A 139,878-nucleotide genomic window follows, 5' to 3' on the forward strand; every position below is an offset into this window, starting at 1 on the left:
GAACTCGAGGTGTGAAGGTGAAGTATCTCCAGGGGGAGGTTAGGCCTACATATTTCAGATGGCAATTGGATAGAGGCCACATTGATTTTATTCTGCACATTTGCCATTTCTTTTTTTGAAAAATTAACCAGTGGATTTTTTTAATTACTGTAAAGATATGGGCATTACTTCACACAAATACTGTTCCATGGTGATAATATCAAGTGGGGAATGGTAACAGTACAAAAAGGGTAACCTGAATGAAATGCTACCTACTGCTGTTAAGAGATACCATATTGACTTTATAAGAAACATAATGTTAAAGTAGGGAAAAACAGAATAGATCTATTGGCTTAATGGTCCAGACACATGTTAAATAATTATAATTATCTGGCTAAAGTTCACTGTAAGATCTACCCACTGAGACTGTGTTGCACACTGGAATAGGTTTTTGTGTGTAGCCTTTGTCAGCAGCTTGTGCATGCAGCTGTAAAATAGATCCAAATCTCTCCTGGCACACTAGCAGGATTCAAGCTCCTCTTGCACTCCTCAAGGTCCCCCTCCTGATCCAGTGCTGAAGGGGGTGGAGTGCATTTCAGGCACTTGTCACAAGGTGGTACCAGATAGATAAAGGGAAGGTTTATTAGAGGTGAGCCAAATGAATATGTTTCTTATTGCTTTACATCGGATAGGTGCATTTCTGAAGCACTCAAAGAGGAGATGTTTGCAGAGGACAATTAGACTGATTCCTGAATTACATTTGCAAATTTGAGTCACACTGTGTGTGAAAAGTGTGCACATACACAAATAAAAGTGGTGAGGAAGTGATGTCCATATTCTCACCTGTACATCCCACTACCCTCTGCTTGATGTGTACCAGATCCAAGAGGCTCACAACATTCCAGGCCTCCAAAGCAACTTGCACGAGTCAACTTAGTTTTCATGGCAGAATCATCATGCACCCAGTTCTCTTGAACTTGAGGTTGGCGTATTCACCCCTAACCCAGGTTCTTGCCTCCTAGCAGACCCATAGAGATTCTTCCCTACTTGCAGTGCTCTCTGAATGGGAAAACAAGACCCCATGATGTTTTTCTCCCATTTGAATTCTTCCCTAAACCACCATGGGGGCAAAAATGTGTTTTGAACAAAGGTACCAAAGATTTAGCATTATCCTAGGTTTACAAATGTATGTTAAGACTCATTAAACCATGTTTATATCAGTGAAATACTATTTTATTCTGTAAACTTGCCATATGTATTTTTAAAGAATGTTTTTTAAAGAATTAAAAGAGCTTCTTTTTGAAACCTAGTGCCTCTTCTGTTTCTGGAAATGTGGGTTAAGGCTTCCCTTCAGTTTCTCTGTACTGAACAGGGTTCCCAGCATCAAGCAGAAGAATGTTAATATGCTTAGTGTAACTCCACAGCTTAGGACAATCTTAGCTGTGGTACCAAGGAGAGAGGGGGCACACGTAGAGCTATGCCAAAGAGTGCAATGGGAGTCGGAAGGGACAAATAGAAGAGTATTTTTTAAATATTGAGCAGAGTCATTGGGTTGTACAAAAGAAGGTAAGTGAAAAGAATGGGTTGTAGGTGCCATTTGGCTGTATGAGAAGAAATGAAGCCGCACAAGTTTCCCAAAAGCAGGTGTGGAGTTTCTAAAAAGCAGGTGCTGGGTGTGCTTTCCTACATCCCTGGAAATGTGATCCCTGGCCAAATAACACCTCCTTCAAGCTCTGGGACTCTTCTGATGTCTGGACCTCCACCAGAGTCAAATCAGCACTGAAGATGAGAATGGAAATTATATCCTGTAGCCATAAATTATGAATGCTGGTTTGAACATGATTTTTAAAAAATTCTATGTGGAAAGAGAGTGATGCAAACTGTGCCTCTTCTTCATTAACATCAAAGTTGGGTTGAAGCTCTTCCGAATCCATGAACACAGACTGCAACATCCACACATCTGATAGTGTCAGGGAGCACTCTACGCATCTCCATTGGCCTAGTTGCACCTAATCTTCCAGCAGCGAAAAGGTGAGAGATGCAACATTTTGTGCATATTTCACATCCAAAATTAAGGCTCAAGATGCTGTCCTCGTCTGACCTGCTCTTGGGTTGGGATAACTTGGAAATCATTATAATCCCATGATTTCTGGGAATGGGTGGGGAAACAAATATATGTATTGATTTATGTGTTTTTTCTGGTTTTCCATATATATTGATTTAATCTCCAAATGATCAACTAGACTCAATATTCATCTAAAACTTTATCCCTAGCAAGAGGCAAAAGCCTTAAATGTTCTCTAAAAATATCTTGGAGGCCATTATTCCCATTTCCAAAACATTTATTTACTTTTAAGCAAGAAACATGCATGTCTTCTCCAAAAATAACTTGGCATCTTGTTGTCTGGAATATCTTCCAAATCCAGATTCAAACTGAATTGTTGCAAATTTTTGAATGCATTCTGCATACAGTAGAGTCTCACTTATCCAACCTTCACTCATCCAACATTCTGTATTATCCAACACAGTCTGCTTCCCACCCGGAATAATGTCCAGGGTGGGAGAAAGAAAGAACTCTTGTCTGTTTTCGTGCTAAAATCATAAATACAGTTATTACTACATAATATTTCTGTGTATTGAACTCTTTTTCTGTTGATTTGTTGTAAAACATGTTGTTTTGGTGCTTAATTTGTAAAATCATAATGTAATTTGATGTTCAATAGGCTTGTTCCTATTCAACATTTTCACTTATCCAACACCAGTCCGTTTATGTTAGATAAGCAAGACTCTACTGTATATGAAAAGGTAAAGGTTTCCCCTGACATTAAGTCTAGTCGTGTCCAACTCTGGGGTGTGGTGCTCATCTCCATTTCTAAGCTAAAGTGCCGGTGTTGTCCGTAGACACCTCCAAGTTCATGTGGCTGGCATGACTGCATGAAGCACCATAACCTTTCTGAAGAAGCGGTACCTATCGATCTATTCATATTTGCATGTTTTCAAACTGCTAGGTTGGCAGAAGCTGGGCCTAACAGTGAGAGCTTATCCTGCCCCCTGGATTCAAATTGCCAACCTTTCAGTCAGCAAGTTCAGCAGCTCAGCGGTTTAACTGCTGTGTCACCAGGGGCCTCCTTTTCTAATACACACACACGCCTTTTAAAAAGTATAACCCAGCCCCCACATTGGAATGCCTACTCCTGAGAAACTGTCCCAAAACTTGCATTGTGGTCATTTGGGTGTAAGATGAAAACGTAAAAGACAATCTCTAGGCTGTTTATTGTTCAACTTTTAAAAGTGATTGCTTTTCTGGTCTTGAATTGCTGCTAATATTTATATGCAGTTTAGCTTGGTTTAATTTTAAACCTTTTTGGTGCTTCCATAATATTTTTAAAACATATAATTTTTATAGTTTTAAGTTGTCTGTGGTGAACTGCTGAAACAACCAAATTATTCAGGAAAATTATTTGGCCTTGTAAAATGGTAGTTTTAATGCAGAAGTTTTAATGCTTCCACGTGAAAATGTATAGTTGTCTGCTTCATGTGAATAATCTGGTCCCAAGCATTCCGTTCTTAAAAAGGGAAGAAAAAATAAGTTGAAAGTTTCAAAACCCCTTGCCTTTTTCAATCAGTCTTTTGGCAACATATTGTGGGTTTCCCCCCTCCCTTTTACTTCTGTTCTCAGCATTGAAATGTTATTCAAAAATGAAAGGACCCACCACTTATTTGCTATTAAACTTGCAAGTACATTGTAACTCTAAAATTGTCACTTGCAAATAGTTATAACACTTATTGACATGTTAATGTTTACAAAAAAAGTGACTAAAATGGCAATATTTTGAGGAGCAACATTTTGCAATGACAATGAAACATGGCTCACTCTGTAAATATTGCTTCACCAATAGCACTCACATTTAAAAATGTTAAGAAATAATACCTCCGTCTTCTTTAATTTTGAAAAAACAACAGTAAATTTTAATGAATAGCAATGTTACTTTTGATGTATGGATTCCATTCCTACATCTGGATTGTAGGCTCCTTAACTGATTCTAAATTGATCAAGGATTCATATGCATGTGTAGAATGAGAAAAGAGGCCTCCGCAGAAGTATCTGAAATTTATTATAAAGCTGTTCTACCTTGTAAACCTTGGCCCCATGTACACTGACTATTCAATGCATATACTCCTGTTCAAAGCAGATAATCTGGAATCAGATACTGGGATACATGACATCCAGTAGATCCAGCCTTAGGTCATTTCTACACTGACTTATATCCCAGGATTATCTGCTTTAAACTGAATTATATGAGGACTCTTCTACACATGCTCTAAAACCCAGAAGTAACTGCATTAAAGGGGGCAGTAGCTAAATGAAGTTTAATCAAAGTGTGGGAGGGATCAGGTTAAGATCTAAAAAATACGTGTTTAAAAAGTGCACTTAAAGCTCGATTCAGCCCAAAAAAGTGCACCTTTGCATGATTGTATATCTTGGTAGTCATGCAAAATATGTGCTTTCCTTCCCACTCCAGCACACATGTACTTTTTAAACACCCAAAACAGCTGATCAGAGTGTCAAACGGACACACTGGTGGTTCCAAGGAAGCATAAATAGAGAACAATTAGAACTCTTTGAAACTCTTTATTTTACACTTTATAATCTTAAACAGAGGTTGAACTAAGAATTGGGGGAAGAGAGAAATCCAACTGAAGATTTTTAAAAAATCTTGATCTGCTATAGAGAAAGGTTGTGAGGATGGTGGGGGGCCACTTCCAGGGACTGACTGATCTGTGTATGAACCTGCTGTCAGGTCCCAGGATTTTTTGACTCAGTTATAAAACGCGGATTTTGACACTGTCTGGAAGTGCCCTGAGTTTCCATTTACAGATAATCTGGGATAAGGAGATAATCTGGGATCAGAGCATTGGATATTGGGGCAGTGTGGAAGGGGCCAGATTCTTTGTAATTTTGCAAAAAAAAACTCCAGGGTTTTTTTTTTATATGCAGCCCTCTAGATGGAATCACTTTATTTTGCAGTTGGACAGGGGAAGGAGTTAGTAGTTGACAGAACAAGGAAGTCATCATTCCTACAGGCACGTGGTTCTTTACTGAGTTGTATTTTTATTTTTCAGAATGTGTATGTGCATGTGTGTGCAGATACTTGTGTATCAGTATATCAAAATTAGCACACCCCACTTAACAATAGTAAGTATATCAAAATTAGTACACCCACTTAACAATTGGCACACCCCACTTAACAATTCTGCCTACTATAGGCACCCAGATAAAGGGCATGACTGCAATGACTTCACTTCACTTAGGTGATCCCTCATTGGACGAGTAGGATAGTCTTCCAGAATCAGTATTCTGCAATGACACTCTCCGTCATATTCAACGGAATATTGCAAATAACCATACTGATGCAGACTGTGGCCAGGAAATCAGAAGACGCTTACTTCTTGGGAGGAGAGCAATGTCCAGTCTCGATAAAATAGTAAAGAGTAGAGACATCAGACTGGAAACAAAGATCCGCATAGTCAAAGCCATGGTATTCCCTGTAGTAACCTATGGATGTGAGAGCTGGACCTTAGGGAAGGCTGAGCGAAGGAAGATAGATGCTTTTGAGCTGTGGTGTTGGAGGAAAGTGCTGAGAGTGCCTTGGACTGCGAGAAGATCCAACCAGTCCATCCTCCAGGAAATAAAGCCAGACTGCTCATTGGAGGGAAGGATACTAGAGACAAAGTTGAAGTACTTTGGCCACATCATGAGGAGACAGGAAAGCCTAGAGAAGATAATTATGCTGGGGAAAGTGGAAGGCAAAAGGAAGAGGGGCCGACCAAGGGCAAGATGGATGGATGGCATCCTTGAAGCGACTGGACTGACCTTGAAGGAGCTGGGGGTGGTGACGGCCGACAGGGAGCTCTGGCATGGACTGGTCCATGAGGTCATGAAGAGTCGGAGACGACTGAACGACTGAACAACAACAAGCATACTGAAGTTTCCCTTTAACTGATAGCTTGATATGGCCCATATTGGATGCAAATCAGTTGCAGCCAAGATGAAGAAAGGGGCTGGGCAACCTTTTCGTTACAGTCCTAGACTTGATTCATATGGGAAAGCTGAGCTGTGGCAGTCATGGCTGGTAATTTTTGTCTATCAACACTCAGTAGGAGTTGAGTCAACAAGCAGGAAAAATAATCATCTCTTTCCCATCAAAGAAAAAAGTCTGTTTTATGAGCAGCTAGCCTCCTCCTTGTTTATGCTCAGGCCTTTTGTGCGAAGGAAAGAACTGAACAAACTCTATGTGGTGGCAGCAAAATCTTAGGTGTTTGGGAATAAAAACTAAAACCTCTAGTTGGAGTTGCATCTATGGCCTGAAAGGGAAGGCTGACAGGAGAAAGCTGATGAACTTCATGCTTCAACAGTGTTCATACAAGTCTCAGGCCCTGCACTTTGTTGATCCCAGAGAGCAATGTGGGATAGGAGCAATGCAATGTGGGATAGGAGCAATGCAATGTGGGATAGGAGCAAGGAAGAATATTGTGTGGCTATGACCCCTTCTACACTGCCATGTAAAATCCAGATTATCTGCTTTGCACTGGGTTATATGGCATTGTAGACTCATAAAATCCAGTTCAAATCAGGTAATGGGGGTTATCTGCATTCATAATCTGGATTATATGACAGTGTAGAAGGGGCCTAAATATGGAGCCCCCAGTGGCTCCATATTAAATCCCTGTGCCGGCAGGACTGAAAACCGACAGGTTGCAGGTTCGAATCCGGGGAGAGGTGGATGAGCTCCCTCTATCAGCTCCAGCTCCTCATGCGGGGACATGAGAGAAGCCTCCCACAAGGATGATAAAAACATCAAATCATCCGGGTGTCCCCTGGGCAACGTCCTTGCAGACAGCCAATTCTCTCACATCAGAAGTGACTTGTAGTTTCTCAAGTTGCTCCTGACACGACAAAAATTAAAAAGGAGCCTAAATCGGAGCATCTGCAAAATATCACAAAACGAGTAATACCAAGGCCCTTTCCACACTACTGCATAAACTCCACATTGAACTGGATTATATGGTAGTGTGTACTCAGATAATCCAGTTCAAAACAGATATTGTGGGTTATCTGCCTTGATATTCTGGGTTATATGACTGTGTGGAAAGGCCCTAAGTAAAAAGCCCTCTTTTCCCCCCTAAGAGCAGAATATATGTGAATGATAGAAGATGAAGGGTACATCCACACTGTATAATTAAGGCTATTTGACAGCACTTTAGGTGTCATGGCTCAATGCTATGAAATCCTGGGATTTGTAGCTTGGTAAGGCTTCCAGCCCTATTTGGCAGAGAAGACCTTGTCAAATTACAATTTGCTAGCATTCATTTTTCACTGTAAATGGATCCTATGTCTTCTTCAAAGACCAGGATACTTTGGTACCTATGAAAACCTCTTAAATACTTACAATACTTTAAATATAATTCGCTATCTGATTTGAGAGATTTTCATAGGTAAGAGTTACTTTTGAGATACACTACTGAATGTAGTGCTGCTTCCCATATGCAAAAGATTATTTTTGTTAAGCATACTTTAAAAACATTGGTTCGGTTTTTGAAAATCAGAAGTACATTTTTGCAAGTCTTACAGTTAAAGTTTTGGGCTTGTTGTCTGTCTGGTGCCTTTCTGCAGTGAGCATCTTTGTGGAGAGAAACAACCGAGAGGCCACTGAGAGACAGTTTCCTCTCCCAGCAGATGATTTAGTACTTGTTCCTTCCTTCGAGTGAGTCAAGTTCCCTTTGAGTTGGCATTTGTTCTTGGAAAAATAAAGAAATAGAGAAATAAATGGTTTTTTTAATTCCCCTTTGGTTAAAAACACAAGTGATCAAGACTTTTGAGCAGTAATATGACCAGCCTAGATTATTGTTTTCTTAATTGCATATCAAATAAATTACTGAAAGTTTTAAACCTCATAAATCACTCACTAAACCACATTTCATAGTTCACAAACAATTAAATAAATCAATACAGGCAGTCCCCAAGTTACGAACAAGATAGGTTCTGTAGGTTTGTTCTTAAGTTGAAAGCTTCAGTGTAGACACCTTTTCCCCATAATAACTCTTTCAGAGTGAATTTCCCTTCAAAGGAGTAGATTTCTCTCACTTCCTGTTGCCTTAAGCTCATTCTTAACTATGAGTCAGTTGTAAGTCGGATATTTCTAACTCAAGGACTGCCTGCACTTTATAGTTTTCACACAACCTTACCATCACACACATTATTCATTTTGTGAATTTTTCTTAGCTTAACTGCTTTATTCACACCTGTATCTCTATGATACATTTTCCACAGTCTACACAAGCAACTCCTTCAATAAGCTTCCATTTGCTCTCTCCCCTTGTCTTTTCCCAGCTTCTTCTTTCCTCAGGGAGGAGAGCATGGGAGCAGGGTATCAGTATCATCATCATAATCACTTTGTTTATCTTGTGCCATTGCATTGTCCTTCACTTGCTTTTTCTACCCCATCACTCACTCACTAAGGCAGCATGCCTGGAATCAGCGTAAAGTCTGGATTGCACTGTGTATACCATTGTTATCCGTCATCACTATTCATTAGTCAAGCTACAGCTGACTACTGGCTAGACATGCTCTGATTTGGAGCATATCAACAATGGATATTGAAACAACTCCCACTAGGGTGGCTATTTTTTTTCACCATGGTGGCACAACGGGTTAAACCATTGAGCTGCTGAACTTGCTGATCAGTAGATTGATGGTTCTAATCTGTGGAACAGAATGAGCTCCCTCTGTTAGCCCCAGCTTCTGCCAACCTAGCAGTTTGAAAACATGCAAATGTGAGTAGATCAATAGGTACCACCTCGGCAAGAAGATAAACGGCACTCCATGTAATCATGCCAGCCACGTGGACTAGGAGGTGCCTCGGCTTAGAAATGGAGATGAGCACCACCCCTCTGAGCCAGAGATGAGAACCACCCTTCAGAGCAGGAAGTGGAAGCCTTTACCTTTATCTGTGTTTTGTTGTTTCCAGGCATTGAATGTTTGCCTTTGTGTTTATGCATGCTCTAATTTGCCCTGAGTCCCCTTGGAGAGATAGGGCAGAATACAAATAAAGTGTTATTGATAATAATAATAATAATAATAATAATAATAATAATAATAATATAAGCATTTGAGTCCCAAGCTTTTAAGTTATTTGAATGGGCTATGCAGCTGTTTTATGACTGTTGGGATGTTTTCTGCCGACCTACTTCCAGTTACCTTTCCAACCTCTGCATTTTGAAATCGACTGCAATTTCCAAATAGGCTTCAAAGTCAGCCTCACATATAATGCAATTGAGTAATTCAAATGAGATTCTACTGGAGTGTGGATCAACATGGTGATGTTATCTTTGGCTGTCATGGATGGTGAAACAGGAAGGCCCTGCATACCGCTGTGGACATGTGGCATTCCAATGACAATGTCAGATGTACTAGCACCATCAAACTTTAAAATAGGGCACCATATTCCAAATCATCCGATCTATCCAATTATAATACTCCCATAATCTATGCTTCCATCATAGCTGGATTGTTTGAGTTTACTGGCCACCGTTCACTATTTCCACATTCTAAATTTGATAAAAAGGAGAAATAGAGCTGGGTGAAGTGGTGACATCTCACCTTGGATGTCTACTTGACATTTGAAAAGGGTGGATATAAATTAAATCAAACCATTTATTAACGGGTTTATTGATTTTTGCAGATCTTAAACAGAACAACAATTGTGACCCAGCAACATTTTTGCAAATGGCTTTCTAAGGGAGAATGATCTTACTTAAACAGTTAGCCATATTTTCAATTCCAGAAAGGGAAGATCAGTCATCTAGGTAATTAATCTATTTTTATGTCAGAATTTCTGTCCTATACAACCATGTTTGGAATAAACAGAAGCCTTGCAGCTAAATCTTTTGCAGATTTTGGTTGTGGGGTGGGTGGAGCTGGGGCTGCCACATGGCTCTGTGATCAGTTCTCCTCTTCCCAGCCAACTCTACCCATGAGGAGGCTGGGGGGCAAGTGCATGGATCACCAGCCAGTGACATTTGAACCCATGTGCCAACCAAAGTGAAAACTAGGTTTACACTCCTGTCAGATTGGGGGTACAAAGGTGCCTCCCAGGAGTGCCCTGTTTATGCAACTCCCCATGAATCCAGGAGTCTTCCTCATATACCATATTCTGAGGTGAACAAGCAGCAGGTGGTCAAAGGTGCCTCAGTGGTAGAATCTATTATGATTCATTTGGAAAATAACCCCCATAATCTGGATGTAATGTATGCCCTCAAATTATTGCATTAAAAAATATAGGATCCACAAAACAGCACCAGTTATTGTGCTCATGCATAGCTAGATTATGGCCCATGTGAAAAACAAAACACACAGGGTTATTCTGAAGTACAGATACTTCTGTCCTTTTACTTCTCATTTTCATCTGCTGATGAATCAAAATTCATTGAGGAAGGTGAAGGAGAGTTCGTTGCCTATGTTTTCATGCTCTGCTTGCTGTGTGTTGTCCCTGGTTTTTACCTAAGATATGTCAACAAACTATATCATAACTTATTTATTTTTGATGCCATACAATACTACATTATTAAAAATCATAAGAACACAAGAAGAACCCTGAATCAGACCAAAGGCAGAGCTAACACATCTTGAATTTTATTACTGACCATAGATCCATCTCTGCTTTTCATACAGAATGTATCCCACTCTTTAACTCCTTTGCATCACATTTCCATTATGATTCTTATATCAAGGAGTCTAATTTCCCGATTTTGTCTTGAAGAACTAGTATGTAAAGATCCCTCTCCAAATGTTTCTGGTGTATACACTGCATGTGTTCTCCTTTTGAACAGCCATTATTCCTTTCTCTGCAAGCAATGCATAGTTCTATCCTATCCCCATTTGGATTATGAGAAACATTTTCATCTTCCTTCTACCAGCGTTTCTTATATTATGCCAATGGTCAGCTTCTATTAGCTCTTTTGCACTGCCCATTTCAACATGTTTCTGAGTACTGTAGACTTTCAAATCCACATCATCTCATCAATGTATTGAGCCTCTTCAGTTCTGCCTGACTAGCTTGCTCTTAATATAAAACAGGCAGAATTTCAAAGAAATTGAAAAACTTAGAGCCCTTGAATTTTAGGTTTCGGTATACTGATTTAAATTTGGCTCCTAGGACAGCATGCCATTGGTGCCAATGTGTACCATAACTGTGTTCAACACACCCTTTGCCAATCTATCTAGATGAACCATGACATATTCTGTAACATGTAATCACAAAAGACACAAAGCCATCTCCCAGTAGTTTTGCAGTGATTTCTCTGTTCTAGAAAGCTGCTCGCCCGGCCATATTGCAAGGTAGGAAAACATATTCTAACCCCATTGGAGCTGGTTGTGTATATTCACCCATTTGAAGGTCACATTGTCTGTGGATGCTAGCACCCTCTAAGTATGTCTTGAACTTTCCCAGATTAAAACATTTCCATGTCTGTTATGTGGTCTCAGTTCCTTAATGTCCAAGTAAATGGAAACCAGGGTTTAATTCCCCGCTTAGCCATGAAAATCTACTGGGTGACCCTGGGCAAGCCACACACTCTCAGTCCCAGGAAAAAAACACATGATAGGGTCATGTTAAGGTTGCCATAAGCCAGGCACACAACAATAACAACAAAGAAATGTTTAGTGAGCATGTATAGTATTGCAGACTAAATATTTGATATACTCTCCCCATTTCCTCAAAAATCAGGACTATTAGATTTTATGGATCAAATTGATGACACCTTAATAAGTGTGAAGGCTGGAAGCAGAACTCCTAACTTATGTACAATGATTTAAAACCACAGACACTTTAACAAATCAATACATATGTTGTTATACACCTTCAAATCAACTCTGACCTATAGTGACCCTGTCACAGGGTTTTCTTGGCAAGATTTATTTAGAGGATTACTCTCATTGACTATCAGGTGGAAAAAATTGGACTTGTCCAACATTGTGGGGTTCCATATCTGAGTGGGAATTTGAACCCTAATTCCCTGGAATCCTAGTCCAACATTCAAACCATCATACCACACACAATAGACGTTTTCTCTCTGATAATGGGAGGAAGAAGACAATAAGAAAAGTTTCTATCTCTGTTGCAAGATACCCATATATTTGGTGCCAGGCTTCCTAAGAATGAATAGAAAGGAAGAAAATAGAGATAGAGGATAATGATGAAGTTATTTGATCCTATGCTGAAAATAAACTAAAATGTAAATAATATCCTCTCGCAAAGCCATTAAGTTTGAAAACCCATCCATGGAGTCTTTGTACATACTTATTTCATTGCATAATATTAGCCATAGCATATTAGTTGCACCTCCCTTTTTGGGTTGCCAAAATGGTATATTCTTGTTTTCATCGCATATTAGGTGCACATGCAGTTGATGGGTGCGACTATTATACAAGGGGACAAGACTCCTTAGCTCTGAGAGGAGAGGTGGGCAAATGGATGAACCTCTCTGGATGGTGACCACCATCCAGAGAGTAACAAGGCCCCTCTTGGCTGCTGCAATGGAGTGGGGCCTTGTAACTCTCTCTCTCTCTCTCTCTCTCTCTCTCTCTCTCTCTGATGGGTAGGTGATCCTTCATCACCTGCACATCTGCCAGCAAGAGCACTGGGATCTCCCTTGGCTGGCAGCAGCCTAAGAATACCTCATAGTTCTCCTGCAGATGACTTTGCAGCTAAAGGGTTTCCTTCATCTGTCAATCGAGGGAAGCCTTGTAGCTGCGAAATTATTTCCCTGCATAATAGTAGCAAAAGGGGGGGAAATGTGACTATTATGCGATGAAATACACTAAGTCTAGATTGTGTGTTCTCCTATAAAAGTGATTTGATCCAGTGAAAGATTCCAGAGAGGTTTTACAGAAACTATTGTCCTCCAGTGAATACATACCTTACTAGTTTTCAGAATCCATGAATAGATGGAGGTTGAAAAGCAAGCTGTAGACATGATTCTACATATCTGCACCCTCACCTCATGACTCCCTTACATATGTCACTTAGCAAAATCCTGATTGGTATTGTTCTGCATGAATGATTTTTTAAAATTTTGAATAAAGAACCAAGCTCTTGTGGACATGGATAGGTCTGAGAGGGGTCCTTTCAATGAAGGAACTGCTTTCTTCTCCCCAGCATTGCAGGAGAAGCTTGGCTTTTTTTGTTTTGTTTTTTAATTACACACACTCACTTACACACTCTTCTTTTTCTAGCTAAACTAGGAATTTCCTAACATGTGGTCATCCTTAAAAAGGAGAAGTTTTCTTCCCCAAAGCAGCAAACAGATCCAGCAGATGCATGGCTGAAGAAAGCGTAGCAGACCTTTCTACTTCACCCACCTTTTTCTTCTTAAAGCAGACCATTTGGACCAAGGAGGCACTGGCATTTTTCTAAGACCGTGGCAGCACACCTGGCTGGTGTGGGCTGGACACCTTCACTCCACGGACAATGAGCCCAGCTGTCTGGATGCTTCTTTTGGGAACCATTTCCCAGGGTATGTCTGCTTTTTTGCCAATCACACCCAAACAATAGCAGCTCATGTGGGAGCTGGAGAATAGTTAGACAAACCAATTTTCTGATTTTACATATATTTATTTAGTTACTGTTAGACTTTTGAAGAGTCAGGTGTTGTTTATTTTTCTATTTCATTACAATTCCCAGAAACACCTAGTCAACTGTGCTGGTTTAAGATTGTTATGAGTTATAGTCCAAAAAGGTAACTTTTCCCAACTCAGAAGGCATGGGGTGGAGGGGAGAGGCAATGTTTCTGAATTGTCTCTCCATGACTTTTTATAGTGTGTTGGATTCAGGTTCTGTCTACCATTAGTGTAAAGGTTTTCGCACACAGAATTTTCCCCCACTCAGTTTTTGGGACTCACTCTCTCCACTGCATAGCAACTTAACTTACCCTTGATATTAGAGCCTTCTGACCATTTCTGTGGGACGAAGGTCCTGCCATGGGAAAGATTAATTGAATATGGAATGATTACATGCTCAAATCAAGAATTCTATTTGTTAAAAGAAATCATATGATTCTTACTCAACCTTTTGCCTTTTCTCCAGTTACAAGGGAAACTATTATTTGCCCTCTTACCATTTGTCATAAGAGACTGCTACTCTTGCGTGGCCATACCAGGCCCTTGTATGGACAAATGAACAATGTATTGACCATTGAAGTTTGGGGTAGTTTAGAAAAGCAAATTTTAGAAATTTTCACATTTTTAACAGAAGGCCAGACTAACTCAACCTAGATTGTCTTGTAAAGTGAAATGACACTTCATTGTTGGATGAGAGATGAAGTCTACATTCTAGTGAATGAACTGTTATGATACTAACCCAGAGCTGTCTAGACAAGTCAAAAGATTCTGGCTTCACCATGAAGGGAAACCTGGTTGTTTTCAAGATGCACAGCTATTTCCAGTGAAGGTTTGTGGGTTTTGCCCAGTTTGCCCTACTTTAGGCAAAGATTAGGGTATACTTCAGAGTTGCCTACAGCTGCAAGGCAGTCTAGACAGTTAAATCAGGTCTGATTTGGTCAGATCCACTGTCCAAATGGGACTCCAATGCCATTACTATTTCCCTGCACTTGTTAGCACAGGGAAAGGGGATTAACTGTGTCATCACCTGTAGACAACAGCGACAGATTGGGCATGAATGTCCCGGCTCATATCTACACCAACTTAAACTGCCCAGGACATAACCAGTTATTGTTTTTTGATGTTGTTTTGTTTTAATTTTAAAATAGTAAATATTGGAGACATACTCAAGGACAGACTCAGAAAAACTATATTGAAAATATAGGGCGTTTGCCACCGCTGCTAACTTCTCTGGCACTTACGCCCCTTCCCTACCCTCTATGCCGCACCTTAGTGAATACTGAGACTCAGTTTCAGGCACCTACTGCACTTTAAATCTTGCACTTTATGTACGTGCCCTACAGAATATAGTGTTGTCAACCGAGTGGTTACTGCTGTCTGTATCGCATTTAAGACTCTTGCACTCTCGCACTTTACAAACTGTCTAACGGGTGCGGCTGAAATGTCCTCACCATCTGTAGCTATTATCATCCATGTGGCCCCCCACCCCCCTGTTAATACTATCTCTGTTACTAGTAGTTAGCGGAGAGGCCAGGGGGGGAGGTGGGCTGGAGCCCAATGGAGCCGAGAGGAGGGAGGAAGGAGAGAAAGGATGTTGGCAGGACCCAACAAAGCACACAGCTGAGGAAGCAGGAATCAGGTCCTTGATATTAGATCGCGGCATGGAGGGAGGGAGGAGTTCCACTAGCCGTGGGGCCCCCATAGAGGTCGTGGTGGGAAGGAGGAGATGCGGAAGAAGGAGACCTCGAATTCGGCCTAATTCGGACCACCTATCTAAATTAATAACTCCCAACCGGTCTCCTAAGGTAAATTGGTGTAGCCAGGTGAGCGGGCCCTCGGGATTGAAGGTGGTGCTGCTGAACGCCAGATCTGTCAGCGGAAAAACGACCTGGATCCAGGACTTAATCCTGGAGGAGCGGGCAGATCTGGCGTGCATTACGGAGACCTGGTTGGATGAAGCTGGAGGGGTAAACCTGACCCAGCTTTGTCCTCCAGGCTTCTCCGTACAGCACCAACCTAGATCCGGAGGACGGGGAGGCGGTGTCGCAGTGGTCTATAGAGATTCCATCCATCTAACCAGGAGCCCCATCCCGCAGACCACAAATTTTGAATGCGTCCACCTGAGGGTGGGTGACCGGGACAGAATAGGGATTCTGCTAGTGTACCGTCCACCTCGCTGCACTACAGTCTCCCTACCTGAGCTAGCGGGGGTGGTCTCGAGCCTGGCGGTGGAGTCCCAACGGCTTCTTGTGCTGGGGGACTTCAACATCCACGCCGAGGCAACCCTCACAGATGCGGCTCAGGACTTCATGTCCGCCATGGCAACCATGGGGCTGTCCCAACGAATAACTGGCCCCACCCACTGTGCTGGACACACATTGGACTTGGTTTTCTGCCAGGGATGGGAGCAGGGTGGCGGTGTGGAGGAGTTGTCCATCTCTCCGTTGCCATGGTCCGACCACTTCCTGATTAGATTTAGGCTCACTGCGCCCCCTAACCTCCGCAAGGGTGGAGGACCCATTAGGATGGTCCGCCCCAGGAGGCTAATGGATCCGAATGGATTCCTGACGGCTCTTGGGGAGTTTCCCGCCACCGCGGCAGGTGATCATGTCGAGGCCTTAGTCGCTCTCTGGAATGGGGAGATGACCAGGGCTATTGACAAGATCGCTCCGGAACGTCCCCTCTCGAGTAACCGAGCTAAACCAGCTCCTTGGTTTACTGAGGAGCTGGCAGCGATGAAGCGAAGGAAGAGGGTTCTAGAGAGCGTGTGGCGCTCAGACCCAAGCGAGTCAAACCGAACACGGTTTGTGTCCTTTTTAAGGGCATACGCCGCGGCAATAAAAGCCGCAAAGAAAACTTTCTTTGCGGCCACTATTGCGTCTGCAAAAAACCGTCCGGCGGAGCTGTTTCGGGTTGTCAGAGGTCTTTTAACTCCCTCCACTTCAGGTGGGAGCCCTGACAATTCGACAGCGCGCTGTGAAGCATTTGCTCGGTTCTTCGCAGACAAAGTCGCTTTGATCCGCTCTGGGCTGGACGCCACATTAGATGCAGTCTCTGTGGATGTGACACAAGCACCTGCTTGTCCGATTTTGTTGGATTCTTTTCAGTTTGTGAAACCCGAGGATGTGGACAAGATACTTGGAGGAATGAGACCCACCACGTCCATCCTAGACCCCTGCCCATCCTGGCTTCTGAAGGAGGCCAGAGGGGGATTGGCCGAGTGGGTAACGGTGGTGGTTAACGCCTCCCTTCGGGAGGGCAAGATTCCAGCGAGCCTAAAACAGGCTGTTATAAAGCCGCTGTTGAAGAAACCATCACTTGACCCCACTAAATTGGACAACTTTCGGCCTGTTTCCAATCTTCCCTTCTTGGGCAAAGTCATGGAAAGCGTGGTGGCCTCACAACTCCAGGTATTCTTGGGAGACACGGATTATCTAGATCCGGCACAGTCTGGTTTCAGACCGGGACATGGTACCGAGACGGTCTTGGTCGCCTTAGTGGATGATCTGCGCCGGGAGCTAGACAGGGGGAGTGTGTCCCTGTTGGTGCTCTTGGACCTCTCAGCGGCCTTCGATACCGTCGACCACGGTATTCTTCTGGGGCGCCTTGCAGAGATGGGTCTTGGGGGCACTGCTCTGCAGTGGCTCCGGTCATTTCTGGAGGGTCGTACTCAGAAGGTGTTGCTGGGGGACACCTGTTCAGCGCCACGGCCGTTGACCTGTGGCGTTCCTCAGGGTTCCATCTTGTCCCCCTTGCTGTTTAACATCTACATGAAGCCGCTGGGTGAGATCATCCGGAGTTTCGGGGTACGGTGTCACCTGTACGCAGATGATGTCCAACTCTGTCACTCCTTCCCACCTGCTACTAAGGAGGCCGTCGAAGTCCTGAACCGGTGCCTGGCCGCTGTAATGGTCTGGATGAGGGCGAACAAACTGAAACTAAATCCAGACAAGACAGAGGTACTCCTGGTCAGTCGCAAGGCCGAACAGGGTATAGGGTTACAGCCTGTGCTGGACGGGGTCGCACTCCCCTTGAAGGCGCAGGTTCGCAGCTTGGGTGTGACCCTGGACTCATCGTTGAGCCTGGACCCCCAGGTTTCAGCGGTGACCAGGGGAGCATTTGCACAGCTTAGGCTCGTGCGCCAGCTGCGACCGTACCTTCGGAAGTCTGACTTGGCCACGGTGGTACACGCTTTGGTCACATCCCGCCTCGACTACTGCAACGCTCTCTACGTGGGGCTGCCCTTGAAGACGGCCCGGAAGCTGCAGCTAGTCCAACGCGCGGCAGCCATGTTGTTAACGGGAGCAGGACGCAGAGAGCATACAACGCCCCTGCTGTCCCAGCTCCACTGGCTGCCGATTCGCTACCGGGCCCAATTTAAGGTGCTGGTGTTATCCTACAAAGCCCTAAACGGTTCCGGCCCAAAATACCTTGCAGACCGCATCTCGGCCTACGAGCCCACGAGGGCCTTGAGATCATCCGGGGAGGCCCTTCTCTCGGTCCCGCCTGCCTCACAGGCACGTCTGGCGGGGACGAGAGAGCGGGCCTTCTCGGTGGTGGCCCCCCGGCTGTGGAACTCCCTCCCTGCTGATGTCAGACAGGCCCCCTCCCTCATGGCCTTTCGTAAGGGCCTGAAGACCTGGCTCTTCGAGCAGGCCTTTAACTAAGTGCTATGCTACGGGTAATGACAACCGGATTGAACTACGACGACGAGATTGGCTATGATTCCATAAATATGACGCAGCGGATTTTTAGTATAAGTTGATGTATGTATTGTGATGTTAATTGTTGTTTGATCCTTTTGTAAAGTGTCCTTTGTACTGTACGCCGCCGCGAGTCGCCCTAGGGCTGAGAGCGGCGGCTAACAAATGCAAGAAATAAATAAATAAATAAATAAATACCTACCTACCTCTCTACCCCCTCTCTATACTTTTTGAGGTGAGAAATTGTTAATCTATTTCAACTAAAAAGGAACATGAAATTCTGTAGAATTCTAAAGGCTAGTCCATTTAATTTGGCATAAGCTTTAATGGACCATGAACAACTTTCCCTAATGCCTCTCATGAAATGCCTGAAGTCCAAAAAATATGCCAAATCAAAATATCAGTATTTAAGAGGTCACAAAACATTTTGTTGTTGCTTAAAAAAACAAAATAGAGAAAACCCTGATAGATTTCCAGTAAATGGAATGGTTTTGCTGTTCCCAAAGATTTTAATTTTTCTTGAACAGAGCAATAAATGCCCTTCCCCTTCTCCAAGTTAAGAAACGTCTTCTTGCATTTCTCCTTAATAGCAGTCACTTTTCCTGGGCCTATTCCACTATTTTTAAAGGATAGTTTTTAAATTTCAACTTCTGCAAATGGAAGACTACATCCAGTGATAGATTGCACAATGCCATGTATTTATTTAGTATTCATCCACCCACAGTGCATAATATGGGTGGGGACATCAAAGGGGGGGTTGCTCTAGTCTAGATCAACTAAGATGGAAAACCACACCTTTGTAGAGACATACATTAATTTTGACTTAGCCTCTGGAAGCAAGCGCAGGACAAAAAAGTTACAAGCCTGACTGTCATGGCTCTGATGGGAGAAAAAAGGCCTCAGATTATAACTGATGGCCACTGTTAGGCAATGTGGCAGTGATGAAAAGCCAGTAGCCAGTGTTTACTGGGAGAACTAAGGAAGTGGGAAAGGAACAGTATTGGGGATTATGAGACATTTTGTGTGAAAATTGGTTCTGGTCATTGGAAATGGTAGCAGAGATATCAGAAAAAATTATACCTATGTTTAAGGAACTTATTTGCTTATTCTGTTTATACCATGCTTTTCTCCTATGATGGGATCTAAAGGAACTTTTAAAAAGTTACATTCTTAATGGTGCCTCATATCTAAAAGATCGATTTTGTATAATCAAACAATGTAAATATAGTTGAATACTACCATGTGTTTATTTGTTTGTATATCTTTATACAATCACATGTGGCAATTAAATATTTAAAAATACAATGGTCAGCCCACACCCGATTCTAGGTGGCAAATGGAAGATCTTCCACTTTTGTTGATGTGTCCAGTTTCTAAACAGACAAGATGAATATGATTGTAAAGATCTGTCATTCCTTCCCAGCCTGACCCTGGCTGTCTCAACTCTTCCTCAAATGTATTTGGAACTATCTATGCTTGGACCAAGGTCAAATTAGTAAATTGGCTCATTTCAGCTTCTTCAGTTCCTATCCTATGACAACCAGAGGTCTCTCATGTGCCATCATGTTCCAAGGGAAACTGTGCAAAATCTTCCCATCCAAGAGGTCACTTCATGAAACAGCTGCAGAAACACAGTGGCAGGGATTGTGGAATTGGAGAAGGGATCTCATTGACCATCTACTCTGATCCTTCTGTCCTATGTAGATAAAAACACAATACCCCCTACAGATTGCTCTAAGTCAGTGGTTCTCAAACTGTGGGTCCCCAGATGTTTTGGCCTACAGCTCCCAGAAATCCCGGGCAGTTTACCAGTTGTTAGGATTTCTGGGAGTTGAAGGCCAAAACATCTGGGGATACACAGGTTGAGTAGCGCTACTCAAAGTGAAGCTTTTCAGTGAGCCCAGTGAGGGTATGATATGTTTGCACTCTGATATGTCCTTCTCCCTGTTTTTCCAGATTGTGAGAACATGTCTACAAATAAGTTCTAGTTGGTGCTGTGTATGACTTTTATTACTATCATGTGACCAACAGACTAGATAGAGGTTGCATATGCAGAAGCTAGATTAAGCAACAGTAGTGTGGTCCTGACCCAATTTAAACTTTAATACTCACTGCACTGTTGGGGTTTTTTTATTCCCATCTTGGCACTGAAAATGTCCTAAAGATTGTAAATGTATGTGTGAGTTGCAGGAGGGAGATTGACTACATCTCTCCCACTTGTGACCATGGAAGCAGCTTTCTAGGATGCAGTGACAGCATTCCCCAACTAAGCTGATCCCTCCTCAACTCTTGTTCAAAACAATCCAACTAGAATAAGAAAGAAAATTCTGACAGTTTCTGGTTAGGATGTGTGTGACAGAGAAGGGGCAAAGCATTATCTAATAATCACATCCCACCAGAATGGCATTCACCCACTCACCACAGTGGACAACAATATATCTACTACAATATGACATAGGCACCTGCAAGGCACACTCAACTTTTTAAAATCCCCATAATGTGCTTACCTAATTTCATCCCACAACACTGGGGAACATCAGAATGAAAGATGTCCACATTCCTGTCTGTGCCTTTGGTGTTCAATAAGTGTTGGTCAAAGAAAAACAAATGATTGGAAGGCTCCAATGCTGCAATGCTAGAAATTTGGGATCAAAAGAGAAATTTCAAAGAGGGAAGGGAAACTTCATTGTACAACCTCCCCATAGCTACAGCCTGGGCCAAGCTTAAGTGCCAGTGAATCACCCTACGGTGCTGCATCAGACCCTGTTCTCCACTCTACCTGACTGATCAACCCGAGTTTTTTTCACTGTGGAGATGTGCGGTCTAGACTTACAACCTTATCACAAAGGCCAATTAAAGTGTCTCGCTTTGCCTAGCTCTGGAGAGGAAAGAGAGGGGCAGCGGGGCAAATCCCTCACTCCACACGCTTCTTCCATCACATGCGGAAAGCGTTGCCATTCTGGAGGGAACTGTGGAAAACCTCCCATGTTGTGAAGGAAGCGTCCAAGGTTTCTTCCACTCTGGTTGGGTGCGGGGCCTCTGCTATCACACACTGTCATATGATGGCTGATGTGGGGCTCCATCCCCAAAACATGCTGGAAGCATCCTAAGATGCTGAATTTAGGATTGTGATGAGGTTGTTAGTTCTAAATAGTAAAGTCACAGAGGTAGTGATGAAATAAAGAGTAAAGAAACATAATGATATTTGCTTCCAAGATATGGAATTTTGTGACAGAAAGACATGGGGAGACAAATGAGATGTCATAAGCTGAGCAATTCTCAAGTCATGTATAGTCATGAAAATACAAGCACCTAGTTAGTAGCTAGGATGGTTTCAGTTCCGGCTATGTTTCAGATGAAACCACCTCTGAGTATTCCTTGATTAAGAAACCCTTATGAAATTCATGGGGTCACTAGAGGTTGACAGGTAATTTGAAGACATGCATGTACTCCAAAGGAAATAGCAAAGTTTTGTACAACTCTACAGGACCGGCCCAGCTTTGTGTGCATGTCTGTGCCCAATTATATGAGTGTTTGTGTGCTATTGTGCATGTGAAGTACACAGTTGCCAGTAAATAGTTGCATGCAACCTAGGTGTGGTTTTTCCAGCAAGCATTTCCACTTCAAAGGAGTGTTAATTTCCCAACAATCACACTTGTAAAATCAAATGGGTAGGAAAGTATATCTTCCTCATATATTTGCTGTGTGGCATTTGGATTGTGATTGCGCAAGTGTGGTGGGTTGTGCTCATGAACAGCAACCACAAATGTTCCCTTACAAGTCTTGTGAAATGTTATGTACTTTATGTAGATATATATATATTTAAAATCAATTTCTGTTTTATTACTTTTTTGATAGTCGCTTATTTCTTTTTTTTCTGAAGTGAATCCTGGCCAGCAGTTCCTGTTCTTTATACAGCAGTTAAGTCTCAATTTGATTTATTTTAGTTTAGTAGCTTTGGCATAGTTTTCTAGAACAACAGAAGATTTGTAAAATTTCTTCAATTAGTTGATCCATAAAAGTGGACAAACTTTCCTAAAAATATTTAGTTCACTGTTGCTGATTTTCATATGATATGCACAACCATTGTGTACCATTGTTGTGTTCTAGGACCTTGTCACACACACCGCCAGTATCGCTGCAGATCACTGCAGATTGAGGTGATCCTGGCAGTGTCCACCCAGCGGGCGTGGGGACCTGTTGCCCTGTGCCCTGTACCATCCCGTCTTCCCCCCACCTCATCACATGGGAGGAAGTGGGAGGAAGCAAGCTCATTCCCTTGATTTCAAGGGAAAGATGGGAAGTCTTCCGTCTTTTTCTGCTGGCTTATTTTCGGTAGCAGCAGGGGTGTTTTTTTTTTCAGTTTTGCCATGGAGCCCCCCCCCCCCCGAAGTACTTTTCAAGGATGTGATGGAAGCTGTCAGTCTCCATGACCACATTTGCAAAAACCTGTCATCGTCCCCAAAACTTTGCTTTACATTGAATTATTTTACCATGATCTGCCACTACAAATTGTTAATGAAAGATTGTTAAGATAATATATTATTGGTTTTGTTCAATGCTCTTTTGCTAATTCCAGTTTTATTATCCAGTGCTCATAATAGGGAGGCTTGCTTACTTACTTAGGTGATCCCTCATGGCCTGAGGATGATGGTCACCCAAGTATGGTGTTTTGGCAGTGGGTTCGTAGGTGGCCGTGGAGCCCTATTCTTGATCTGCATGTTCTCCCGCAGTGAAGACATCGGTTTCCAGATAGAAGACGGTTCCGGTCAGGGTTGGCTTGACGCGCCTTTCTCATCATTGTGAAATGATCACAACACCAAGCAGCCAAGATCAGACCAGGGAAATTATAGGAACAGTTGTTCTCTTTCAAGTATTTTGCCCCAACCTCATTGCATGTGTGGCTTCAAGTCATTTCGGACTTATGGCATTCCAGAGGCAAACCTTTCATTGGATTTTCTGGGGCTGAGGGTGTGTGAGACTTCCTCAAGTTCACTCAGCTGGTTTCCATAATAATGGAACCCAGGTCTCCAGGGTCATAGTCCAAAGCTCAAACCACTACACCACACTGGCTCACCCCATCTTTATGTCCATTTACAAAATTCTTAATCCCTTCTTAATCCCAAATGGCCATGAACTTAAAAGACAGACAGAAAGCTACCTTAAACCAACCAATCACTTAACTCTCTATTCCTGTATTTTCTACTCTATGCTGACTGGCGGTGGTTCTCTGGGCTTTTCCGAGCAGAATCTGGGGATGCTAGGAACTGAATTTGAGGCTGTCTCCATGCAAAGCAGAGCTACAACCCCTCATTCCAAAAGAGATTTTGCTCAGAGAGTGATGTGTTAAGGACCACTGAAACAGGTTCAGCTAGTGTTTTCCTCTGTATTATACAGATAGCAGTGTATAAAGTGATTGCCAAATACCATTGGTCACTAGGGTCATCAGCATTGACTCATCTCTCCAGCAGTACATTTCTTTTAGCTTTTTTTAATGGCTGAGCAAATATTGGTAACAAACTGTTCTGCTGCTATCGTTCTTATGGTATTTAAGAAAATATTTAAGATATTTAAGAAAATATAATAACAATATTATAGTGAATATTTCAATCAACGCAGCCTCTGAGAAAGAAACTTCTTTTTATAAAAAGTCTATTTATGCCTCCTCAGCCTCTATTTTGTTCCTTGTCATCTGTCTAGCTTAACGTTGTTTAGCAGCATCAGCAGTGGGAACATAGGAAAGGAGAGCTGGAGAGACAGATTTTTTGATGTCTGCCAGCAGCAGGCCTGCATTATGAAATGCAATAAAACTTAACCTAGGGAAAATTATATTTTTACGATGCCTGTCTGCAATAGGCAAAGTAAACAGCAGCTGACCCCCAGATTCCCTTACTTACCATAGGCAAACTAAGACAAAGGGAAGGAGTAGGGGGAGATTTATTTATTTATTTATTTATTTATTTATTTATAACATTTCTACCCCACCTTCTCCAACCCAGAGATGACTCAAGGCAGCTTTACAACCAGGCTTTTGTCAACAGTAATCGCTCTCTAAACATTGGCTAATTGAATTTAGAAGACAGGTGGGAGATGGTAAAGAAAAAGTCATTCCTGGATGCATTTAGCAAGATAACTTCAAGTGGTTTCTAGATGTTTTTAAATGTTTTCGATCACTTATGCAAGGCTCACCTGACTTGTTTGTTTCATCCACATGTGCATATTGGCAAAATTGTTCAAAATAATTTGATCTCTAACGACGGTTCCTACCGTCCCAAAAAGTGGTGATCAGGCCCCTTCAGCCGAGGTTTTTCAGAGCTACTTTGCAGACAAGATCTCGCTACTTCGCCAGGACCTCCCCGCCACAATTGATACAGCGAGAGAACTTGAGACTCCGTGGCCACTTGCTGGGCCCATCCTCGACCGGTTCATCCCGCTGGACGCAGGGGCTGTCTATAGGCTCATAGCTGCAGCTAGACCGACCATTTGCTCCCTCGATCCGTGTCCCTCTTTGTTGGTGAAATCCTGCTTGGAGGGATTACGCGACCCTCTGTTGAAGATTATAAACAGCTCCCTTGAGCAAGGAGTTTTTCCAGAGGGTTTAAAAGAGGCGGTGGTCTCTCCCCTGCTGAAGAAACCAGACTTAGATTGTTCGGTTCCCTCCAGTTACCGCCCAGTTTCGAATCTCTTGTTCCTGGGCAAGGTCATTGAGAGGGCAGCAGCGGAGCAGTTGCAGCAATTCCTAGACGACACAGCCAGACTAGATCCTTTCCAGTCCGGCTTCCGTGTGGGGCATGGGACAGAGACTGTGCTGGTCTCCATCACAGATCACCTTCGATGCCAGCTTGACCAGGGTGGGTCAGCGCTGCTTGTGTTATTGGATCTCACAGCAGCATTTGACACAGTCAACCACAATCTTTTGACCCACCACCTTGCTGTTGCTGGAGTCAGGGGGACAGCTTTAAACTGGCTGTCCTCCTTTCTTCACAACCGTGGACAGCGAGTGGAGAGGGGAGGCCTGGTCTCTGAGAGGTCCCCTCTATCTTGTGGGGTTCCTCAGGGGGCCATTATCTCCCCTCTGTTATTTAACATCTATATGCGACCACTTGCTCAGCTGGTTCGAGGTTTTGGGCTTGAGTGTTATCAGTACGCCGATGACACTCAGCTGGTGCTGAAGATGGAAGGCCGACCGGACTCTGTACCCAATTGTTTCCATCAGTGCCTCGAAGCTGTTACTGGATGGTTGCGTGCCAGCAGGTTGAGGGTGAATCCAGCGAAGACGGAGGTCCTATGGCTGGGTCGACCGGTCAGTGGGGACAACCAGCTGCCTACCCTGGATGGAGAAGCGCTACACCCGTCATCACTGGTAAAGAGTCTGGGAGTCCTTTTGGACCCTCTGCTGACGATGGAGGCCCAGGTGTCCGCCGTTAGCAGAACCGCCTTCTTTCATCTGCGGCAGGCTAGACGGCTGGCCCCCTACCTATCCAGGGATGACCTAGCTACGGTGATCCAGGCCACCGTCATCTCAAGACTGGACTACTGTAATGCCCTCTACATTGGCCTTCCTCTGTTGGTGATCCGGAAGCTCAAGTTGGTACAAAATGCAGCTGCTCGGCTTCAAGCCCAAAACCTTGAACCTATGTTGTTTAACATTTACCTGAAGCCGTTGGGAGAGATCATCCGGAGTTTTGGGGTACGATGTCATCTGTACGCAGATGATGTCCAACTCTATCACTCTTTTCCACCTACCACTAAGGAGGCTGTTCAGGTCATGAACCGGTGCTTGGCCTCTGTCTCGGACTGGATGAGGGACAACAGATTGAAACTAAATCCAGACAAGACAGAGGTACTCCTGGTCAGTCGTAAGACCGAACAGGGTATGGGGTTACAGCCTGTGCTAGACGGGGTCACACTCCCCCTAAAAGCTCAGGTACGCAGTCTGGGAGTTCTCCTGGATTCATCGCTGAGCCTGGAACCCCAGGTCTCAGCGGTGGTCAGGGGAGCTTTCGCACAATTAAAACTTGTGCGCCAGCTGCATCCGTACCTTGGGAGGGCTGACTTGGCCACGGTAGTACACGCTTTGGTTACATCCCGCTTAGATTACTGCAATGCTCTCTACGTGGGGTTGCCTTTGAAGACTGCCCGGAAGCTGCAGCAAGTCCAACGCGCGGCAGCCAGATTACTAACGGGGGCTGGGTACAGGGAGCACACCACTCCGCTGTTACGACAGCTCCACTGGCTGCCAATTAGCTTCTGAGCACAATTCAAAGTGCTGGCGTTGACCTATAAAGCCCTAAACAACTCCTGCCCTGTTTACCTCTCCGAACGTATTCTCCCCTACGAACCATCAAGATTACTAAGATCATCTGGAGAGGCCCTGCTCTCGGTCCCACCAGCCTCGCAAGCGCGCCTGGTGGGGACGAGGGACAGGGCCTTCTCGGTGGTGGCCCCGCGACTCTGGAACTCTCTCCCTCTGGAGACCAGAACCGCCCCATCCATCCTAACATTTAGGAAATGGGTGAAGACGTGGCTCTGGAGTCAGGCCTTCGAGGAATGAGACAACACCATAGGACTCTGGGTGGAAGTGGATATAGATCCATCTTAATAGGACGACTGACCACTGTAGTTTTATATTTAGTGTATTTTAAAGTTGATGTGTAATTTTGTGATATATGATATTTTAATGAATGTATATGTTTTTATGGCTGTAAACCGGGCTGAGTCCCTCAATGAGGTTGAGAAGCTCGGTATACAAAACTGTGAAATAAATAAATAAATAAATAAATTCTTGCGGGAATTCCGATGAGATGCCACATAACCCCAATCTTACTACAGCTGCTCAATTGGTTACCAATTGAGCACTGGATCACTTTCAAAGTGATGGTACTCACCTTTAAGGCCTTGCATGGTCTGGGGCCGATGTATCTGAGGGACCGCCTCACCCCCTACCAACCCCAGAGATCCCTCCGTTCTGTGGACCAAGATCTATTGGAAGTCCCCAGTGTCAAGACCTTGCGTCTAACAGCAACCAGACGCAGAGCCTTCACAGCAGTGGCACCATCACTCTGGAATACTCTGCCACCTGAAGTCCGTGCCTTGCGGGACTTACCAGCTTTCCGCAGGGCATGTAAGACATAAGGTTCTTGTGGGTTTTTTCGGGCTATAGGGCCATGTTAGCCCGAAAAAGCCCACAAGAACCTAGTGATTTCAGCCATCAAAGCCTTCGACAATACATGTAAGACATACCTGTTTCGACGGGCTTTTAATGTTTGATATTGTTGTTTTTAAATTGTTTTAAATTGCTTTTAAATTTTGTTAGATTTTAGCTATTCTTGTAAGCCGTTCCGAGCCCCAGGGGTGTGGCGGCATATAAGTTTAAATAATAAATAAATAAATAAATTTGGTTAAGTGTGAATGAAAAGTTTGCTGCACACTATTGAACTGTTCTACTGTTGGACTAGCATAGGAACCTGCTCTAATTCTTCACACCATTTTCCTGCGTTTGGGACTGTTTAAAAAGTCATGCTCAGGAACATAACTATTGTGTTTACTGGGTTATATAGCAAGATCTGCAATGTTTAAGGAGTTAAAATCTGAAAGTAACTAATACTGGCAGTAGATTTTTTTTTAAAAAATATGTTTCATGACAAATGGCAAAAAATATGAGTCTACAGCTCCTACAATGACACATAAATCATATGGATTAATGAGGATTCATACCTTAATCTATATAATGTGCATGTGTGTGCCCATTTCCAGAGCCTTAAAAGGGTTTTTCAGCACTCTATTATGTTACTTAATGCAAGCCTCCCTGAAAGAAAATTGCTACCATTATAAAAACCTCTCCCCTTAATTTGCTCTTTATTTGGGGAGGGAAAGGAGAGAGGTTGTCTCCACTCAGAAATAAAACTGTACACTACTACATACAGAAATGGTTTGAAACATGAACAGTTATGTTCAAAACAATATCATGAAATCTTATTTCAAATTAGCTGAAAACAAATTTAAAATGTTACGCAATATACCAAAAAGCAAGCATTGTTCCCACTTCCCCTTACTTGAGAAATGTAACTCTGTTGTGCTCACATTATCTCAGTCTCAGTTAACTCATTCCAGGTAACTGCATTGTTTGTAATTCATTACTTCCCAGCTATGGCTGATTTTTGTTCTAGTTAAGATCATTATGTTCCTATCCATGGTAGCTCAACAAGTGAGTATGTGATTGTAGCCCAAAATTATGATTAACTAGCCAAAATTTACATTTTAATGGAGTTGCCAGTATGGGACTTCCAAATGAAATCATGTTTTGGGGAACACCAAATATCATCATGACATCATTTGAGACAGAAGAAATATGCACAGGCCTCAAAATGTTCTTTTCTCGCCTTTGGGTAGAGTGATAGTGGGAGTTAATGCTAACCCCCCCCCCCCCCCAAATTTGCTTCAGTGCTTTGTACGGAACGTATAGAAAAGATCACTACACACGCAATCCTTGTTAGGTTTTGTCATAAAATGCAAAAAGCAGAAATGATCTTGAGGGGCCAAAGAGAGAAAGAAGAAGAGTACAGAAACAGGGAGCCACGCAGGCAGCCCAGAGACAACCATCTGCAACGTGTTTCCTCTGTTTGACAGAGGTTTTTCTCCTCACTGCTTTCCTCAGCATATCTCAGGCACTGATTCATTTCTCACTTCCCCATCTTCCCATTAAAAATATATTGTCCATGGTTGCAGATGCTGACTCAACAAAAAAAGATTTGGCTTCTTTTTTTGGGTTTTTTTTTTTTTTGGATGCAGTCAAAGCCTAAAGATGGGCAAGACAGTAGATGTCTCTCCTCCCCTCAACCCTTAGATTCAGGCTGGGAAGAGATGATTTTAAATCCATAATATATAATAAAGGCATGGAGATGTCCCAAGCTTGTTCTACTGTTAATTTATTTGCCAGTCTCCACTCCAAAACAGAGTAAACAAAGTTTGTAAAAGTTCCTTTATTGTGCTAAACCCTTCTTGCACTGGTCATGCTGGCTGGGAATTCAAGGTGTTAAGATCAAAAACAAAGAAAGAAATAGGGACTTTTAGAAGTTCTATCACAGAGTGCATCTACATTGTAGAATCAATTCAGTTTGATACCACTTTGGTCTGACCATCATCTGATCAGTTTTAGACTTTCTGCGACCTCTAACCTCCACAGGGGTGGAGGACAAGTTAAGATGGTCCGCCCCAGGAGACTGATGGATCCGGATGGATTCCTGAGGAATCTTGGGGTTCTTCCTGTCATGAAGCCTGGCGTTTCTGTCGACGCCTTGGTTGATCACTATAACAGTGAGATGACCAGGGCAATAGATACGATCGCTCCCGAATGCCCCATCACATTGCGTTGAGACACACCATCTCCTTGGGTCACCAAGGAGCTGGCGGTGATGAAACGCATGAGAAGGGGGCTAGAGTGCACATGGAGGAAATCTCGAGACGTATCTGACCAAGCACGGGCTAAAGCCTCTCTTAGGGCTATACAGGTAGCCAAGGAATCTTTCATGACTGCCCGTATAGCGTCTGCAGCAAATAGATCATCGGAGCTGTTTCGGGTTGTCGGGGCGCTCCTTCACCCACCTACGGTGGAGGAGACCTTCGATGACCCAACAACTCGGTGTTGCGAGTTTGCACACCATTTTGCAGGCAAAGTTGCTCAGATACGCCTTGAGCTGGACTCCAATTTCACCACAGTGCCAGGGGAGTTGACTGAGGCATCTGCTTGTCCGATTTTGTGGGATTCATTTAGGCTTGTTCTTCCTGAGACCGTGGAGGAGGTCCTTGGTGCTGTGAGGGCAACCACATCATCTTTAGACCCTTGCCCATCTTGGCTAATCAAATTGGCCAGGGATGGGTTGATTGATTGGTTTGTGTTGATCATTAATGCATCATTGGAGCAGGGGGTTTTATCTATCTTGACTTAAACAAGCTGTGATTCAACCACTCCTTACAAAGGCTTCCCTTGACTCCACAGTGCTGAACAATTACAGACCAATCTCCAACCTCCCTTTTCTGGGCAAGGTGCTGGAGCGAGTGGTCGCCTCCCAGCTCCAGGGATTTCTAGATGACATCAATTATCTGGACCAGTCACAGTCTGGCTTCAGGCCTGGCCAAGGCACTGAGATGGCTTTGGTCGCCTTGGTGGATGACCTCCGCAGGGAACTGGACAGGGGGAGTGTGACCCTGTTGGTTCTCTTGGACATCTCAGCGGCTTTCGATACCATCGATCATGGTATCCTTCTGGGATGACTCTCTGGAATGGGCCTTGGGGGCATGGTTCTTTAAAGATAGCTCAATTGGTTTCCATGACTATTCCTGTGGTAACAAATTGAAGAGATGTTTTGCTGTATGAGGAAGTACTTATGAATCTCTCATCACACAATTTCATTGAATGGCCCGAACAGGACTAGAAGGGCAGACCTTTCACAGGAGAGACAGCAGGGCATAAACAGAAGTCACATCTAAGGCTGGATCTATACTGACATATAATCCAGCTCATCAAAGCAGAGTATCCAATAGTCTGCAATCAATGACACAGCACTGCATTTTATCCCATGCCCTGTTCCTTAGCTACAATTTGCACTATCCCATTCTCTTGCCTTGTTTACAGTTTGGGAATGTCTTATGGTAGTTGTCACCATAGGTCATTGGGGGTTGTTATGAGTTTTAAACTGTTGTTTTTATATGCTACAGTTTTTACTTTATTGTATTGTGCTGTGTGTTTATTTTATGCTTTGTCTTGGCACATTATGCCATATGTAAGCCGTCCCGAGTTCCTTCGGGGAGATGGAGGTGAGATACAAAAATAAAGTAGTAGTAGTAGTTGTTGTTGTTATTGTTATTATTCAGATTATCTGATTTGAACTGGATTAAATGAGTCAACACAGCTATGTAAACCAAATTATCAAAACAGATCATCCGGATTATCTGATTTGAATTAGATTATATGTGTCTATACTGCCATATAATCCAGTTCAAAGCAGATAATATGGGGGAGCAGATACTGGATTATATGGCAGTGTAGATCCAGCCAGAGGTACTCCAGACACATACTACAGTGCAGAAGAAAGGCAATGCCACACTCTGCAGTCCTACATGCAATACAGTGGGAAGCATTGCCACTAAATTTCAATTGGCGCATAAAATAATGTAACATTAGCCTTGTTCCAGGACATCTCTTTTACATATGACACAATTTCACAGTGATATAAAAGTGTTGGAAACAATACTTTTTCTACTTGTGGTGTGGTGAGAAGTGAAATCTTCCTAAAAGAATTTAAAAACTGCCAGTGGTCTCCCAGCTCTTCAAAATCAAAGTGACAAAAGCTCTGGTACATCTCTCTCTCTCTCTCTCTCTCTCTCTCTCTCTCTTTCTGCACATGTGCATGAGATCAAGCCTGGCCATAAATCATAACTTTTGCTCCATTTGGTATCTGGCTAATGAGTGTTATGGTAGAATATAATCTGAAAGGACTGTCGGACTTTTTACTATTTGCTGGGGAAACTGATATAATCCACCTCCACTTGGATCAATTATTTCCATTCCGTTCATAACAGTGAGCATACTTAGCAGGAGTATGTATACAAGGTGTCCTAAAATGGGAGCTGGAAGTTGCAGATTTGGTATCATTTTTTCATATCAGTTTTCCAAGCCATGAATATTTTGAAAAGGATTCTTGTGAGAATTTATTTCCTTATGTGTAGCTGGGGGGGGGGGGGGGGGGGAGTGTGTTACTAGTTTGAGTAAATCCTGTTGCTACTCACAGTGGATAAGGAATTAAACTTAATGGAATATTTTCTAACTAAAATCTATTTATTTGTTTGATCATATGAAATCATCTTTGCCCTCAGTGTGTCCTGGAAGTCAGACACTTAACTAATTGCCTTCAGTTAGATCCATGACATCTGATGTGATTACTCTCACATCAAAATCAAGACCTTCTTTCCTTTCTCTAGCAAATACTGTAGGAACAATCATAAATATATAAAGCTCTGCTCTGGATCCTTACATTGTGTTCTGGAACAACTGTTCCAGGAGCTCCAGATTTATTTGCTGTGTTTATATGTTTGTGTGCAAACCCATGCTTGGGATTTTGCAGCAGGGGGTTTCCTGTTATAATTTGCATTTATAGGGTAAGCCACCTGCCAATTATAGTTAGGTTCCCTGGTCCCGCCCCTTCTTGAGTTTTTGGAGGGAAGGAGCCATTTTTCAGTCAGTCACACAAGGAAGCCAGTCTATAGGACGCAGATGAGCTAGTCCCGTAGGAAAGGCTTCATTCCTCAAAACCTTCCGGGGAAATAGAAACAGCCATCCAGTTCCAGGGAAACAGAAGGAAAAGGTCCCAAAGGCTCTGGCTGAGAGCTCACAGCCTCTCAGCCTCACAGCACCAGAGGGGAAAACAGACCTGAAGTTTCCACAGGACATCACTGCAGAACCACAGAATTCCAGCTAAACATCTTCTAGCTTCGTCTGGTAGGTTACTCGGTTTCCAGACGCATTTGGGGATCGGCAGTATTACCCAGACCAGCGAGGCCTAGGTGATGGACGGCCTGGGAGGGATTATAAAGAGTTCTTCCTTATGAGATAGTACAGTCAAACCAAGTTAGTGCCAGTCTCTTAAAGACTTGAATAGTAAAGCCGTGAAGTTTTGTTTGAAGATTTGTTCCTTAATAAAGACTTTGTTGTACTTTTAAAGACTCAAAAGCCCATTACTTCTGGAAGTCTCTAACAATCTCTTTTCGGGCACCCCGGCTTCCCACTGGGTTTAAAGTGTGCGTCCTATAGAATAAAGACATTTTGTTCGGACCCAGTGGCAACAGAACACATTGGGATAGGTCAGGGGGAGAAGGCAGTATAAAGGTTTAAGATTTTAGAAAAAACACTTCCCCCTATCCAACTTCAAATTGTTTGGGCTTGAATAACATTTACCACTGAACATTTACCACTGAATCATCAGGCATGTACATTGTTTTCTGCTTTACTCTTTCTGATGCTTCTCCTGAAGAAAGTCTAGAGTGTTTGTCTCTATATACTTTTATCTATATGTCTATCTGCAGTATATGTCTATCTCAGAAAAGCCAGTGCACATCTGAAACTGTCATGCTGCTCTCATTATTCATGCTGGTTAGGAATGCTGGGAGTTCACCCCCCCCCACCCCCACCCCCTTGAAATTCTCATGGTGGTTCGTGAGAAGGCCTTACTGGTACATTATTTAAACTGTTATGTTTATTCATATCATGATCTGATCACCATGCTCAATATATCCCATATGCGTGGGGGTATTGGGGTAACGATACAAAAGGTTTGCTAGGGTAGACCCTCTTTCACTCAGACTCAGTCCCCTCCCCCTCCCCCCCCCCCCCAATCAAACTCAGCCCCTCCTGAATCAAAATCCTGGCTACGGGCCTGCCTCCAAGGCAACAGATAAGGAAGGCTGTTGAAGATTGCTGCCAGAAATTGATCTTTCCCATCAGTCACTTACCTCTCCCTCCTCATCCACCTTTACATACCCATTCTTCACTTCTCCCCCCATTGCAGGCATGTAGCCGGGGGGGGGGGGGCTCGGGGGCTTTAGCCCCCCCCCCCCGAAATTTTCATGGTGGTTTGCGAAAAGGCCTTATTGGTGCATTATTTAAACTGTTATGTTTATTCATATCATGATCTGATCACCATACTCAATATATCCCATATGCATGGGGGTATTGGGGTAATGATACAAAAAGTTTGCTAGGCTAGACCCTCTTTCACTCAGACTCAGCCCCCCCCCCCGAAACTCAGCCCCCCCGAAACCCCCCCTGAAAAAAAATTCAGCCCCCCCCCCCTGAAACGAAATCCTGGCTACGGGCCTGCCCCATTGCCCTCCCACCTACCCTTCTTTAAAGGAATAGCGTTTGCATTTGACAACATGAATTCTCAAAGGAATATATACTAAAAGTGATCCCCATATCTTATAACACAAAACAGTGCTTAACTGCAGTACATTCCTGGGGTGACAAATGCCTTCACCTAAGTGAAAAGAGGAAAGTAAAGGATGTATATAACAATGCTGTAGTCCAGGGTGGATGTCTCCTGAAGGCTGGGGAAGCACAGGGGCGTTGGGGGTGTTCTATCCACTTGTATGGTATTCTATGGGATGATGGGGATTTTTGGTGTACCAGAGAACCCTTGAGGCCAAAACTAGCATTGCACGCCTGTACATGGAGCCAAACAGCTGTAATTTTCCTGAATTACCAATTTACTAGCATTTTTCTTAACTACTCTGTGCAATTTATTGTTAAAATCTGATCCTTTGATGAGTTGCATTAGAACAGTGGTTCCCCATCTTTTTTTGACCAGGGACCACTTTGATCAGGGACCACTCTCAACATTAGTACCAAAAGGGTTCCAAATCAGTTTTTGGTCAACTTTAGATTTGGTTTTGTTATTTGGGGTGCTGATTCAGAAAATTGCATTGGATAGACCACATCAGCTCTAGTTTCTGATAATAACACATGCCATCTGGTAGTCGTCATCTGCTCACCCACAGTAATCTTTCGTGGCTAGTCAGCCTCTCCCCACCCAACATCTCAGTTGCCTCAGCACTATAAGAGGGTTTCACGAGACCAGTCACTTTCATTGCCGTGTGGTTTCGAGGCAGCGGTGTAGTAATGGTGAGGCAGCAGATCATATTTTCGTTCTTGGGGACCACTGATGGTCTATGGACCACAGGTTGGGAACCACTTCATTAGAGGTTGATTTCGGGGGTAGGGACACCAGAGCTTTATCCAGGCTGGGTTCTGGCTGTGCTAAAAAATCAGGGCACACATATTTGATTTACCAAAGCCATTTTATTTTACTACTATACATTACTATCTGGGAAAGAGAGTCACAAAGAGTTCCTCAAGATCCACAGGCTCTTTTCTTTTTCTTCTTTCTAGGTTCAGCCTCTCCCACCATCATCCCTAATCATAATCCTCTGATTGTGGCCCATGGAGACCCAGTGAGCCTCCTTTGCTCTGGGAATGCCACCATAAAGTGGGTTGGCATGGAGAAGAAGGATAAAGTAGAGGTGTTCAACAATGGCACACTCCATATACCCAAAGCATCTTGTAAGAATATGGGAAACTACCAGTGTGTCTTTGACAACAGCACGGATGAGGAGCCTGCCTCTGTATATCTCATTGTGAGAGGTAATTAAATCTATCTGTATCTATAAATTGCTATAATATTTCAGCCCTTGTTCCTATTATACACAACTAAAGCAAGACTGGACCTGTGCAGCCATCCAAATATTATTACATTTCCATTTCCAGGAATCTTTTCTGTATAGGGCAGCTTTATGATTCCCTAAATCACTAGCCATAGCATGTCGTAAAGCACTATCCATTGCATGGAAGTTGATTTTGCACTATAGCTCCCAGAATTTCAGAGCAAGTAACCTTCAATATAAACACAGTGTGTGCTTAGGATAAATGCTATTTGGTTATTTATTTCACATGTGTAAAACTGAGCAGAAAAGGGAAATGGTCCACTCCCTGGCCTGGATTGTGAATAGAAAGACTGGGAAAACATATGGTTTAGAAAACCTGTCTTAGGATCAGCATGGACAGGTAAACAGCAAGCAATAAATGGTAGTAGTTAAATTAATGGTGCAATGAATTTTGCCACACACAGAGCAATTTAATTGCAACAAATGCATCTGGCATGTTCATTGGAATTCTGACTAGAACGGAAATTAGCTTGACTGGATATGCACTTGATCTTTGCTAGAGAAGCAACCTTACCAACAAACAGCTTGACCAAATTTGTTGACAAAATGTAAAGTTGGGTCCTCTCCTTGGTACCACTTTGCCATGCAGCTCCCGTATTTTGTGATCACTGCCTATGTGTTTCAAGTAACGATCTATACAACAGCCACATGTTGCTTCCTCATAAGTCCCTAACCTTCTTTTTTCATTCCCAGATCCTAAATCACCATGGTGTCTAGCCAAGAAGAACTTTGAAGTGACAGAAGGCCAAGATGCATTGTTCCCATGCCTCATCACTGACCCAGGATTCACAAGCAATGTTACTCTTATGAAAAATGAAGAGTCGATATACTCTTCAAGGGTCTCTTTCAGTGCTCAAGAGGGAATACGTTTACACAGAGTAGGCATGGATGATAAGGGCTGGTACCAGTGTCGGGCCCTTGTTCAAGGACAGTGGGTGCATTCACCCAGAATTGGCCTTCTCGTTAAAGGTTTTTATTATATTTTATTCCATTTTTACTTATATCTTTGTAACTGCTTCTCACTGTATTGTTTTAGTTTTTGCAAGCCATTGCAGATGCCAGTTTTGGGGGAAAGCGGGATAAAAAATACAATAGATGTGAATGTAAAAATGATGAAGTAAAAGATCCAACCATGGTTATGCCTGGCCACATATGCCAGGCATAACCATGGTTGGATTTGCAAATGTGGCAATCCCAGGAGACAGATTCAAAGACAAAGAAAGGGAAGGTTTCAGAAATACCAAGACGTGCAAATTGATATTCAGCATTTCTGGGAAATGAAACAGTTGGGATTCTAGCATTCAAAAATGTTCTGGGAGCAATTCCAAACAGTTTCAAAATAGTGGGTTGTTGTAGGTTTTTCGGACTATATGGCCATGTTCTAGAAGCATTCTCTCCTGATGTTTCGCCTGCATCTATGGCAGGCATCCTCGGAGGTTGTGAGGACCTCACAACCTCTGAGGATGCTTGCCATAGATGCAGTGTAAAAAAAACCCTCCCCCATCTATAAATTGCAAAATTAAACTAGAACTTAGCTTTAAAACATGTAGAAGTCTATTGACAAAAAGCAGACTACTCTTATTAAAAGTCAGTTGGTTGTATAAATAAATAATAAAGTAATATATGGTATCTCTTCTCCACCTAAACAAGGAGTGGAGGGACCCATCCCAATTATGCTGCACTAACCAGAGGTTTAATAAAAATAATGGCTCGTTACAAACTATTACAATAGCGCAATTAAAAATGATTACACAATAATCACATTAATGGGTGTGTCACATTACTTAGGCAATCTCTCGTAGCTCAAGGATGATGATCTTCCAGATGTGGTGTCTTGGCAGTGGGTGTGTAGGTGGCTGTGGAGACCTAACCTTGTTCTCCCACAGTGAGGACATTGGTTTCCAGATGGAAGGCAGCCCCAGTCAGGGTTGGCTTGACATGCATTCCTCTTGGCACATTTCTTCCTTCCCTCCATTCGTGCCTCTTCAAGTTCTGCAGCACTGCTGGTCACAGCTGACCTCCAGTTAGAGCGCTCAAGGGCCAGGGCTTCCCAGTTCTCAGTGTCTATGCCACAGTTTTGAAGGTTGACTTTAAGCCCATCTTTAAATCTCTTTTCTGATCCACCAACATTCTGTTTCCCATTCTTGAGTTTGGAGTAGAGTAATTACTTCCATTTAATACTGTATAAAAAAGCACATGGGATATCTGTGGAGGAGTGGATCAGAAAATTTTACACACCTCATTAAACTACAAATTCTTGGATTCCATAGGATGAATCAATTTTAAGCGAATGGCATGAAACCAATGAGATCTGATAAAATTCTGGATTGTGTGACAGTAAAGTAAAATGTGATCCATAGCACAAAAAATTAGGCTCAATTTACCACACATCCAGAAGATGGAAAAGAAAAGTAAGTTATAGTATCAAAAGAAGGGTAACAATAAACAAAATAAATTATCTTTAGAATTTTTTTCTGAAAGCAGAAACTATGTCAATGATAGCAGAAATTGAAGGATGCACCTACACTGTAGAATTAATGCACTTTAGTGACTGTGGTGTAATGCCATAGAGTAATAAGAGTTGTAGTTTTACAGTGTCTTCAGGCTTTTGCGCCAAAGAGTGTTGGCACTTCCCCAAGCTACAAATCCCAGAATTTCATTGCATTGAGCCATTGTAGTTAAAATGGTGTCAAACTACACTAATTCTACAGTCTGGATGTATCCAGAGAAAGGTGACAGATCTCCATATCTATTAGGTTTCTCTGCTACTTGTTATTAACTGCTCTTTTGACTTCTTAGCCATCAACATACCTATCTCCATCACTGTTGGGGTAAAAGACAATGTGAGAATCCAAGGAGAACCTTTCAACATCTCCTGCAACGTTAGTTACCCTTCCTTCTATTATCAAGTTCGATGGGACTATCCTTCCACTGCAAATGTGAGTAATCTTTGGTCCTGAATAGGATGTATTGTTCATTTACTTTTTCTGTTTTTGATGGAAGAGATGGATGATTGGGTCACACTCACTAAACCATAGAAGGGTTTCACTTCTATGCTGCTAGACTCTAGTCTTGGAGGTCTAATTCTTCTGGAGACAAATTCATACCTGTATGTGTTTTATTATATTTTCTGCCATTTGTAAGCTATCTTAACTCCCAATTTATGTCATACCTTGAGGAAAAGGTGGAATATAAATAAGTGACAAATTGATACCTTTTTTAAATGAAACCAAACTCAGCATTCTATCCATGCCATGTTCCCAATAAATTCATTGCATCACACATTAATTTGCTTCAGTCTTTAAGTCCCCACAGTGAATTTCATCCATATCTAGGAGGTTTCCACCCAAGAGACAAATAACAAGAAGCAATTGCAGGAGGCATAGGTGTTTTCTCCTTCTTTTAATTTGTTTTCTAGGTGTTTTCAATTTCAGATTGTATATCTAGCTAGCAAAGCAGGCAGGTGCTATTTATTTAAATTATTGAATTTGTACCTCACCTTTCTCTAGGGGTGAGATCCATTTAAGACATCATAGTGATTTTCATTTTCAAAACTCCTAAAACATGTTACATTTTTCAAAACTAAAAAAACACACATTTGCGTTGAATGTTAAGACAGCAACAAAATAATTATAGCATAGGAATATTTCATTAAAATCACAAGAGCTGGTAGTGTAGGTTCATATTTTGTTATTCTAATCTAAAAAGTGGCAATCTAGAAAGTGCAAATTGCACACACACTCGTACTGCTTAAGACTTGGGCATTATAATCCTTTGAATAAAGTGTCTCCCAAGATTTCAGGTGAGTCAAAATGATACGGGAAGAATTAAGTAAGGGTGGACACTGGACAATTAAAGCAATGAAGTTTGTTCCAAATATACTGTGTCATTTTTATCCCAGGTGAGTTTGGAGAATCATGAAAGTTTTGATGATTCTAGTAAGAACTACAACACACAATATATCCTATCCATCCCAGCAGTACAATTGAATGACAGTGGGGAATATACTTGTTTAACAAGTTCTCCTGCCGGCAATTCCTCAGCAAACCTGAAAGTGATAGGTAAGTCTTTCTAAATGTCTTTTTTTCTACACAGGTTCTCTCTAATAGGAAAATCAAATAGGAATGTATAGTGGGGTGTTAATTGGACACCATCATTAGTCAACACAGGAGCCCTCAGTGTTGCAATGGGTTAAACCCTTGTGCCGGCAGGACTGCTGACCAACAGGTCAGGGGTTCGAATCCGAGGAGAGCAAGTTGAGCTCCCTCTGTCAGCTCCAGCTCCTCATGCAGGAACATAAGAAAAGCCTCCCACAAGGATGGTAAAACATCAAACATCCGGGCATTCCCTGGACAACATCCTTGCAGACGGCCAATTCTCTCACACCAGAAATGACTTGCAGTTTCTCAAGTCGCTCCTGACATGAAAGGAAAATTAGTCACCATAATGAATCTTTCAAATGAATGGGAGGAATAACAAACAAGGTTTAGATTGGTCTTGAAAAGTTCATCTATATGGGGGGGGGGGGGGGGGGTTCAATCCCCTTCAATTTCTATAAGGGTGGTAGCTCTAGGATTAAGAGTAGCAGTCATGTATTTCTCAGCCTGTGCAATATGTATAAAATAAGCAGCAGCAATATGTTTGTGACTGAATTGGGGAAAAGAAACATGCAACCACCCCTATAATTAGAAATTCTATTTTCCTTTAAAGTTAATTAAACAGTTTGTCCTCCACATTTGCCAAGATTAGAGGCACAGAACCCCAGCAAAAGTGAAAAACTGCAAAGAAATGTTTTTTAATCTTTATAGGAATTTCTAGGTCCTCCAGCATGGCTGTATGGTCAGCTTCCACTTGAAGCTAATCACAGAATTTCATTTGGAGATTCCTAGAGAGATGATCATTCTAAGAATCTTTAGGTCCTGCAGCATGACCCTATGGTCAGCTTCCACCCAGTGCTGACCACAGAGTTGCACTAGAGGCTGTAGAGATTTCTAGAAAGTACATTTCAATCAAATCTATACATAATCAAATAAACAAAAGTCAAACCAACCTACTGCTTGCATTTTTATGACCACGGTATATGGAGTGATTTTGCTAGTCCCCCTTTCTCCTGTTTTATCACGATAATTCATACATAGTTCGAAAAGCATAGTTTGTCAGCCAACAAATCTTCAAATCCCATATTTCTATTCATGTTTAATCTCTTCACTATGCATGATATTCTTTTTCTTTTCAGAGAGAGGTTACATTCATTTGTCCACCATACAGAACAGAATACAGGAACCAAGTCTGCATAAAACTCTGGAGCTACAGGTTATTACCGAGGCATATCCTAGGCCTTCTATATATGGATGGAAACACGTAAATTCATTAGGAAGCCCCAGGGAGTCCATATACATTGGCCAGATGAGTTCTGGCAACAACCGGTAAGGAAGAGATGCTGCCTACACTTTCCTAAGGCCCTTCCCAAGCAATAGCTTTAACATAAAGGAGTATGTCATTCTCCTTACTTGGTTGAAGTTTGGAAGATCTAGAAAGAGTGACTCTTGCAAATGGTTAGTAACAGTGGGTGAATTTATAATGTAGAATTAAGGTAGTTTGACACCACTTTGTGAAATTGTCTTCAAGGGTAACCCTATGTAGAATGCATTACAGTAGTCTCACTAGGATGTTACCATAGACTGCTATGGCATATGGTGTATCTACATTGTATAATTAATGCAGTTTCACACCATTTTGACTGTCATGGCTCAGTGGAATCACGGGGCATGTAATTTTACAATGTCTTTATCCATCTCTGTCAAAAAGTGATGGTGTCTCCCCAAATACGATGCTCATGATTCCATATCACTGACATATAACAATTAGAAAGATGTTGAAATCCATTAGTTCTTCTCTGTAGATACATCCAGAGAGTTGCCTCCATGCCATTTCTTTGCAAATAAAAACCTCACCACCCCATACTTATTATCTGTGCTTGTTTTGCATTCTTCTTCTGAGAAATGCAGAGCCAGGGCCAGCTATATCTTTAGGCAGAATGAAGCATTAGGCAGATGTTGGTCCTCCAGGTGTTTTGTGTTTCCCAGAATTTTTGACTGTTGGAATTTGAGATCATAGCTAAGTCAGTTAGCGCTCCTGAAAGTTGGTTTAAAATACCAGGAGCAACAATGTTGAGAATCACTGCTGTTGATCCTGGAAGTTGGTAGCAACTTCCATGTAATGTATGAGCTCATGTCACACACTACTAAACTCTCCATCAGTTCAGCCTTGGATGGTGCTCTCCCATAGCTATGATCTCAAATTTGTGGACTGATGGTAAATTCCCTTAATCTTGATACATGGCAGTGCATCGTATAACTGTGGCAGGGAGGTAGCTATCTAATCAGCACTTGAAGTACCGTAGGATTACTGCCTTCTTTCCTACTTTTGCATAGTATGTTTAAGAGGTCAATTATCACAATTGACCTTGAACGAAACAAAGTAACTCCAGGTTTGAGATGGTATGTGGAAAGTATCTACAGGATGATGACTCCTGCACTGACTTGACTATGTATATTTGTTTTCTGTTTTGGAAGGTACATCAACACACTGAAACTAAATGATATTAGGGAAAAACATAGTGGAATGTATACGTTCTTTGCCAATAATAATGAAACCATTGCACACATTACTTTCAACATCTCAGTGAAAGGTAAGTTCTCCCTCTACTCACCTTCTTCCAACATTTGGGTTGACTTACAGAATTTATCATATTTTCTGCAAAGGGATTCTCCACATGGCAGAAGAGGTTTGTTTCTCGTGATATGTGATTTTCCTCACTTAAATAACTTGCATTTAGATTACATAAAAGGGAAATTGAAATCTCAGTGTGAGAATGGAAATGGAGTAATTGTAGGGAATATGAATTCCCTCTTTAGATTTGCTTCAAGGTTTAGGGGAAAAAACATTAAGAAACTCAATCCCAGTGAGATAATGTAGGATAATCTTGTTCTTTCTGTAAGCAAATGAGGTGCTGCAGAATCAAAGTGCTGTAAAATATTTCTTAATATTTTCTATCTTTCCCTCAGATATGTCCAAGAAAGCCTTTAGGATTATTTTCAATTTAACAAAGAACAAGTGCAATCTTTTCTTTTTTTTTAAAGTAAGATTGAATAGCTTTATTGTCACTGTACATTGTACAGTGAAATTGAATGCTTTTCCCAACACAAGTCACTAAAACAACATCCCCATCCCTCCATGGTTCAACCACCAACTGCCATTTCAGATGGAAGGTCTGTTTGTGTGCATGGGTTGCTCCCCTTTTGACTTAAGGGGACACCACATCCATTCTTAATGGCAAAATACTCTGATTTGCTTTGTTTTTGGACACTTCCTTTGCAGCTGCTTCTAAATTTCTTTTGCAATAGTTGAAAAGTGAAGGCTGTGACTTCCTGTATAAGGCATGTCTGCTGAGAGTCTCAGTCTTCTTTGAAGAAGAATAAATAACTTGAACTCTGCAAGTGGGCAGCTGAAGAGTGGCAGGAGGACGCTGTGGGAAAGGAAAAGGGAAGGGGAGGGAGAGAAGAGAAGAATCTTTTGTTTTAACAATAGAGAAAACACTAGCCAGGAGGCATTGTGACTTTCCTAGAAGGTAGCAAAATAATTCAGACAATAAAACATCAACCATGCTGTTATCTGGATTAAGGAATGATCAGCCACGCACATGTAGAATCCAAAGATCATAACCAAGGCATTGATATGTCAACTTGTTTTGCATAAGAAAAATGTTGTTAGCCTTCATAATATATTTTGATTGTGGCTTATAAACAGGTTTGAAATAAAGTGATTGTGTATATCACTTAATTACTTTTCCCCCAACTTGTTTGTCAGTCCCACCTCAAGCTATGCTGAAATTCAACAGCTCCAACAGTCTTTGGTGTGAAGTCAGTGGCTATCCTGCTCCACATATTGAGTGGTATCAACTACCCCACAATCATAGTACAGACAGGTAAGTTGACAGAACAACAGCACAGTCCTCTGGATGATTACTTGTAAAGGAAGGCCTGCAATTTACTTCTTACCAAGACTGCAGTTTTAATATAATGTATATGCAATATGTTTATTATACCCATATAGAAGTAATAAACACATATATTTACATTGGCAATAATTCCTCTGGTTACCAAGAAATATCCTGCACAATCATGTTGGTGAGTCAACATTAGATTTATTGTTGCTAGATGGCTAGATTTTGGGACATCCAGGTTTATACCTCCATTGAGCTGTGTAACTGATTTGGACAACCTGGTGCCAACCATTCTGCCTTAACTGAACCTATCTTAGAGTGCTGGTGTTGTGTGTAGAAAGTAGAGAATAAGAGAAAGACACATGATGGCTTAGGACAAACCCACTATTCCACTACAGTGATGTTATCATTGATAGTGGGCACATGCCACATTGAACATCTTTGATATTGCATCTATTTTCATTATAGTTGTCATTGTGCTGATCTTCCATTCCATGGTTTTGCAATTGTACTTCTGTTTACTCTGCCTTCCTGCTGTGCTGTTGTTCCTAATATTTTATTTTTAGTTCAATTTCACAATTCCAGCATTTAAAAACAAAAAAGGCAAATATAAACTTAAAATAACAGATAAAAGGAAAACAGCCAGTTTGGAAATAGCAAGGGGGAGAGTGGAGTGGAAGTGAACGGATGTCACTTTATGATCTGCGTGCTGGCCCAGAAGCCCAAGGTGAATGGTGAACACTTTGTAGAATTGGGAAGGAATGATGTGATGGCAGAATCACAGGAAGTAGCAGACCAGCAGTGCCTATCACACACCTGTCATGTGATGCCATCTTGTTTCCCTCATGTGATAAAGTCCTTAATCTCACTTGGAGGAAATGTGAGAGAACAATGTAACAAGCAACCAAATAAAAAAGGGTTAGGAAAGGATGATTTGAATTAGGAGTGGAGAAGCATAATTTATATAGCCTAAAGATATAGCCTAAAGAAATTCCAGATTGGTGTGTCTGGGGTAAATCATCAGCTATTTTGTTGCTGTTTGCTGTGGGTTTTCCCACCACACAGTATCTAAGGTTTTCTGGTTTCTTGTGAATTTAGAATCTTAGAGTAGGTGACCAGCCCATCTATGAGCAATAAACCTCTGTGCTAGGAGACATCTGTTGTCACCAGTTCTTTTAACACTAGAAGGTGGAGAAGGAGAGATGCAATTTGAACTCAAGGCCCAGTTGGGTTCCCTGCTCCCTAAATAGAAGGCTGTGAAGTGGTTGTCTGTCACAGCACATGTGGCCAATCAAAGGAAGGGAATGAAATGGTTCTCAAAAGGAACAACTGACCAATCAAACACAGGAAATGCTACAGGCACATTAACATCTGTTGTCTTTTTTTTGGTTTTCGAACAGATGCTATCAAAGTGGTATACTGTTCATTAATGACACTAACCCAGAGATCGTCAGTGAACTTCCCTTTGGAAGAGTGTTATTGAAGAGTGTTCTTCAAGTTAAGGAGAAGAAAGGCAACACGCTATTTTGTTGCTTAGCTATTAATAGCGCAGGAAATGCATCTAGCATTGGATCTTTTGTTCACACGCTTGAAGGTGAGAGAAATGTAAGCACTTCATTTGCAAAATGACTTGTTTCTTGTTTAGGAATTGCTCACTAAATCCTTAAGTGTGACTATATTTATACCAATAGAAAAGAAAATTTCTGTTTGAATAAAGATGAGTATAGACAAAACAGTTTTCCATCATCTGATTTAATTGGATGCCTTTTCATTATATATGTTTCATTCATTAATAATCTGTTCCATCTTTCTAATTTATTTCTGTTTTCCATTGCTACATTTCTATCCAAAAGTAGTACTGCAGTGCTTGCATGAAAACTACTAAAGTTATAAGGAGAGAGGGGAAAACAAGGAAGTATTCCATTAAATCCAGTTGTTAAGAGAATAAAATGAATTATAATCAAATGGTGGTTTACTTGGAGCTCAGTGGTTTCAATTCTCTTAGTATTTTTAACAAACATGCATGAAATTTCACAACTTAATTTTTTAAAAGAGGAGAACATGTGCTATTGTTGGACTACAGAACACATCATCCCCAAGCGCCTCCCTAATGATTATGAATCATGTCAACTGTTGTGTAAAACAGCTGAAGAAAATCAGGTTGAAAAAGCCAGTTTGATGTGTAAAGGCACTACTGAACTTAATGCAAACAGATTTCTATAGTCATGGGTAATTTTACTAGAATTAGACTAGGCAACCTGAATTACTGGTATACTTGCAAATGATATTTTCTTCTGCTTTTTGTTTTTCCAGTCAATACTACAACCATTGCTATTCTCTCTAAACCAGCTATCATAGCCTGGGCAGGCGTAATGGCTTTCCTCCTCCTGTGTATCATGGTATTATTCTACAAATATAAACAGGTCAGATTCATGTGTATTCCCTAGAGTTGGGCTGGGAAATTTACAGGCCTCCAAGGAATCTGTTTTACTATAGCTCCCAGCTGGCCAGCATAGCCAATGAGAACGGATGGAAATTTCAATCTAGCAACATCTGGAAGAGTCATAGCATTTCCCATCCCACATTCATCAGAAAGTAATCAGAAAAGAGCCCCAGAAGCTGAGAAAAACAGTCCGAAACTCTCCTTCTGTTCCACATGTGTACAATTGTTGTGCCTCCCTTATTTCAACTGCCTGTGTAATTCTCTTTGAATCCATCTCATCCTGCCTCAAGCTCTATGTTTTGAAAGACCCTCCTAGTGGCATCACAGGGATTGGTGTCACCCAGTGTGGTATCTCATGGTGTTATACTATTGACCTCCTCCCATACCAGACCACAATGTTGTAGCTAAAACATCAGAAAACATCACAAAATCAGCAACAATGTTTAAAATCATGCAGGAGCAAAATTGTGATGATGTTAGAATCACAGGTCTGCATTATGTCTGAGATGTTGTCATTTAAAATGGCAGAAGCTGCTCCTCTTATTGCCCTTGTGAGGAATTTAAGACAAAGAGCAATAAAAACAGGAAATAAAATAGCTTCTCCATTCACAACAGAAAAGTTACTTCTCCTGAAATTTAGCTGCTCCTGTTCTATATGAAGCTAATTGCTCCTTGCTTAATAGAAAACACTGAATTTCTTAAGGAGTCTCTGTAAAAATGGTTTTATAAATAAAACTTGTCACATTGTGGTCCCAAATTGTACTCCAATGAAAGAGTTTTATTTATTCATTCATTTATTTACTGCATTTCTATGCTGCCTTTCTCAGCCCAGAGGCAACTCAAGGCAGCTTTACCTTTGTTAGAGGTAGAAAACCTCAAAGAGTTAGAGCTTCGTCCTTTAGTTCCCTCTTGTTGAGAATTCCCATTGCAGATAAATTTCATATCTTGAAATCTAGGAAAAATGTTTTCAGGGGTAGTTGTGTTGGATGTACAGCAAAATATAATAAAATCCAAATTTATAAACAGCAATATCTGGATCGATTTTGGATTTTTCATGGCCAACATTTCTAGCCCTGAATATCTTTTTTGCTTTAAAATAGATGGTCCTTTGTCTGAAGGACTATTTAAACTCAGTTTAAAGCTAAAGTATGGTACTATAAGAGGAAAGGGAGAGCAAGAGTCTTGAAGTTTCCCATCAGCACCTGGACAGCAAACCCAGCAGGTACACAGGTCTCATGGTCACAGGTGTCCTTTCCTCACTTGTTTCTTAATGTCTGTTATACATTAGCATGTGTAATTTACACAAACCAATGTTTTTTCCATTTCTGGAGGTGATGAATTGTTCCTTCTTTGATGACAAACCTTTTTATAAAGTCTATAGCTAGACATTATAATGGTGTCTTTAATCAACTTGTTATGGGGTTGAATTCAGCATGAAGGCTTCAATGCACCACCACAAACCTAAATCTGGATTGGGATTTATACTGTTGCTCACATTTATGAAGTGTGCTCTTGGGGATTTAACAGCCCAATCCTATGCATGGTTTTTGGAGGCAAGATTCATTAAATTCAGTAAGACTTACAGTAAAAATGTCTCGGACTTGAGCCTTAAATTAATATAGAGTGGGTAGAACTGCAACAGTTAACTTTGCAGTACTATGGAAGGAGGAAAAAATGAATATTGCTTTTCTCTTGTAGAAACCAAAGTACCAAGTCCGTTGGAAGATAATTGAGGCCTGTGAAGGAAACAACTACACCTTTATAGATCCTACACAACTTCCATATGATGAGAAATGGGAGTTTCCCAGAAACAACTTGCAGTTTGGTGAGAAAGTGGTTTTCATTTGTCCCCTACATGGTTTGAGAGTTCTTGGTCCAGAAATGTTTGAACTTTGATTCTAAATAGCCCCAGAGAAGGCTATAAGAATACACAAAATTTGGAATGTTATCAGGCCTTTTCTTTTTAACTAACAACTGTGGCTCCAGTTTCGTCCGTGGATTCCATTAGATGCACTCCAATTTCTACTTCTTTCAGTTGTCTGAGAAGCAATTTAATTATCTCCTTCCATATTTGTTGACAGTTCAAACTACTGAAGTCAAATTACCCTCTTGCTTTAGTGTAGGACTGCACAATCAACAGCTGGATTTTATTTCAAGTCAATTTGCTGATCCTACTTTTAAAAAGATCAGCAAATTGGCATGAAATAAAATCCAACTGTTGATTTCAGGCTAGAAGAAGTGAAAACATTCCTCCTCCTGTGTATCACTAAATAAATGGTAAACATCTTCCTCTAAATTCAAAGCTCTATATTTGTTTTCACAGGAAAAATCCTAGGAGCTGGAGCTTTTGGGAAAGTCATGGAAGCCACAGCTTTCGGGTTGGGGAAGGAAGATTCTGCCCTGAAGGTAGCTGTGAAAATGCTGAAATGTAAGTGCTAGGATGTATGAAAAGACTTCTATGGACAGGGGGAGGTGAAAGAAAAATACATTAGGCATTAGGCATACAACATTTATAGGATTTTCAAAAGCTATTATTATTATTATTATTATTATTATTATTATTATTATTATTATACTGTCACTTTTCTCTTATACAATCCCAAGCATGGATTGGACTACCCTATGGATGTGCAACACCAAGGGTTGAGAATGTCACATAATTGTTGTAGTAGGTCTGTAAGAGGAGCATTGGTCATTCAGAAGAAGAGGGGAATCTCTGCAGCAACCAAAAATAGACACATGCAGGTGTAAGGTTAATTAACAACTCTATATGCCATTAACAGTCTGCCAACTAATGACTGCTGGAAGTCGAGATCAACTGCTTACAGCATTGCTCAAGTGATCAGAAGAAAAATGCTTAATGAAGCAGAATCAATCCTATCCTTCTTTAAGACTGCATCTTTCTGAGACATTGAGCTTCCATTTCTTTAAAATTTGACTTAAAGTATTATTGGATGCAACATTTCCGATTATGGTAACAGGAGAAGCTTCAACTCTTTAAAACCCCCAATAATCCTCTTCTGTGCAACCCTTAATGCTACAAGAAGGCAAATTGATTCATTCCATTATTCAGACCAGATCTTGGGCTCACCAGCAGCTTTTCCATTTAATCTATCTTATGAATCACATTCTCTTTTCTGGTTTCAGCAACAGCACATACTGATGAACAGGAAGCCCTCATGTCAGAACTGAAGATCATGAGTCACTTAGGTCACCATGAGAACATCGTGAACCTGCTGGGCGCATGCACCCATGGAGGTAACAAAGTGCTATGGCAGCCACTAAACTCATGACTTCCATGCTGTTTCTCCTGTTTTGTTTTTATTGGAAAGTTTCTTACCATAACAAATGAGTCATAGATTCTGACGTCAAGCTGATCATGGGCACAAACAAATTAATTGTTTTCCCATTGACAATGTTGAACTATCAGCTGGCTATAAAGACCCTATGAAGTTGTACAGGCCTCAGGAAATTATAGCATGAAAGATATTTCAAATGATCACAAACTTGAGTTAAGAAGATCTGAATATTTCAGTGGTGTGGGATGAAGTAGATCTTTGACCAAAAAAGACAAGTTATCCTCACCTATTGTACTGTGCAACTGGAATAATTTTGTCTCCCCCCCCCCCCATTGTTTCTGTTTCCTTGTGTACTATTTGGCATCAACCGTAATAGCTAAACTACAAAATGTGCAGAACCTTGTGAGGTCATTCTTCCTATAGTTAGGAGAATATTTCTTTCAGTTCCTTTGACATAAAATAGCATTTGAAATAATTTCCACAATTAAAAAAAAATCAAGCATCAGGAATAGTTGAGTTGGGTTCCAGCTGTTAGCACCAAGCAAACAGCTCCACTCTATGGTAGTGAGTACTTGAACTGGACCAGGTTAGGAAAAAGCAATAAATATCTTCAATCTGAATTTTAAATTTCTACAGGTTTCTGGCTACTAACTTCACAAGTTGTTTTGACCAATTGGCATGAGAGTATGACATTTTTAAATGTCCATGTTGAATAAGTTGTTCTACAAAGGTTCTTTAAAATGAAATACATTACTTTTCTACATAACCATCTTTCCTTGTGATGCATTTTTCCCAGCATCATACCAACTTTTTAATGCCATCATCAAAAATGGCATATAGCCGCATATGCGAATCAGTTGCAGAGTTCTTTTTTTTATTCCTTATGTTTGTGCCTGTAGCTAGATATTCAGAGCACTCTGCATCTATCACTCTAGTACAGCCATTTTCAAACATTTCAGTCCACTCATAGATGACTGTGAGAGAGAACTTTATACTGAGCACACATGCAGAGATTAATTTCTGCTCTCAGCACACCTTCTGCCCACAGAAAGCATATGACAGAACGTTGTTTCTTTTTGGTGCAATTTATATGTTTCACAGCCATCTTCCCCAAAGCATGACAACTCTTATTCTCAACTGCAAGATCACAGCACTCTCTGATTATGCCACATGAAATAAAGTCGTATTAAGATAAGCAGAGCAAGACTTTATTTCAGATGGCATAATAATGCAATATGTATTCTATAAACATTAAAGAAAGGTATAATTTGTTTATCTTGAATACTACTTATTATAGGACAGCCCTTGGGCATTTCCACACTGCACAATTATACTTCTGTTATTCCAGTTTAACTGCCATGGTTCCATCCTGTGGAGTCCTGGGATTTGAGATTTAAGGAGGGACATTTACAATTCTTAGCCAGAGGGGTCCCTCGGTGCTGCTGGCCAAACTACAGAGTGCAGGACTTCATGTCAGTAAGAAGTCTTCTCTTCTAACCTTGTTCCAATAATGGTAGCATTCTGTAATGTCTGCATAACATGTTTTCTGCAGAGAGCCATTTTATAAGAAAGGGCATTCAGTCCCAGCTCCAGCACAATCTGAAATGGTTCAGTTCAGCAGGAACTGCATCACATTATTCTATTGTGTATGCATCTTTGATAAACAGGCTTTACATTTAATGCTAGTAAGGCTTCTACTCCCCCTTGTGCTATAATTCCTGTGCCCTGAGCAGTTGTGGCAAGATAAAAGTCCCGAGGAATAACAGAGGGTCATTCCACTTGGCACTTACCCTTTCTGTCTCTCTCCTAGCTAGCTAGCAAAACTATTTGTCCATTTGTGCTGTTTTCCACTTGCAGAAAGAAAAAACGAGAAGGGGTGGGGGACAAATAATTGCAGTCATTCTCCATCATTTCTTCAAATTTGGACTCTTGAATCTTCACTGAAAACAATACCTGGAGCAAAATAATATGTGCAGAACATACTACCATAGCTTGTCCTTCAAACACTCAAGAGTCCATCATCAGATAGACATTTCAGATTGATTAGAACAAATGATCATTTAATAACAGAAATTGAGTACATTTTCTGGTAATGTTTATTTTCTATTTTCTAGTCCCTGTCCTTGTGATTACCGAGTATTGCCCTTATGGGGACTTGCTGAATTTCCTGCGGAAGAAAGCAGAGTGTCTCATAATCCAGGATTTAACAGTAGAGACTTCCCTTGATAGTACAGCAACTGACTATAAAAATGTCTACATCGGGAAGAAATACCTCCAAAGGTAATAACAGAAGTCACCTATTGGCTATTAGAAGGATATAAAATAGAAGTAATTTAAATTGATGTTCCCATTTTAGCACTGTTTAAGGATTGTGTTCATTACTTAATTCTTCACATACACCAAGCCATCAACTCATTTTTTCATATATGGAGATAGGCAGCATGTATCTCTATGCATATGAGAAGTGGAGGGATTGATATTTTCATCTTTAGGAGGTATACCTTTGGACTCTCTATTTTAGGAATCAGCCAACATGGAATTGAGTCCTAAACTGCTCGGGGTGAGAAAAGCAATAAATATGGTTCATTCTGACCTATGGCTTCATGACATGAAATAAACCAGCCAAATGCTTGATCAAGAGATTGAGCGGATTGATTCCTGCATTCTCCAGAACCTTTCTCCCATAATGTCTTCTAGAGAGACCATAGGGTATCTTTTGGAAGCATACCAGGAATCAGGTCAAGCGGGAGAGGGCTTGTGTGTATCAGACAATGAGACTGATGCTTGTGCTCTCTAAGGCTGGTGCTGGAGTGCCCAGCCTTAGTCCTTTTCAGTCTTGGCCCAGCCTTAGTCCTTTTCAGTCCTTTTCAGTCTTGGCTAAATTGAACTCAAGTACCCCTTCTCATTCTGTCATCTGTTAATGAATACCAAGAAAGCATGTAAGCTGAAATGACCCCCCTATAGTTGACCAATTTATTGGTAGGATTAAGTGGAATTAGTTGTTGACTGGATGGATTCACATGTTCAGTCATGGATCTAAAGCAGACAGAGGCAACTTACAAAGGGTTGTGGGCTATACATGCTGCCCCAGTATCACACCTCTACCCTTGGGTTTTTGGTTTTGACTTTAAAGGGATCCTCAATAGCATGTGACAGTACTCTTTTACCATATTTTCACCCCAGCGTAGTTTAGGCTGGGGAGGACTTTCAAAACCAGAAGGCACCCAAATACTTCTTGTTCTTTATTTGTGGGGGGCATCCTCCCTACATCTAAAATATCCCAGGAAAGGATAACACAATAAGCACGACTTATTAAACCTTTTCCACTTGCAACCCCTTTTGCCTGCATTTTTTTTTTGCATGACCCCAGGTATATAAGTCTATAAAATAGGTATAAATTTTTTAAAAAATGCTGAAAATAAATAAACATTTGCAAGGTTTGTTAAATAGGCTGATTTTCCTTTTTGTGGGGTACAACTGAAGAATTTTCTACAGAGTCGACTGTAAACGCTTCATGTTGTTGCCAGCAGGTTTGTGTAAATGAATGGGGTTCAGAAATTTTTCACTGTTGCCAAATTTTTTACAACACCAGCATTGAGCTAAGGGAACCCCATTTGGGGTCAGGACCCACAGTTTAAGAAACAGTGTCCTAGAGGGCACAGGGATCTTTTCAAAATTAATACAAAAAATGGTGGTACGCAGGTATCAGAAGAAGTTCTGAGGGTCACATAAGGCTCATGGGACACTCTTTCCCCACTCCTTCCTTCCTAAAGCAAAGATGATGATTGGAAGTTTATATCAATATTAATTTACTGTATTAATCAAATGCCTGTAATTTTTCAAAGGATATTCTTGAGCATCTTAGGGGCATGGTGTAATTGTGAATACATTTTCCTTCTTTTTTTTTTTCTCTTGTTCAGTGACAGTGGATTTGGGAGCCAATCTGTAGACAGTTATTTGGAGATGAGATCAATGACCGCATCAGGTTCTGTGCAAGTGAAAGGTAAAAGGGTTACTTCCAAAGGCAATATGGATACCTCAGGAATGAGAAAACACATTTTTTCCTGTTTAGAACTATTGCTACTTTTCTGTTATGATAACTGTTTAATATCTCTCCTGCCTTAAACAGAACTCAGTGTAGCATATGTGAGTCTGTATGTGTCTTCAAATCCTATGCAAAACTATGCTGAGGGATTGTAATGAGTTTCACATTTTTTCAGAATGCTTTGTGGTTGGTGAGGGATATGAATGCACAATTCTCCAGTCCAAGTTGAACAGTTAGACCAGTTTTTTCCTCCCAAGAACAAAAATGTTTAAAGATTCTTTGGATGGAGTTTGCAGCTCCTGAGACAGTGTAGTGTTGGCAATTTGCGGTGATAATGGCCAGTGTCCAAGTCTTCCAGCTCTTTATCCAAATCCACTCCCTATTGTACTTTCTCTTCCTTTCAATGCCAGCTGAGCAAAAACAAAAACAAAAAGTGGGCTTCAGCAGTTTTACATTCATCATAATTCCTTAGTTTCCTTTACATAATTTTGCCTAAGGTTACCTCAATTCAGTTCATCATTATATTCTATATGTATGTGTTTGTGTATGCATATCATATTACAGAAGTTGATCACATAATCTCACCCATTTCATGAACATTGATGCTATCCTTTGTCTGACTTACATCTCCACAGTATCCGAAGAAGAAACTACAGACGGACAGCCTCTTAGCCTGCATGACCTGTTGCAGTTTTCCAATCAGGTGGCTCAGGGAATGGCCTTTCTTGCATCCAAAAACGTGAGTATCTATCTCCACCCTATAACAACATGACTTTAAAAAAAAACAGTTCCAAAACCAGTTGGCACTAAAAGGCACTGAAGCTGTGATAGGTAGAGTTCAGGCCACTATGGAGGAACTAAGGTATATTTTTTTCCTTACTGCACAGGAAACTATTCTGCCTAAACATTCCAGTTCAAACTCAGCACATGTGCAGGCTGCCAGAATATCTAAACATCTAAAGTACCAAGTTAAAATATTAATCCTTCAACTTGGTCAATATTCACATATATTTTCGCATATTTGTATCCTGTCCTTCTCACCCCCGAGAGGGGACTCATTCCCTAATCTTAAAGTTTTAGTGCCTATAGCTTTCAGGGTGATGAAAGTTACCAAACTAAAGAAACTTGTAGCATAGTATGCTTCCCCATCACATGCACTGTCTCATCGTTTGTCCCTTTTCCATGAGTGCTACAGTTTATACATTTGCTGGATCAATGTATTGTCGAAGGCTTTCATGGCTGGAATCACTAGGTTCTTGTGGGTTTTTTCAGGCTATAGGGCCTTGTTCTAGAGGCATTTCTCCTGACGTTTCTCTTTCTAGCTGCATCATGCACATGTGTTTTGTTGTTTAAGCTGAAGGAAGGAGGAGCACAGAGGCTATAGATTTATTAGTGCTGTGTAATATTGATGCTTCTGATCCCATCCAGAATTAGGAACTGAAAGCGGCAGTTAGCAGTTCTGGCCCCACCATGTCATAAATATAATTCAAAGAGTAATTAAAGGATTTCATTTGAGTGTATCTCGCAACTACCCTTCCACCCCAGAAGAGAGGTACAGCTGCTAGCTAGACAGCCATATTATTAAAAAAATAAACAATGGACATTTCTGCTAAATTTGCTTGGGTCCCAGAAAGATGCAGTTCATCATTAAAATTATATATTTATTAAAGTGATTAACAATCATAACAATAAATAAACAGCAGGTAGTTAAATATTTCCACTTCTGCCTTCTTAAGAAATAATAACATGTTCTACACTGCCATTTCAAATGCAGCTCACTCTTTATTTTTTGTTTTGGTAACTAAAGAAGGCAGATCTTGACACCTTTTGATAATTTATGTATTAAGCTCTCTTCATTAATCACTGTTATTAATACACACACATAGTTAATAAGATAACTATTGGGTTGCTGTAAACCGAAAAACCTACAGCAACCCAGTGATTCCGGCCATAAAAGCCTTCGACATCACATTGTAACAACTATTCATCACTGTATTGTATGAAGACTTTTACAAGTCATTTATAACTTTTGAAACCCCCATGTCTTAGCAGAATTTGTTCAGAGAAGTGTTTTTGTTGCCTTCCTCCAAGGCTGTGAGAGTGTAACTTGGCCTGGATTACCTAGCAAAGTTTCATGTTTGATCAGGGATTTGAATCCTGCTCTCTTGAGGTCCTGGTCTAACACTCAAACCACTTCACCATTCTGCCTGAGTAGACTCATATGCACTGCTTTCTGAAAAATCTCTTTTGCCCCTCCTCTGTCTAATAAACACTGACATCCCTCTGGTCAAACTTGTTCATATCTTTGTGGTCCTGATTATGAAACAAAAGTTAGAAAAAAGAGTACTGTACCATTTATTTTGCTCTCCCTTTAATCCAGTGCATCCATCGTGACCTGGCTGCTAGAAATGTGCTTGTGGCTGATGGACGAGTGGCCAAAATCTGTGACTTCGGCCTGGCTAGAGATATAATGAATGATGCAAACTATGTTGTAAAAGGCAATGTAAGTAACTGCTTGGATGCACATATTGGATACACAAAAAATGTTCTACACCAAGTAAAATTATTTTTCCATCTAATTGAATATTTTCTGCACTGGCACTTAGTAACCTCCTGTTGACTGTAAGCAGGCATGTAGCCAGGGGGGGGGCTCGGGGGGCTTCAGCCCCCCCCCCCCCCGAAATTCTCATGGTGGTTCGCGAAAAGGCCTTACTGGTGCATTATTTAAACTGTTATGTTTATTAATATCATGATTTGATCACCATTCTCAATATATCCCATATGTATGGGGGTATTGGGGTAATGATACAAAAGGTTTGCTAGGCTAGACCCTCTTTCACTCAGACTCAGCCCCCCCCCCGAAACTCAGCCCCCCCCAAAACCCCCCCTGAAAATTTTTTAGCCCCCCCCGAAACGAAATCCTGGCTACGGGCCTGACTGTAAGGTACAGACGTGGGAAACTAGTTTACATTGACTGACAGCAGCGACTCTCCAAAGTGCCAAGTGTCTCATTGCTGGGATTGAATGTGGGATCTTTTGCATGTAACATAGGTCTTCTAGCACCAAGCTATACAATTTCCCCACTCACAACAGAGTGAGTGAAATTAAATCTGACTTGGGGATCTGATTTAACTACTGAGGAGAAACTAGCTGAAACACACAAAGCAATATTTATAGAAGCTCCAGAACACACTGTTGACTAATTTCAGTTGTTTCCTAGCTCATTAAAGATTTTGACATTCCAGGCTCGCTTGCCAGTGAAGTGGATGGCCCCAGAGAGCATCTTTGAGTGTGTTTACACAGTTCAGAGTGATGTGTGGTCTTATGGTATTCTTCTCTGGGAAATATTCTCCTTAGGTAAGAAAACATCTATTTGTCTATCCATCTCTATTTTTTTCTACTGGGAAGGCCTTGGTTTGAGAGAAAATTTGGTTGGGAGACCAAAATTAGGTTTGTGGAGAAAAATCATGTAACACTATTTAAAAGGTAAGGAAGATGGGTGTAGTGTGTATGCAGAAAAAGAAAAATCAGGTACATACCAGAGTTTAAGTCAGTTTAGAGAGCAACCTACCAAAAGCCACTACCGACATTTCAGTTCTCAGTTGATATAGTTTATGGACATAAATCTTCACATTCTTTATGTTTTCATATCAAAACAAGCAGATCCTCCTTGCCTTTTTAGAAAATGAAGAATCCTATACTGTTCTTGAAAGATATCTCATTTTGCACTGTGCCCTTTGAAAACAATGTTGCAAAGAAATACACACAGCTTTTCTGTTCAAAAGACTTTTATGCAAACGTTTTTCCTATGCAAGAAATAGTATTTCCTACACAAAAAAAATGTTTTTCCTTACCAAAGAATCACAACATATTTTGGCACAAAGGCATCATTTGTATTTCTGTGCTGTATAATTATTTCAGAGAAATGTGAAGTGTGGGCAAAGTGTGAAGAATCTCACTGCTACATGATTTTTTGTGAGGGTTTCATCTTAGGAATGTATCAGGAAGCCCATATTTATACTAGTAAGCAAGCCATGGCAAATGTACAGTTCATCAGTAATACAACTCTGTCAGAAGCCCTTACACTGTGATTATCTTTGGAAACCCAGTATGCGAACTCCAAATCCTTGTTGTCTGTGGGGTATGCAAAATTTGCTCCCCACTGAGGATAGAATTAACTGTAGGAAATCCACACTAGAAGAAAAACAGTGCCCTGTCTTTTTACCCTTTCACAAACTCTTTCTATTTCTTATTTTGACTGCAGGAAGAAGCCCCTATCCTGGCATGAAGGTGAACAGCAAGTTTTATAGCCTGGTCAAGCAGGGATACCACATGGGAAGGCCAGATTTTGCTCCAGATGATATGTAAGTAACCAAACCTGGTGACACCTCTCTCCCTACCGCATTAAAGGAAAAGGAGGCAGTTGTATCAGAAGTGCCTTGAGATGTCTCAGTGTGTTTAATCTTGCTTCTCTAGTTTTACAGGGATGTCCATAAGCAACCAAACTGTTATCAGTATTCATTCTGAGATTCTTAAAATATACTTGCATTTGTATGACAGCCACTTTCCTGGTAGAATGGTAGAAGTGATTTAGTAAACCTTTAATTCCAACCAATGAGGACCTCTTCACACGGGCATGATTTTGGTGATGGCAGCAGATGTTTCTTAGTTCTGCACAAAGTCTGATGGCTCCCATCACACCCCAGATAAGTACTTCTGGGGCAGCTCCATGGCTAAACTGCCACAAAACCCTGCCACCACCGAAGAATTTCCAGTGGCAATCAACAGGTAGCTCCCCATTTTTCCATTAGGTTGATGAGGTGGGGGGAAGTCGGGACAGTGCGGGGTGTGGGGCAACAGGTTCCAACACACCCTAGGTGGGTGCTGCCAACATTACCACAATCCATGGAGATACTGGATTGTTCTGGTGGCATGTGTGAAGAAGTCCTAAGTCATTTCTTAGAATGGACCATCCTGAATTTAACCTGTCCAGTACTGTCACATTTTGCTGAGTTATATTGTGCAGAAAACATGTAGAAATCTCTGCATCTCAAGATCTAGTTATCACTAGTGAAACGTGATTTATTTAAATTAGCCATAACTTATAAATGAATTTAGTGCAGTGGGGGAATCTCTCAAAATGATGGGACCATAATGTGTGGGGCTGCTCATTTGATGCTAGTCCCTGGTGCTTCACTCGGAAGAGAGGATCATGATTCTGAGGATAAGACACAGGTGGTAAGATGCGAATAGTGAGCAGACCAAAGCATCTCACTATGTAACTGCTGATATACAGTCTTTTGTTCCTCCTCTTCTTCAGGTACAAAATCATGACAGTGTGCTGGAACCTGGAGCCCACTCGCCGGCCTACCTTCAATCAGATCTGCACTTTCCTCCAGAAGCAGTTGGAAGCCATGAAGGAACAGGTGAGATATATTGTTGAAGGCTTTAATGCCCAGAATCAGTGGGTTACTGTGAGTTTTTTTGGCTGTATGGTCATGTTCCAGTAGCATTCTCTCTTGAGGTTTCACCTGCACCTGTGGCTGGCATCTTCAGAGGTTCTGTTGGCAGTGAGGCAAGTGGAGTGTGTGTCCTGTGGACATTCCACAGAATATACACTCCATTTGCCTCACTGCCAACAGAACCTCTGAAGATGCCAGCCACTGATGCAGGCGAAATGTCAAAGAATGCTACTGGAACATGATCATACAGCCCAAAAAACTCACAGCAACCCACAGGTGAGATACTTTACATCACTAATAGAAAGGCAAAAAGCAGATCATCCATTCTTGGGAAATTTGTTCCCTTAGAAGTTTCATTCTCTCTATCTGTCTCTTTCACATACACACCCTTCCACCTTTTTGCATCACCAGAAATGTCATGGGTGAAAGAAGATAATGTGCTCTTCATTATCCCTTGTTATTGTTAGGAATTTAAAAGTCTTCACTCAAGGTGTATTATGACTACACAAATTACAGTTTGCCTTTGATAACTGCTACCAAGTTGACTTCTGCTTATGGCACCCCTATGAATGAGGGACCTCAAAGTCACCCTATCCTCAACAGTCCCACTCTGGTCTTGCAAACCAAGAGCTGTGGCTTTCTTGATTGAATTGATCCATCTGGAATGCAGTCTTCCTCTTTTCTGACTGCCTTCTACCTTACCAAACATTGCTATCTTTTCTAACAAGTCATGTTTTCTCATTATTATGACCAATGTCTTTGCTATTTTCTGCTAGTAGTACGGTGTGATCTGCATATCTTAAATTGCTGATGTCCCTTAATTTGTATGCCTCCTTCCTTGAGTCAAATCCTGCTTTACATATGATATGTTCAGGATACAAATTAAACAGATAGGGTATAAAAATGCACCCTTGCAAGATCCCAATGCAATCTTGGAGGCTGTATTGCAGCAGTGGGTGGAGCTAAGAATTAAGAGATATTGAACAGGACTAAGGAGAATACATGGAAGGTCTTAGTAAATTGTGCAAGGTGAGATGTAATTCTAACCAATTACAGCATTTTCCTCAAAATCATTTGTAAGGGTACTTTAACCCCAATGGTAATACATTCTAGAAACTAAGGCATGGGGTTTCTTTTCCTTGCTTTAAAGGATTATAAAAACTTACCATGCAATGCAGAAGAAGAAGAAGACAGTGGATGTGAGCCTTCCAGCTACTGCGAAGAATCCTGTGACTCTGGAGAAAGTGAACAATTGCTTTTGAACAGCAACAACTACCAGTTTTGTTAAAGGTGATATGAGCCTTGCCCTCATATTCACTGAATTTCCACTGAAATACAGATATAATGTACTCATGCCTTTGGCAATATTTTGCATCAGGTGATTTAAGCCACAGAATGTAGCCTTGCCATGTACCGATAATACAATTCAGAATCATTCTCTATAATCCACAGGAGTGTTAGCTGGAACCATAATTTTTAAAACTGAGAATGGAGTTGTGAATTTCAAACTTTTTTCTTTCTGTGATACACATCCTATAGGGCAGCTCTGAAAGCCTTATTGTCTTTACCTAAACCATTTTGTCTGTCTGTGATAATTGGTAAAATCAGCTAAAATGAAAATCAATAGACCCAACCCAATTTAGCTCTAGATCAGGGAATTCATTCACCATAGGTCAGGAGTTCTCCACCTTTAGCTCTCCAGATGCTTTGTACTTCAATTCCCAGAAGTCCAAGTTAGCATGGCCGGTGGTCAGAGATTCCTGGGAGATGAGGCCCAAATACTTTGAGGGCGAAACTGTGGGAACCACTGCCTTAGATGAATCCTGGCTTTCCAAAGGTATGACTAATTCTGCAAGAACAAAGGTACGCTCTAATTATCCATAGAGAAGGAACTTCTAAAAAATAAGGAAAGAATCATAAAGTTTTCCCCTCCTTTAAGATAACTACTGCATACTGTGCTAAAGAAGAAGAAGTAAGGAAAAGTGTATTGTCGAAGGATTCCATGGCCGGAATCACTGGGTTGTTGTAGGTTTTTTCAGGCTATATGGCCATGTTCTAGAGGCATTCTCTCCTAACGTTTCGCCTGCATCTATGGCAAGCATCCTCAGAGGTAGTGAGGTGACTACCTCTGAGGATGCTTGCCATAGATTCAGGTGAAACGTCAGGAGAGAATGCCTCTAGAACGTGGCCATATAGCCCAAAAAAATCTACAACAACCCAAATGAAGAGTGATTTTTCGTTAGGCATAAATTGGGACTAATCTGTAATCTACTTTTGAATAGAGTATTTAGGTTTAAAATGTAAATTCCACTGAGGTCAATGAGATTTACCATAGAGCAGGGTGGCACATAGTGCAGAGTCTTCCTGAAGTTGCCTCCCCATGCCTGAAAAAAGGGAAAAAGAAAAAAAGACATTTCCTATTCTGCTATGTCTATACGGGGCTCCCTTCCCTACCAGATCAGCAGCCTGTTTTCCTATAACCCTGCTAAATCAAACCCACAAGTAGACCCACTTCTGTTTTTCACATTTTTATTTATTTTTGTTTTGCATCTTCGGGCTTGGTGAACCTATGGAGAAATCTGCAGGTCAAAATTTGGTCCCAGGACGGTTGATGATACCTTAAGCAAAGCACACCACTATGGCCATTAACACATCACTGATTTCCAGTACCCCCCCCCCCCCCCCCCGAGAGTAAGGAATAGACATGAAATACTTCGGTTCAGACTTTTGGGGAGGAAGGGATGGATTAAATCCCTCATTTTAACTGGAATAATCACCCTTTCAAAAACAAAGTAGCAGAATACACACACACCAGCTGCCTTTTGCCACCCATCTCACCCCTGCTATCCCAATACTATGTTGGGAGGGACAACAAATCCTTTTCTTCCTGGCTTTGTACTAGACTTCAAAGTTGGATCAGCAGATCAGGGAAGCGAATGACAGAAGAGAGCAAGAAAATAGAATATGTGTATGAAAGTGTGAGCAAGCGAAGAGGTACAGTATCTGCTTTTGAGTCTTACAACTGCCATCAGTTTTACCCTTGACTTCTCATATAGGTCAAGGATCCACTTCAACAGGCTATGATTAAAACAATTTGACTGCACAAGGAAAAATAATTCTGTTAAACTCAGAAGAATTACAAGTCTGGCATGAAACATTATTACACTGCCTATACCTGGCATTCAACACAGCACTGGGATTTTTTGTTCTGCCTCAATCCCATCTATCCATATAGATGAGAAAAGCTGGTCTTCACTACTGGTTCTAACAGAGCTTGCTACAGCTTTTGAATTGGCTCTCCAGTTCACCGGAGACGTTCCTGACACATTATAAAAAGAGCCTAGCCTGATTAGGCTCTGAAGTATAAGCTTTTGTAGAAATAGGGAATATTCGAGTAGTAGTCTGCAATATTGACTTTTCTTGTTGATCTTAACTTGTCCAGTCAAAAACTGAGATTGGAAATACTCATACAGGCTCATTGTTATATGATGATTTATTATTTCCACTGTGAGATATTTGGAAATTAAGCTAAAGGTGTATATTTCATTAGATTTTAGGGTAAAGTTGCAAAATTGTAGTCTACTAAATGTCTTTGTGCATCGGTTCCCAGCTGTCTTAGCCACCATAGTGAAGAATGCTGAAAGTTGTAGACCAAAACATCTAGGGTGGCCAAAGTAGCCCATCTGTCCTTTAGGATAATAAATTGGCTCTGCTCAGATAGAATGATGAGTCCTGTAGTTTTCTCAGTTTTTTTCCAGTTGAATTGTATTTCCCTTACTGAACTAAATGTAAAAGTAATCACAAATCCCACGCTGCCACTGAAGGCTAAAATGGCATTTAAGTGCCTTCCAGCAGTTAAGACTGGTTCATTGGCTGCAATCAATTCTTGAGAAGACAGTCATATTGTGTGAGTGAGTCAGATGGCTAGGCTGCCTTGGATTGCATGATCAGGGACTGTCTGCTCAAGAACTGATTGCAGCCAATGAACCAGTCTTAAATGGTCACATCTGCACTCACCACTTAATATGGAAGGGCAACAGATCAGCTCTGTAGTGGCCAAACACCACATAGAGCTGATCCAGGGAAATGCAAGTCAAAGCCACTTTAATGCAGCCTTGACCATGTTAACCAAGGGATTGTTTTCAACCCATGTAAACAATTGGGACTGATTCTGAGACTGTAGGCACACTGTGCCAGTTGCTTGGTTACACAAGTTGCTGGTCCATTTCTGGGCTGGCTATTTCTTTTCAAGGCCTGCACCATGTGCCACCAGAAAGAACTGCATACAACCAGAACTTTCTTGAGCCTACAATCAGAGGTCCTCCCCTATCAAGGATAGAATGGATTAATGTATGAAATGTTTGTATGTGCTGTTTCAGAATATCTCAACTGTCATGCACACTTATTCTGCAAACTGATCACATGAAATCTAGTATCTCTTCATTAGCAGGAAATGCCTCTCCCGTTTCCCTAGAATGCTACAGTGGTCGATTTTGACATAATTGCTCTGCTGGATTTTATCATCTTTTCCCTTTTATACCTTGTTGCTCTGTAGTTTTTAACAATAAACTTACTGTATTTTGTTTTAATATGTAAGCTGCTTTAGACATTTTATGCTGAATTGTAGTTATTACACTGTACTATCTGGAGATAAGCTGTTCCAATGTAACTCATTTCTGGAACCTTGATGACTAAAAAAAACCTCAGGCAATTTTTTGTTAAGACTACTGATATTTGATTTTAAATAAGTAATGTTCGATAAGAAAATAACAATGCAAAGTATATATACAGCAGAATAAATGGGCAGTTTGGTATGGAACATCTGCAGCTGGCCCTCTACATTTGTGGATTTGATTATTCCCAGATTTGATTAAAATGTTCTCTCTAGGAATCCTTAGGTCCTCCAGTGTGATTCCATTGTCAGCTTCTAGTGGACCATAAATTCATCCAGGAGGACCTAGACATGTTCAGACAGGTGTTTTTTCTGGATTCTTTATTCATGGTTTTTCACTTTCATGGGGATTCTGTGCCCTTAACTCCAGTGAATGTGGAGGCCAGACTATAATAGGCTTTAATCTACAGTAATTTAGTGGTTTTGAAATTCTAGCAGTGTAGCCATTGTGCAGCCCATAGAAACACGTTACTTTGAGAAGTGTTTTGATGTATATATTTGCAGTGTTATTTTCCCACAGTGTACTTTTAAAATAAACTAGCATCAATCAGCTTTTTATAGATTGTAATGCTTTTCACAATGTTTTAAAAGTCATTGATGCATATTAGGTTTTATGTAAGCTTATCTAGCTTTATTAAACATCCACCTTTGATTGAAGTCCTATGTAATTGAAAGACTAATCTCAGGAACTTTTTAGAACCAACTGGCTATATAATTAGAATGTTAAAAATGCATTTGCACTGACATATTGATGGGCACCACATATTTTGCTCAGTGAGTTAACTAGTTATCACCACTCGAGATGTTCTCAGGTCATATTTAAATAGTTATAACTACTGTGTATTAAGCATCCAAAGTGTAAAAATTGTTTAGTTATAAGTAAATGTGCATTGAACTGTCTTGAAAAATAAAATAAATTTGATTAGCCAAAGAAACTTGTATTGCCATTTTCTTTAATCTCTCTAGTTTTTTTTGTTTCTGTTCATTGTTGCTTCCCCCCCCCCCCCCCCAAGATAAAATATCATTTCTTCTATTACAAAATGTTGATAGTTTGATTTCTGCTCTAACCAGCCTTTCTAAACATCTCCCATTAATGTAGTTGCTTCAAAAATGAGAACACAGATTGGTTGCCACATATTAAACCCCATGAACTCTAACTGCCCAATCCTATGAGTTCCAATAAATGCAAATCTAAAGGCATGATTCAATTTTGTATCCTGCTCACTATTGGTCTTTTTTTGCAACAAAAGTAGATCCCAAAGTACAGAAGGATGTAATATATCAACAATTGTGCTTGGACAAAAGGAGGGCTCGGTTCCTTTTATTTGCCATTAGGTTCTAATTGCACCATCTTCATTACCATTGTATTATTCTTTTTGACCAAAAGGATTACATTATGTGTGATGTCATATGTATGGGTACGTTTGATCAGACTACTGGGAGCTCACTGTGTAACAGATTTCAATTAAAAAAATCCTCTAACTGGACAAATGGATTGGTGTCACAGCATTGTAGAAATCATGATCCAAATTCAAGGTCAGAAGCCCGAATGTTACAAAGGAACCAGCAGAGGCTAGAAATGTCTTGTATTTTTTTTCCTGCTTCTCTTGTAAAACTGGATTTACAAAGGTTCAGTGGATCTCTCAAAGTGAGATCTGAGAAAGCCACTTGCGATATCTATGCTGAGATCCAACATCAACCAAGTAAAGCATAACTCTGTGTCCTTTGCCCACCCTCAGCCATCCCATGCTGTTTTCAAGTCAGATCTCATTGCATACTTGTGGGGAGGTAAGAAAGAGGGAAGATAAGATTGGTCTGGTTTCTAGTGTCAAGGATTCTATCCATAAGCCTTATCCCCTCCACTAAGACCAAAGCAGTTGCATTTTCATAATTTAAATTGCTTTCTCATTCTTACCACCGATAAAGCAGGAACCAGAGCCATCCAGAAGGACTAAAAAGCTGCTGGGAAGACACTGGATGGTACACAAAACTACTTATTCATTCCCTGTGCCTCATCCAAAACCAGACATGTGCACAAGTCACATTTGCATGCCCATATCTCACTAAGAAGTTCAAAAGATCAAGAGAGATGATCATTTCATTCATTTAAAACAATCTGGGGAAACTCAGAAGAGTTAAAACACAAATGTATAGTCCTCTTCCAAGATGGTACATGCTCCCCTTCACAAAATCAAAATATTCTTTATGTCTATTTGAGAGGCCTGTTGAGGAGTTGAAGGCCAAAACATATGGGGACCCACAGGTTGAGAACCACTGCTCTACATCAACACAGAAAGGTCAGGAGTGGGGCTGAAATATCCATCTCCACGTGCTTCTATGCCAGGGATGGACACCTTGTATCCTTGTGTATGGGACCAATTTTTCCTGCTTAGTTGGGCTGCCCCTACCAACTGAAACCAGAATGGAAAAAGATAACGACTACCAGTTCATAAACATTTAGTGTGGAGACAAGCCTTAGTGCTGAAGAAGTGTGTATTGTTTTAAAGTAGACTTCTGAGAGTATGGGAAGATAGAAGTCCAGGAGTGGGCATACGTGGTCCACCTTTTCTAGAATTTGAAACTAGAATGTCTGAAGAGGACTTCATAAGTGTTTCGTTATTAATCAAATCCATTAAGATTACACATAGCAGTTGGGTGGTGTTCTTTTTCCCTAACAAAGTATCTAAACACTGTTCTTTTCACATACATTGAAATTAATCTTAAAATTCTACCAAACTAAAGGAACATCCCCCAGACTTCACAACGCATGTCCTTGAAATGGCAATATTTAGCGACAAAAGTGAGAAGCATTTGCCACTCAGTTCAAAAATCTTGAAGCTAGGAAACAAGGAAAAGTCACAAGGCTGAATAGTTTCACCTTCCAACACTGGAAGAGATAATTTATTAAAGTTTATCATTGACTGAGAAAGTGTTTCTCATAAACTAGCCTTTAACAGCAAATCATAAGCTTTGCTCAGAAATTTTGTATGGTTTCTTCTTGCTTTGTTTTGACAGCACACTAGAATCCTTCACAGAAGGGAGTTTTAAAATTAACAGCACAAATCAAAATAAAATATAGAGGGATTTTCCCCCAAGTTCCATGACCACCTGGTTTTACAGTCACTTTTCAGATGTGTGCATGGGTGAGAGAGAGGGAATCAGGAGTCGATACAAGCAGTTCACATATCAGGAGTCACTATATTTCACAGGAAGAATAATGGTGATTTCCTCAGGACCAAGTGTAAAGGGAGTATGACAAAATAAAACTCCCCAAATCAGTTTTGTAATGTTCAAGTTGGAAAACAAGTAGTGGTTTGCAAGGGGTCTAGACATGGAAGTACTATGTAGCCTCCCAAAAAAATTTCAGTGAGAGAAGTAATCAGAAAAGCATATCCTGTTGGAATCTAACTACTGTTGCACCAATATGTCTCTAACATAGGGATGGACAATCATCTATTAAGTCCAAGGATAGGATACAAAGTAAAGTGCCTGAAATTCCTCTCCTGGTCAAGAGTCCAGTTGCTTCATCCAAAGTGTACAAATCCCTGAAGAATCCTTGCAACAATTATGCTAGTTTTACAGGCCAGTCCTTACATTAATGCACAGGGCCATTAAGAACAAATCACTCTGGCTTTCAATATTTAAATAAAGGTACACTGCCTCTTCCGACTGAGGCAGAATGAGACATAAGAGCAGCTTGCTCTCAACCCTCCAATATTGATGGGAGATGAAGGTCACTCTGAAGGTTTTCTTCTGATCAAAAAAGTAGCAGCTGGGGTCCAAATGTTCTTTGGTCTATTACTGATTCCCCTTCTGGATATAATTTTGGGAGATCCACTCAAGTATTAGGACCTATTCTTCTGTTGTGCTCCTCTTTCTACTTAGTTTCTCAACACCGCAAAATGCACACATTGCCAAAGGGTGATCTATTCATCCATTTGCCTTCTCTTCCCAGCCATCTGAGTCTAGCAAAGACACTCTCCTCCCTCAACACACTGTCTCGGCAAGGATGTGGGACCTCACTATCCTTAGAGTGGAGCAACCCACCCTTTTACAACACGCTGTCTGCAAATTAATCCAAACTCAGTTTTCAGCAGAAGCACACAACCTTTTCTCTTCTTCTCTTATCAGATCAGAGCAATGAACTGGAGCATCTTCAGCCAAGCTCTTTCATATCTCTAGGTACAAGGCAGCCACCACAAAGCAAATTATACCATGCCATTTTCTCCTTGGATTTCTTCATCTTCATCCATTTCTGTTTTGATCTGGGCAACACCAAGGCGGTACAGTGTATCCCGGATGACAACTTCACCAGGCTGGCAGCTCTGAACAATGTCATGAATCTGCCTGTTCACAATCTCCCGACTGGAGAGAAAATCCATCAGGCGGTTATAGAGATAATAATGGGTTGCACTGTCAAAGGTAATAGGTCTCTGTCGTGCATTGCTCATGGTGCTACCACTGATGTCTGTAATGACAGCACTGTAGGGTTCTAGTTCATGGCACAATGAGAGGGACCGGTGCTGGCCAGTTGGATCATTCTGATTGCTCTGCTCCATCCCAGTGTGAACAACTCGGCGAGAGGCTGATTTGGTAACTGGGTGCTGAACAGAATGCTCAGTGCTGCTCATGTCCACATTATAGTGCCTGTCAAGGAGTTCAGGGCAGGACACATACTGGAGAAGGAAACACAAAAAAAGAAAATGACTTCAGTCCTGAAACATCTTTGCGTTCTTATCAATTTATGCAACTCTGGGGACCCACGAGAATGACTCACATACTTTCTGCCCAACTGAAAACAAATTAACTAAAAATACAGCAAAGACATCAGTTGCCGCTCAATGCAATACTGCAAACATCACAAAGTGAAATAGGAGACAGAACAAGACGGCAAAGGTAGCTCAGTTGTACAAACCTAAAAAGCAAAAAAAAAAAAAAACCACACACACACACTTCACTATCTTCAAAGTAAGTAATAAGAAATGTTTAGTATACAACAAGTTACTTCATTACAATTTTTCCACAGACAGGTCTTCTGCTTTGACAAGCTTTTGGGACTGGTTGTACAAGACCTGCCCCTGCTAATCAATATACTGGTAATACTACCTTGTGGTAATATTGTTTTAATGCTATGCATTATTAATGGAAGCTTTTCATATTTGATCACTTTTAACTTTTGCATTTTGTGAAATTTTAGCCTTTAAAAAAATCTATTGTAAACCACCTGAGTTCCAACTGGGGGAATAGTACTAGTAGTAGCAATGCTGATGCTGGTGGTGGAATAATTGTAGTAGAAGCAGAAATTGTTATTTCTCTATAAAGCATAGGATATTAAGAGTAAACTGTTTAAACATGGAAGTTACCAATGCCACAGTATGCAAAATGAGTAATTGAAAGCTTGAATAGAAATTCCAAAAGAAGTTCTATTTCAGGTGAACAGGAAAACACTCTTGTGACAACTGAGAGGCACTCATCTGACTTTATAAACTTATTTTACTTCTCAAAAAGAAAATACTTGACCACCAATTTTCTCGTTCACTTTAAGAACAGTGCAGTACTAACCTTTAAAGGCTCCATAGGGTCAGAGAAGCAACCCTGGTTTTTTCCCCACATCTGAGCAGTCAGTTCAGGATAGCAGGAATCTGCACACAGTGCCACAGAAGTAGCCATGTCCACCACATAGACTGGTGGCCAATGGCGTGAGGAGACTAAGAGGTCCACGTGATCTCGGGGGCTTTCTGCTCGGACAATGTATTTTGAGCCACACAAGACCTGGGAAGACACAACGTGTAAAGAGAACAAGCACTCAGAAAATACCCAGATCATATCTTCTACTTAAGCTTCTCAAACACAATTTGGACAACTTGACCTTCTACCCAGACCAAGTAAACATTTTTGAGCCCTAATTTGAAGAAAACAGGGATATAACCACCAACAAAAATAATGCCAACAATGAACAATAATTTCCAGATATCCTCCACAGAAAAGATCAATAAAATACGACAGGCCATTCCAGCCACATGACCAAGCAAACTTCCTAGACTCCTCGTTCTCACATACTGACTGCAAAAAATATTTTAATTTATAAGTCTACCCTGACCACCTTCCACATAATCCACTATAAGAATGCAAAGTAATTTATATAAATTGAATGCAAACATCACATTCTTTGATGAAAAAGAAACAAGAGTGAATGATCGTGTAAAAATATGGGGAACATGCCTGGAGGACAAGAATATAGGGAAATTCAGCTGATGAAAAAGCATCAAAAATCACATCATCACGTTCATCGAATTGCAACTGCCTCCTCTCTGCTGTGCTATGTATCGGCTATATCCAAATGTCACCATGTTTGTGTTTCAAGTTTTACTCTCATTTGTTTTTGCATAGCTCTGTGAGAGAGGATTTTCAATGCTTATTCAACTGAAAACTTCTCCAATTGAAAATCCATTTGTTTACCGCTTTGAGTCCCACCCGAAGGAGAAAAACGGGATAAATAAAAATAAATAAATAAATAAATAAATAAATCCAAAACAGGAAACAGAACAGATTAAATGTTGAGAATGACATGAGGTCGACAATAACGAAAACTCCACCATGATTTTTTAAGCTTGTTAATGAGTTACTATTACAATCATTGCATAAAATAAGTTGTATTATACTGAAAAATCTATTTTCAATGTTTTCTCATTTGTCCAGTTACAAGCCTATGTTTAATGTATCAGAATCACATGTCACTTTGCCTCTATAAAATGGAGTCACAACTTGAAAAAGTTTGGAAGCCACTGGGCTCAAGAGTATGTTTAGACCTCAGAGTCAAACCGCTGATTTCTCACCTGATGTGGGCACACTTTGTAGATCTTTCCTCCGGTGAAGTCTGCTGAGGGTTGCTTGACCTGTGTTCCATTCTGGACAAAATCATAAAGAGCCAGAAGAGGAAGACACAGCTGCTCCTAGGAAACAGATAAATGGGAATGGGGAAGGGGCGCAGTATGTCAACAATTTGAATGTGTTATTTACGTATAATAAGCTGCTTCTTAGATGATCACAGGGCAGACAAATACTCACAAAATTGTAGTCAAAATGTGGTACACATCAAATTTCTCTACTACCCTAACTTCCAAATTTATTTTTTGACAAGTGGCAAGTTGCCTCTCAGAAAACTCGCATTATTACCTTTGACTCGCCTGCCTCCCAAGGAATGCTGCACTGGGTCAAGAAATTCTGTAGTTCTTCTTCACTATAAGAACCAATCTGCTCCATTTTACAGGCTTCATCCTGAATCAGCCTCACTAGGACACTAGCATTGCCTAAAGACAAAAGAGACAATGGTTATTAGAGGCATACAGCATGGAAATATCCAAATGACTTGCACTAGTGAGGAAGTGGTCCTTCTACCACTGGAGACTTTTTACTAGGGGGAGGGGGGGTGCTGTATGTATAATTTTGTTGTTCAGCTCTATTTTGAAATGATTTTACTCTTTATTAATTCAATTGATATTAAAATTATAACTTCATTAAAAGTGTTTTCGGTTTTTCATTATCAGGTTTTTAACTTATCTTCTTTTAATCTTTTTGTAAGCTACCTTGGGTCCCATGCTGGAAGGCAGCACACAAATTTAAAAAATCCCCATAGTGCTACATAAAGACATATTAAACCTTTAAAATTGAACCTTTAAATTTTCCTGATGCATAAATTGTTCATGCAGAGTGTATACATAGCAGTATGTGAACAGTAAAGGTAAAGGTTTCCCCTGACATTAAGTCTAGTTGGGTCTGACTCTGGCGGGTGGTGCTCATCTCCATTTCTAGACTGAAGAGCCGGCATTGTCTGCAGACACCTCCAAGGTCATCTGGCCAGCATGACTGCATGGAGCGCCGTTACCTTCCCGCTGGAGCAGTACCTATTGATCTACTCACATTTGAATGTTTTCAAACTGCTAGGTTGGCAGAAGCTGGGCCTAACAGCGAGCTCCCCCCGCTTCTCGGATTTGAACGGCCAACCTTTTGGTCAGCAAATTCAGCAGCTTAGCGGTTTAACCCATTGTGCCACCACAGGGGCCATAGTATGTGAATACCCCTGCAAAAGCAGAAGTGAGGAATATTCATAATATCACATAACATGATCTCCAAAGTGCTTTCATAACACAGGAAAATGTTTTCAGCCAAGTTTATGTACAGCTGAGTACATTTAATCAGCTTCTAGAGACTTCATTATTATTGTTACATTTCTTTGGACCCTGCTTTTTATCACCTGCTCAATAACTTAGGATTCCTTCCAAGATTAAGCCACTAGTCAACTGAACAAACAATTCCAGTAATTTCTGCAAAGACAAGCTACCTGGCAGTGCTTGTGCTTCAAAGGTTTTCTCTCTTTCTGTGTTGACAACCACGGTGCCCCTCATCAGTGGTGGGAAGAAAGGAGCTATGATCGAGGCATCAAATTTAGTGATGGGGATGCTGGAGGGGAAAGCCACTTGCTCTATCACTTCCGTCTCCATGATGGACCAAAAATCTTCTACATTAACCTCATTCGATGCCAAGAATTCTGGCCAGGTAAACTAACATTGGGGAAAGATGGAAAGGTAGGCATCAAGCAGTTTTAAAATAATTATAGATTCTATCCAATCCCACAGATAGAAAACAGTTTATCTCACTACTGCCTTTGTCACCATTAACATATGTGGGAGGTAAATGTTTAGTAGATATCAGATCTACTGATTTCAGGAGGTTAGCACACTAAAGAATGCCCTATGAACCTGTCCCTTTTTTTGAAGGGAATAATTATGGACAACAATCCAGGACAAAATAACGTTCTCAGCAAAATGAAGCTAGATGGTATATGATAGCCTACCTCAATGTTTTTCAGTGACAGAACATTTTCCACATTCCTCTGGGCTATTTCAACTTTGGGTGCAATGCCACAGATTCCACAGATCATATCATTGTAATCCCGGACAGTGAGACACTCAAAGGCCCAATACCCATTGCAGAGTAGCTCCGCAAGCTGGCTAAACTCCTCTGTGCTCAGGTGTCTCTCTAGGAAAAAAGAAAAAAAATGGTGTGCACCTGAGATAGAGAACTCAGGATACATAAAAAGATTTATTTTATTCAGCACATAATTTAACTCTGGAATTCACTGTCACAAGTTATACTGGTAGCTGCCAATATGAAGAGTTCTTAAATGGTACTGGCCAAATTCATGGAAAATAAATGATCAACTGCTACTGGTAATGTTTATTCATTCATTCATTCATTCATTCATTCACTGCCACCATCTCCCCAAAGGGACTTGGGGCAGTTCACAAAAGTCCTCAATAGTGTAAACACACAAACTACAACAAGTGCATAAACAATATGAAGAATATATAGGCTGTCCAGGATGAGATGCAGTATGTCTCTATGACTCTGTCTGCAGTCTAATTTTATGTTTCTTTGAGTCTCCCACCTCCCAAGTTACAGTCTGCAGCACTATGTCCGTCCAAAAGCCATGGAATAAAACCCTTCAGTCCTAATCTTCTAGCTGCCAGCTTCATATAAAGAAGCTTGCCTATGTACTAACTTGCTTAATATATCTGAACTAAAATACGATTTATGCTTGCAAACCTAGCTCTCTAATTCATATTGGTCAGCTGGTTTAACCAAATATCCAAGTCAATACAGTTTAATTTTTCTTGAGCTACACCACACTGATCCATAACAAAACTGTCTGTTCATACATGTCTGTGAAAGCTAGACACTTGTAATTTGCCACGGATATGGAAGGAACCCCGAGGGTGTATTTGTGCATTCAATTGTTTTTAAAATGGGTTAGTTTTAATTAATTAAAAACTGCAGTAACATATGAAGTCAGCTAGCAGGAGCTCTTCACATCCTCTTGAAGAGCAGAAGACAGCTCTTCAAGAGGATGAAGCCCTGGGATTTGGTTCAAATACTGCAACAATAACAGATAGCTGAAACCTGACTTCTCAGTTGTATATACCTAACTATTGTGTAATTTTACTTGTTCTCCATCCCAAGCACACATATGCATGTATGCACCTGTAAGAAAGACATAAGCATGCAAATCTGCATATCCCTGGAAAAAATATGTCACATCGGATAACTACCGGCTGCCTAGATTTGGAGAAACTCCTGGTGCCTGGTAAGACCAGGGGAAAACAAGTCTTTATTTATTTACTTATTTTATTTACTCTATTTCTACCCTGCTCTTCTCGAACCGAATGGGACTCAGAGCAGCTTACAAAATTGGCAAAAATATCTTTGTTCCTAGTCTTCTGTCTTGCTCATTTGTATCTGGCTTAGGAGGGGAAGACTACTCCAGGTACAAAGGCTGCTGCTACATAAAGATAACAGCAAAGACTTCTTTAGGGGTTGTGGTAAATCAATATTTACCCTTTAGATCTTAGAGTGAATTTTTATTTTTATTATTTGTTGTTGTTTTAATTCTATTGTGCATTTATCAGCGTGATGCACTTATTCCAGGATTATTCAAATCCTGACTTATGATGTAGCTATAGCATTCTGAAATTGAGTGTTGGACTAGGACTCTGAGGGATCAAGGTTCAAATCACCTCTTGAACATGAAAACCCTCTGAGTAACTATGGGCAAGCATCTCAAAGGAAGGCAGTAGCAAACTCCCTCCCAACCAATCTTTTTCCAAAAATACTCATGATAAGGTTACTCCAGGATCAGCATAAATCTGAAATGAATCAAATGTACATAAGCCACACGGTGTTGAATCATCTGGAAATGTTGCCATTTTACATTATGCAACTTTGGGGTTGATTTTATCATAGAAAAGCAAATTATAAACAGATTAACTATGACGCTGAACATAGGGAGGTTATTTTAGATCCCTCAAGCAAAAAACCCAAACTTTATGGAATCTCTCAATCTTAGAAGCTGTATCTCTTGACTATCTGCCTGCCTTGCAGCTCTAAAAGGTACAGAAACTCAATAAGGTAAAAAGGTAAGAAAGAAATATGGTCATGATTTTGTCTACAGGCTATGCATTCCTGCACTCCATGTTAGAATCGACAAAAGCCCAATTTTCAGGTTTCTGGCTTTAAAGCAACTTTAAAGAGATAGTATAAAATGGAAAATTAGCAGCTCATGTGCCTGCTGATCAATATGTTCATGAAGCACCTCATAATTTACATAATGAGAGAAAGAATCCAAAATTTTCAGTCTACAAGGAAAACATTAAGTTTTCTTCAATTTGTGCCTATCAAGTATTTATTATACAAGGACAATTTATATTTTTAGTCATTGCCCACAAATAATGGTGAAATATTTTTGAACGACAAGTTTGGGATTTGTATGTGCATAAAATTGTCTTTTGTACTGTAAGTTGCTGTTTAATTTGATTATAAAGACTGTCTCCTGTGCCTTTATACTAAGATTGTTTTTACAACTTCTCTTGACTATTAATTAAAAATAATAATAATGAGCAAAACTGCTTATATGATGACCAAATAATCTGCATAATTATAAATTGGATTGTGGGAATAATATGGTAATGCAGAAACAGGAGAAAGAGCTACTGATGAACTGCTGGGGGGGGGGGAGAGAGAATAGGACATAAAAAGTTTGATTTCAAGTGGAGGGAAAGAACAGTGGAACTAATTCTCTGCCTCATGCAGTGGAATCTCCTTTTTTGAAAGCTTTTAAACAGAGGCTGGTTGGCACTGGGGATATTTGGTCCTTTTCCTGCATGGCAGGGGGTTGGACTGGATGGCCCATGTGATCTCTTCCAACTCTATGATTCTAAGAGTAGAAGATGAGAGAAAATGCACTGGGAATCAAGAAGATAAGCAAATTTCAAATCCAGGCAAAATAGAAAAGACTGGATGATTAAGAGGGTGGAAAGAAAGATCAGGACAGAAGAAAAAGAGTTGGAGATGGTAAACGATAGAATTTAGTTTCACTGAACATCATGCAAGAATGTTAAGTGATAAACAGAAGTGGTTGTAAATACCAATTTCATTTTAAAAAATCCACTCATAACAAAATCATCCACTTTTATAGAGTTGGGGAACACTCAGTAGCACCCCTGTTCTCTCAGTATTACGTATGTTAATTAACTGAGCCTGATGGAAACTGAAATCCAATACTATCTGGAAGACTACTAGTTACCCACCCATTTCCAGTGCATGGAAAGAACAGCAAAAAGAAGAAAGGACAATATCAATACCTGTCTGTTCCTGCACAGATTCCAAAATGTTGCTGATTGCCACTTTAGGATCTTCACCAAGTTTTATATGATTTCTTACAGTGAAGAGAAGATCCAGGCTCACCAAAAGCTTGTTACCCACATTGAACAAACCTGCAATCCAAAAACAGAATTTTATTATTTATTACGGTTGCTTATACCCCGCCCTTCTCACCCGGGGGGACTCAGAACAGTTCTTACTACAGATTTTGAATAAAGTTTTAAGGAGCCAAGCTCAATATTCAGATTTTTTTTGTTAACTTATACAGATAGACACACACAGGAAATAAAAGAAAACTATACTGGAATATAAACAGATTTAAAATGCACATCCATTTTTTTTTCATTTCTCTCCCATTTGAATATTAAAACTCCTAAAACTTAGTTCATGAATGTGCTCTCTTACCAGTGTAGATATCATTGAAGCTATGGAGAGCCAAGCACTGCACATTCACACAGACCTTGAGCTGAGCCGTGACTACCTGAAGACGATTTGCTGTCAACAACCAGCACTCCTGAGGGCCTGCAAGAGAACTATAACAGTGGAATGGGGAGAAGTTACTTAGGAAATGCAAGAAATGTTCTAAAACCAATTCTCAGGTATAACAGACATCAAAGAACTGTTGAGAACAGACATGTACTGTATATACTTGAGTATAAGCCAACCCAAATATAAGCAAAGGCACCTAATTTTACACACACACAAAACTGGGAAAACCTATTGACTCAATATAAGCTGAGGGTGGGAAATGCAGCAGCTACTGGTAAATTTCAAAATAAAAATAGATACCAATAAAATTACATTAATTGGGGCATCACTAGGTTAAATGCTTTTGGATATTTACATAAAACTTTAATTGAAAATAAGACTGTCCAACTCTGATTAAACCATTATTCTAACCTTCTTCAATGTAAATGTGTTTACATATCCTTCCAATAAAAATAGAGTAAAATAATAAATGTAATAAAAATAATAATTATAGAGTAAAATAATAAAGGTAATAATAACAATTGACTAAAATGATAAATGCAATAACAATAATAAATAGAGAAAAATAATAAATATAATAATAACAGAGTAAAATAAATATAATAGAGTAAAATAATAAATCTAATAAAATAGACTAAAATAATAGAAATGTAATAATGATGATAATAATAATAATAATAATAATAATAAATAAATAAAGTAAAATAATAAATGTAATAAAAATAAGAATAATAACAGAATAAAATAATAAATAACCGACTCCAGTATAAACCCAGAGGGGCTTTTTCAGCTTTAAAAAAGGGCTGAAAAACTTGGCTTATACACAAGTATACATGGTATATCACCTTTCTCCCTTCTAGGAATAACTGAATCTTGACTCTTGCTGGAACCCAATTGGTATAAGAAAAAAGGATCAATAGACCCTGATCATAGTTTGTCTTCTTGAGATTCTGAGCAGCAGAAATCTCATTCTAATTGGAATCTATCTGAATCACATCTATCGTACAAGTGGAGAAAACAACACAGGAACACATCATTTCCTACATGTTTCTGGTAAACTATTCCAAATAAACATTAGCAATACAAGGAGTGGAAAACATGTGGCCCTCAAGATACTGTTGGGCTGCCAATTCCTACCAGCCTTGAAAACTGCAGCCCAACAACTTACAGGGGGTCACCAGATACTCACCTTCCCAATTACGCCTTACAGAAATAATATCATTCTTTGGGTTGCTGTAGGTTTTTTGGGCTGTATGGCCATGCTCTTGAAGCATTCTCTCCTGACGTTTCACCTGCACCTATGGCAGGCATCCTCAGAAGTTGTGAGGTCACAGGCCTCAAAATCTCTGAGAATGCCTGCCATAGATGCAGGTGAAAATGTCAGGAGAGAATGCTTCTGGAACATGGCCATACAGCCCAAAAATCTTACAGCAACCCAGTGATTCCAGCCATGAAAGCTTTTGGCAACACAATATCATTCTTTACTTACTTTGGTCCTCCTTTGAATAAAGGACTGCTACAGAGAAGGCACTGGGATGAAGGAAACTCATAATAGTTTGACCAAGAGGTTTGCTCAATGGTGACTGTCTCCTCATTCATGTTGGATAGGATAAGCCGGGAGCTATTGAGTTCATTAACCAAGGCAAAAACATCAGCCAGTTCAGATTCATTCTCTGGGATCTGTACGATTTTTCGCAGAAGCTGCAAAGTGGACTGACGCTGAATCTCTTTCTGGGAGTGGATTAATGGTTCACTGGTGTTCAATACCTGTGCAGGGCTAGAGGAGACCTCCTGTAAAGAAAGTTTTGTGTGGATTATCAGGCAAAACAACTGTGGCTTTAAATCTACATCAACATTAATATTTACAGAGCAAACTATCTGATGTCGTATTGATGACCAAATAGTATTTAGGCAGGTCTACTCAAGTAAACCCCAGTTCATACAGTCAAGCCAGGAGCACAATGGAGCAACACAACACTCCCACCATGGAAAATTCCTGATCCCACTGTCAATCAAAATGACCTGGTGAATAGGATCGCTGGGTGACTCTTTTGGCAGAGTTTAAGGACATGGTGGGGGATATTTCACTATGCTTTTGCCAAACCACACTAACAAAATGTATCAAATGAGGATGAAGTGCTAATAAAATCATAGTTCAGACATATTTTCGTGGTTCCATGGTGTTATATCAATGAAAGGAAGGTATATCACCACATAAACTTTCAGTAAAGCTGCTTAGAAAAAGGCAAGGACTAAAGAATTCAGAATCTCCTGGTGCCCGAATGCTTATATGCCTCCACAATCCACAGATACCAATCAGAAGTGTGTAGACACTGAAAAGTGCACTCACATCCCAGCCAGAGAAAAGAGGGAAGTAATTACAAAACGCAACTCTAGAAAAACCAACAGACATGGGTCACATTCTAGTTTGTATGTGTGACTCCTTTTTATGTTATTCACAACCTCCTGTTAGTCAAATTCAATGCACCCCTTGGGAAATGTGAAAGCTAGGGCGACAGCAGCTATTGTAATGTAGCTATTTCTCAACATTCAAGTATCATCAAAAAAGTGTGATAGCTCTGTAACTGGCTCATTTCAGAAACAACTGAATCCAGCTCAGAAAAGTACAATAACCACTCTAAATGTCACTGAACAATTGAAGCAGATACAAGCGTCACAGAAGAAGCAAAACACTAGGGGGCTCCTCAGAACAATAAAACAAAACATGGCAATTTCCTTGAGCAAAACAAACTGCCCTCCCTGGGTCGCAAAGTACATTCCTGACTCAACTGAGAGGTGTGTTTTAGCAAAGAAGATATAACAGCTTGTGGGGGAAGGAAGTCCATGAGGAAGCAGATGATGAAACAAGCAACTGAGTTGTTCTTAGCCCTGAATCTTTGTTGCATTATGATGCTGGAAACCAGTGTGTGAATCTCCACTCAGCCATGGAAACCCCTGAATGGTCATAGTTCCTGAGGAAGGCAAGATCGCCCCTGCCCCAAACAAATCTTAAAGAAATACCTGAGATAGGATTACTATGTAAGTCAGAAGTGGCTTGAAGCCACACAAGAATAAGACCTTTGGCAAGTCTTACAAAAGAAATCCTACAAAAACAAAACATTCACCGGCAGGTTCATGTCCCTGGCCTTCTAATAAATCTCTGAAATTTCAACCTGTTCTTCACCTCAACATAGAAAGAGGGCAATGGTAAAGGTCCGGCCCCTCATCAGAGCTTGAGAGGGGGCAGCAGTGCTCCCATGCTACAACTAAATTTTGATGTTAAAAGAAAGATAGGCTTCATCTCCTGTCCTTTTTAGTGCCAAAGCTAAGTGACCAATGTCACTTCTCAGAACTTGGCTCCCTGCTCTCGCTATGATTTTTTTTTAAAAAAAAAAAAGGGGGGGGGGAGATTACCAATCCCTGTTATCATTTAATGTTATCCATACTTAACAGGTGTGTCTGCAATTGTCAAAATTAATCTGCAGTGAAGATTTATTCCCATTTTCCAATTCTGATTAGCAAATACCCCTTTAGCAACCAGGTAGCCATAGCTACCAGTTGCAATGACAGCCTCAGGACCAGAGGGAAGAAAGTGAAGAATTCATCTGCAAGAAAGGGGCCCCCATGGATGGAGCATATGATCCCAGGTCCCACTAGCAAATGGTACACCATTGTGAAGCAGCCCAAGATCAAAGATACAGCAGTCGACACTACTCTGCTTTGAGCAACATGTCTCACAACTTCTAGGCATCACATGATTTCCATCAAGGACATCAGAATACAATCCCACAATGTATACCAGGCCACCTGTATTGATGGCAAAAACTATTTTTTTTACGCAGCCAAAAATGCCTCAGAATTACTCTGACAATTACGCTATAAAGAGAGATAATGGAAGTTACAGGCTTTCTCTGAAATGTATGTCCCCTATTTCTACTGAAAACAGAACTCAAAGCAATACAGGGTTAGTCAAAATGCATAGGCCAATAAGCCATTCAATTGAATGGCTTATTGGCCTATGCATTTTGACTAACCCTGTATTTTGACAATAAAATTTAAAGAAAACAGAAACAAAGCTAAACATCAAAAATACTAAAGCCATAGTTTAAACTTATCAGTAAAAAGAGCAACACTTAAACAACTAAAATGTCTCCAACAGCAAGGATGCCAGAAAACTGTGAATAAAAACCCATTTAACTTTCTAGCAATGGCCAAAGGCATCACAGAGCCCAGACACAGCTTTTGAAAAAGTGTTGGCTAATATTCTCACGATAAATGTGCCTTTGACAGTGACAAAATCCAAAGAAGGACTTTCCTGCAAAGAACCTAAAGCCAAAGCATGGGAGCATGGCAGAAAAAAATATCTGGTTCCAAGACATATGAAAAATATATAGCAGAAAGAACTTGCCACAGCATTAAGCTCATACATACATGACTTACTATCTACTGCTATGTTATAAAATGCAATAGGAAATAGATTGCAAATGTACAGAATATAAAAAAGCAGCAGCTCACCAGGGATTTTGCTGTTTTCTCAGCTCTGCCTTTGGCAAGGTTGTAGCCACAACTGGGACAGATCCTTGGCTTGTGCCGATTAGTATATACGTAACTACAAGAAGGGTTCTTACATTTCCCTCTGCCACGTGATGTTGCCAACCCCAAATCCTATATGGACAAAGAGACCAATCAATTATTTATTCTGCTTTTTAAAAAGAGGTAGCACCTAATATGTTGACCTAACAGGCCACTACATTACCTGTTCTCCTAAAATATGTAAGGATCAACTCAGTAAAGCCATGGCATTTGTTGCCATGTTGACAAATATCTAGAGCTGTCTTAACCTTAAGCAAGCAATTAATTAGAAAACACTCAGGAAATCGAGTGCAAGATGCTGGCATTAATGAAGAGCAAAACAGAGAAAGAGAAGTACTCAAATTCCATTAGGATTCCAAGGAAAATGAAGTTCATAAGGGATTAGTGTCAAATCAGATAACACCTGGACATTTTCCATTTCACTGCATTATTATCAGCCACCAGCAGGCAAGAAATGAAAACCACACATGCTATACAGCTAGAAGCTGTGCCGTTTCTGAGTAAATCAAATTGCAAGAGCTTAGCAGAGGGAACTATGCCAAAAGATATAAAAACAAGAAGAAAGAGAAAGAAAAAGCTGACCTAGAAATTTAGTCATAAGGGTTGTGTGAATCAAAGCGTGGGTAATGACACCATGATGTGGCTAAAGTCGGTGGAGACCAAGAGTTTTCAGGTCATGCCAGTTAAGCAGTTTATCCAGGCTGAATAAGCGTTAATTCTTTGACACTTCCAAAACAAAGAGCATGCAAAATTTCATAAAGTACTTGAACATTGAAGCTGACAGCCACAGTTCACGAACAAATGTTTGTTAAACAAAACAGGGCTTCGTGCCTTCCTGGGACATAAAAAGTGGATGTTTATGCTCCTTTGTACCTAACTATAGAAAACCAGGACAATACATACATCACACTCTGGGGAATTATCTAAAGAACAAAGACTTACCAAGGTTACAGTGCAGCTATATTTATAGGAAGGGAACACATCTGGTTTGACCTCCACCACTTTGACATGAGAAGTTGAACTGTTTGTGCTTCCATGAAGCTTTATGTTGACAGCAAGGGAGCAAGAGAAGAACACTGTCAGGTGTACTGTAAAAACTGCCATCTTTTCCTAAATGACATTTGATTATTTCCCACTAGGCCTCTGGCTTCTTTACAGCATCTTATTGCTCATTAACATTTCACATCAATAGAACAGAATAGCAAGTTTTTGCCTAAATATCACTTCGCACTGTGAATCAGCCTGTAAATTTAATAAACCGAGGAGCGGGCTTAGAGCTTGCAAATACAAGGCCACATTAATTCTGGGAATACTGTTCTTGTGAATATTAATCTTGCATCTTCCAAAAACTATGCCTCGTTTTCTCTTCTAGTTCTTGGGTACACTGTGAACCAACAGTTCCAAGTGAATATTTGAACTTTAGAGTAGGCCTTGCTCACTTGGAATTATCTGCCAGAAAACAGGTATGGATAAATGATTTGCATGGAGTCTATTCTTTTATAAAATCTGCATTGGTATCTCTAAATTCTCTCCTAGTGGCACAATGGGTTAAACCCTTGTGCTGGCAGGACTGCTGACCGACATGACAGGGATTCGAATCTGGGAGAACGGGTTGAGCTCCCTCTGTCAGCTCTAGCTCCTCATGAGGCAACATGAGAGAAGCCTCCCTCAAGGATGGTAAAACATCAAATATCCATCCTTGCAGACAGCCAATTCTCTCACACCAGAAGCGACTTGCAGTTTCTCAAGTTGCTCCTGACACGGAAAAAAACTACAAATAGTTGGAATGTGGCATTCAAGACAAGCCTTGTTCCTATACTTCAATCAATGTAGAACCTTCAAGCTAAACAGTGTGGTCTTCAGAGGAATACGATTTCACTAGTCATAAAACAGATTGCAGGCATTCAAGACTAGCCTCTGGAATAAAGTTCAACATAATGGACAGGTGATAGAAAGGTGAGAGAGATTCAGGCAACAACTGGGGGAAGACAGAAGATTTAAGTTTTTGCCCAAATATCACTTCATGTTGTGAATCAGCTGTACATTTAATACATTATTGTTACTGATGTCTATTCTGTGTACTTTAATATGTATTTCATAGAAATGCAGTTTTAATGTGGATCTTTTATTTTAAAATATGTATATTGGTTGAATTTTTGCAATGTTCATGTTTTTAATTGTGTTGTAACCTTCCTCAAGCCACAGGGAGAGGCAGATAAGAAATAAAATTATTATTATTATTATTATTATTATTACTATTATTATTATGTCACTTAATGACTTTGGAACACAGGATAAAACAGAGGGAGAGACAGAAACCAATAAATATCCTCAGCTTCCTGGATAATAACCCACAATTTATTGATTGTGAAATTAGGATTATAACATAGTTATTTTTAGTTTTTCCAAAGGAAATGTGATAAACATTTTCAGTTTCTGGATTCTTAGTTTTTAATGAATATTAAAGATCTGGTATCAGTAATACATACAGTTATGCTGCTACACCAAAAACCATTACATAAATTGGTTCTGATTCCACTCTCACTTCACATTAGTGCATAAAACCCCACAGTGTGCCTGCAAGAACATTTCAACAAAATGGAACAGGAAACATTCTGTAAAATCCCCAGCTTACCTTGTGCTCTTCAGTGCAGGGGGGTTGCAGGGGAAACTGGCCCAGCTGTTTCAGAGTACTAGGCTTCAGTCCAGAGATCCTTCCAGGAGAGTTTTTTTCTTCAACAATGAACACACAAAGAGGTTAAATGTCTTTTAACAAAGTACTTAAAGTATGTAAACTCTTGCACTAAATGGTTTAAGAAATGCAGTGAGTGACATATTGTACCAAATCATTCTCATTCTCAATCTCAAAAGGCCAGAGTGGATGTCAGTGTTATTCAGATACTGTCAGACTACAACACATGGCATCCCTCACCACTAGCTAGAGCTACAATCCAACAATTGGAGACTAAGTTTGCCCAAATTTGCTTAAAGCTGCTAGGGATAGGAATGCATACTCCAAGCCTTGTGGCACCAAGAGTCACACATGGCCAACAATGTAATGCAAACAAGTCACACAGCCTATAATTTTGAAAACATTTTTCCTCCCCAAACAGAAACTGGAGGTCTTGTTTTACCATTGTTTGTGCATGGTTGCCTGCCAGGTGGCTGCTCAGCATTGGTTTCTCTTGCCAAGCTGACAGGGGCAGGCAGGATTGCCCTCATGGGCCTTGCAGCAGCCAACAAGGATGGCTTGGATCTTGTTTTGCTCTTCTGCTCCTGCCCCTTGAATGGCGTGCCAACGGCATCAGCCCTGAAAAATAAAAGAAATGTAGTTTTGAGTCCCATCCATCACTCAGCGAGGGATGGTCACAACATGCTCCAAGGGCAAGTTGCCTCCTCAACATTAATCTTATTATGCTGTTTATCAAAATGAAACATTGGGAAATAGACAATTCTAACTTGCATGCATAGCAGCAAACCTGTTACGAACTTCTTTGAAACAGATGGAAGAGAGAAGCAATCCAGGAGTACACTGAGAAGAACTTCTATTTCATGGTGATCTAAGTTATTATCCACACTACAAAATGCTTCCAGTTCTACACCATACTTATCAATAGGCTTCTTATAAGTGACTTACCCCATTGGATGCTTCATGGCAGAAGCTGGATTTGGAAGCGAGTTACCCGTATTTGCTATTTCAGTGGATGTCTGTGCCTCCAAAGTCCCATTCTCCTTCTGTTCTAAAGGAAGGTCTGCCTGTGCAATACCCTCCTGAAGCTGAATAACTGCAGTGAGGCTTCTTTGTTCTTCTGGTTGCACATTGTTTGCAAGGATGTGTGCCTCAGAGATTACTACTTCTTCCCACTCAGCCTCCTGTACCTGTCCCACAGTAGGGACGGCATTTAAAAACTGGGTAACTGCTTCAGAGTTTTCCAGTGCAGACTTAGAGGAACTGTCTCGAACCACAGCTGGCCCCAAGGCTAAGGGCTGCTGACTTCTCTTGGGTCCCAGTGCTTTTACAGGCATCCCAGAATTTGGTTCACATTTGCCTTTTGATTGTTTCTCCTGAAATGGCAAAAGAAAACAAGAAGAAGAAACACAGAAGTTAACATGCTCAAGTTTGACTGATAGACCTCAGAAGTGAAATGAATAGATTATTAATATCTGAGAAATAAAAACTATCAAAGGAAATCAGGTACATTCACTGCTCGGCTAGGCTTAGGAGCAATGGACTCAGTGAAAGTGAAAACTCACAATTTTAAATAGGATTTTTTAACCCGAGAGAACACTTTTATAGGAATCTCTTGGTCCTTTATAATAGCGCTATAGTCACTGTGCAGTCACACACAAGTTGCTATAAATGTCTCTTTAGCATTAATGTGTTCTAATTTTCTGTCAGCTTGGGGGATGCTGGACTGCCTTCCTGTCTGAACAAGGAAACCCATAGAATCAATGTCCATGCTGTTGTTTTGATGAAATGCTAACGATTTATTAACTGGTCTTGGGTCTATCTCCACCCAGGCACTAACTTGATTTCCCCACAATATAGTCCATACTTAAAATTTGAAGGGTAACTGATTGTTCCTGAAGTTGCTAGTCAAGGATGATTTCTGAGAATAGATGAGAGTTTTCTGATGAGAGTAGATGGCAGTTTTCCTTGCTTGCTGTGGTATAGGGGCCTTTGGGGTGCCCAATGCCCAAGGTGTTAATTAGTTATTGGTTAATGTGCTCAACACATATAAATGTAGCTTGTTAACTGCACCCTTTACACCTGTTTAACAGACAATGGTTCTTTTCTCCTATCCTGGGCATTCCACAGGGATACTCCACTTGCTTTACTACCATCAGATCCTCTGAAGAACCCAGTCACAGATGCAGGTGAAACGTCAGGAGAAAGTGCCGCTACAACATGGCCATTTACCCCATAAACCACACAACGCCCCATTACTCTTTATATTTGATTGTTACATGAAGATATCAAATGAATGTGCATTTTTTATCACAGAAATCAGCTGATTAGACAGAAATCTGACCTTTTTTTTTCAAGGGACTTTGAGCAATGTTCTAGAATGTTTCTGCTTCGTGACTTTAAAAAAGGATAGTATTGATACCTTTGTCTTGTTAAGTGCAAAAGTCCTTTGTTTTTACATGTTCATTTTATAAATACATTTTTTTATCATTTGAAACATACCTTTGGGATCCATTTCCCTCCCAGAAAGTTCCCACACATGGGGCACTTGGGCGGCTTGTGTCTGGTCACATAAGTAAATGGACAGGCTGGGTTGGTGCAATTTCCATGCCCTCGGCGAGTGTAGGTAGTGGTCTGAAGGAAGAGGAATTCAATTATTTTACACATCAACATCACAGCAGGACATTTCCATCCTGCTGTGCAGTGTATTCAAATGTTATTTGCAGTCACTTTATGTTCTATAGGTAATAAATCCTCCATGTCTACAAATTTTGATTGTTCACAAAATTAATTTACCAGGAAAGGAAAGGCCTTGTGAGAAGGCATGGTATTTAGTCACATATTATCTGTACAAATATATGTGACGGAAACAACAATAAGAAATTGCTTCGTTTGTTGAGGAAAAAATGTCTGAAACAGAAAACATACTAAGTAAATGAAATTCACTAGCCAAACATGTACAAAAACAAGTTTATGCTAGAGGGTGGACACTGCAGCCAGTAGTACAAGATCATCTTCACTTGAAACTCAGCTTCACAGTGTCACAAATTCAGCTCAAAAAATGTGTGTTTTTCCCTTGACGTCACCTGCCAATTTATTACAACCTCGTGAATTTCAAGGAATATTTACAAGTGGTTTTGCATTAACAGCCTTGGATCCAAGTACTAACTAAGGCTGACCCTGCTTAGCTTCCAAGATTAGACAGGATCTAGTGCCCTTAAAATAATTAGGCTCAAATGCCCTGACATTAGTGAAGATGAGATATCAAGAAGCAGGGTTTATGCAGTTTTCACTTTGTATTGTTGATAATAACTTTCTTTTGAAATTTCAGCTCATATTTTGAGATTCTATAATTTATACACTGTTTGTCTAAAACATTTAAAGACAGTCAAAGCAAATTTGGTTTATAGTTTAAAAGATGTAATCACAGTTTTATGCCTCTTAAGGCAATAAAGCCAGAGAACAAGAATCAAAACAATGAATGAGCCTTGCAGAACAACTAGAAGACAAGAGCAAAAAACACTGTCAGCATCGAAAAGCAGAGATCCTAAGAACATCAGAACAAAAGCAATCAGTAAATGAGATCAATAAACGAATACAATCCATTTTTATTTGTACAGCGATTAGAAGTCCAAAATGAATTGTGCAGATAATGCAAAAAGTTTATCATTAGTATCACTCACAAATATGGTTCATAACATACAATAAACAAAAGGTACCAACTACTTCATAAAGTATAAAATTTTGCCTATTTCATAAAGTAGGACTGACTGTTTGATTCATATATTAATACATGCTTCTTCACAGTAAACTAAAGGGGCAAAAAATTCTAATACAATCCTTCCACGCTCCTATTAAATTACCCCTCAGTATAAAGAGAGGGGCGTATATCGAGGGAGCTTGCTAATCAATGACTCTGTCCTGAGAATACACTCCACATATATCCAGAGATTCCATATAGAAAACCATAGCAGTTTTGGGATCTTAATTACTGAAGTTGAGTAAGCCTGAACTCAGAAAAACAGCTGCAAAGCAGGAAAATTAATCTAATAGACCAACAGTCTGAGAGTTCCTTTCTATATACCATACACAATTGATATAATTGTTGTTGAAGATTTTCATGACCGGAATCACTGGGTGCTGTGAGTTTTCTGGGCTGTATGGTTATGTTCCAGAAGTATTATCTCCTGGTGTTTCATCCAGGAGATCCTCCTATGGCAGGCATCCTCAGAGGTTGCCTCGGTGGGGTTGTTGCATCCTCACAACCTCTGAGAATGCTTGCCAAAGATGTGGGCGAATATCAAGAGAGAATGCTTCTGGAAAATGGTCATACAGCCATAATATAATACTTTCCCAAGAAAGATTGCATCAGCATTTTCTTTACTGACCAGTTTGATTGATGATGGATTTTCCAAAACAGAATGTGATGGTAAAGGAAGCACGATGAATTGTGCAGTAGGAGTTAAAGAATTGCTTTCTTCTCTGTCCTACATAGAGAAGAGAAATAACTGCAATAAAGTTGCTGGAAACTACTATAAATGCTTATATTTGTATCACCTCCCTCCCACTCATTCATACACACATACACAAAATTTATAAAATTCACAGTACACATTACACACAAAAAAAAAATCCAAGGCAGAAATAGTTAAAACCATTGTATGCTGCTATCTTTATCAACAAGCAAACTGTATGACAGGGGAGGTTTTATTTCATGAAATCCAACATACTATTAAATTAGAGGAACAAGAAATAGATCCTATAAATAAACATCATTATACTTACTGCTATTTGTTTGCCAATAAACATGTATAAGATAAAGCTCTAGGGCTGGCATCCTGTTAGAGGCATACACACATATTTTTCCTTACACATGTGTATTTGTTTTCTGGATATCATGGAGACTGGTATTCCCCCTCCCTCCAGTGAACAAAGGTTCCCTGACTTTGAATGCCCCCTGCATGGCCTTCAATGCTTCTTGGGACATAAACAGGATTGGAGAAAAATCTATTTATATCCCCATAGCCAGGAGTAAAATAATTAAAATAGTACCAAGACCTCAAGAGAAAACTAGAGCATTTCAGCACTGAAGTAATCATTTTGCATATGGTTATGGTAACATCGCCAGATACTTCACTGATCCCTCTCCTTGTGACAAAAAGACTGTATGATGAGTCAGGGGACTCTGAAGCCATACAAAACTGTGTCTTAAATCCATCAGGATTAAATCAAAAGTAAAAAATTACCATATGCATTACTTACTCTTCTGGTCACCACTGTTACCACAGAGATACCATCTGAAGCCTGGGGTTGTGTCACAGCAATGGCCCCACTGGATGCATCTGTGCTGTTTACCACAGTCTCTTCAATAACCACGCTAGCAGCTTGATAGGGAAAGCTGTCTCCTACATCCAAAGGGGCCTCATCCGGAAGGACATCTCCAGTCACCTTATTTGCAGCGGATCTGTCACAATGAGTCAAGATCTCTGATGCAACAACTTCTTCTATCGCATCCGACTGAACAAATGAAACTGGGTCTTCTGAAACCCCTTCAACAGCAATGCACTGCTCGGAAAAACCAATGTTACCAGAGTCTACAGAGAATATGTTATGCACAGTCCCATGGGAAACACCTGTCACATTAGTAGAGGCCGTAAGTCCTTCTGATGTATTTTGGCCTTGGGTCACACGGAGTTCCATGTGCTGCTTGATCCTCTCCTCTTGGAGACTACCTTTAGGAACAATGATGTACTCTGAGCGAGGGAGGATTTTACGAAAACCGGGAATGTCTGGGACTACAGCAGTCAAGGAGGATAACTTTGAATTCTAGGGAAAGGGGCAGAAAAGACAAGGAGGACATCAGTCTGGTTATTGTTTGAACATATTCATATGTCAGGTTTCAAAGGCAAACTATTATTAACACATTTTCATATCTAGCACAGATTTCAAGCCTTCTCCTGTTTTTAACTGCATTTGCTCTTCCTGAGAATGGATCTACACTGCCATATAATCCGGTTTCTGAATCTAGATTATCTATTTTGAAGTAGATTATATGAGTCTACATTGCCATATAATCAAGTTGAAAGCAGATAATCTGGATTCAGAAACGGAATTATATGGCAGTGTAGATGGGGCCTGAATCACAGAACCAGAGGAAACTCCTCTCTCATAATTCTGGACTCTATACCTTTTGTAACACTTACATATTGAACACAGAAATGTGTGAGCTTTTACACGGAGAGAGAACAAAATACAAGACTTCTGATCAAATTAAATTTACAAAATGTACACATTTCAAGGACTTTTCATGAGGGGCAGAGTCAACGACAACTGCACATAGCAACTATAGGTTAGACCTAAAAATCATTTGGGGGGGGGGGGGTCATTTTAGTCCAAAAATATTTGGGCAGATGTTGTAAGACACTGTCTGCCATCAAAAGTAGTGTTAAGATGGACAGCTTTGGCTGATAATTCAGAGAGTAATCAAAGTATATCATAAATTCCAACAAAACCCACCAGAATGACAATGTAGTGCAACTTTTTATAAAACCTTGCATATTTTGTGATTTTACAGCTGATCATAACAAAAGGACTATTCATGTTTGGATTTTAAATTCTATTTCCTCCCTATAGAACAACAAATCCTTTATTTTTTATAATTCAAAGATAGATATTTTTGGCAGTAAGTTTTAGAATTAGCTGACTGTGTCCATTTCCTACAAATGCTATAGATGACAAAGTGCAAAGCTTGCAGCAGTCACTGGGTCTATTGCTCTCTTATTCATTTGTTGACTAGTGATACACTCTTGACCCTGATAGAGTGAACTGGATCTGAAAAAAATACTTCAAGTTCCTAGGTGTTTCTGTCAGATGTTTAAATGCTAAACCACCTGATCTTTTCCTCTTGAGTCATCATATGACTATGACCCGAAAGAAGAATACTAAAGGAAACGAAGATGCTTCTTATTTTAAAAAAAATCATCCTAGTTTTTTCAAAGCTCTTCCTCATTACCTTATTAAGTAGTATGAAATCTCCTTTGGATTTTAAATATAGACACAAACATAAAAGACATGCTTGCAAATGCCATGAAAAGAAATTTACCGGGTCTAGACCTTCTTTCTCCAACTTTGCTTTCTCCAAATAATAGCTTTTCTCAGCCACACTGAGCAACCTCCAGCTCTCACTGATTTTCTTGTTAATTTCAGACTGAGGAAGATGTGGGAGCTCTTGCTGAACTTTCAAGTATATGTCATAATAATACAGAAGGTATGCAGATCTGAAGGAGAAATAAAGAACAATACAAACATCGTTCTCTTTTGTTTTTTAAAGTAATTTTTATTGATTACAGACTATTTACAATATCTTTAAAAGCGGGGGGGGGGGGGGGACAAAAAGAAAGTATAATAGGGTAAGGAGGTATAGGTTTTCTCACCTAAGTGCACTAACAATAGTATTGATACTATAAAAAATAAAATTCAATTGGAAAAAAGACAAAAACAAAAAAACAACTACTACAAACATCATTTTCTGATATAGTGCTTTCATCCTGTACTTGTAAACTGGCAGAACAACTGTACACATGTCTACTAAAGAGTATGTCTAATCCTAGCAAATTATATTCTGAATATGAAAAAGATGTTAACGTGCTGTGCTGCTGCAAACAATGTTCTTTAATATTTTATCAACTCAGCCTGGTTGAAGTAACTCTACAATGGTTGTCAAGGTCTGTGATCATGGACCTTCTATTCCATTCACAGGACAACCACCTTGTTGAGGAAAAGTGGGAGAAGCTGGAAGAAGTTGTAAGAAAGAATGACAGGCTATGAACAAGAACTTTTACAACAGCTTGGTAAGGTCGTTACTGGCTGCCTGAATCGAGAGGATACCCAAGAGAGCTGAAAGTCAAGAGGGACTTAGCGGGAACTGGGAGACAAGGGGCTTCAGTGATTTGAAGCCCCCTTTAACCCCATGGCAGACATCTTCACTCTACAGGCTTTTACTGTGCTTTTGCTTGTACCCTGTACCTAGTTTCTCCCTTCCTGGCTCTTCCTGCAACTACCTACCAGGATCCTACCAAGGTCTGTATTCTTAAGCCAGTTATCTGTATGCCAATGAAGATTGTTCCACAACTATTTTCACTGGAGTATTCTCCCTTTCTGAGATGTCACTAAACTTAGGATAATGACTCCTTTGTCTTAATTTGAATTGTCCTGTGAATTTGATTTACTCCTTCCCAAGGAAGCTGAAATCTCGGTGACAGTTATGTTTTGCTTCTTCATGTAATCAAACTGCCTTTACAGAAATGTGATTTTTAGGTTAAAGGAAGTTAAGGAACTGCAATCTCAAAAGGAAACTGATCAGGGTACACAGAAGAGAGAAATCACATACCTGGGCTTTTTAGTTTTTTCTCCTTGATCTCCAGGACTTCTGTATTTCTTCTTCTTTTTGGAAGGCACTGGAGATGCATAGCTGTATGCATTTTCTATTTCCTCCATTACTACAGTTATTTCACTGCCATCGTATGCCTCCATTGCTAGAAAAAAAATCCAAATGACAGACAATTTTGTATACTAATATGTCTTCTATGCCAGAGAAATAACTATTTGTTGCATCTGAAGTAGATTTCTTCTACAAAATCTGAGGCTACCTTTGTTCTCTCAGCCTAATGTACTACAAGATCCCTCTGTACACCAATATTCCAGACTAACATGGCCATATCAACTTTAAAAACCGTATGTATGTCTAATACACATCTATTCTGATTGGCTTCTATACAGGAGGTATCACAAGGCAAGCAGGGAAGTCACATATGGCCTTTTCCATGTTTGCTTTTCCCTCTGGAACTCTTTCCCCGGGGAAATTAGAAAAGTCTCCTCACCTTTAAGAAACAACTAAAAACCTACCTCTTCACATTAGCCTTTGGAGAGGAAGAGGACTAGGTTAGCACTGATTCCATCTTGACAGACCATGCTAACAAGGAGTACCTTAACTTATTGAAACAGCCAAATTTTATATTTTAAAACTCTAATTATATAAAGATTTTAACTGTTTAAATGTGTTATTTATGTGGCCTGATTGACTACATGTTCATGTCAAGGTTGTTTAATTCACTTAATTTAATCTGTCTATTTTAATGCTTAATTTTAATTGTTTATTTTGTTTTGCTTATTTTGATACTACACATGGCATTGAATACTTGCAATTTTGTTTCTGGAAGCCGTTCTGAATCCCCTTGGGAGAAAGGGTATGACTAAGCAGTTCACCAGATAATTGGCCCTGAACTTACCAAAGCTCCTGCACTTTAGTATGACCCTCTGCCCTATAATCCTGACATTTTAATGCCAAAGGATATTACTCTCCCAGCCCTACCTTTATCGAATTTTCACTTTCCCCTAGCCTTATTCAGAAACTATTGCAGAGACTCGGAGCCCTCCAAATTCAGCATTTACTACTGTTCAGCCATGGGATTGCTTTTATGATGTTATGTTGTGTTTTGTGATGTAGTTATTTATTTTGTTATGTTTTAATCTGTGTTTTTTCGGCATGTTCCTTTGGGGAGATGGAGGCAGGGTATAAAATAAAGTTATTATTCTGTATTATTAATGTGCATGTAACTTTACACAATAAATCAAGGGAGAGTGACTCCCCTCAGAGTTAGAGGAACTGCCCCCTTCCCTAAAAGATGAGGATTACAATATTTAAGCACCTAAAAGTGACCTACTAGAACGAATGGGAGAGATGTTGAAGGGTGTTGTTTTCTATTAAATAAGCTTCAAATGCTTTTAAGCCCCATCGTTTTACACACGTCCCTGAGACTACACCTGGCATGGGCAAACTTGGGCCTTCCTCCAGGTGTTTGGGGCTTCAGCTCCCACCATTCCTAACAGCCTACCTCAGGCCCTTGGCTGTTAGGAATGGTGGGATCTGAAGCCCCAAACACCTGGAGGAAGGCCCAAGTTTGCCCGTGCCTGCCCTCCAGCGTAGAACGGATGCAGGCTGGCACCCCGAGAAGGGCCAGGGCTAACTTTCCAGGGGCTCACTTGCAGGCGTTCATCCCTCCACCACATCCAGAGGCGACTGCTCTTCCGGAGGCGCTGCTGCTCCTGCTTCTGCTGCCGCTGAGGCCTGGGCATGCCGGGAGGAACCGGCGCCGGGATCACGACGCCTTGCCGGGAACACCTTCAGCCAGGCGCCAGGGCGGAAGTGCTCCCTCGGCCGAGTCCTTCCTGGGACGCCTGCGAAGCTGAGCAGGCACCATAGAGTTGCAGAGCCAGCCGCGGAAGAGAAGGGCCCGGGCGCTCTAGGAGCGGGATTGGACCACGGAGTCGTCTTGTCTTGTTGATGTCTCTCATGACAAGAGATGGCCACGCTGCAGAACAGGCCTGGTGGGCCAACTTCAACCTTCCTCCAGATTAGGAAGAACTTCCTGACTGTGAGAGCTGTTCAGCAGTGGAACTCTCTGCCCCAGAATTTGGCAGTGGCTCCTTCTTTGGAAGCTTTTAAACAGAGGCTGAATGGCCATCTGTCGGGGGTGCTTTGAATGCAATTTTCCTGCTTCTTGGCAGGGGGTTGGACTGGATGGCCCATGAGGTCTGCGTGATATATTTTCAAATGATGCGCACAGATCTAAGTAAGCTGGCCTTTTGCAGTTGAGAGATAGTTATTTTGTCAATGTTTTCAAATGCCGGCTGAGATCTTTTGGCAAGGCACCCAATGTGGCAATTACCACTGGGAGCACCTGTACTGGTTTATACCAGATCCTTTGCAGCTTGTTTTTGAGGTCCTGATAACGGCTGAGTTTTCCCTGGTGTTTTTCGTCAATTTGGCTGTCACCTGGTATGGCGACATCAATAATCCATTTTTTTTCTTTTCTACAATTGTGATGTCTGGTGTATTGTGTTCCAAAACTTTGTCAGTCTGGATTCGAAAGTCCCACAGTATTTTTGTGTGTTCATTTTCCATTACCTTAGCAGATTTATGACCCCACAGAGTTGTGCCTCTGTTTGTAGTCCATCTTTGCGATTTTCTTGCAGCAGCTGAGGATATGATCAATGGTTTCATCAGCTTCCTTGCACAGTCTGCATTTTGAGTCATCATCTGATTTTTCGATCCTGGCCTCAATGGCATATATTCTGATGGCTTACTCCTGGGCTACAAGAATCAGGCCTTCTGTCTCCTTCTTCAGGGTTCCATTACTGAGCCATAACCAGGTCTTCTCCTTGTCAACCTTTCCTTCAATTTTGTCAAGGAACTGCCCATGCAATGCTTTGTTGTGCCAGCTGTCAGCTCTGATTTGTTGTGCAGTTTTCTTGTACTAGTTCTTTGTCTGCTGTGTTTTGAGAAGTTTCTGGTTATTAACTCCAATCAAAGCAGGTTCTTTGATTTCCTTTAAATATTCTTCTCCTCCTCCTCCTCCTCCTCCTCCTTCCCCTACCGCTTCTACAACACAGCTGCCCCTGTGCTCTGCAATTCCTTTCCCAGAGAAATTAGGCCTCTTCTACACTGCTTTGAACTGCGAGAAGAAGATGGGGAAATGTTGACAGGGTATAGAGAAAAGGCAGAACTACTTAATGCCTTCTTTGCCTCAGTCTTCTCACAAAAAGAAAGCCACCCTCAACCTCAGCAACATGGAATGGATGAAGGAATAGGGGAAATCCCACCCCCAAAAGGGAAACAAGTCATCCAGGAATGCCTGGCCACTCTAAACGAATTCAAGTCCCCAGGACTGGATCAACTACACCCAAGAGTATTGAAGGAACTAGCGGAAGTAATTTCAGAGCCTCTGGCAATCACCTTTGAGAGTTCTTGGAGAACGGGAGAAGTTCCAGCAGATAGGAGGAGGGCAAATGTGGTCCCTATCTTCAAGAAAGGAAAAAAAGGATGACCCAAACAATTGCCATCAAGTCAGCCTCACGTCAATACCAGGCAAGATTCTTGAAAAGATAGTTAAGGAAGTGGTCCGCAAACACTTAGAAACAAATGCAGTCATTGCTAATAGTCAACACAGATTTATAAAAAACAAGTCATGCCAGACTAATCGGATCTCATTTTTCAATAGAGTTTCAAGCTTTGTAGATGCAGTGAACGTCATAGATGTAGCATACCTGGATTTCATTAAGGCCTTCATTAAGTCCCTCATGACTTTTTGGCAAACAAACTAGTCAAATGTGGGCTAGGCAAAACTATCGTTAGGTGGATCTGTAACTGGTTAAATGAACAAACCCAGAGGGTGCTCCCCAATGCTTCCTCTTCATCTTGGAAAGAAGTGACAAGTGGAGTGCCGCAGGGTTCCGTCCTGGGCCCGGTCCTGTTCAACATCTTTATTCATGACTTAGATGAAGGGTTAGAAGGCAGGATCATCAAGTTTGCAGACAACAACAAATTGGGAGGGATAGCCAATACTCCAGAGGACATTGTGGTAATGTAACCAGGAGCAGGATTCAAAACTATCTTGACAGATTAGAGAGATGGGCCAAAACTAAAAAAAAAAAAAATGAAGTTCAACAGGGACATGCAAACTACACCATTTAGGCAGAAAAAATGAAATGCAAATATACAGAATGGGGGACTCCTGGCTTGACAGCAGTACGTGTGAAAAAGATCTTGGAGTCCTGGTAGACAACAAGTTAAACATAAGCCAACAATGTGACGCTGCAGCTAAGAAGCCAGCGGGATTTTGGCCTGCATCAATAGGAGTATAGTCTCTAGATCCAGGGAAGTTATGCTATTCCACTATTCTGCCAAGATCACACCACACCTGGAATACTGTGTCCAATTCTAGGCATCACAATTGAAGGGAGATGTTGACAAGCTGGAATGTGTCCAGAAGAGGGTGACTAAAATGATCAGTGGTCTGGAGAACAAGCCCTATGAGGGTGGCTTGAAGAGCTGGGCATGTTTAGCCTACAGAAGAGAAGGCTGAGAGGGGACATGATAGCCATGTATAAATATGTGAGGGGAAGTTATAAGGAGGAGAGAGCAAGCTTGTTTCTGCTGCCCTGGAGACTAGGATGCAGAGCAATCGCTTCAAACTACAGGAAAGGAGATTCCACCTGAACATTAGGAAGAACTTCCTAACTGTGAGAGCTGTTCAGCAGTGGAACTCTCTGCCCCAAAGTGTGGTGGAGGCTCCTTCTATGGAGGCATTTAAACAGCGGCTGGATAGCCATCTGTCGGGGGTGCTTTGAATGCAATTTTCCTACTTCTTGGCAGGGGGTTGGACTGGATGGCCCACGAGATCTCTTCCAACTCTATGATTCTATGATTATAGGGTTTTATAACTGGGTAAAATGCTGTAGTTTTGGAAGTCCTCAACATTTAGGAAATTGAATTTAGCTGAGCAACATCCTTCTACAAAATGCATACTACCCTAAACAATTGAGATCAAGGAATCATCAGCTTAATTGCTTTGTACAATCTCAAGAGTGTATGTACATGTTGATTAGAAGTACCATAAGAGATACATGTTTTCCTCTAAAAGTAGTCTATGAATAAAACTAGACAGAACTAAATAAGCGGGGTTATGATATGAATCCAATGTTACGATATTAAATGACTGGTCATTTATTTAGTGTACTGCAATCCTGTGGCAAGTGGTCTGATTGTACAATAATGGGTAACAAGCTATTGGTTTTATTTGAGGTATGACAGGGTTGCTTCCAAGCCACACAACTCTGAGCAGCCTGTTGACTGGTCCAGAGTAGTGTGTATCCGTGTATTTCACAATGAAAAATAACAGAATTCACCAGGTTGACCTGAACATTAGGGGAGGAGGGAATGAAAGCAAAAATATCTCTTTCATCTTTTTGAAAGCTGGACCCTTTTGCAGGCCCTTCATATTCCCAATCCATCTATTGTAGGTTGCATATCAAATAGTGTATTTTAAACTAATATATGTTGCAATTTCTGCTTCTCCTGCAGGCATACAATAGCAGGGAATAAGGAACACAGCAACGTATAATCTGCACTGCTGTAGTGACAGATCTGAAAGGGAGAGGGAATGTACTATTATTTTAAGATTTCCATTACAGCCCACATCTCTAAGCAGAGGGAAATACCAACTGCCTTTGATGAAAGAAGATATTTGCTAAAGCATAATGTTAAGGTTTTCAGTTGCATGCTATATAGAACTCATGTAAAATTAAGCTGGTGCTCTCTCTCTCTATCTAGGGCAGTTTAATCATAGGCATCCAACCCCATTTCCCTTTTTTCCATTAAAAATCCATTAAGGTTATGCAGCACCTTTTTGATGCCGCGTGGAACTATCTATCTGTGCCCTTCGTGGATGATGATGTCTTTCATTCTCAAATATATATGTATTTATAGAATCACAGAATTGAAATTCACCCCAGTGGCATTTAATCCAACTACCTTTCAGTGCAGGAACACATTGCTAAAGCATCCTGTAAAAGATGGCCATCTAATCTCTGTTAAAAGTGTCTAATGAAGGCATGTCTATCAGTTCCTGATGGAATCTATTCCAATGTTAACAAGAGCATTAAAATAGTTCTAATGTTTGGTGGGAACTCTAGTTTTGTATAATCTCAATCGATTGGCTTGGGTCCTATCCTCTGAAGCAGCAGTGAACATGCTCCCTTCATCCCTTCAGTTATCGTTTTTAAGAAGGTTATCACTGTTTTCTTCTCCAGGCAAAACATATCCAGTTCTCTCGACAGTTCTTCATAGCACATAAGTTCTAATCCTTTTACATCTTAGTCACCATCTGCCAGTTGGTCAATATCCTGTTTCAACTGCAGCATCCAGAACTGAACATAGTCCTTTGTAACTAAAGCAGAACATTGTGGTAATGTAACCTTCCTTAATTTGGACACTATGGCTGTGTTAATGCACCTTAGGCTTGTGTTGATGCAGCTTAGGCTCCCCTCCTCACCACTGCAGCAATGCAATTTTGATTCGTATTGCATTTTGATTCATTTTAGCTTGTGATCCACAAAGAGAGCTACATCTCTTATGTATATAGCACTCAAGGAAGTTCTTGTCCATCTTGTGTACATCTGCCTAAATAAAATATCTTATATTTATTTTTGCTGAAATCCATTTTGTTAGTTTTGGCCCAGTTCTCCAGCCTGTTCAGGTCATCTTGAACCCAGTTTCTATCTTCTGAAACATGAGCAGCCTCTCTCAGTTTGGTTCTAATGAGCATCTTTTCTAGTTTGCCATCCAAGTCAAATATAAAGAAGATAAACAAAAGTTTACAACTTGGCTCTCTATCTCTGACATTCCCTAATTTCACTAAGCCAGAAACAAACCCATGTGTCTTATCTCCCATTATTTGTTGAATCCATTAAATTCCCACTCGGTTCTATATAGATCATTACTCCTCTGTGTTCCTCATGTTATCACATCACCCCCAAATATATCACCATGTAGTTGTGATAAGGGAAAAATCAGTCATGGGACCCAGTTTTTATTTTCATTATCTGTTTAACTTATGTATAGGACAGCAGGCCTTATAAATTGTGTTGACGATAAAACTGACTCTTAATCTTTGGAGCAGACACTGGGATTTTCATTCAATGGTACAGCAACTGTAGAGAGTTTGATTTAGGTTGTTCCATCAGCCGATGTCCCTATATTCCAGGATCTGATCCCAGAGTATCTGCTTATCCCAGATTATCTGGCAGTAGAGACTCATATAATCCAGTTTAAAGCAGATAATCTGGAATCAGATCCTGGGATATACGGGCAGTGTGGGAGGGGCCTCGGAGATCTACTAAGAGAGCGGTCTGTCAAGAGAATTAATGGAATTGCTAAGAACAGCCAGCGGAAGAACCACCCCTCTCCATAAAGGGGACTGGAGAAAATTTGGAGCAAGAGAGACATTGGGTGCCCATTTCTCTCAGTCCCTCCCTTTTCAATCAAATTCAACAAAAATGTCACCTCTTTTCTTCTATGAGTATGACTGAAATGTATTTCAGGAAAATATTAAAAGTGACCAATGGTCATATAATATTATGATTATGAATTATGAAGAATTGAGAAGATTAAATATGAATTTTATTGTCCAGCTTGACTGACATACGCTTCTTTTCACTGAGACGTGATATAATTGCTTCCAAATTCTAATTTCCTTGAATACAGTTTTCCAATTTCCTTTTCTAGTGTTTTCAGAAATTACATTGTTCTTTTCTTCATGACACTGTGTAAAGGTCTTTATAATTGTAATTAGTGTTGCAAAGGAAATCCTGAAGAGAAAGGTTTGGATAAAAAGCCTGATAGCAAAGGTATTGCTATTTTGAAAAATGACACCAGCGTAATAGGTTGAAAAAGAAAAAGAAAAGAGGTGGTTATTATTTCCTGCTAGATTTTACTGTGTTTAGAATGTATTAACAAAGTCAAACATGATAATCCACCAGGAATGCTAACATTTTCAAAATGAAGTTACGAACATGACATAAACTATAGCCAAAGGAAATTTTGCAGTAGATGTTTACATTTAAAACCCCCCAGCATACATTCAGATACTGTACAAATCTTGTGTTTATACCATGAGATGTATTTTAAAGTACTCATTTGGAAAGCTCATTGCCTTATATGACTTTCTTTGTATTTTTCTGGAAGCCTACATGTCTCCTTTAAACAGTAACAAAGGATCAAGACAACTAAAAGTAGGGATTAAGATATTTCTTCCATTGGGCTGTGTGTCTAGCAGTTCCATCTCTATATGTATTCATTCAAACCTTTGAACAGTTACATCCTGGAAGCAGCAGCAAAGACTAACATTCCAATAATTTATGTGGCAGTCCTACTAATTTCTACTATGAAGGAACCAAGGGCCATTAACTCTTTAAAAACAATGCTATTTGTAACATTACAGTTAATAGAAGCTATGCCCCATTGCAAACCCCATTACCCTAATATAGCTGTGCCTTTGTAAGGAGGTCATATCAACTTGCTCTTAAGGTTTCTCAGCTCTCTTAAAATAACAAGGCCATCACTCAATGCAAAATGGTATAATTAAATAGTCTCATAGCTTCTAGTAGGTCATTCAACAAAGTAATACTGTTATCCTATGAATAAGAAGTACTTCTATATGTAGTGGAATTTATTCTTATTAAATAAGTGTATACATTGGGTATACTGAAAGTGAGGGACATTTTTTGTCCCTTTTTTGGCCCTCACATTTTGTCCCTCACAAGGGCCAAATTGATCGGGAACTGCTCATCAACGAGGGGCAGGACTGATTCCCAAACTGGGTGGGCCATTGATGACAAGCCTTTTCCCCTTGCTCTAGTTAGTGACACGGCTTCCTAATCTTTTCCCACTCACAGTCCCTTTTGACCCAATCAATTTTTATGTAATTCCAAGTATATGGGTATACAAAATAGGTATAAAATCAAACATTTCCTCATAACAAATCAGCATTTGCAAAACTTGCTAAACAGACATGTTCCTTTTTGTGGAGTACACCTGAAGCATTTTCTGCAAACACTGCATGTTGTTCCTAATACGTTTGTGTAAATCCTTTTAGAAATCATTTACTGATACCAATTTTTTCATGACTGCAACACTGAACTGGGGAACCTCATTTTGGGTTGGGAGCCACCATTTAAGAAGCCCTGCTCTAGTGCACATCCATGCATACATCCATTGTTTAAAGACTGATGGCCTCTGAACATGAGACTGTGACAATTTTGTTTTTGTTTTTTTAAGTCAGTTAAAACTGTGTGGGTATTATTCTCAGAAGTGCTGTATGAATGGATATAGGCCAGATTATTGCCTGAATGACAAAGTAATTATTTAAAAAGACATTTATTCCCAAACTACTTGCAGGCACAGAACTAGTTTCCCTTTTCACTCCCTTTCCATGCATGCTTTCCATGCATAATCCTTATTACATTTGTGGTCCATTATAGCATTCAGGTCTGAGTGATGTCACTTTAAACTTTTAATAGCATTACAGTGCAACCCCCCTTGTCTATGGATCCAATATTCATTGTTCCACTTATCCACACCAAACTGATATCCCCCTCCCAGTAGTGTTTGTTGGCCTTTTAGTTTCTCAGTGAATTTCTATAATATGCTTCAGACCCAAGTACAATCAAAATAAAGGATTCACTGTTACCCACTGTGGATACAGGGGTCATACTGTGTACTATTATGTAGTATTTAGCAGAACTGTATGCTATGTGATTGTGTACAATGTAGACATCAGCTATAACTTCTGAAAGGCAGTAGCCAGCTGGCTTTTAATATATTTTGCCTCATGTTTTGGCTTCTGCAAAAGGTGGAACATTTTTAATAATAATAAAAGAAAGCTTGGAGTCTGAACTAGATAATGATGTTAATAGATACTATGTGGCATGATATATTGAATCTCTTAAGACACCCACAAGATTTTTTGTGCTTTATATTAATTCTGACACTGGAGCTCTAATACTTTCATTGATTGTGTGACATAGATCACATTACTGAGTGTGAGGAGGCATACAATCAAAGAAAGGTACCCCATGTAACTATTTTCAGACCAGCGCTCTTTTTCAGCTATTTAGCATGATGAGGACAGGTACTTTTCCCTACTGCTGCAATGGCTTAAAACAACACTTTGGATACAGGAAACAACTCAACATATGATTTTCCAATAGTATAGTTTGGTGGTGGTGAGATGGTAAGGAACATGGAAGGAGACAGAGAATTGCAGACCAAACCAGCATGGAGATAACAGAATCAACAGACATGGCCACCATCTTTTCACCCACTCCCTTCCCCCCATGCCCCTTGACTCCTTTCAGTTTTGCAAATAAATCTTCTCCACACATATAACAAGGCTAGTGCAGAGATACAATGCAGCAACAGTAACCACTGGGGAGTACAAGTGCCCTCCTATCCTGGAGGCGATACTAAGAAAGACCTGGAGGTTTTGTGTTGACAAGAGTGGCTATGTAAGAAAGTATCAAGGAATATGGGGAAAACCAAGAACCAATGCAACTCTGTGAAGAAGGGAGGGCGGGAAGAGAATTAACTACAGAATTGGAGTCGGAAGAATCCATAGTGAAAAGTAGACTGTCTCAGATGCAAAAAGGTGGCACAACACAAAGAAACCTATATATAGAAACCTCCCCTCCTTCTGACAAATCTTTGTGTTAAATGGCATACTTTCTCTGCAAACTAAGACTTTCTGCATCCCACCTTCATGGAACGTGTCAATGAGCTAGAGATCCATGGTGCCGCCTTCTCATCCCAATATGATGTACTGCCTAAATCTTGCATAGCATGGGTGCCCAGAACTGGATAGCACATTCTTGGTGAGGTCTAAACAAAATTGAGTAAAATGATGCTGTTCTGTTTCTTGATCCAAATGCTAATTCTGTTGATTACTTATGTTAGCTTTTGATAAATGTTTGAGTCCCCTGCGGGGTGAGAAGGGCGGAATATAAGAACTGTAAATAAATAAATAATAAATAAATAAATGTGCAACTTATAGTGTGCAAAAGCTTTTTTTTTTTACTGCTGCAACAGACAGCACAGTTATTTGAAAACCTCTGGAAACACAAGGAGATGCTGGTTTTCGAAACACAGAATTGAATTGGATTGTGACCAAAAATGAAAAGCTTCCAAGTCTACTATCAACAATTCATAACTGCTTATGAAATCAGCTTGGAAGATGGTTGGATATCTGGCACGAGTTTCTCAGCATATCAATGTTGGGTTTGTTTTGTTTTTGTCTAGCTGCCTTCTTCAACATATGTTTCTAAGGAAACATCATCATGAGCCCTTCTCAAGGCTCCTTCTGCCCATGTCTCCCCTCCTGAGGTGCAGCTGCCTTTGGACCTCATCGCACTGAGGTCCTCAAGGTGGGTGACAGCGGGGGCATCTGTTGGACAATGAAGCAAATCCATGGAGCAGTGGGAGAAATCATCGTCCTGTGCCCCACATTGCCTGCACCACTGCCTTCCCCATCACATGAGGGAAAGACTCACCACCCAACTTCCCCCATGCTTTCACTGGGTTAGGTAATGGGAACACAAGTAGCCACTCATGTACTAGGACGCTTCCAGGATGGAGCCAGACAGTCCTGCTGGAATTAACCTTGCATCATGTGGTGGACTCCGTCCTGGAAACATTCTAGGATGGAGCCCAAGTTTCATGTGGTGAGGTCCTTTGAGTCTTGTTTGTGCTGGCTCCTGCTTGCTCTCCCTCTAGCAAGTCTGGAGCACAGATGAGGCAGGGTCTGGTGCTTGATCTGAAAGAAATAATTGGCCTTTCAATTTTGATCACTTCCATTCAAAAAACTAAAGAAGCTGGTTCAGTCCGGAAGCTCTTTTTATTCTGAGCAAGCTAATCCTGAAGTGCTCATCTTCTCTTTTCTTCTTTGGCTAGTGGAGTTCACGGCACTTGCCTCTATCTGCCCCAATTTTATTCTTCACTTGCACTCCTGCCAGCTACATTGGACATCAAAGCTGAGTTACCATATCACCTTCTGCAGCTGGGAATTGATTCAAATAATTATTTAAATACCTTGCCTTTGCTCTTCTGCTTGCACAGCAAAGAGCTTCCAAACACGGAAGAAAAGGTAAAGGTTTTCCCCCGACATTAAGTCCTGTTGTGTCCGACTCTGGAGGGTGGTGCTCATCTCAATTTCTAAACCGAAGAGCCAGCATTGTCCAAGATCATGTCGCCAGCATGACTGCACTGAGTGCCATTACCTTCTCGGTGAAGTGGTACCTGTTGACCTCACTGATCTACTCACATTTGCACCTCACTGATCTACTCACATTTGCATGTTTTCGAACTGCTAGGTTGGCAGAAGCTAGGGCTGACTGTGGAAGTTCATGCCACTCCCCAGATATGAACCTGCGACCTTCCGGTCAACATGTTTAGCACCTCAGTGGTTTAACCCACTGCGCTACCGGGGGCTCCACACAGAAGAAAACAAAGGACCATTTTTGACATCCCTCAGGATGACTGGGAAGGGACGATGATCTATCTTTCCCTGCATGTAAAACACCCTGAGTTAGTTTGTTTCATTTACATGTCCCTTTTCTCCTGGGAATCCATGGCAGCTCACAAAAGAAATCAATTATAATCCACAGTAAGACATTGAAAAACATAATAAAATAGTATTTTATTATAAACATATTAAAAATAGTGTAAAGTTATTTAAAAGGTGATGCAAAAGTTTTAAAAATGAAGTGCGCACCCCAGTAAGAACCGTCCCTCCCAGCAGTTACATATTCAAAGCATGCTTAAAAAAGTCTTGCCTCCTGAAGAAAAGAGAGCAGTGAGAGGATACAACTAAGTTTCCTACAGAAAGGGGTTTCAGAGGTTGAGAGCTGTCACTGTAACAGCTCTCTTTACCCAGGCTAGATCCAATAAACTCCCACTCCTAGGAATCCAATTCTTCCTCCTCCACTCCCCTGCCATCCCAATCTAGTCCCTTTCTAGATTGGTTTCCTGGGCATCAGGGCAGGCATGTAGCCGGGGGGGGGGGGGGGGGAGGGGGCTTGAGGGGCTTCAGCCCCCCCCCCCCCCCGAAATTGTCATGGTGGTTCGCAAAAAGGCCTTACTGGTGCATTATTTAAACTGTTATGTTTATTCATATCATGATGTGATCACCATACTCAATATATCCCATATGCATGGGGGTATTGGGGTAATGATACAAAAGGTTTGCCAGGCTAGACCCTCTTTCACTCAGACTCACCCCCCCCCCCCCGAAACTCACCCCCCCCCCGAGCCCCCCTGAAAAAAATCAGCGCCCCCCCCCCCAAATGAAATCCTGGCTGCGGGCCTGCATCAGGGTGACCCCTTTGATATGGACCTGTTGTGTTATAATGTGGATTATTTTGGTTTGAGTATATCTGGACGTATTTTAATTATATCTTGACAGCCAGCTAGGGACAGACTTGCAACAACAAGAATAGGTTTATTAAACATAGCAAGAAAAATATAATATGCTTTAGGCTCCCCGATAAGTAGCTCTCCCTTCTTTCCAAATCCCAAACTCTGTCTTTGTCAGCTTAACATTATCATTTCCAACCTTGTATGAAATCCAACTCTCTCTATAAAAGCCGTTCCCTGTGAATCTTCCCTGAGGCCTCTGCCTTTTTTTGATACTCTCTGCTCCCTTGCAGTTCCTAGCCTCCTGAGCTGTGATTCCCTGCATTGAGGCCACCTGCCTAGCACCTCCTTCACAGGCACTGAGATAGCTGGCTGGAGCACGCTCTCTTTCTCTCTTCCTCCCTCTCCCTCCTGTCCTGAAGAAGTGAGTGTATGACAGCAACAGAGCCAAGAGAAAGTTCTTCCTTGTAGGACGTAGATTTAGTACCGGTTCATATGGGAAGATGGGTTGTTTTTTTCAAATAGTCTGGGCCTAAGCTATATAAGATGTTTGAGCACAATTCAAATTATTGGTTATGGCCAGCATTTTGAATTGTGTCCAGAAACAACCTAGTAACCAGTGAAGCTAACAAGGGGTTACATTCTTCCTAAAACTGACCCAAGCAGCATTCTGGCTACAGCGGTTTAGATCTGCTATAGTTTTCTAACAGTTTCCAAAGACAGCCCCACATGGAGTGCATTACAGTCGTCCAAACAGAATGTAATCAAGGCATATGTCACTGTAGCCAGATCTGATGTCTCAAGCAATAAGCATAGCTAAGGCACTAGGTTTAGCCACGCAAATGCACTCCTTGCCACTACTGAAATCTGGACATCCAGGCTAAGAGGTGAGTCCAGGAGTCCCTATTCCCTGACCTGTCTTTTGATTGAGCAGGAGCACCTCTACCTCATTTGGATTAAGGCCCCTTCTACGCTGCCCTATATCCCAGGATCTGGTGTCAGGTTATCCATTTTGGACTGGATTATATGAGCCTTCACTGCCATATAATCTGGGATAAACAGATAATCTGGGATCAGATCCTGGTATATAAGGAGAGTGTAGAAGTAGCCTAAGTTTTCACTTGTTCGCTGTCACCCAGTCCATTCCCAACAAAAGACATTGCTTCAGTACTAAGAAAGCTTCGTGTGGAAAGAAAAGATAAAGTTTGGTGTTAACAACATATTGCTGACACTGTGGATGACCACTCCCACCACATATTCTAGGATATTGCTTGAAAGGGGGACATTTGAATTGATATAGTAAACCTTAATATTGTTTCTGACTTATGGTACCCACAAGACAACCTACTGTGGGATTTTCTTGGCAAGATTTTTTTTTGAAGGGGCCATTGCCTTCAAATGAGACTTGTCCAATGTCACCCAATGGGGTTGCATGGCCAAATTAGGATTTGTACCCTTTCTCCAGAGGCATGGTCCAATGTGCCATGCTGGCTTTCGGCTTTTTATATTTTCCAGTTTTGGTTCTCAAAACAGTTAGAGGTCTCTTAACAACAGATGCAATAACATATAATGAGTACATTGAGAGTGTAAGTATTAGGCTTGTGCAATTCGGCTGAACTGCAATCCATTTCTGTTATCTGAATTTCAGGTGACCTGTGGATTTGTTTTTCACGAACCTTTCTAAAACAACCACCATCCAAAAAGCCGTTTTCAGTCCGCAACCGAAAAATGCAGCAAAAGCCAGCCCATTGGCAGCAATGGGAGGTGGGGGCTTCCCGTCTCCCCTCTCGTCATTTTTAGGGGTATTAGGATGAAAATAGCCACAACAGGAACAGGAAGGGGCTTTTGTGATTTTTAATTAAAAGTTACTCCTCAAGATACAATTCTTATAAATAATAATAATAATAATAATAATAATAATCTTTTATTTCCTGATGGAGGAGGTTGGAGTTAGAGTAGACAGAGACAATGGGTTCTATTGGCAAAACTACTACAGAAACCCAATAGTTTTATTATTTTTAGGCAACAGCCAAATTATTATTATTAAATGACATAAAGAAGGTAGAGAGCACAGAGAGAAAAATAATAAAACAACAGAGACAACTTGTAATGAGAAGGAAAGAAAGTATTAGGTATTGGTGGTAGGTTTAGGTGGGTAGGTCGTTTTTCTGAGAATGAGACTGCTGTTTGCTGGAATTCTTATTAATCTTTTTAAAGTACTTTCTGAAAGAGAGACGGGAGGAGAAAAAATATAAGGAGAGAAGAGAAGAAACTAAAGGCTTTAGCAAAGGCTAAAGGGTGACTCAAAGCTCAGAGCCACCCTAAAAGAAAAGCACACCCACACATAAATCCCCAAATGCCACGCGCGCACCCACCCGTACTTTCCAATTCCCAGTCCCTAAATTTAAAAAATCAAGGAAATAAAGGAAAATCTAGGAAAATAAAAAATACAATTAGATTCAGTGAGCCAAGCCAAAAGCTAAAGCTGCAAGTGAGCAAGAGACAAGCCAATCTGATTGCAGTGATTGAAGTACCTTGCTCTAGAGCTAGGACACAACTGAGCAATGGAGGCACTCACCCCATTAAATAGAAACAGCTTATGTAAGATACGTCATGGCTTTCCTCTATTCTGACTGGCCCAACAGGGAAACCCCATGCCAGCATGGCAGCTGCATGGTCCGTTTCAGTCGCAAAAAAACATGGTGGCAGAGCCCTTGCTGTTATGAGCATCCGAACAAGCTGAAACAGCCAAAAGGAAATGTCCAAAATGAATGTGTGCATAAGCATAGTAAGTATAACAAGAAAATACAAGTTAAATGGGTTAAAAAAAACCCAGATACCTAATGGAATATGCCTAACAAGTAAATAAACAATAATTAATAATTAATAAGTTATCATAGTCAGAGGGCATAGTGATTTGAATTTTGGGCTAGGACACTGGGAAACCTTGTTCAGCCATAGAAATCAACAGGGTGGCCTGAGGTAAGTCACAATCTGTCAGCCTCAGAGGAAGCTAAAAGCAAACTCCCTTTGAACAAATTCTGCCAAGGATATTCTGTGAAAAGTTGTTGTTCTATGCCTTCAAGTCACTTCTGACGCTTCAAGTCACTTCTGATGCCTTAGAGGCACCTTCTTTTTTCATCTTCAGATGGTAAGAAAGAAATCAAATTCTATTAACATATATAGTAAATTTTCCCCAACTTTCCTTTTTTCTGAATCCTCATTATTTAAGAAGCATTGTTCATCATTAAGTTTGAGCACCCAATTATTTTTTTTTACTAGCTTCAGGGAACAAGCAACAAGGAGTGACTCATAATTGTAAATCTCAGTTGAATTGTAAATATTCATCTTAATTGTGCTTGTCCTGCATGGCAGGGAATTGGACTGGATGGCACATGTGGTCTATTCCAACCCTTCTATGATTAACACACATTTCAACATGTTTCTTTTCCTTTCTTTTTTAACACAATACCACTGAAAGCACATAGTAGTTGCATATATGATGCTACCCTGTAGGGCTGTAGCCAGGAAAAAAATTCGGGGAGGGTTGAAAATTTCGGGTGGGGGGGGGTTGAAAATTTCGGGTGGGGGGGTTGAAACCTGCCTCCTAGCTCACACTGAAGCAAAGAGCATAGCAGGGGGCAGAGCAGCCTTCAATAGCCTGCAGCTCCGCCCCTGTCAACCACCTCCACCAAGTCTGGCCTCCTTAATGAGAGCATTCAACCCCCCCCCCCCAAACTTGGTTGCTTCACTACATCGGGTATTGCTGCAAGTAATGACAGTGTGAATACACTGTCAATATTTGCTTGAGATAGTGCTTGCAGTTCTGGAGGGACTCTTTAATTTTTTGCGTCTCATAGACTTAGCATGGGGATTTGGTTAACCAGTTAAAATTCATGAGTAAACCAGGTTGTTTTTTTTTAAACTTGAAAAATTTCGGAGGGGGGGTTGAACCCCTAAAACTGCCCCCTGGCTACAGGCCTGCTACCCTGTGACACCACTGCTTCATAACTATTTAACTGAAAAACATTAATGCAAGCCATTCCTGAAGGCTCATGTTTGTATGAAAATTTATTGTGGCTATATTTTAAATTTTTCTTCTCACATGTTTGTATGAAAATTTAGGGTGGCTACATTTTTAATTTTTCTTCTCACATGTTCCATCTAGAAATTATTTTTGTCAGGTGAACAGAAGGAAAGAGGTCACCTTTAAGCTTGTTTATGAGTTCTACATAACTATCTTCTGGGGTGCTTCCAGATAAAGATTTTATTCTCCAGTTGCTCTGTCTGCCCCAGACAGAGTTTTGTTTGGATCCAGCTGCCCTTTTATACTACACAATTATAGCACTACAAATCCACTTTAACACTCTCGGTATTGATAGTTTAGAATCATAGAGCTGAGAGAGCTGACAAAGTCCACCCAGTTCATCCCCATTCTGGCAAAACACTCCCAACAGATGGCCATCCACCATTCTCTGAGGCAGATATTCCACTGCTGAACAGCTTACTGTCAGGATATTTTTCCTAACATTTAGATGAAATCTCTTTTCCTGTAATTTGAAGTCACCGCTCCACATCCTAGTCCTTGGAGCAACAGAAACCAAGCTTACTCCATGTGGCATCCTTTCAAATATTCAAACATGTCACCTTTTAATATTCCCTTCTCCATAACCAGCTCTCTAAACCACTCCTCATAGAGCATGGCCTCTAGACTTTTTACCGTTTTAGTCTCCCTCCACTGAACATTTTCCAGCTTGCTAATATCCTCCTTTAATTGTGGTTCCCAGAACTGGAAACAGTATTCCAGGTGACATCTGACCAAAGCAAAATAGATTAGTTCTGTTACTTCCTTTGATCGAGACACCAGACTCCTATTGATGCAGCCGAGAATCGCATTGGTTTCGTGGGAGGGGGGGCTCTTAGAAGTCTCACCTAGAGAGTTCTAGTGTAGCACCAAACTGCAAAGCACAGAATTCCACAAGGTGCAGCCGGGACAGTCAGGTGGAATCGTAGTGCTGTAGTTGTGCAGTGTGGAAAAGTTTAATTTGCATTGTATGTTTTACCATCGTTTATTTTGTTGTGTCTCTTTCCTTGAGCAAAATTTGTTAAGAAAGAAAAGCAAAATAGCTTCACAGAGTCTTCTGATCTGTAGTCTTTGATGCCATCAGCCCAGGTACCTCTACTAACTTAGCACCTAATCATTTTCCCCTACCTTTATTCCCATATATGAATCACCTGCCCTCTTATTTCATCTCTCCCTCCACGCCACCTTCTTCTGTACCTCTTCCCTCTTTCATCCCAGTTCTGCAGGCTACAATTGCAGATCAAGAGAGCATGAACCAATCACCTTCCTTTTAAAAGCAGAAACACAGCTGTCTGCCTTCCAGCGGGCTAATCTGGATGCAATAAATGTTATTCTTCATAAGGTCACCTATCTTCTTTCTCTAAATTTCATTTGCCATCATTGCTGATTGCCAAGATATGTGTGTGACATTATAAGCTGCCTTTTTGACAACCCTGCGCCATTTTTCTTCTCTAGTCCCTCACTTGAGGAGGATGCAATGTGATGTGTTTTCTTTTCTTTTCTTTGATATTCTCTCAGTGATTTCACAGGGAAAGCTCTAGATTCCAGAAGCTTGCCCTTGCAGAATCAGCCATGAAACAAAAAATACAAAAAAGAATGAAAACCTAATGCAATTTAGATAAATCCTGTTGAATGGGGCTGAACATTGCAATTAAGAAATTAATGAAAATAGTATTGTACTGTGTTGCTAGAGCCTATTAAATCTTAAGGACTACATATCTCTCCCAATTATTTTTTTCAGCATTGTAGCAGGCATAAATTAGCTGCTCCATATTACTTATACTATGTTGGACAGATATAATTCAAACAAATAAGCCTTTATATAGTCAGAACTTGCAAATAGACATATGCAGCCCTTAGAAAAAGCAGCAAGAGGGCAGACAAATATAAAAACCAAGGGAACCATGTTGGTCTATATAATATAGTTAAGGTATATCTAGGCAGGGTGGTCAGACAAATCCCACCGCTGCCACCAATATAATAAAAATCAAAGGGATATCGAGGCAGGGTGGACACAACAGATCACACCTCCGCCCTTCTGTATATAGCGTGGAACAAAAGGCTGAGCCTAAGTGACCGAAGTACTTGGTAGAAATAGCTGCCACCACCTCAGAAAATGCTGGCCTGAGGAACCAAAAGGGTGTGATTGTATTTTAAGTAAAAGGATATTTGAGCTCTTGTACTTCTATGGCTGACTGGACATTAGAGGTGTATTGAGAGAATGATTTCTGGAGGAAACGAATGGACTGAGGCGAACAACAGTTAAAAGTAAACTAATAAAGAGTTTATTTTGAGCTTAATATGAACAGCAACTCGATGAAATGAGTGGTACAAAATCTTGATGCAGTTGCAGTAACTTGGTTGCTTGAACACAAACAGTTCTCCTGACAGAATGGCTTTATCAGCTGTGAGTCTCTTTAACCAACTGTTCTGTTATTAGACACAGTTTTACACAGAGCACAGACCTCAGTCTGCCTCTCACACAGGGTTATAAGGTATCTTTGAAACCTCTCTTAGGCTCAATAAGACACAGCTCTCCTTTACTAGTCTTTCTAACCTAGTAAAGCTCTAGCCTAATGTCTTCACCTTATTCCCTAACCTAGAGACTAGCTAAAAGCTCTTCCCTTTCTGTCAGTTCCCTGCTGTAACTTCCTTCTCTCCCTAAAAATCCAACTCTCTCTGTCTAACTCTTAAACTCTTCTTTCCCCTCTCTTCAGCTGACTCCACCCCCAATTGCTACACCCAATCGGGAGTCAGCCTGACTCCTCCTCCTGCTCTCTTAACAACCAGGAGGCCAGCCACTGCCATGCAGGCTTCGGCCTAGCTGACTAAAAGGTAGATTTATTACATACCTCCCCACCTTAAGTTCTTTCTGGAAGATTTCCAATTTCTAATTGAAAGCTGTAAGAAAGGGTTTCTCATAAAGAGAGCTCTTTCTTACCTAACTCTCTCTTCCTGTATCTAACTATCTATCCTAACCTAATCTAATCTAAGGCAAAGGCATTCTACCTATCCTCCTAATCCTGCATGCTATCTAAACTATCTAAACATCCTATCTAACATACCTAAACATTCCTATCTAACAGGTCCACTAACTTACTAACATTACATTGCATGCTAAACAACAGTTGTAAACAATACAATAATATGCATGTTACCTAAGCATTCCTGCAATGTAAACCATACATTCAATACAATATACAAACCTGTAAGAGAAAAGCATGTTAGATAAAATACATTACCTTATACAACATACTCTATAAATGCAATTATCTATACTTTTATACCAATACCTGTATAATTATTCTCTATCACTGCATTTAATAACATCTATGTACATTCAAGGTATTGCTCTAACCTGCAAATAAATGTATTACAATGCAAATAATCAATTGTATTACCTCTATAACTAAGACACTTTTATGGAAGATGTACTTGTTGTAACTTATTAAAGTTACTTTGGGGTTTACTTTTGGTTAGCTGGTATACATCAATTCCAACCCGGGAACAACCTGGCACGGAAAATATAAAGGGCCTGAACCTTTTCCTATTTTACCCAATGCCACAAATTCTCCCTTTGGCTCTCAAATTAGAATTACCAACGGCTAACTCAAACCCCATATCACTATCTTCGGATGTTTCATCCCAGGCTGAAGCTGAGACAGTGCCATCTCCATACAGCACTCTCTGGACCTTCCGCTCTAGCTCCACCTGCTGTTCTTGTTTGTCATTACCCTTAAATTTTCCCTCCAAATTCGACAAACGATCAACCGAACACACTCTCCCCCATTTAGACAGAGCACCACTCCCCTCAGTCTTTAGAGAAAGTTTTCCTATAACTTTGGTTCCGTGAAAATATAGTTCTCTGGGCAATGTCCAATGGCCTGAGCACAATGTTCCACAGCCCAACCTTAGTCCTGCTGGTACTGGACCAAAGGTATCAAACATTGTCTCTCTTTGATGTCGTGAGGGCTTCTCCTCCGCTGTCCTCCGACCTCGGTGTGTGACTCGCTGGTCTCCTCGAGGGACGACCTCCCTCCTCTCCAGATGACCACGAGACCGCTCCGCCTCGCTCTCACTCTCCAGCAGTTGCTTCTTTTCGAACACTGAGGCAATCTCCGACCTCTCCGGGCTGTTGACCATCGCCTTTCTTCTCATCTCTCTCTCCTGCACCATCTTCTGTAACGTTGAGGTAGCTTTAGATGTTTTTGGGCCGCTGACCGTTCCCCTTCCGGCTTCGCTGGAACACACGATCGGCTTCTCAGAGACTAACTCAACCGTGCTTCTGGTTGCTGGCTTTTCGGCTTCTCTGGCCACCATGACGGGTCCCTTGGTCACCCTCGGTGCCATCCTCTCGACCACGCCATCCAGCCTAGGGTCAGCTCCGTCACCTTTGTCCCTCTCATCTTCTTGGACCACCTTCTCGGCTACCGCAGCTAGCCTTGTGGCTCCTCTGATGACAGACAAACGGCTTGGAGTCCCTGGCTGAACTTTCTGGTGCCAGTCTGCTGCCTTCGCCACAACCTCCTTGGCACTGTCAATGTCTCTTCTATGCCTTAAATGTGTCTCCGCTGCCAAAACTGGGTCTGAGCCACACTCCAGACCTCCTGCGCTTTTTACGGTCGTATCTGCTTCAGTGACAAGACCCTGGTCTACTGTCTGTCCTGTCACAGGCCCCTTGTCTTCTTCAAGCTGTTCTTTCACCACCTCATCCAGGGCTTCTCCCGATCTCACTACTTTCACTAGTTTAATCCCTCTGGTGTTATAGATGGCAGGTTTTTTCTCTGTGGGTCTGGCATTTTGGGACTCAGCCATTTCCCACAGGGTCTTTAAATCTTCCGCCTGTCGCTGTTCTCTCAGGAACTCAGCTGGCTGACTAGATGGCAACATCACAGGGAACTCTTCAGCGTTGTTACATTCAGAGCTATGAGCCATTTCTGAGGCGATTTCTCCCTCCTCAGAAATTCCCGCTCTTTCTGCCTGGCTTCTAGTCACAGCCTTGATCTTCAGTGTATGTTCTGACAGATTGTTTCCTATTAACACAGGGACCTCCAGGTCTGCTAGGATTCCTACACTCCATTTACCACAAAAATCTTTGTATTTGACAGGGATCTCTGCCACATCCACTTCAAAGCTGGGACCAGTTATTCCCTTCAGTGTCCATTTCTTTCCTGGCACTATCTGGTCCTTCTCAACTATATGAGGGCGCACCAGAGACACGTCAGCGCCTGTGTCCCTCAGTCCCATTAGCATTTGGTCATTAACTTTGACCTCTTCTAAGTATTCTTTATTTACTCCACGTTCCATACTCCAAACCCTCATTATTTTGATAGGCTCTCCCTCAGGAGTAGGCTCTTCATCTTGTGGTTCAGTCTTCTTGACCACTTTAACCAATTTTGGCGGGCTTCCAGCTCTCTCCTTAGATAGCTTTGGGCATGAGGCTTTCACATGTCCTTCTTGGTTGCAGAAGTAACATACAATCCTACGTGGCACAACCTTAGAGATGGCATCCCCTTGCTTGGCTCCCTGACTCTCCTTGTCAGTCCTACCCTTCGGGACCCACTCTTTCTGCTTTTTGAACATGGGGGGGACCAACTCAAAATCTCCCTCCATCCCGTCCAAAATCGTCGCACACTCGGCCACCGTCCGGATCTTTTTGTCTTTAATGAACCAGCGCCACTGTACTGGAATCAATTTATAAAACTGCTCCAGACAGATCAGGTCTCTTAAAGCCTCAAAGGTGGTCACCTTACTACCCTCCAGCCATCGTACTAGAGCTTTTTCAATCCTAGCCCCCACTTGGGAAAATGTCTCCCCAGGCTTCCTCTTAATCTCTCTGAAGGTCTTTCGGCTTTGCTCTGGGGTTAGCCCAAACCGAACCTTCACTCTTTCCTTGAAGACAGAGTAGTTTGACCATTCTGTAGTTGTCATGTTGGCATAAACTTCACTCAGTTCGCCACAGATTAATGGTCTCAAGTGTGCCATTCTTTTTTCCTCTGGCACCCCAAAATCTGCACACGCACGTTCAAAACTAGAGAGGAAACTCTCAGCACAATCCCCCTTTGTGTATTTGGGAAAGTGTTTTAGATAGGAAGCTACGGGTTCAGCAGGGATGGCACTTGGGTTGGATGTGGGTTGCCTATCTCTCATTTGTAACTCCATCATCCTCTCCTCATGTTTCATCCTCTCTCTTTCTCTTTCTATTTCTAACTGTCGTTCCCTTTCTCTCTCTCTAGCCTCAAACTCCATTTTTTCTTTTTCTTTCTCAGCTTCACGTTGTCTCTCATTCTCTCTGGCTTGAAACTCCATCTTTCTCAACTCCATCTCAAGCCTTAACTTTTCGATTTCTAAAGAGGTTGCCACTGTCTCTGGGCTTTCTCCTCTTTCTACAATCTCAGCCTCCATTTCGGCTCCCTGTTCCTCTGATTGTGTGTGAACCTCAGGAGCTTTTTTCTGCTTTGGAGGTGCCATACTGCTGTACAATGGTGTATTTAGGCAGTTTCTGAGGTAAAACTTCCTCAGAAACGCTTTGGCTCAAACTTTCACCTCACAAAATCACACCACCCCACTGGATTTAGGCTTAAAGTAACGTATCCCGCCGCTGGTCACCAATATAATATAGTTAAGGTATATCTAGGCAGGGTGGTCAGACAAATCCCACCGCTGCCACCAATATAATAAAAATCAAAGGGATATCGAGGCAGGGTGGACACAACAGATCACACCTCCGCCCTTCTGTATATAGCGTGGAACAAAAGGCTGAGCCTAAGTGACCGAAGTACTTGGTAGAAATAGCTGCCACCACCTCAGAAAATGCTGGCCTGAGGAACCAAAAGGGTGTGATTGTATTTTAAGTAAAAGGATATTTGAGCTCTTGTACTTCTATGGCTGACTGGACATTAGAGGTGTATTGAGAGAATGATTTCTGGAGGAAACGAATGGACTGAGGCGAACAACAGTTAAAAGTAAACTAATAAAGAGTTTATTTTGAGCTTAATATGAACAGCAACTCGATGAAATGAGTGGTACAAAATCTTGATGCAGTTGCAGTAACTTGGTTGCTTGAACACAAACAGTTCTCCTGACAGAATGGCTTTATCAGCTGTGAGTCTCTTTAACCAACTGTTCTGTTATTAGACACAGTTTTACACAGAGCACAGACCTCAGTCTGCCTCTCACACAGGGTTATAAGGTATCTTTGAAACCTCTCTTAGGCTCAATAAGACACAGCTCTCCTTTACTAGTCTTTCTAACCTAGTAAAGCTCTAGCCTAATGTCTTCACCTTATTCCCTAACCTAGAGACTAGCTAAAAGCTCTTCCCTTTCTGTCAGTTCCCTGCTGTAACTTCCTTCTCTACCTAAAAATCCAACTCTCTCTGTCTAACTCTTAAACTCTTCTTTCCCCTCTCTTCAGCTGACTCCACCCCCAATTGCTACACCCAATCGGGAGTCAGCCTGACTCCTCCTCCTGCTCTCTTAACAACCAGGAGGCCAGCCACTGCCATGCAGGCTTCGGCCTAGCTGACTAAAAGGTAGATTTATTACAGTCTGCTAAGTCAAAACAAAACTAAAAAAATATGTTTATTATGAAGAATTAAAATCTCACAAATAGAAAACCATCACATCTTTACTGTTCTAGTATATACTAAGAGTAAATCTGTCATGAAACATAGCAATACCCCTAAGCCATTGGCAGACCATTGCAATCTTCCTAGCGAAACAATCACAAACCTTCAGGAAACTATTCTGCAAACAATTCCCAGGTATAGCAGAACGGTAGTACATAAAGTCAGAAATTCCAGTCCTTCAGCAAATGTATGAACAGGTATAGTGGCTTGTTGACATATGAGATGATTGTAGTTATTATCAAAGCAACAAAGTAGTCCTCAAAAAACAGAATTAACTTTCTGATAAGCAGAACGTATTGCTTTAAAACTCAGCACACCTGATGCTGACAATTTATGGTCAGTATCACAATGCAGTCATGCTGGCCACATGACCTTGGAGGTGTCAATGGACAACGCCGCCTCTTCAGCTTAGAAATAGAGATGAGCACCACACCCCAGAGTCAGACATGACTGGAATTAATGTCAGGGGACAACCTTTACCTTTTTATCACAATTTATGATCAGTATCACAATTTTCACCCATGCTTCCTTATTATACTCTATCCCTATCCTATCCCCTAACTATATAATATCCATAAATATCTGCAGCTTGAATATTGAATTCCATCAATACTTCTGAAAAAGTGGGTGAAATTCATGAAAGTTCATGCTAAAATAAAGCAGGGCCTTTGCATTTCTTCCCCTCTTCCTTCTTTTTATACTGAAACAGACTAGCATGGCTATCTCTTTGGCAATAGTTCACCTGTGGCAACTCATGCATTCTGAACAGTTTTATGAAATTTTAGTGAATTAAACAACAACAAAATCATGGTTCAAAATAAGTTATTTTTAAGATGTCCATAATAAAAAGAGGTTTTTCCCATCCTGTGATTGCTGTTCTCCATACAAAAGTTTCTCATGTAGAATCCTAGTGCCAGCATTGCATGTTTTGACTTGCTGTTTTATTTGATAAGCAAATGAATAGTGCAAAAGCCTAAATTAAAGAGGACATAAGGAATTTAATGATTTTGGATAAGTAAGCTGCCTGAGAGAGAAATCTACAAATCAATAATGTCTAAGGGGATTTGACTGAGGTTGATGAATGATAGTGGATGACAGTTACTGTATTGTAGTTCAATGCAACAAAATCTGAAATCTTCAAAAAAAACCCAATACTTTTTCTGGCCAGTCAAAGTGCAGAAAATACACCATACAACCTTTGAAGCTCAACTGGCTTCTTCATCAGACAAATATATTAAAAATCATACAGGAGAAGAAAAATGATGATTTTGTCTCGGATGTTACCTCTCCGGTCATTTAAGATGAGGTAAAGGGATCTCAATGCAGGCAGTGGCCACTCTCTTCTTGACTTGTGGGAATAGGAAACAATGAGCAGTAAATGACAGGTGATTTCCAAATCCATTAGCAACAGAAAAGAAACAACAATAGCAACAACAACAACAATCTATATAAATAAAATGTAATGTTCGTTTGTGGGATTAACATAACACAAAAACCACTGGACGAATTGACACTAAATTTGGACATAATACACCAATCAGGCCAACAAGTGACCATCACTCAGAAAACACTGAAAAACACAGCAGAAGAGACTTTAAAAGCCCCAAAACAAAACAAAAAACATTACAACACATGCTTAAAACCACATATATACACAAACACACATATATACACATATACACAAATATACACCACACATTAGGGCTGGGTAACCACGGAAAAATTTGTTTCTAAACTTGATTCATTTCCAGGGGGCGCTAGGGTTTCCAAATTCTAAATACTTCCGAAATTTTGAGATTTCAAAATTTCGTTATTTACGAAATTTCGTTAATTTCGAATCGATTCGTTAATGGCGGACGCGATTGCGCAATATGCTAAAAAAAAACCTCCAAATGGGACAGGGGGAACTTCTGAAGCTTCCCTCTCCCTCTGTTGTTGACTGTTGGTGTGATAATTTATTTTTTATCACTGATAAAACAAACAACAACTATAAAACTTGCACCAGACATACGGAAATAATTTCAAAACAATTTCGAAACAATTTCGAAACAATATCGAAACAATTACGAAACAATTACGAAACAATTACGAAACAAATTGAAAAAATTGTTTCGATTTTTAATTATTCCTGCATGGCTCAATATCGGATCGTAAGCTAATTTAAATACGAATTAATAATGAATTACGAAATTAACGAACAAAACCTCTCAGCCCTAACACACATATATACACACAAAACTCATATACACAGACTGGGCCACAGCAATGTAATAATAATACATTTATTTGTTTCCCGTCACCATCTCCCCAGAGGGACTTGGTACGGCTCATAAGACGCACTCAATAGTGCAACACACAATACTGCAACACAAATAGAACAAAATACAAAAGGTAAAATTAATAACAATAAAATTAACCACATTACACATAAAACAGCAATAAAACCCCTGTCAATTAAAGATACTAAAAAACCTGACAGCTATAAAATAGCAGCTATGTACAATATCTGTCTTCATAAAGTGCAATAATGACCACTCACTAAGTCCTCAAATATAGTGATCAAAGTTCCTAAACATGGTCAAAAGCTTGTGTAAAAAGCAATGTTTTCAGGTGTTTCCAAAAAACCTGGAGGGTGAGGGAGGGTGAGGGCTACCCTAAGCTCAATCTTTAGGTGTTGTGTAAGTAAAACATGCCATTTGTACTCCAAATAGGAAAAATGATTTGTTGGACATTAAAATTCTTTGAATATACACCTTCTTTTCAGATAGCCACCAATCACATGCCAGATTGGGCATGTTCTTTGTTTCAAAATCCCTAGTCAAAATGGTCATAAATGTGGAAGTTCTTCCTAGGGTTTTATCAGACCACAACCCAATAATTATGAAATTGAGGAAAAATGACCACACCAGCACAATTGAAACTGAAAGAGGATCTGCTGCAAGATGGTTTGATAACGCTATACATCTCAAAAATCAGATAATTTTTCATAGATAATAATGATAAAGGTACAGAGCAACATATCATTTGGAATACATTAAAAGCATACATAAGAGGACACCTTATCCATCAAAATGCAATTAAAATAGAAAAAACAGGAAACATTATTATAAAAGAATTTAAAGAAATTACTACTAAACCTTCAAATATGGAAACAAAAACAAACATAACAATTATACAAACACAAATATCTATCTTAATGACAGAAGAAATTGCTAACAAAATGGAATTGATTAAACTTAACAACTTTGAATCAGATGATGATGATGATAATAATAATAATAATAATAATAATAATAATAATGGTTAGCACAAAAATTAAGAAGAGAAAATAATGGAAGGTAATAATGAAAATAAGAAAAGGAAGCAAAGAGAGAACCAGAAATCTACAAATAATGCAGACCTTGATGACATATTACTCCAACTTATATTACTCCAACTTATATAGAAAATCAGAAGTAGCAAAGAGTAAATTGAGGAATATTTAGAAACTGCATAATTTACAGCAGTTTATTATCATGGGGGAAAGAGGTCTCCACTGAAGCTTTTATCACCAATCCTTGTTTCCACAACAAGCCAAATTTTTCAAAATCCAGTTCTCAGACCAAAAGTGAGGTGAAATCTTATGAACAAGGGCACAGACAGCAAAACAAACACCACAGAGGTATTAAATCTTCCCTATGCTATCCAAAGCTTACATATACACACACAGTGATACCTTGACTTATGGGTTTAATTTGTTCTGTGACCAAGCTCATAACTCAGTTTACTCATATGTCAAAGCAAATTTCCCCATTGAAATGAACTGAAATGCTATTTTGTTCCAGAGCTCAGTCACAAAACAAATTAAACCTATTTCTCAAGGCCCTGCGTGGTTCAGGGCTTCAGTCAACCCTTTCTCCCTCCTTCCCTCCCTGTCTCACTCCCTGAGTGTCTTTCTCTTGGTCTCCCCACTGCCATCTGCCCTTCAGAAGCAGAGATGGAAAGGAGGCCTCCAGTCACCCATGCCAAGGCCCCCCTCCCTCCCTCCCTGTGACCTTGGCCTGCCTTCAGAGCCATCTCCAGCTCTTCTCACCTCCACAGAGGCTCCCTTCAAACTCCCTTACCAGCCTTGCATGGCCTGCTCCAGGCTCAAGCAATAGTAAAGTCCCTTGGAAGGTTGATGGAGCAGTCGATACACTGGACGTTGTCTCTCCACCTGTCTCCTGGCACGGTCATCATCTTGGAAGGGGCTCAGACTCAGAACTGGCTGACATGTCCATCCAGACTGTAGATATAAGTATTTCTTAATACAATATTTACATCATTTGCCCCCAGATTTCTAACAGTCGTTATCATTAGACACTACCAGAGCAACGAGAAGTCTAGCAGATCCAACTTATAACCCTTGAGATGGTTACCTCAAGCCAATAAAAACTGTAACTCTCACCAAGTGATAGGGTTGTTATTGCCACCCTTCCACTAGTCGAAGGCAAATAACTAATTTGTATATGCTCAGTTCCCATACTTGGGAACAAAATTGTTTTTAAATACGTTATTAGCCACCTAGAGTCTCAATATTGGGAGAAAGACAGGATATAAATGAAAAAATTGTGTGTGTGTGTGTGCTCGCGCACATGCATGCATGTAGGGTTTATACGAATGATTCATTGCGGTTTTAAAATTATTCCCATAGATATATATACACACACATACATATGGATATGAGAATGACTGACTTTGAACCTGCAATGAATCACTTTATATGAACTCTATAGAATTTCCACATTTCCCAATTGAGTCAAAGGCAAACAGAGAAGGTTATGGTTGTTCCCATCTCCTTCACCGCCACAGCATTTTTAAGAAACACACATTTCTTACAATATTTTAATAATAACCACATCCTTGATTAACTATATCTTTGTGCACAGAAAATGTACTTCAAACTAATTCCAAATGCAACTTCCATTGCATTTTCCTGTTGCAGTGTTGGGAATTGTGCAGTGTTAACAAATAGCAGCATCTTATATTACTTTGTGAGTCAGCACATAGAAATAGCTTAGCTGACAGCTGAACAAAGTCTCTTATTGCTCTTGCAGAGATGAGTTGTCACCCTTCAGAAAAAGCAGCTTTCAATTATTCACTCTGAACATTTTACTTTTCTTAGTCAGAACACTTCACATTGTGGAATCACAGATCTGTTGGGAGATATGATTAGCTAGGAGTTAGAGACACAATTAAACAACTAGAAAAATTACAGTGGTACCTATTGTTGTATGAAGAAAAGCATAGTTTACATAGCTCACAGGTGGAAACAGAAGTTCAGCAAAAATGGACTAATATTACTCTTCCCAAATGATCCCAATGTAATGTTCTCTCAGTGCTGTAAGTTTACCAATAACCTTTGCAACTGACCTGCTATACAACCATTGCACTAAATGCCTGTTGCAGCCCCAATTCCTCAATCGTTTGTTATATTGCTGCAGGAAGAAGATAAGAATGCCTTTGTTATCTCAGACCCGCCATTGATCCATGTAGTCTGGTAGTCTGTTACAAGTGGCATCCAACTGGAATTTATTACCTCTGGAAATGGGTAGAAAATATTTCACTTCTCTACCCATGCTACATTTTATGCCTTATACTCAAGGATAGGCTTTTTAGAAATGCCACCCTTCTGCTTCAGTGGAGGCTGATTGCTGTTGACAAGTGGAGGGGAATGCAATGGGAGATGTTATTGAGAAATGTCTCTGCTGGGTGAACTGATGTTGGCCCACTGGGAATTATTTTATGAAGCAGTTACACATATAGAGTCCTACTTGTCAGCCATAAAAGAAGTAGACTAAAGGCAGGAATAGTTTAGGCTAAATGTATATTTGTGAGCATATGAGTGATGAGAGCAGAATCAGCCCCCCCTTCCAACCAGCAGATTGAGATGGTTACCTGTGGCAACAGATGATAAGAGGCAACAGCACTGAAGGAGAGAATTGTTGGCCATGCATAGCTTATCTGGCACCTCCCAAAGAGTTAGCCTGTTGCCTTGAGTGCAGCGCGAGATGCCTCCCCATTGCAAAACCAATACAGAATGGGAGAAGACACTGTCATTTTCTTCCAATGACTCACTTTATGTCTCATGGAAGTATTACTATTTTAAAAAGTCCTGGAAGAAAATAGGAAATTTGTTCTCTATCACATAAAGTGATTGCATTGCTATTTAATTCAATAACTTGAAGATGTTAAAATAATGCAGCTGCTTAGAACAGAAGTAGATAACTATGGTCACCCAGCATTTGACTTCAATTTTTGTGATTATGGTGGTGGTAATGATTCCACTTTCCCCTGATAACAGGCCAAAGCAGCTCAGGCCCGACATTTAAAACAATTAAAACAACCCCACAAACTCCTGCCACTGGTCATCCTACAGTTTCAGAAAGTTGCAGAACAGCATCTAGATGCCCATAGCTACCCACTTGTACAGATGTTCAAGTGGGTAGCTAACCAGTTATTGTTTCTGGAAGGTCATACATTTAATGAAATATCAAATGTTTTAATAAGCTTTCAGTTCTAATATTTTATTTTGACTTTAATCATTCACATGACTTCAAGGTAAACTGCTTTGGAAGCATTGGTGAAGAGTGACAAATCTGTTGAATAAATATAGCCATGAGACTTACATCAAAAGCATCCAGTACTGATTTCAGTACTGAAGTATTGTTATGGTTTCTTAAGAATAAGGACAGAATACTGAAAAAATATAGTGCACTACCAAACTATTTCTGCCTTCCTTCATCCTGAATAATATGTCTCATTATCAATTGTTCTCAACCTCTGGGCCCCCAGATATTTTGGCCTTCAACTCCCAGAAATCCTAACAGCTGGTAAACTGGCTGGGATTTCTGGAAGATGTAGGCCAAAATATCTGGGGGCCCAGAGGTTGAGAAGACACCTGGGGACCCACAGGTTGAGAACCACTGCATTAGATGGACTGCCAACAGAAAGCTTCATGGGCCAGCAGACTATTGCCAATCTGCTCAATCTCCTCATAGCCAACCATCTGTTTCCTGTAATCAGTGTTTACCTATTTCAGAAAAGTTCACTTTTTAAAATATTGATTTAATATACATAACACGTCCTGAAGCTGTTAAGCACAAACAAAATAAAGCTGTCCTGGTAAGTACCGTATATTCCGGGGTACAAGACGACTTTCTAAGCCTGAAAAATCATCTCAAAAATGGGGAGTCGTCTTGTACCCCGGCATAAATTTTTTTGGATCATTTTTCCCTCGTGTCCCTCGCCCTTGGCATCCCCGCGTGGTGGAGCCTGAGGAGGAGGAGGAGGGCGGAGGGAGGGAGGGGGGAGGGGGCGAGGAGGAGCAGCGGCAGGCTTCGCTACCAAGCTGGCAGCATGGGAGCCTACTGGGCTGTCTTCACCCTCGCCGGCATTGAGCTGGGTCCGCCTCTGCCCTCCATCTCAGTGTAGCTGCTGCAGGAGGGAGCCAAAGCCATAGGGGCGGGGCCTCTCGCTGCTCCGCCCCGCCCCCGCAGATGGCCCCGCCCCCGGTTCCGCCCCGCCCCCCTCGCTCCGGCTTCAACTCCTGCTGCTTTACCAGACTGGCGAGGGTGTTTGCATGCTGTGCTGTCCCCTCCGCCACTGGTCTGCTGCTAGCTTTGCATGCAAACACCCTCGCCGGCCTGGTAAAGCAGCAGGAGTTGAAGACGGAGCGGAGGGGCGGAACCGGGGGCGGGGCCATCTGCGGGGGCGGGGCGGAGCAGCGAGAGGCCCCGCCCCTATGGCTTTGGCTCCCTCCTGCAGCAGCTACACTGAGATGGAGGGCAGAGGCGGACCCAACTCAATGCCTGCGAAGGTGAAGACAGCCCAGTAGGCTACCATGCTGCCAGCTTGGTAGCGAAGCCTGCCGCTGCTCCTCCTCGCCCCCTCCCTCCCTGTGCCCCCCCCCCCCTATGACTTCCTCTCACATATTTACATAGGGTCTCATCATGTATCCTCTCAGCCTTCTCTTCTTCAGGCTAAACATACTCAGCTCTTTAAGCCACTCCTCATAGGGCTTGATCTCCAGACCCTTGGCCTGCTCTCTCCTCCCTATGACTTCTTCTCACATATTTATACATGGCTCTCATCATGTATCCTCTCAGCCTTCTCCAGGCTAAACATGCCCAGCTCTTTAAGCCACTCCTCATAGGGCTTGATCTCCAGGCCCTTGACCTGCTCTCTCCTCCCAATGACATCTTCTCACATATTTATACATGGCTCTCATCATGTATCCTCTCAGCCTTCTCTTCTTCAGGCTAAACATATTCAGCTCTTTAAGCCACTCCTCATAGGGCTTGATCTCCAGACCCTTGACCTGCTCTCTCCTCCCTATGACTTCTTCTCACATATTTATACATGGCTCTCATCATGTCTCCTCTCAGCCTTCTCCAGGCTAAACATGCCCAGCTCTTTAAGCCACTCCTCATAGGGCTTGATCTCCAGGCCCTTGACCTGCTCTCTCCTCCCAATGACATCTTCTCACATATTTATACATGGCTCTCATCATGTATCCTCTCAGCCTTCTCTTCTTCAGGCTAAACATACTCAGCTCTTTAAGCCACTCCTCATAGGGCTTGATCTCCAGACCCTTGGCCTGCTCTCTCCTCCCTATGACTTCTTCTCACATATTTATACATGGCTCTCATCATGTATCCTCTCAGCCTTCTCCAGGCTAAACATGCCCAGCTCTTTAAGCCACTCCTCATAGGGCTTGATCTCCAGGCCCTTGACCTGCTCTCTCCTCCCTATGACTTCTTCTCACATATTTATACATGGCTCTCATCATGTATCCTCTCAGCCTTCTCCAGGCTAAACATGCCCAGCTCTTTAAGCCACTCCTCATAGGGCTTGATCTCCAGGCCCTTGACCTGCTCTCTCCTCCCAATGACATCTTCTCACATATTTATACATGGCTCTCATCATGTATCCTCTCAGCCTTCTCTTCTTCAGGCTAAACATATTCAGCTCTTTAAGCCACTCCTCATAGGGCTTGATCTCCAGACCCTTGACCTGCTCTCTCCTCCCTATGACTTCTTCTCACATATTTATACATGGCTCTCATCATGTCTCCTCTCAGCCTTCTCCAGGCTAAACATGCCCAGCTCTTTAAGCCACTCCTCATAGGGCTTGATCTCCAGGCCCTTGACCTGCTCTCTCCTCCCAATGACATCTTCTCACATATTTATACATGGCTCTCATCATGTATCCTCTCAGCCTTCTCTTCTTCAGGCTAAACATATTCAGCTCTTTAAGCCACTCCTCATAGGGCTTGATCTCCAGACCCTTGACCTGCTCTCTCCTCCCTATGACTTCTTCTCACATATTTATACATGGCTCTCATCATGTCTCCTCTCAGCCTTCTCCAGGCTAAACATGCCCAGCTCTTTAAGCCACTCCTCATAGGGCTTGATCTCCAGACCCTTGACCTGCTCTCTCCTCCCTATGACTTCTTCTCACATATTTATACATGGCTCTCATCATGTATCCTCTCAGCCTTCTCTTCTTCAGGCTAAACATATTCAGCTCTTTAAGCCACTCCTCATAGGGCTTGTTCTCCAGACCCTTGACCTGCTCTCTCCTCCCAATGACATCTTCTCACATATTTATACATGGCTCTCATCATGTCTCCTCTCAGCCTTCTCTTCTTCAGGCTAAACATATTCAGCTCTTTAAGCCACTCCTCATAGGGCTTGATCTCCAGACCCTTGACCTGCTCTCTCCTCCCTATGACTTCTTCTCACATATTTATACATGGCTCTCATCATGTCTCCTCTCAGCCTTCTCCAGGCTAAACATGCCCAGCTCTTTAAGCCACTCCTCATAGGGCTTGATCTCCAGACCCTTGACCTGCTCTCTCCTCCCTATGACTTCTTCTCACATATTTATACATGGCTCTCATCATGTCTCCTCTCAGCCTTCTCCAGGCTAAACATGCCCAGCTCTTTAAGCCACTCCTCATAGGGCTTGATCTCCAGGCCCTTGACCTGCTCTCTCCTCCCAATGACATCTTCTCACATATTTATACATGGCTCTCATCATGTATCCTCTCAGCCTTCTCTTCTTCAGGCTAAACATATTCAGCTCTTTAAGCCACTCCTCATAGGGCTTGATCTCCAGACCCTTGACCTGCTCTCTCCTCCCTATGACTTCTTCTCACATATTTATACATGGCTCTCATCATGTCTCCTCTCAGCCTTCTCCAGGCTAAACATGCCCAGCTCTTTAAGCCACTCCTCATAGGGCTTGATCTCCAGACCCTTGACCTGCTCTCTCCTCCCTATGACTTCTTCTCACATATTTATACATGGCTCTCATCATGTATCCTCTCAGCCTTCTCTTCTTCAGGCTAAACATATTCAGCTCTTTAAGCCACTCCTCATAGGGCTTGTTCTCCAGACCCTTGACCTGCTCTCTCCTCCCAATGACATCTTCTCACATATTTATACATGGCTCTCATCATGTATCCTCTCAGCCTTCTCTTCTTCAGGCTAAACATATTCAGCTCTTTAAGCCACTCCTCATAGGGCTTGATCTCCAGACCCTTGACCTGCTCTCTCCTCCCTATGACTTCTTCTCACATATTTATACATGGCTCTCATCATGTCTCCTCTCAGCCTTCTCCAGGCTAAACATGCCCAGCTCTTTAAGCCACTCCTCATAGGGCTTGATCTCCAGACCCTTGACCTGCTCTCTCCTCCCTATGACTTCTTCTCACATATTTATACATGGCTCTTATCATGTATCCTCTCAGCCTTCTCTTCTTCAGGCTAAACATACTCAGCTCTTTAAGCCACTCCTCATAGGGCTTGTTCTCCAGACCCTTGATCTGCTCTCTCCTCCCTATGACTTCTTCTCACATATTTATACATGGCTCTCATCATGTCTCCTCTCAGCCTTCTCTTCTTCAGACTAAACATACCCAGCTCTTTAAGCCGCTCCTCATAGGGCTTGTTCTCCAGACCCTTGATCATTTTAGTCACCCTCTTCCTCTGGACACATTCCAGCTTATCAACATCTCCCTTCAGTTGTGGTGCCCAGAATTGGACACAATGTAATTCCAGGTTTGGTCTAACCACAGCAGAATAGAGCATGGGGAGCATGACTTCCCTGGATCTAGACACTATGCTCCTATTGATGCAGGCCAAAATCCTATTGGTTTTTTTTGTTTTGTTTTGTTTTGCCACCGCATGACATTGTTGGCTCATGTTTAACTTGTTGTCCACGAGGACCCCAAGATCTTTTTCACACATACCGCTCTCGAGCCACGCGTCCCCCATCCTGTATCTTTGCATTTCATTTTTGACAGAAGTCAAACTGGAAAGCTCTTATTGACCCAGGGTCCCCTTTCCTCTTTTCTGATCTCTTTTCCCCTTCTAACAATTAAACATCACCTGGCTATGTTCTTGAGAAACTCTAAAACAATTCAAACTGTCACGGTGATTTAAGGATGAAGACATGTCAAGATGTGACCCAGTAAACATGTGCCATGCCAAATGCTACATTTCTGAAGGATGAGGTCCAATCTGCCCCTCTCTTCTGATAGGAGGTCCTGATTTATAAAGACTGCTTATAGATAAAAATTCTACAAATGCTTTGCCTTCACCTCAGTACTCATCGTACAAAGCCTGACTTCTATTTGCATGCAAGCTTCTATGCCAACATACATGTAATCTGAACCATTTAAAGCCTGCTTTCATACTTGCCAGCATGATGGAAACGACCCAGAGCGTAAATGAAATTCAAGGGAGGAAGAGCAACTATAATGTCCAATGTAAGGTACAATGTCCCTTTCATAGGAACCTGCATGTCAGAAGCATTTGAATTCAAATTACCATATTGAATTCAAATCTGATTTTTTTAAAAATTTATTTGGTGTGCATTGGAAGAGGGGTGGTCTTATACGGCGAGTATATCCCAAACTCTATATTTTAACTGGAAAAATTGGGGGTCGTCTTATACGCCCAGTCGTCTTATATGCCGGAATATACGGTAGCTTTAGCTGAAACCCCACAGGACATTTCTGTACTTTGCAATTCACATTAATTTTACTGATGAGAGATGGGAAAATTGGTCCTTTCGTGGAGCTTTTCTGATTTTCAACAGGGCTTAAGTAGGTTAAATGGCACTCATTCAATATATTAGCATGAATGTCCTAATTAAGTGTGCCACACACACTAAATGACTCCCTACATGCTATCAAAGGCAGTGTTTTCAGCACAGTCCATTTTATTTTCATGCATGCAGGTTTTGTGCATCCCAAGTATGTGTGCAAGCATGCTTAGAAATCCACTTTTAGCTATACTTCTATATGCAGCAGAGAAGTGAACCTTTGGCCACTAAGATATTTTTGAAATCTGATCCCAGAAAAGAGTTCATTCCTCACTAGAAAGCCAGGCAGGGCCTATACAAACTGGAAAACTGACTTGGAGGAAGGGAAACTTTCCTCTGTGCACCTAGTGTATCATTTCTTTAAAATTGCTAGTTTCTCCATGGAGCATGGTCTCATTTTTAATTGATCTGCTCATAAGACAATAACACAATGGAAAAATGCAAAATTAAATGAACTATAATTGATTTTAAACATGTGTGAAAATTTCAGACATACAGGGAAAAATCTATCACCTGTTGGACTTTCTGTGTTTTGATAAGCACATCTACTTACAATGCAGGTCCTTTTCTTTGAGTAATCCTCTTCTTGAACACAGTGCCCTTGGACATGATGTGCTCAATCTTTTTTCGTGAATGCCACGTCTTCCACCAAAATAAAAATACTTGATCACAAAAGGAACTAATAACACTCCCCCATTAGCATTAGTGAACAATAGGTAGCATCTGTCTTTTCACTTTGCTGATGATTATATATGAATTTATTCTGTAAGAGCAAGTTCAGAAAAATGTTTTTTGGCTAACCCAAATTAGCAGGAAGGACACAGAAATATTACGATTTTTGAATTAGGACAGTTTGAAGATCAAAAGTGTAATCTGGTTAATATCTATCAGGCCATACATCTTGAAAACAAGCTATTCTGTGTGTATGTTGCTAGTGACTCTAATTATAATCCATCAGACTATGAAAAATTGCTCTTTAAAAAAACTATAACTTCTAGATGATATAGATCACAAAATAATAACATGATCAGTAACATAAAAAACATAATTACCATTGATCCAATCAGAATGTGAACTTCTATTGTAACTAAATAAAAACAGAAATATCAGAGTCACTCTGAATTAACCACCTTTAAAAGTTGATTCAAGTGCATTCAACTATGCTTAGGATTAGTGCCTATGTGCAGGTTTTCTCCGAGAATAACACTTTGCTGTGTGAAAACTGTGCCACTCATTTATCACAAAACACATACAAAATTAATTGTTGAAATAACTCGACTCTTTCTCCTGTCCTATGGCCAAATTCTTTTTATTTATGATTGGCTCAAAGAAAAGATTAATAGCCTGACAAGCATATGCAATATTGTTTTTGGCACTTAAAAATCTCAAAATAGATATAGGATTAAATGAGATAATATAGTTATGTTGGTTCAGACCAAATGATCCAAATACCTTTCCACAGTTGTAAGACAGTTTGTATAATACCCAAATTTGGCAAGGGTCATTTTCTTTCATGGAGCAAGATATCAGTTAAGCCCTGGAGTCCACATTGTTCATCAATGAGTCACAGACAGGATAATCCCATATAGATAGGGTACTGAAATAATAACAGATTATGCCCAGGCAACACTGTATTTATCTTGGCTCAAGTTAGTAATAATAATTTGATACATAGCTAATTTCAGGGGGAGTTATTAGCCATCATTAACCTCTGTTTAGCAGAATGATTTCTTTCACTAACATGTATTAGAAGAACTTATCTTGTCTCCTGATACATTATTCATATCATTTCACCTCCTTTGTTAAAATCCTTGAATGAATTTTATTGTTCTTGCTATATCCAGCCCTATGTGCTGCAAGCACAATCTATATGGCATTGTTTGGCTAGAAAGAAAAGGGGAGAGTGTATTCTTTGCAATGCAAACATCTAGAGATGGATTCAGCTTAAAGTAGAGTCGGTTTCAGGGTGTTTTTTGAATTACTGATGCCCTGAACTCTGCTACTGCTTTCCAGCAGGGAAAGGGAAAAGATGGGAAGCAATTCAGACAATGAGGCAGTACCTGATCTCAACTTGGAAGATGTAAGAAATGAAGCTATGCTCACTGGCCGACCCACTCGGACCCAAAAGCAGTTGTATCGTCATTGCATGAAAAACATATCCATCCCACTGGTTCTGTACCTCTTCCTGTAGTTACTGAAGATGAGGTTTTAAATGGAGTTCAAAGGGCTAGAGAATACAGTAGAGTATTGCTTATAAACAGGCTGGCAGAACGTTTGATAAACGAAAATGTTGGATAATAAGGAGGGATTAAGGAAAAGACTATTAAATGTCAAATTACATTCTGATTTTACAAATTAATCACCGAAACATCATGTTTTACAACAAACAGACAGAAAAAGCAGTTTAATACACGGTAATGTTATGTAGTAATTACTGTATTTACGTATTTAGTACCAAAACATTGCAATGTATTGAAATAGCTATGGATCTGGGTGGGAGACAGACTGTGCTAATACTGAACGTTGGATAAGCGAAGATTGGATAAGTAAGACTCTACTGTCAGGCATGTAGCCGGGGGGGGGGGGGGGGGTTGGGGGGCTGAAGCCCCCCCCCTGAAATTCTCATGGTGGTCTGCGAGAAGGCCTTACTGGTACATTATTTAAACTGTTATGTTTATTCATATCATGATCTGATCACCATGCTCAATATATTCCATATGCAAGGGGGTATTGGGGTAACGATACAAAAGGTTTGCTAGGGTAGACCTTCTTTCACTCAGACTCAGCCCCCCCCCCCCCCGAATCAAAATCCTGGCTACGGGCCTGTCTGCTGTATATACTGATACATACATGCACACAAACACGCACACATATATATGCACAATACTCATCCGTGTTTATGTTTCTAATGCTTTCCCTAGTTCAAACTTTGTGAAGTTCAATAGTTTGCCTTAAAATAAATTCACTAGCTGTCACTTTGACTTACCTCTGAAGGTTGCTTTGGGGGTAAAATGATGCTCTGATTATTTCAAAGGAGTGTAACAATGCAAATAAAATAAACATCAGTTTCTAGAAAAAGTAGAATAGTCATCACAGATAACAGTGCCTGGATCCATGAGTGATATAATAGCTTTTATAGTGTGATTTACAAGAAACTTCAAGAATTGTTCGGGAGCCAGGCCCGTAGCCAGAATTTTGATTCGGGGGGGGGGGGGGGGGGGCTGAGTCTGAGTGAAACAGAGTCTACCCTAGCAAACCTTTTGTATTGTTACCCCAATACCCCTATGCATATGGGATATATTGAGTATGGTGATCAGATCATGATATGAGTAAACATAACAGTTTAAATAATGCACCACTAAGGCCTTCTCACGGACCACCATGAGAATTTGGGGGGGGGGGCTGAAGCCCCTCAAGCCCCCTCCCCCCCCCCCCCCGGCTACATGCCTGTCGGGAGCTGTCACATTTGGGCACTACAGTCTCCGCATGGTGTGAGCCAAACCATGGATTGAGAGACCTAAATGCCTGCCCTGTGCCTGCTTGTGACGTAGTTCCAGCCATTGCTATTCTTTTCTTTCCTGTCTTACATATTTCTGTTCTAGACTCTCCGCTGCTCTAAATGGAGGATTTTTTTCTATTCACTTCCTTTCTTCAAGACTGCTATTCTGAAGTTCCATCTATTTGTAGGTCTGTAATTTCAACTCTTGCTGAAGATTTGGCTAGTCAGTGTTTTTCAACTGCTTTCTTATACTTGCTATAGAAATCAGGTAGGCAGCTCTCTATATTTTGTTGAAATGGAAATCCAAGTATACCTTGCCTTTAGCTATGTCACATAGGGTTGATTTCCACTCTTGTCAAAATGAAGCCCTTCTTTAAACAGGAGCCATTCTCTCAAATAATCACAATGCAGTGGTTATAATTGAATGTATTAATTGAATGTTTTAACTATTGTGGTTATTGCTGTTATGTATTTTATCTGTTGAATTGTTGGCATCGAATTGTGCCAGTTGTAAGCCGCCCTGAGTCCCCCACTAGGGGGTTGAGAAGGGCGGGGTAGAAGTGCCCGAAATAAATAAATAAATAAATAAATAAATAAAATATAAAAGTCTGCCTTTAGTGCTGAAGATGCTAGTTGCTATGTGCCTTCAAGTCATTTCTGGCTAATGACAACCTATCACAAGGGTTTGTTCAGATAGGGATTTGCCCTTGCCTTCTTCTGAAGCAGAGACTCCTTCTACACTGCCATATAATACAATTCAAAGCAGATAATCTGGATTTTATATGGCAATCAAGACAAGAGGCCTGCGAAAATGTAACTTGTCCAAGATCATCCCATAGGTTTCCATGGCTGAGTCAGGGTTCTTCCTAGTCAAACACTCAAATCACTACACTATGCTATTTATTTTATTTATCATGTCAGGAGTGAACCAAAACAGTTGTATTGCATTAAAAAACAAACAAAAAAGCACAAAGTTTGCAGACTTGGTATTCTATTAAATGTCCTTTGACCTGTAGCTGGCCATTTGGAGTGCCTCTGGTGTTGCTACAAGAAGGTCCTCCATTGTGCATGTGGTAGGGCTCAGGTTGCATTGCAGTAGTAGTACACTATGCTGATCTCTGTAGAATTTGTTGTTGCTGCTGAGTGCCTTCAAGTCATTCCTGAGTTATGGTGACTTATCAGGTTTTCTGAGAAAGATTGGTTCAGAAGGTAGGTTGCCAATGCTTCTGCCCCCCTTTGAGGCTGAAAAAATATAACTTAAGGTCCCTTAAGAGAGTTTTCACTGTCTGCCCTTTATGTAAGATGCAGATAGATTAAAACTGATTAGACTTGAACCTAGTGACTGAAGAAAACTCAGTCATAACATCCTTACCATATTGTTGTGCATCCAGCTGCCTTGTATATATTGTCAAAAAGCAAGGCCTTTAGCAAGCTCATAAGAAACTGGTTTGATTCCCCATTCATCAGATCTGAGAGAAAGCAGCTCTCCAATCCATCATAGATACAACTAGATTTATTGCTTTATTTTGACATGCATTTTGTGAATTTTAAATTGCTTTGTGAAATGTTTGCACATCTTTTTAAGTCTCCTGGAAAAACAATAGCTCTTTCAGTGTATTCTGCTTTAAGAATACATTATACAGGCAGTCCCCGAGTTACAAACATCCAGCTTACAAACAGGGTTGACACAAAGGGAAGTCTACCCCTAGGAAGGGAAATTCACTCCTGAGAGAGTTACCATGGGGCAAAGGTGTCTCCACTGGAGCTTTCTCATCAGTCTTGTTTCCACAACAATCTAAATTCTTCAAAATTCAATTATCACAGGGACAAAAAGTGGAATGAATCTTCTGAAAAGGGGCACAGACTGCAAAACAAACATTGCAGGGGTGTTAACTCTTCTCTATGCTATCCAAATCACATAGAGAGAGAGAGAGAGTTACACATAAATGTACCAATTCTGACTTACAAACAAATTCAACATATGAACAAACCTACAGAACCTATCTTGTTCATAATGTGTGGACTACCTGTACTATTGAGGTACTTATTCTGTAGCCATATTGCAGATTACAAAACAACATATAACTCAGCTTTCTTCCTGTCTTCCTAACAGTGAGTGGTCCAAGGATCAGTAAAATTAACAAAAACTTAGAAAGCATATATAATTCCCATCATAACTCCTCCTTCTCCTTCTCCTTCCACAGTGTATATGCCAACCTTCCCCAACCTAGGTGCCTTCTTCCATATGTTTTACATTACAGTTTCCACCAGCTTTAACCAATGAATGGTGTTTTCAAACAGTTCGTAAATAAGGCCTATAAGACTGCAATTGGCTACAGGAAAAGAGTCTTCACAAAGTGGGAGTATGAACAGCAGTCTTCAGTTTAAAAGTTTAAAAGATAAAATTGAAAGTTTAAAATAAACTAAAAGGGGTTAGATATCAGGAACAGAACTTGCCCTTGAGCTCTGCCGAGGCTCCTCCTCCCGTGTGAGGGTGATCTGGCTGCGACATCTGTCACCTCATTGATCGCCAGGGTTGATTCGGCTGATCTGGCTGGCTAGGCAGGTGTCCCCTTCCTCCCTCACCGCTCCATGTGCGTCCCTCCCGAAACTGCACGCTCGTTGGAAGAGGACGACGTCCCAGGTATAGAAGGAGTGTATCGAGATCTCCAGTCTTCGGTCCTGGGTTTACGATAGCTGTGCTCCCCTGCTAGAACCTCAAGCCAATGAATGGGGATTTGAAAGCTCTAGAGGGTACCAGGTTGAGGAAGTCTGATGTAGACTTATCAATGGATGATGTAAACAATCTCCATACATAAATAAAATGTATGCAAGAACAGCCAAAGTGGGAAACCTTTGCCTTCCTCTATGTTTCAGCCTACAGGTCTACCTGGCACCTCCCAGCATTGTTAGAGATAAGAGATGGTGATAATTATAGTTCAAAAGATTGGAACAAGCATAGAGTCTCCAGCCCTGGTCAACATGGTTGTGAACCTTATCTCTAGGTGGTTCTTGATCATGTGTATAGACTACAGCAGGGGTGAAGAATGTGTAGACCATGACCACATGCAGCCCCATAACTCTTTTTTGTAAACTTTGGTACACACCAGGATATCCCCATATTTATGGTGATTTTTGGCCCAAAATACGCACAAAAGGATTCAAAGCTACCCAAAAACAGAGTGCTTTTGATGCCCCATTTCCAATCCAAAATGTTTGAAAATGATGCCAGAAGTGATACCACATCACTGCCGGTTTTGATGTATTGGTGTGGTCTGGCAGGTATGGTAGTGAAAAATTGAACTGGACCAATCACTCCACCATGTACATGATGTACAAATCTTACAAGTGTTGAAGTATACCTACTTTTTTTTTATAATCGTCTCAATTTTAATTTCTTTGATTTCCCACTTCAAATTTCCAGCTATGTTGTTGGAAACGTTAATTTTTCACTACCACACCTGCCAGACCACATCAATAGTATCCTTCCCTATATTTTTGTGTATGGAGAGAGGTTATGTTTTGTTTGTGTTATGCATGCTTCTTAACAGACTGAAGCATAATGTATGTAAACAGAAAGAATGGAGAGGAATAGAGGAAACTAATCTTGGGTGGCAGCAAATGACAGGCATGCAGAGCTAGCACAGTGGGAGCTGGACTGCTCCGGATCAGTTTTAAAAGAAAGCCCTAAGGTAAGCTTTTCTTAGTATGCTCTTCTCTATCTGTTTCTAGCACAGTAAGGCCACAATTCCTTTCAATGTTGTCAGAGTGTCCCTGTCAATTGAAGTTGCATACCCTTCAACATCTTACAGGTGAAGAATGGTGCACATTTGGACAAGTAAAATCAGAGTACAGTCCAAATTGGAAACTTTATTATTGGGAAAGAACACACAAGCCAGGAAAAGCTTCAGTGGTTTGCTTTTATCTTAATGAGAAAGAGAAAGAAAATCCCATTTTATGAGAAAGGGGGTATAAATAAAATAAAATAAAAATGTTAATTTGCGAACTTACCTAATGAGAGCTTTGAGCCCTGGCAGATCAACCAAAAGTCATTATATGGGATTTCAAATCTTGTATGTTGTTGTTATTATTACTATTACTATTATTGTTATTGTTATTATTAAAATTCACTTAGTTTACAATGGATGTCAAACACAAATACTAAAAGATATGCAACATATTTGAGCCTAATAACTCATTCAGACTGTGAGGCCCCAGAGATCTATGCAAACTCCTTTCCTTTGCCTCCTATAACTTTCAAATAACCTTACTTCACAGGGTCCTGAGCTGCTCACTAAGCCAGAAAATACGTAGATTTAAGGGCTGAACACAAATTAAGCCTTGCCAGTATCCATTGTATTGCATGCTGTAGACAAAGGTAAGATGCTATTATTAGTAGTCCTGGTATTAGTATTCTGCTAGTGCTAGTGCTGTTTTAAAAGAGAAGCAGCTATACTACCTCTGAAAGAAATTCTTTTCCACTTGACTGAGCAGCACAGGCTCTAAATGACACAAGTGACAAGATGTTAAGATTGCTCTAGCAATCAAGTCTCTTTTGATGGTGAAGTTAAAAATATGCTTCTCTAGCTGACACAGTCTCAAACTTTTTTTTAAAAAAAAGTAGTACATTCAGTTCTATGCTCCCCCCTTTTATTGTGACACCAGTAGAAAGTTTGTGTCATAGGATGAGGTTGGACATCTTGGTTTTCTTAGGTAAAGCACTTATTTATCATGGAAGGCATTTAAAACAGTGCATCATTAGCATTAAAAAGAAATGGGAGAGCATGCTGCAAGAGGAGCATGGACAAGCTGTATACGGTGGCATCCCAAATGGTTCTGGCCCAACTTACCTGTCCGAACTCATCTCCTCTTATGAACCTTCCAAGACTTTAAGATCATCTGGGGAGGCCCTGCTCTCAATCCCGCCTTCGTCACAAGTGCAGCTGGTGGGGACAAGAGATAGGGCCTTCTCAGTGGTGGCCTCTCAGCTATGGAACGTCCTCCCTAGGGAGATCATATCTGCCCCCTCACTTTTAGCATTCCAGAAAAAAGTAAAGACGTGGCTTTTTGAGCAATCGTTTGCAAACACAGTGTAACAGACATAGGAAAATGAATGACTGGATGATGTGATCAGATAATGTTTTTAACTCGGAGACCTTAATGACACATGTTTTTATTGACTTTGCTGTGTTTTTATGTTATCTTAATGTTTTTAATTGCATTTTATGATTTTAGTACTGACTGTAAACCACCCCAAGTCGCCTCCGGGCTAAGAGATAAACAAACAAACAAACAAACAAACAAACCCCTGTTTTCAGTGGCCAAATTACCCTAGTCTAATTCCACTCAGTGAAATTGTAGCCCAACTTTTATGAAAGTTTAGACAGATATGGATATTTATTTATTTACTTCATTTATATACTGCTTTTCTCAGCCCTCGGGCGACTCAGAGGATATGGATATGTGACCAATGCTCCCAATATGGGTTCTTTTCATTTGGGTAGGCTGAATTCTTATTTGGGAAGAGAGGCAAAGCCATTCATTCTGCAACACTTAAATGACTTCTCCTGTGATCTTGTGCTGTGGTAGTCAGTTCATAACTGAAATAAATGTACTGCTACTCTTTTTGAAAACTATAAAATTCAATGACAATGAATGCCTTAGGAACATCAAAAGAGCCATACTAAATTGACTCACATTGGCCAGCTAGTTGCCTATGGGTAGCCCACAAGCAGGACAGGATGGCAACAGTACCCGCATGCTCACGGTCCTCATGAAATAAGATTCAAATACATGCTTTCTCTGACACGGGAAATTATGAATCATCATCATATGTAGTTGCCATTGATAGCCTTATCTTCTGTGAATTTGTTTAGCCTTAAGCTGCCCAATTTAGGTGGCCGTCACTGAGAATTCATCAATGCAACTATTGTCAAACAGTACTTCCATCTGCCTGTTTCATAGCTGAGCTTCATTGAACAATCCTGGATTCTAGCATTATGAGAAATGGGAAATAATGTTTCCTATAGCCCCCCCCCCTTTTTACACTGTATATAAATGTATGGACCCTTATAACTTCAAATATTTATGCTTGGAATGTTACTTTCTAAAACCGAATAGCTGTTTTAGTTCCTAGGACTGGAAAAACAATTGGAATCCAGTAGAAAGTAATTTTTAACTTCCCCACTTCTTAAAAGTGGAAAATGCACCCTTTCTCCTGTCCTTATAATTGTCCCCTCTGCACCCAGCGCACCAGGTGACAGACCACAGCATTGCATGAGTCAGCACTTGAACCATGTGAAATTCCTCCTACATAATTCAGTAAGGTTTTCTTATAGTTATGATAGTTAAAATAGTTATCGTTGCAAGAAACATAATAATGCCTCATTACTAACGATCATAATGTAATGTAGTTACGACTTAATTTACTTCTAAGTGCTGTCATTGATTTAAAGGTGGATATACAGCAGGGCTTCTTAAACTTTTTCTATTTGCAACCCCTTTCCAATCTAGAAATTTTTACATGACCCCAGATATATATAAACACATAAAATAGGTTTTTAAAAAAATCAAACATTTACTGATAAATGAGCATTTGTAATGCCTGCTAAACAAGCTATTTTTTCTTTTCGTGGAATACAGATGAAGATTTTTTGGCAGAGTTCACCGTAAACACTGCACATTGTTGGTAACAGATTTGTCTAAATGAGATCTGCTCAGAAACATTTTACTGTTGCCAATTTTTTTGTGACCCCAACATTGAGCTCAGGGAACCCCCTTTGGTGTCAGGAGCCACAGTTTAACAAGCGGTGGCATAGGGAACATATCAAAATGGAGTTATCTAGAAACAATGTTGTTTCTCGGTATCTAGAAGAGCTTGAGATGGGAGGAATGGGCAATGTCAGGATGCCAGTGTGTTGGTATGGGGGTTTCACCTTTTCCAGTAATCTCAGCAAAATCCACTTCTCTGGCATCTATCTGACATTAGAAGCATGTAAATAGCAGCTTCAGGTGAGATTACTTTCATAAGTAGAATAGCATGGAGGATGTGCCTAAATAGCCTACAATCACCAGATCCTCTCTGATTTTGCAAACTAAACAGAATCAGATCTGGCTACTGTTTGGATCGGAGTCCACTAGTGAATACCAAGTGCTGGAGAGTATATTTCAAAGGAAAGAACTGGCA

The 139,878-nt window shown here is 40.8% G+C and overlaps 2 protein-coding genes across 7 annotated transcripts; one reads left to right on the plus strand and one right to left on the minus strand.

The window, feature by feature from the left end:
• Positions 1 to 1,404: 1,404 nt before the first annotated feature.
• On the plus strand, positions 1,405 to 61,010 carry CSF1R (colony stimulating factor 1 receptor). Of its 6 annotated transcripts, XM_060765430.2 has the most exons (23): positions 1,405 to 2,010; positions 9,723 to 9,846; positions 13,416 to 13,554; positions 35,303 to 35,554; positions 36,328 to 36,603; positions 38,434 to 38,573; positions 39,536 to 39,695; positions 40,871 to 41,060; positions 42,210 to 42,325; positions 43,504 to 43,621; positions 45,040 to 45,233; positions 45,953 to 46,062; positions 47,781 to 47,907; positions 48,406 to 48,510; positions 49,230 to 49,340; positions 51,496 to 51,661; positions 53,302 to 53,384; positions 54,062 to 54,165; positions 55,807 to 55,929; positions 56,672 to 56,783; positions 57,691 to 57,790; positions 58,747 to 58,852; positions 60,039 to 61,010. In XM_060765430.2, the coding sequence occupies exons 3-23, from the start codon at positions 13,509 to 13,511 to the stop codon at positions 60,174 to 60,176; spliced, it is 2,877 nt and encodes a 958-aa protein (XP_060621413.2). In that variant the 5' UTR covers positions 1,405 to 2,010; positions 9,723 to 9,846; positions 13,416 to 13,508; the 3' UTR covers positions 60,177 to 61,010. The 6 variants fall into 6 exon arrangements, with proteins under 6 accessions (XP_060621413.2, XP_067319773.1, XP_060621415.2 ...); XM_067463672.1 differs by lacking the exon at positions 9,723 to 9,846 and having other exon boundaries at positions 13,274 to 13,554; XM_060765432.2 differs by lacking the exon at positions 9,723 to 9,846.
• A 5,419-nt stretch (positions 61,011 to 66,429) lies between these two features.
• On the minus strand, positions 66,430 to 93,769 carry HMGXB3 (HMG-box containing 3). The gene is made up of 20 exons (XM_060765428.2): positions 93,589 to 93,769; positions 91,937 to 92,081; positions 90,650 to 90,824; positions 88,810 to 89,373; positions 87,936 to 88,034; positions 86,050 to 86,181; positions 84,496 to 84,923; positions 83,993 to 84,168; positions 83,494 to 83,591; positions 81,801 to 81,899; positions 80,781 to 80,930; positions 77,755 to 78,056; positions 76,182 to 76,309; positions 75,758 to 75,889; positions 72,415 to 72,599; positions 71,902 to 72,121; positions 70,737 to 70,870; positions 70,397 to 70,513; positions 69,123 to 69,332; positions 66,430 to 68,236 (listed from the first exon to the last, which is right to left on the minus strand). The coding sequence occupies exons 2-20, from the start codon at positions 92,077 to 92,079 to the stop codon at positions 67,769 to 67,771; spliced, it is 3,960 nt and encodes a 1,319-aa protein (XP_060621411.2). The 5' UTR covers positions 92,080 to 92,081; positions 93,589 to 93,769; the 3' UTR covers positions 66,430 to 67,768.
• Between the last annotated feature and the right edge of the window lie 46,109 nt (positions 93,770 to 139,878).

Source organism: Anolis sagrei, chromosome 2 (assembly GCF_037176765.1).
Source record: "Anolis sagrei isolate rAnoSag1 chromosome 2, rAnoSag1.mat, whole genome shotgun sequence".
Taxonomy (NCBI): Eukaryota; Metazoa; Chordata; class Lepidosauria; order Squamata; family Dactyloidae; genus Anolis; species Anolis sagrei.

What these genes read in the sequence shown, in the direction of transcription:
- HMGXB3 (XM_060765428.2), bottom strand. Translation starts at nt 92,079, where the DNA reads ATGGAGGCATACGATGGCAGTGAAATAACTGTAGTAATGGAGGAAATA. An exon ending in AGAAAGAAGGTCTAGACCCG is followed by an intron (nt 89,374 to 90,649) that starts GTAAATTTCTTT and finishes CCCTTTCCCTAG; the next exon opens with AATTCAAAGTTATCCTCCTT. An exon ending in AGAAAACAGCAAAATCCCTG is followed by an intron (nt 78,057 to 80,780) that starts GTGAGCTGCTGC and finishes CTTTCTTTACAG; the next exon opens with GAGGTCTCCTCTAGCCCTGC.
- CSF1R (XM_060765430.2), top strand. Translation starts at nt 13,509, where the DNA reads ATGAGCCCAGCTGTCTGGATGCTTCTTTTGGGAACCATTTCCCAGG. An exon ending in TGTATATCTCATTGTGAGAG is followed by an intron (nt 35,555 to 36,327) that starts GTAATTAAATCT and finishes TTTCATTCCCAG; the next exon opens with ATCCTAAATCACCATGGTGT. An exon ending in TGGAAGCCATGAAGGAACAG is followed by an intron (nt 58,853 to 60,038) that starts GTGAGATATATT and finishes CTTGCTTTAAAG; the next exon opens with GATTATAAAAACTTACCATG.